Here is a 144,179-nt window from a genome sequence, read left to right on the forward strand (position 1 = left end):
ATCATTTTGAATACTGATTTTATCTTCCTAATATAAAGTACCTGTCACTTGCAAATTTGGAAAAAATACTTCACCATAAATGTTAAATACATTAAATAAGGACAAAATCATATTCGTTTCTTCTTCCTTAAAAACATACGTTATTTTCTCTAATAGAAAATGGGTGTAGAGGGTAAGAGATCAGACTTGAAGTAACAATGCTCCAACAGAAATATCCGTTGCAAGATAATTAAGAGATTTAACCAAATCTGAACAATTTTCAGCTCTCATTTCTCAGCTTTTCATTGCCGGTGTTAAGGAGCAAATGTATTCAAATTACTTTGAACACTCTAGATTATTAAAATAGATTTTGAAAAGGCCGAAGATTTCATTTGTTATTTGGTCCCTTTCTGTGTGAAGTTAACAAAGAAAGTCGGTTTGGAAGAGTTACACATTCCAGGAATGAGCTTCAAAGCTGTAGTTTTATTTGCAGACCACTTGTCAGTCATCATTTGTGTGGTTATTTGCATAAAGGTAAGTAAATTATAATGTGGATTTTATAATACATTTATACTATTTCACAGTTTATGATATTATAAAGCAAAATGATATTGTTTCTTTTGTATTTAGCATATTTTTCATCTTTTACTTTTCTGTGTATTTTTCTTTATTTTTCACATTCGCTCCCCTAGTTTAGTTCTTTATGCATGATCATTCTAAAAACTGCTGATCCGCTTAAACTATTGTGTTCTCTTCCAAGAATAATCTTTATTATATGCACAATATAGGAAGGACAGCCAGCTATGCTGAGCTTTTTTCAGTGAACATGTAGATAAGCAGTCATTTTTGCAGAATACAAAAGAGGCAATGTTTGTGCTAAGACAGTCCTTTCGTAGCTGCCATCTAATCCTTTCTTTTTTTAATGTAAAATTTATTTTTACCAAAGTAACACATGCACAAAACTTAAAAAGTAAATAGTTTTAGAAGATTTATCATGAAATAAACAAAATCCAAACTATACTCTTTTGTCTCACCCTTTTCTTATCCCCAAGTATTATACTCCAGAAACAACTGCATTCAACTCTTCTTCCTGATTTTCCTGGTATTTATCTCCATGCTTCCGAACAGTATGTTCATCTACCATTTTCTCATCTATCAATGCTAGACATTATCTATTGGCTTCCTACTTTGGAATATGAGAATTTGCATTCCCATCACATATATATATGCATACATCTATGCTTCTCTTCCATCCTCCCATGAAATTGCTCCACACTCTTAATTTTATTAATATTCAATGCTTACATTTTTATGGAGATGTAACTGTTTTTATAACTGATCCACAGTGTACCTGATCATATCTCCTTACAACTTTTTGTTTATCTTGAAGCTAACTTTTAAAAAATTTCCATGTATCTTTTATTAATTTTTCCCTTAAGCTTGCCAACAGTGCTATAAAACTCTGCTCAATATATTCAGACATTTTCAGTCTGTAAGTTCCATGTTTTTCCTTGGAGAAATGTTTCCTGGAGCTCTCTGGTCTCTGGAACCCTATGACTGCTATATGGCTGTATAGCTGTTTGCCTAGGCCTTCTTTCATTGATACCTAATTTTCTTCTCTTACTCGTTGGCTCTCTGGTTTCCTGGGTACCAAGTCTTCTTTACTGATACATTGCTTCATTGGGAAATATATCTTCCAGAAGACTGCCAAATAAAAAATGCATAGGGAATAGACTTTTTCACATTCAGTATATCCAGAGGTGGGTTTCCCTGGTGGCTCAGCTGGTAAAGAACCCACCTGCAATTTTGGAGACCTGGGTTTGATCCCTGGGTTGGGAAGATCCGCTGGAGAAGGGAAAGGCTGCAGGTCAAGAAGAAAGAGTTAGAACCGGACATGGAACACCAGACTGGTTCCAAATTGGGAAAGGAGTACGTCAAGGCTGTAAATTGTCATCCTGCTTTTTAACTTACATGCAGAGTACATCATGAGAAATGCCAGGCTGGATGAAGCATAAGCTGGATTCAAAATTGCCAGAAGAAATATCAATAACCTCAGATATGCAGATGACACCACCCTTATGGCAGAAAATGAAGAAGAACTAAAAAGCCTCTTGATGAAAGTGAAAGAGGAGAGTGAAAAGCTGACTTAAAACTCAACATTCAAAAGATGAAGATCATGGCATCCAGTTTCATCATTTCATGGCAAACAGAAGGGGAAACAATGGAAACTGTCAGACTTTATTTTCTTGAGCTCCAAAATCACTGCAGATGGTGACTGCAACCATGAAATTAAAAGATGCTCGCTCCTTGAAAGAGAAGCTATGACCAACCTAGACAACATATTAAAAAGCACAGACATTACTTTGCCAATAGAGGTCCATCTAGTCAAAGCTATGGTTTTTCCAGTAGTCATGTATGGATGTGAGAGTTGGACTATAAAGAAAGCTGAGCACTGAAGAATTGATGCTTTTGAACTGTGGTGTTGGAGAAGACTCTTGAGAGTCCCTTGGACTGAAAGGAGATCCAACCAGTCCATCCTAAAGGAAATCAGTCCTGAGTATTCATTGGAAGAACTGATGCTGAAGCTGAAACTCCAATACTTTGGCCACCTGATGCAAAGAAATGACTCATTGGAAAGACCCTGATGCTGGGAAAGATTGAAGGCAGGAAGAAAAGGGGACGACAGAGGATGAGATGGTTGGATGGCATCGTTGAATTGATGGACATGAGTTTGAGCAAGCTCTGGGAGTTGGTGATGAACAGGGAAGCCTGGCATGCTGTAGTCTATGGGTTGCAGAGTCGGACTGAGCGACTGAACTGATCTGAACTGATATCTAGAGGTATCTTTATTCTACTTTCACAATTGATACTTTGGAAAGGAATGCTTTCAGTACTGAGCTTTGTGTGATGTTTGCCTGAGGTGGAGGAGGGAGGTGGGCATTGAACAGGTGAAATTAGTACATTAGTACAGTTTTACTTTAGATGCTACTTATTATAAGTGAGGCTGAGGATTTATAATTTTTGCTTTTACTTTCCTATGATGTTTGTTAATATTTTATTCATATGCTTTCCCATTTTTAAAATTTGGTTGTTGGACTTTGATTTTTTTATTTTTAGGAACTCCTTGTATATTAGAGATAGCAGCCCTTTTTAATGATAAGAATTGGTAATATTTTCTTGCAAGGACTCAAGCACCTGTGGGGTAATGTGGTAGCATCCTTTAAAATAAAAAGTGAATTCTATCCACAAATTTATCTATCCAGAAGATATATTCATACATGTGAAAAATGACCTAGAAATAGGAATATTCATCACAAAATTGTTTGTAAATAGCAAGATTGGAGGCAACATAAGTATTATCTATGAGTTCTAGTTTAAAGAAATCATGATTCTTATTTGATGGAACATTATGCAGCTATATATAAAGAATGGGGGCTTCCCTGGTGGCTCAGTGGTAAAGAAAAACCGCCTGCCAAGGCAGGAGACGTGTGTTTGATCCCTGGGTTGCGAAGGTCCCCTGGAGAAGGAAATGGCAACTTACCTCAGTATTCTTGCCTGGGAAATCCCATGGCCAGAAGAACCTGGTGGGCTATAGTCCATAGGGTTGCAAAGAGTCAGACATGACTGAGTGACTGAGCCTGCACTTTGACATATATAAAGAATAACATAGTTCTTAATGTGGTTAGTGATAAGGACAGATCTCTAAGATATATTTTTAAGTTAAAAAATAAGTTACAGGACAATGTGTACTGTGGTTACTACTTTGTAATAAAACCTATGTAACTCTGTATGTAATTAATTTATACATTAAATATATATATATGGAAGAATATACCAGTAAACTGGTAGGATGGGTTTCCTCAGTAGCTAAAGATATGTGCTTTTTCCAGTTGACAGATTTATTGATGTACAATTTACATATTATGAAAATCATCAGTATTAAGTGTATAATTCAATGAATTTTTTAATATTTAGTATATTGTATAACTATCACCACAATTTACTTTTAGAATATTTCCATTAGCCTAAAAATACATACTCCCCTGGAATTATCTAATTGATCCTATGATCATTTCCTCTTTTCATAAGAAGAAAAGCAGCATAAAAAAGTTAAAAGAAGTCTTTAGTAATATAGGCAGGAAAGACGTAAAGCTAGGAATAAAATCAGAATATTATGAAAAGAGCCTATCTTCTATTTTTATTGCATCAATATTAGACCTCATTTTGACTTAACATACACTGAAATTTAGATTTAATCATTGTTCACATAAGTGTAAATCTCTGTAAAAGGTCAAAACATTTACCACTCAGAGGAGAAAGAACAAATCATTATACTGAAAAAAGATATTGAAATGAAAATAATACTGTACAAGCACTTTAATTTTTATTGCCTTATTTTGTTAGGAAGTCATAAACACTAATATAGTCCTGTCATATATTACAAAGGTTGATCATCTGCTAATGTTGAGATTAATAATCTCCACCATGGTTAACTCATAAAATCACATAAATCTCGATTTGGATGAGGTTTTAGGAATTTATCTCTGACATTTCCCCAGATTTATTCCACTAGATATCAGCCAATCTAATTATGTTAGTGATGTGTTTAACCTTTGTGAAAGTCTCTATATAGTTTTATTTATATGAATATTATTGGTGCTAAAAAATCCAAGGGCCAAAAAATTGCAACCTGTTCCTTCTCAAGTGAATAATAATACTTAGTAACAACAACAACAAAATAGGATGATGATAGCACCCTTTATTGCTTTATTGAGCATTTACTCTATCCCATCAGTGAGCTAGAGTTCTGCTTTACATACATTAGGACTTTTAAGGTCAGTCATCTGGGATGAAGGCCTTATTTTTAATCCCATTTTTATTTATAGTAGAGGAAATCCCATTAACATCAGTTAATGAAACTTTTTCCTGGAGAGGCTAATGAACATGTCTAGTGTCACACATCTACTAAATGAAAAGAGCTCTGATTTGAATCCAGTATTTAATCAGAATGCTTTTGTGATATAGTTGTTGCATTAGTCTCACTTCTGGTTCTATGTTGCATCATCCTTTTATTTCTTTATTTCACTTTATATATTTTACCTACTACTTTTTGTGTCTTGACTTGTCAAGAAACTTAAATTTTTTCTAGAAAGTGATGGGTCTAAATAAGCAAGCACACTGACTACTGTCTGTCCGTAGTCTTGTATTTTATTAGGAGAAAAAAAAGAAAAACACGTTTTTGTGAATATTATTGTTTGGTCTTGGTTAACAGGATAAATTTTTTTGTTTTGTTTTGCCACTTAAGGACAGAAGTTTCCTTTGGTGGAGTAGTTTGTCTTTGCCAGGATAAAACAAGAGCTAATGAATCAACATTCATTGAGTCACTGTTGGGGAATATAGAGAATTATGATAGAGTTCCTGGCCTTTGGGAGCTTACATATTTAATTGCTGAGTGAAAATACACGTTCAAAACCACAAACGTTTGAAAAGTGATTATTAATGGCACTGATAATGGGTGCTTTATGTATCACAAGTTAATGTTAAAGGCAAAGGGAAGACACTGTAGGAAATAATGGTTATTATTATTATTTTTTTAAAGAAATTCTAATCCCTGAAGCAAATCAAGAATTCTTAACATGTGAGTGCTCTGAAGAGTTCTGTTTGGACCAGATGTTCTATAAGTTTTGTTCAAGTTAAAAACAATGTAATTTTTATGAATCATAAAGTATATTTAGTACAGTGAAATTCCAAATAGTAAATGGATAAGAGGTTTGCATGAAGGAGATACCAGAAAACCCAGAGTAGTCATTGAGAGTAATTGGAGAGACAGAATATTTTTCATTTTCAGGATTAGAAGTGTGCGTATGTGTGCGCTGTGGTTGCGGGTTATGGATGGAGGATAGAGAAAAGTCGCCCACTGAGCAAATTTTTCAAAAACGGATGCCTTTTCAAACGTTGAGCCTCTGATAAAAACACTGTAAAGGAATTGTTCAATATGCTTTTAAAATTTAAAAGGAGACCGATGAGAGATATGGAAAAGTTTGAGTAGCCCACCGTAGTGTTTCCTCCATCTTTAACCAACGGTAAAGATGGAGCTAGTACTTCCATCCCCACTTGCTCTTTCAAGCCTCCAAATGGTAGATCTTACCGTTGGTAGCAGATTTCTTACCAACTTTTTAATATATCTCTCAACCTGTGTTCTTTCCCATCCAGGTATTGTGAATATTTCCTACAGGTGCACACTAATCATCAGCTGAGTGACGTGAGAATCATATCTTTCTCCCCTTGGAACTTCAAGTGTCGGGAAGCAAAAGCCTATGTTTCAATCTGATGTCTACTTGCTTCAGAAGCAGTTTTCACTAAGCAGTGGTCTTGGTTAATGGGATAAAGTTTCTTTTGGTTTTTGGTTTTAAGAGGATGGAGGGGTCTGTTAATAAAAGATGGCATAGTAAAAAAGAAAAAAGCAAAAAGCTATGAAATAGTTTTTTATTGGCCCATCTAAGTCGACGGCAGCCAAGTTGGGACCTGCTTTGGAGGGAAAAGTGAGGAGGTCTTTGGGCAGTCCTGCGGTCCAGGGAACACCCTCCCGAGGTCCAGGGCAGTGGGTGTGGAGGGCTGGGTGCTAGTCCACCCACACCGCCCTGAGTGGTCAACAGGGACTTCGAGGAGGAACGTACAATAGAAACCAAGCAAGCCACTCTGCTCAGCAACAGGCCGAGGCCCAGAGCGCAAAGGGCGGAGGGCCCCAGGCGCGCGGCGGCGCGTAGGAGGCCACTGCGGCGGCGCCCCCCTCCCCGTCGTCCCCGCGCCCCGCCGCTCGCCGCCCGCAGCCGGGCGCCGGCGCGCTCGGCTCTTTCCGCCGCCGCCGCCGCCACGCGCTGCCCCGTGCGCTCCGGCACCTTCGGCAATTTCCGTCGGGCTCTAGCCGCCATTTTCTCTCCGCTTGTGTGTCTCGCCAGCTGCGTGGCTCGGTTCTTGTGAGCGAAGCTTTGTTCGGTTCGGCAATGGACGGGTAGGTAACGGGGTTGGCGAGGTGGTGTGTGAGAGGGGAGTGGGGCCCGCCTGTGGCCCCGTCCGGGGTCGGGCAGAAACCCTCTGGCGGCCCCTCCCAGGGCTGGGCTGCCGTTACCCAACCCCCGCCCCATCGCACACACCCCTCCCTGGGCTTCCCCCGGCGGGCTCTGGTCGAGAAAACGGGAAGAAAGCGGACTCGTAGGCTTGGCCGGCACTGGGGCGACGACCCCGAGAAGCAGCGGGTCTTGGAGGGGCGGCGAGGAATGGGGTGGGGGCCCCAGAACGTCTCGCCCGGCCCTTCCCCCCCTCTAGGAGCCATTTCTATCCGTAACCGGGGACCCGGACCCCGGACGAGCGGCTCTGGTGGGAGCGAGTGCAGCGGCCGGAGAGCGAGGCCTACGTTGGGGGGAGGGGGGCGGCTCCCCGCCGAGAGAACAGAGGGCCCCCTCCCCGGACCCCCTCCCTAGAAGCCCCAGGCCTTTTCGGCCCCGCCTGGCCCGCCCTGGCTGGGGGAGATGCCGGTGGCGGGAGCTCCGGGGAAAGCTAAGTGGGAGCCGCGGGGGACGGGGGGCGGGGAGGCGTGCGGCGGCGGGAGGAAGGGGGAGGGCAGATGTCACACTCCTTTGTTTTCACTGGAGTCTGCTAGTGGGGGCGGGAGGCTGAAAAATGCCTTTCTGTGCGGCCTAAGAACGTTGAAGGCTTGGCAGAAGGGCCCAGAAATTAAATCATCTCAAATACGAAGTGTTTGTGGTGGACATCAGTCACATGGGCAAAGGCTAAGAGCTGTGGCAGGAAGAAGAGCAGATAGTCAACACAGGGCCATCTTTTCAGCTACTTTGACCAGTTTCTGGAGAAACAAAAACAACTCTTAAAAAGCCAGAACCATCTGCATCTTTGAGGCTGGCGATAGAATGCTAAGTAAGTGAGGTGAGGCAAAGGCTTCGGGAAATTACACCAGACCAGGGTTTCCCTTGTACTTAACGCTCCACACCTGAAAAGACTCAATTTAGCTCATTGTTAAAGGAGGCATCCTTCAGGGAGAAATATAGCCGTATTCAGCCCGTTTGGGAGCATAGGAAAACAGTATCTTTTATTGGAATCAGTGACTTTATTTGGAAGGGTCAGAAGTAAAATACGAGGTTTTTTTTTAAGCATCTGGAGTTTGATGTTTTTTAAAGATACCAAGTGCAGATCTAATAAAAGTTAACAGACTAACGAAATTTGAGTCATCCTAGAGGTTCTCTAAAGATTATTTTCTAGATGAAACAAATCCAGATTTCACCGTTTTCCCCAGATCAACATGGAAATAGATGGCAAACTTTGTACTGAATTTCATGTTTCCTTATCCTATTAAGATTACTAAAGAGTTGAATTAAGTTTTAAGTTACTAACCTAAGTGTAGCGGGACATTATGTAGGCTTTGGGATTTTGTTCTTTTTGCTATTTGAAATAAAGAAAAAAAACAACACCAACACCTGAAACTGTGTTTCCTCACACGTTTGAAACTCATTTCTAGAAAGCCAAGTTGATAATGTTCCACTGACCATCTTTGTGTGTGTTTTCCATCTGCATTTTGAGTGGAAGATTTATGAATGATGAAATACCCTAAAAAGCTGCAGTCAAACAATGACCATTTGAATAACTAGAGGTTGAAGCTTTTTGTTTGTTTGTTTTACAGAATTGTCACTGAGGTTGCAGTTGGCGTAAAGGTAGGAAAACAGTGTTTAAAACTAATGAAAACTGGGTTCCTCGGTCTACTGAGTGTATTATCATCATTAATGGGAACTTTCTGTTCACTTTTGAAAACTGTAATATAGCTTACAAAAATTCCAGTGGAAAGTACTTGCTGAATTTTTAAAGTTGGTTTATATAAATAGTTTTAACCTAAATAGACAACCATAAATTTTTCTAGAAAAGCAGTCTCTGAGAATAACATTTCAAAGTATGAAAGGTGTTCAAAGAATTGAAAAAGCTTTCAGACATGGCTTCTTGTAAATATAAAATGATAACCCAATTTTCTGAGAGGAACTTATCGTTGTAAATGGACAGATAAGTGATTTGACCTAAATGATATAATTATCGTAATGTAAAATTTTTTTCACTCTGCTTTTCTGTTATGAAGTCTGAGAGATTTTCACCAGTAATAAGCTTCATTAGAAATCAGTTTACTCTGATTTTTAAAGAGAATAAAGAAACTTGTTCAGGCAGTTAGCTTCAAATTTGAGTCAGAAGTTACAGAGTTGGTTTGTGTGTCTATTAAAGAAAGTTAGTCCTTACAGTAGAGATTGTTTAGAATCTTTCCTCACTCACTCTGGCCAGAAAAATTATTCATACTTTAAACCTTAGATCTAGTGCTTTGGCCTTTCATTTCCTTGAATCTTTGTACATTTTAACATTGGGATGTATTACAAATTTTTGTTTGTAAACCTTTCTGCCCTCTTAGGGCACGATTCTTAAATCTTTAATTTTCCAAACCTGGCAAAATGTCTTTCAAGCCTAGATCTCAAATACTTGTTGGATGCAAGACATTTACCTCCTTCAAGTGTGAGTGGTCATGAGCGGCAGTTTGCTCTCGAAAGTCCAGTTATTTCTGACCATTCTAAATAATTTTTGGCATTCTTAAAATTTCATCAAAAACGATGTAATATTCTTTAGAACACTTGGAGATATTTTGTGTTTTCTTGCTTATTTTCTGTCCTCTCTATCTAGTAAATTAATTAAACCCTCGTCCACGCTGTACTATTTTGCCTTATCTCTTAAGTTCTTATTGTGTAGATTGAGGGAGAAGTAATGAGCTTTTTGTGGGAAGGTGTATTTATTTTTATTCAGCAATGCTATTTTCTAAGTTAAGAGGGTCAGATGTAGTTACCATCCAAGCATATCTTCTGATAGTGAATTTTTAAAAAGAATATAAATGATGCAAGTCTGAGTTGTCAATTACTGGATAAGGAGAAAAGGAATTCCCAAAACCTAGAACAAGCAGAAAGAAATGAAGATGCTTAGAAGAGGGTGTTCAGATGTGGTTTATTGACAGTTTTATACATTAGTAGTTAGAAGAGGGAATGTTAGAAAATGATGTTAAAGTGGTTGCTAACCTTTTTTTGGTCTGTTGTTTAATGTAAAAGTTTTGATAACTGAAGTTGTAGTTTTATAATCTGCTAGGATAATGGTTAAGAATTTTTCCTTTGGCGTCAGATTTATGTGCTAAGTAATTAAGCTTTCATGAAATTTAAAAAAGTAATACATGTGTGTAGTTAAAAAAAATTCAAGTGAAAAATATTTCTCCCTGATTTCCAGTCCTTTTTCTTAGGTGTAGGTAATTATGTTAAAATTTTTTTGGTGCTTTTTTTTTTTCCCTGAACTTAATAGTTTCCATATTACCACACATATAAACATCCTTGTCTAGTTACACAAATGGATTCATGCCGTGTGTACTGGACTATATTGTGCCTTAAAAAAAAAAAAGCTTTATTGAGCTATAATTTGAGATAAACCGCCTATATTTAAGGTATACAGTGTTTTGACATATATACACCTATGAACCACTACTATTATCCTGGGGATAATGAACCCCAGGAGTATCATTTTGCCCCTTTGTGATTCCTCCCTTCTGCCTTTCTTTCCCCAACCAACCACTGATCTGCTTTCTGTCACTGTAGATTAGTTTGCAGTTTTTAGAATTTTCAACAGAGAGTCATACAGTATGTATCCTCTTTTTCCCTGGATCATTTCACTCAGCATTATTTTATTGGAATTTCAGCCATGTTGTGAATCAATAGTTCATTCCTTTTTATTGCTTAGTAGTACTACATTGTACAGACATAGAGCAGTTTGTTTATCCACACAGCTCTTGATGGACGTTTGGATTATTTCCAGTTTCAGTCTATTATAAATAAAGTTTCTGTGAACATTCCTGTGCAGGTCTTTTTGTAAACAAGTGCTTTCATTTCTCTTGGGGAAATACTTAGAATGGCTAGATGATATAGTTAGGCAAATGTTTAACTTTTTAACAAATTGCAGTTTTCCAAAGTGGTTAAATTTTTACATTGCTACCGGTTTACTGCTGGTGACGTCTTCCATCTGCATCCTCTAGTGCTTGTTACTGTTTTTTAATTATAGACAGTCTCATGGATGTGAACTGGTAATCTCTTTGTGGTTTTATCTTTCATTTTTCTAGTGTCTTTGGTGTTGAACAACTTTTCATGGACTTTTTTGCAAGCTGTATGTCATTGGTTAAGTCTATTTAAATGTCCACTTTTTGAATTGATTTATTTCTTTAAGTTTTGAGAAGTCTACATTCTGGTTACAGGTTCTTTATCAGATATATGGTTTACAGTTTTTTCTGCCTTTTTTGTTTTGATTTTCTCAATGGTGTTTTGAAAAATAGCATTTTTAAATTCTGATGAATTTAACAGGTGTTTGTTAGTGTGGCTCATGCTTTTGGTTATATGAGTCATCTTTAGGGTTTCCCTGGTGGCCCAGTGAGTGCTTCCCAGTGGATCAGGGGTAGAGAAACCACCTGCAATGCAGAAGATACGGGTTTGATCCCTGGGTTAGGAAGATTCCCTGGAGAAGGAAATGGCAACCCACTCTAGTATTTTTCCCTGGTAAATACCATGGACAGAGGAGCCTGGTGGATTGCAGTCCATGGAGTCACAAAAGAGTCTGAAGTGACTTAGCAACTAAGTACAAAAACAGGTCATTTTTGTGAAACCCAGGGTCACAAAGATTTCTCCTTTGTTTTCTGATAGATTTTATAGTTTTTAGTTTTACATTTAAGTTTTTAACTTTTTTTAATATGATGCAATGTATGAATCAAGATTTTTTGGATTTGGATATGGCCATTCACTTTTTTTTAGCATGATTTGTTGAAAAGACTTTTTTTCTATTGAATTGGCTGTGCGTCTTGGTCAAAAACAATTATGTATCTACATATGATTCTTTGTCTGTACTGTATTCTTTTCCATTGACCCATTTTTGTCTATTTAGTAGCCAAAAATGTACTGTCTTAATTACTGTAGTTTTATATCAAATCTTGAAATAAAGTAGAACTTCGTTCATTTGCAAAGTTGTTTTGGCTCTTCTGGGTCCTTTATGTTTTCCTATGAGTCAGTCTCTACAGAAAGGCCTGCTGGAATTTAATTGAAATTAGCTTGAATCAATAGAGCAATTTTGAAAAAAATTAACATCTTAATGTTGAGTTTTTTCACCCATGAACACAAATTATCTTAACATTTAATTCAGTCTTTTACTTTCTGGAGCAGTTTTTAGTTTTCACTATACAGATTTTTTGTTTTTTTTTTGTTTTTTTTTACTCAGATTTATCCTTATTTTGCGGCTTTTTTGGTGCTATTCTAAGTAATATTTAAAACAAATGTCCATTTGTTATTAATATATAGAAATAAAGATTAATTTTGCCTATTGCTTTTGTATTTAGCACATTTGCCAGACATTTTTATTACAGTGTACAGCTTTTTGGTAGATGCCATCAGATATTCTGTGTACACTGTTTGTCATATTTTCTATCTGAATGTCTTTTCTTTTTCTTACCTATGACATTTAGTTGTTCAGTCACTAAGTATGAAAAGGCATCTAGTGGAATGTTTAAGTAAGGAGAGCAAACATTCTTACTTTGTTGCTGAAATTAATTACCTTAAACGACATTATTTTTTTCCTAAATGTTTTGGTACAGTTCACCAGTGAAGCTATATGGGTTTGCTGTTTTTGTGGGAAGGTTTTAAACTACACATTCAATTTATTGAATAGATATAGGACTATTCAGATTACCCTTTTGAGTGAACTTTGGCAGTTTTGTTTTCATAGAATTAGTCTGTTTCATCACAGTTGCTAAACTTTTGCATCAAAGTTGCTAAACTTTTGCATCAGAGTTGCTAAACTTACTTGTAGGGTTGTTTGTTGTATTAGATTTTTATATTTTTAATAACTAGCATCTATAGTGATGTCATCTCTCTCATTCCTGATATTGATAATTAGTGTCTTCTCTTTTCCCTTATCAGTCTGGCTAGAAATACATTGATTTTATTAGTTTAAATAATCAGTTTTTGGCTTCATGTGTTTTCCATTTCTCATTTTATTGATTTCTGCTGTTTTAATGTTGTGCTTTGTATTCAGTTTACTTTTTTCATATTTAATATTAAAGTTGATGTGGTTGACATGGTATCTTTTCTAATACAGAGGATTAATGTTATGTATTTTCATACAAATATTGCTTTCATGGCATCCCTCAAGTTTTGACATTGTAAGCATCTTTTCATTCAGTTCAGAGTACATCTACCATGTTTATTTCTTTGACCCATGGGTTATTGAGAGGTATGTTATTTAATTTCCAGGTATTGGGAATTTTTCCATATACTTTCTGTTTGTTTCTAATTTAATTCATTGTGCCTGGAGAACATATTTTGGAAGACTTGAATCTTTGTAATTTTTTATTTTATAGTTTAGATATCATATATCCTGTTAGTTTTAAGTGCTTTATAGACAGGTATATTCTGTTGTTGGGCGATGTGTTCTGTACATGTCAATTAGGTCATGCTTATTGGTAATGTTGTTCAAATGATGTCTTTCTATTGCTGTCACTCACTGAAAAAATGATATTGAAATCTCCTATATTGTGCATTCATTTGTTTTGCCTTGCGTTTCTATCATTTTCACTTTATATTTTTGAAATTGCAATTAGTGCATAAATATTTAAGATTACTATGTCCTCTTGATATATTCACCTCTTTAATATTATACAGTGACCATTTTTCGTGGTAATCTTTGCTTTAAGGTATACTTTTTCTAATATTAATACAGTCATCTTGGATTTGAGTAGAGTTCACAAAAGTAAGTATGTCTTTTTCCATTGTGTTACTTTCAGACTATTTGTATCCTTCAGTTTAAAGTGTAGTTCTTGTAGGCTACAGGTGGTCAGAGTATTGGAGCTTCAGCATCAGTCCTTCCAGTGAATATTCAGGGTTCATTTTCTGTAGGATTGACTGGTTTGATCTCCTTGCTTTCCAGGGAACTCTGAAGAGTTTTCTCTAGCACCACAGTTCAAAGTATCATTTTTTAAGCACTCAGCCTTCTTCACAGTCCAACTCTCACATCTGTACATGATTACTGGAAAAGCCATAGCTTTGACTATATGAACCTTTGTTGACAAAGTGATGTCTCTGCTTTTTGATGTGCTGTCTAGTTTTGTCATAGCTTTTCTTCCAAGGAGCGAGTGTCTTTTAATTTCATGGCTGCAGTCATTGTCTGCAGTTATTTTGGAGCCCAGGAAGATAAAATCTGTCACTTGTTTCCACTTTTTCCCCTTCTATTTGCCATTAAGTGGTGCGACCAGATGATATGATCTTAGTTTTTTTAAATTTTGAGTTTCAAGCCAACTTTTTCACCTTCCATTTTCACCCTCATCATGGGGCGTTTATAGTTCCTCTTGGCTCTCTGCGGATAAAGTATTAGAATACTTCTCCCCTTTTGGCCTGTGTACTATTGTTATTATAACATTTTATTTTTACATGTTATAAATTCTATAGTGCATTCTTTAAGTAGCCATTTATCTTTTTAAAAGACTTAAACAACAAGAGAAATAACCTTCTACTTTACATAGTTATGCACGTGCATTGAATACTCAGGGACGATTCTCTGCAGAATTTCCCGAGTTCTCTGTGCAGCTCTCTCTTGAACTCTCCCAAACAAACTTGAACTGCTTTGATCTTGGATTTTTGACTTTTAACTCTCAGGGAATTTTTGAAGTTCAGCCCGGTTTCCTTATTGGAGCTGGGCCTTGACCTGGACTTTCTCAAGCCAGTAAGCTGGGACTATCATGGCCTATCCCATGGTCCATCATTGTCTAATGTCCAGTGGTCTTGAAAAACAGTGTTGTATATATTCTGTGTGACTTTTTTGTTTTCCTAAGTAGGGCAGAGATTGGTGCGTTGTTACACCTTCTTGGCCAGAAGTAGAAGTTCACTTAAAAAATTTACTTAATATGGTCTCTGCAGTTACAGTTTTGTCTTCTTTGTTACATGGGTGCATCACAGTGCAGTTGCTTTACACATCACAGTTTAGTTCCACATCGACTAATATTTTGATTTAATTATTTTTGCAGTTAACAAGTGAGCATATTAAAAGTAAAAATACTGTGTCAAATTAAATTACAGCTGAAGAGTTTATTAAAACCACAGTGCCAAGAGGATTCTTACTCATTTGTTTTCCACAATTGTGTATGAGAGTGCTTGTTTTTCTGCACCCTTACCAATTCTGAGTTTTAAAGAAAATTTAGAATATTAGCTAATTTTAGGGTAAAAAAAGCTTTGTAATTTATATTTTGAAATAGCTGAGATTTTAAAACTTAGGCTTTCTGTTTCTGTGAACTGCCTCCTTGAATATATGATCTATTTTAATGGTTATCTTGTTTGTCCAACTCTATATAAAAAGATAATTGATTCATATGCATTATAGGTACTTTTTCCTACAGTTTTGTTACTTTTTTGATACAGTTTTGGGCATTTAGATGTTGTTGCCCACCAGGCTCCCTGGTCCATGGGGTTCTCCAGGCAAGAATACTGGAGTGGGTAGTCATTCCCTTCTCTGGGGGATTCTCCCAACCCAGGAATCAAATCCGTGTCTCCTGCATTGCAGGCAGATTCTTTACCATCTGAGCCACCAGGGAAGCCCATTTGAATTATTAAGTAGTATAATTCAGCTTTTTTTTCTGTTTGATACTTAAACATTTTAAACTTGTTTCTTTAGAATTGAGATTACAAACTTTGAATATTAAATGTGATTGTACATAAAAAGTATTTTCCATGAACTAAGTCCTTTATTAATGTTAACCAGTTTATACTACATATAGAATATCCAGTTTTTGTAGCTCTGGGGTATGTTGAAATCTCATTTTTCATTATCCCTATGAATGTTTTCATTGATTTTAGTTCAGTTAGTTCAGTCCCTCAGTTGTGTTTGACTCTTTACGACCCCCACGGACTGCAGCACACCAGGCCTCCCTGTCCATCACCAACTCTTGGAGTTTACTCAAACTCATGTCCATTGAGTTGGTGATTCCATCTAACCATCTCATCCTCTGCCTAGCCCTTCTCCTCCCACCTTCAATCTTTCCCAGCATCAAGGTCTTTTCAGATGAGTCAGCTCTTCTCATCAGGTGGCTAAAGTATTGGAGTTTCAGCTTTAGCATCAGTCCTTCCAATGAACATCCAGGACTGATCTCCTTTAGGATGGACTGGTTGGATCTCCTTGCAGTCCAAGGGACTCTCAAGACTCTTCTCCACCACCACAGTTCAAAAGTATAAATTCTTCGGCACTTAGCTTTCTTTATAGACCCCTTTTTATTTGGTTAGGTCAGTGAGACTGTGAAACAGAAAGGAAATTGGTAGATTTTAATACAAAGTTCATTGCATTTCTTTAAAAAAATTTTTTAAATTCTTTGTAATTTGTTTCAGAGGTTTATTTCTATACTCTTAACCATTTTGCCTCTGTGAAATTCTTGCAGAATGATGGGCCCAAGTAGTTAGCTTTTTTTAGGTTAAAGTTCGCTAGAATTTTGAAAGCACCAGTTGTAAACTGCTGAATGCAAAGACAGTTTAAGTTGTAATATGGGTATTTTATTCAGCATCATTGGCTTTCCTAGATAATTGCAATAAAATAGTACTAAACATAACCTTTCTAATAGTGGTTGAATATAACTGATTGATGACCAGTATTTTAATCAAAAACTGTTATTCGGGTTTTTAGGTTTTGAGTTTTCTTAAAATGTTACATAATTCTTGCTAGGGTATTTATATTAGAATTTCAAATTAAAGACATTTATAGTGTGTCTACTAAATGACAGCACTATGTTAAAAACTGGTGATTCAGAGACACTAAGAATAGAATATATGTGTCTTGAGAGCAGAGACCTTACTTGTTTTGTTGATTTTCCATCATTGGTGGTACATATTACATAGTACATGCTCAGTATACTTAGTGACTCTTGAAAGGTCTCTGGCTTCAATATGCTCATGATCTCATGAGCTACTTATCAGTGAAAATGTCAATGCCAATTTTATTGCTTAACCTTCTTCCTTTTCCCTGGAGATCCAAAAGAGCTATATCTTCTAGGATGTCATCTAGTTAAAGACATAAATATACTAATACAAGGTTTACTAAAATGCCCTAAGGCTACAGCAGGGAACATTAATTGGTAGAATCAGAGTAGATTTCATGAAATTAGTGGATTGTGACCAGTGCATGTAAATGTTTGGGAGCAGAACTGAGCAATATATGTTGAGGGAAAGACATGTCTAAAGTTGTGCCAGTAGGCTGGCACGAATTCATAACCATTGAACAATCAGATGAATCATTTGAATTTTACTGCAGCGTTTGTATGTGGGAGGGAGAGGAAATACAGGATGTCAGGTAGGCAGAAAGATTGTACTTCATGTGGTAGGCAGTATTCCATATACCTGTTCAGTTCAGTTCGTTTGCTCAGTCGTGTCCGGCTCTTTGCGACCCCATGGACTGCAGCACGCCAGGCTTCCCTGTCCATCGCCAACTCCGGGAGTCTACTCAAACTCATGTCCATTGAGTCAGTGTTGCCATCTCTCCCTCTCCCTCTCCCTCTCCCTCTCCCTCTCCCTCTCCCCCCCAACCCCCCCCCCCACCCTCTCTAATTTAAAGAAATACAACCACAGTGCACTCCCTCCAAAAGAAAAAAAAAAAGGCAGCAATTGCTTAATGTTCTCAAGTGCCAAATTTGTGTTAAGATTTCTGTCTTGTAAAAGTTGTAGTATGTTTACTGGCTTTAGTTTTAGTGGTACAGAAGGTTCAGAATCAAATGAGATCAACACATTCAGTAAATAAATTTCATTCAATCTGCAAATTATCCTTTTATCCTTGTGAGGCTTTTATAATTACGTTTTATTTTTGAAGAAAACTGGTTGTTGGTCATACAGAGTTATCCATAGTCTGCATCTACTGATTGTATTCTGATGTTACAATTATGTTTTCCATGTGTCAGTTGGTGGATGGATCTAGAGGCCATCAAGTTCTTTTGATTTTTAGTAATATTTTGTAAGTGGTGGAATATTTTTCCATTAATAGATACATGATAGCTGATTTTTTTTTGCATACATCTGTGTGATACTTTTTTCAAGAACATTCATTTAAATAACTTTGTTAAACCTGTTTATGCTCAGCATAGTCTTCTCGATAAATATCTATTCATCAGTATTAAAGGATATATAAAAGTCCAAATAAAATTTTTATAATAAAGATGCAATATTAAAATATAGGTTGGAATTATTGATGATGAAAAAGAAATGTTTTGTCAGTGTAGGTCTTGTCAAATTAAAAACACATGATTTAGAATTAACAGACCAGTTAACATTGAACAAGGTAACCTTTGAGTTTCAGTTTTACAACTTTTAAAATGGGTTTAACGGGACCTATTTCAAAAAGTTGTCTTGATTGGACAATATGTAAAAGAATTAGCACAGAATGGTACATAACTACTCAAATGATGGTGATGCTTTTTATTATAGTTCTTTAATCTGTAAGTGAGCGAGTGAGTGAAGTCTCTCAGTTGTGTCCAACTCTTTGAGACCCCATGGACTGTAGCCTACCAGGCTCCTCCGTCCATGGGATTTTCCAGGCAAGAATACTGGAATGGATTGCCATTTTCTTCTCCAGAAGATCTTCCCGACCTAGGGATTGAACCCATTGTTTCCTGCATTGTAGGCAGACGCTTTACTGTCTGAGCCAGGGGGGAGGTCCTGTAAATCTGTAAATCCTAAGAAGGAGCACTTTACTAGAAGTCAGCTTCAAAGTTTTCATTTATTTTCTTGGAGTTTTATATGTTGATTTAAGGAGCTTTTCCTTTTATTGATTCTTAGCAGTTTTTATGTATTGTGGGCACTAAAGCTTTATTGTACAAGGTACAGATAAACTTCCTGTCCGTAGCTATTTTTTAAAAAATTGATGGTTAGATTTGGAAATACTAACATTAAATTTGTTTTAGCTTTAAGAAATTTGTTTTAAATTGGTCTTTTATATAGTCTTCCAGATTTTATTTTAAACGTTAAAAAATTTTTATTTTCAGTCTACTTGAAATTTAATTTTAGTGTGTTATAATGGTTATATGATTTTTTTTCCCTTATGGCTAACAAATTTGCTACAAACTTGATTGATTCATGTTTTTCCTACTGATCTGCAGTATTAGTTGTTGTGTTTCCATATATGTGAGAAACTTCCCTGGGCTATCTCTTCTGTTTCATTGTTTGTGACTATCCTATTGCTGTCAATACATGTCTTAATTTAATGTAACATCATGATAAGTCTTGGAATTTTGGTGAGTAAATTTCACAACTTTTCTTAAAAACTGTCCTTGGCATTTTTTTTCATTTAATGTATATATTTATATATATGTGTGTGTATATACAAGATAAGATGGCTGGGTTCCATGAAGACTTTTGATTTTTGATTATAGTTGTACTAAATTTATAAATTAATTGGAGAGCATATTTCTTCTCCAAGATATTTTCTTTATTTGTAAAAGACATACTCAATGCAGAAACTTAAATGCTTTAGGCAAAAAGGAAAATAAGTCACTGGCAATTTTACCAAAGCGAATGCATTGTACTTCCCATCATTTGTCTTACATGTTGCAAGGATTTTAAACAGCCTATCTGTAAGGCATGAGGAAAGAGAGAGCCTTTTTTTTGACAAATAGTTTGATTTCTTCCAAAGTTATTTTTCAGATTTATTTCTTTTTAATTGGAGGATAATTGCCTCTCAATATAGTATTGGCTTCTGCATACAACAACATGAATCAGCCATAGGTATACATGTGTTCCCTCTCCCTCTTGATCCATGCTCCCACCTCTCATCAAAGTTTACTGATCTATTCAGTTATTCAGTACTTTGCTATTCTCAGAATTTTATAGCATTTTTTAATTCTCCCCTTTTCTATTTTTGTTAAAAGCACATATTCATATTTTATCCTTTATTTTTCTTGTCAGAGGCTTTATTTTTACTGGTTTTTTTCGAAGTACCAGCTTCTGTAATTTTTTTGTTTCATATTTCACTAATTTCTGTTTTTATCTCCTACCCAGCTAGATTTTATTATTTTTTGTCACTTTACATGCTGAACATGTTTATTTTCTTATTTAAAAATGCATTTAAGATTAAGAAAATCAGTTGATACGTTTGGCAGTAAGCTTTGATTTGTAGAGTTCTCTTTTTCCTTTTTTTTTTTTTGAGATTGTGATATAATTGACATATAACATTGTATTATTTTCAGGTATACAACATGATTTGATGTATGTATAAATTGTGAAACAATTACCAGAATAAGTTTAGTTAACATCCATTGTCACACATAATTAAATTTTTTTCCTTGTGCTGAGAACTTTTAAGATTTACTTTAGGCAACTTTCAAATATTGTTAACTATATTAGCATGTGTTACATGGTCAGGGCTAATTTATGGGCTTCCTTGGTAGCTCAGCTGGTAAACAATCCGCCTGCAATGAGGGAGACCTGGGTTTGTTCCCTTGCTTGGCAAGATCCCCTGGATGAGGGAATAGCTACCCAGTCCAGTATTCTGGCCTGGGAAATTCCATGGACAGAGGGGTCTGGCAGGCTACAGTCCATGGGGTCGCAAAGAGTTGGACACTACTGAGCGACTTCCACTTTCACTTTTTTACTTTATGTCAGAATTCCAAGTTTGTACCTTTTGGCCACCATCTTTACTGCCTCCCCCCACCTCCTACTGCCCCAGACTGTGCTTCTGGAATTCAGTGTTTTGGGGTTTTGTTTTTTAAGAGTTTACAGGTAAATGAGATCATACAGATCATACAGTGTTTGTCTCTCTCTGACTGACCTCACTTAGCCCTATTACCTCATTTGCATGTTGCTGCAAATGGTGAGTTCTTCTGTTTATGGCTGTTAGGAATGTGTAGATTAACCACATTTCCTTCATCCATTGATGGAGACCTAAGTTGTTTCCCTGTCTTGACTGTTGTAGATAGTGCTACAGTGAACATGGGGGTGCTAATGTCTAGATAGTGATTTTATTTCCTTTAGATAAATATCCAGAAATGGGATTACTGGATCATGCAGTTATACTTTGTAAAATTTTTTGAGAAACTTGCGTAGTGTTTTCCTTAGTGGGTACATCAGTTTACATTCCCATCATCATTGTGCAAGTGTTCCATTTCTCCAAATCCCTGCCAATGCTTGTTACTTCTTTTTGATAGCATCTATCCACCTAACAGGTGTGAGGTGATACTTTATTGTAATTTTGATTGGCATTTCACTGATTCATGATTGAGTACCTTTTCGTGTACCTATTGGTCATTTGTATGTCAGTTTATGTCCTCTGCCCATTCTTTAATCGTACTGTTTATTTTTTCTGAGTTCTATGAGTTGCTTATATATTTTTGATATTAACATTTCATGTATGATATGCACATTTTTCCTTCCATCCCCATCTTGTTGATGGTTTTCTTCACCCTACAGAAGCTAAAGTTTGACATAGTCTAATTACTTTTGCTTTTGTTGCCTTTGCTTTTGGTGTCAAATCCAAAAAGTCACTGCAAAGATTGATTTCAAGGAACTTACTACTTACGTTTTCTTCTGGAAGTTTTATCGTTTCAGCCATTATGTTCAAATTTTTAATATATTTTGAGTTAATTTTTATGTGTGGTGAAAGATGGTGGTCCAGTTTCTTTCTTCTGCATGAGATTGTCCAGGTTTCTCAGCATCATTTTAGAGAGACTGTTTTTCTCCACTGTGTATGTTGGCTCCTTCTGTTTAAACTGATTGACCATGGATTATTTCTGAACTCTGTACAATTAATCTATAATAGTCTGCTTTTATGCCCATATTATACTATTTTGAGTTACTCTTTATATTATAGTTAAAGACCAAGAGGTTTGCTGCCTCCCCTTTTGTTCTTTCTCAAGATTGCTTTGGTTCCTAAGGATTTTTTGTTGTTTCATACAGACTTTAGGATATTTTCTATTTTATGAAAAATGTCATTGGAATTTTGATGATTGCATTGAATCTGTAGATTGCTCTGAGTAGTATGGGAATTTTAACAGTATACTTCCAATCCATGAGCATCCATGAGCACAAATGGAAATCTTTCCATTTGCATCTTGTTCAGTTTCTTCCATCAGTGTCTTTTACCTTTTTTACTTTTTCAAGCTTTGTGAAAGCTTCAAAAATGTACAAAAGTGGGGTGAGTGGTATAATAGTACACTTCTTTTGCCTTCCTTTGGAAGAATATTAAATCTTAGCGATAATTTTATGTCAATCCTCTTGAACATATTTTTATATTTAATAAAATTTTAAAGAATTTTTTTGTTGTATTGAAAAGCAGAGACATTACTTTGCCAACAAAGGTCCGTCTAGTCAAGGCTGTGGTTTTTCCAGTGGTCACGTATGGATGTGAGAGTTGGACTGTGAAGAAAGCTGAGCACAGAAGAATTGATGCTTTTGAACTGTGGTGTTGGAGAAGACTCTTGAGAGTCCCTTGGACTGCAAGGAGATCCAACCAGTCCATTCTGAAGGAAATCAGCCCTGGGATTTCTTTGGAAGGAATGATGCTGAAGCTGAAACTCCAGTACTTTGGCCACCTCATGGGAAGAGTTGACTCATTGGAAAAGACTCTGATGCTGGGAGGGATTGGGGGCAGGAGGAGAAGGGGACGACAGAGGATGAGGTGGCTGGATGGCATCACCGACTCGATGGATGTGAGTCTGAGTGAACTCTGGGAGATGGTGATGGACAGGGAGGCCTGGCGTGCTGTGATTCATGGGGTCGCAAAGAGTCGGATACGACTGAGCGACTGAACTAAGTGTAATTGACATACTATATTATGATTTAGGAGCACAACATAATGATTCAACATATATACACATTACACATTGGTCACTGTAAGTCTAGTAACCATTTGTGACCATATAAAATTATTACAATATTATTATTACATTTCCCATGCTGTGCATACATCCGAGTAACTGACTTATAACTGGAAGTTTGTATCACTTAATTACCTTCACTTATTTTGCCCATCCCACCCACCACTAAAATAATTTTTGTTAACTTCTTTTTGGTTGTGCTGGGTTTTTGTTGCTAACTTAGGCTTTCTCTAGTTGCGGTGTGTGGGCTTCTCATTATGGTGACCTCCCTTGTTGTGGAGCAGGGACTCTATAATGTGGGCTCAGTTGTTCTGGTGCAAAAACTCAGTTGCTCTTCTGCATGTGGGATCTTCCCGGACCAGGGATCAAATCCATGTGCCCTGCATTAGCAGGTAGAGTCTTATCCACTGTACAACTAGGGAAGTCCCTAAAATAATTTCTTAATGCCATGTAATCTCCAACAGTAGTAATCAGAATTTCCTGATCACTTTAAAGAAATCTTGTATATTTTCTTTTTAAATCAGGGATCAAGGAAAGTCAGCTTACTGATTTGGTATTTTTAGGTCTGTATCCCTGCCGGAGGGCATGACAACCCACTCCAGTATTCTTGCTTGGAGAATCCCCATGGACAGAGGAACCTGGCGGGCTACATACAGTCCATAGGGTGGAAAAGAGTCAGACGCAACTGAAGCGACATAGCCTGCATATAAGCAAGTCTATTAATAGGACAGTTGTGTTTGTTTGTTTGTTTGTTTGTTTTTTTCTCCCTTCCCCTTTCTTGATTTTCTATTAGAGAAACTGGGTCATCTATTCCATATAATTATTTGAAAATTATGCTTTTTTGACTTTACCTCTATGTTGTCATTTTTTCTGTTTCTCATATCCTTTATCTCTTGTGTACTTGTAGTTAGGTAATAAGACTTGATCAGATTCAGGTTTAATTTTCAGCAAGAATACTTTGTAAATGTACTGTATAGTTTCTAATGTGTCACCCTAGAAGGAACATGTCTAGTTATCTTTTTGTGATGTTGACATTTGCCAGTAGGTTCAGGTGTTTTCTGCTTGATGCATCCAGTATAGTGTGCTCCATCATCTTTCTGTACTAGTGAGTTTTAGTAGCTAATAATTGCATAATTCCACTGGGTATTGCAAAAGTGGTGATACTCTTTTCCTGCATATGTTACTTAGTATTTTTCTATTCAGAAGAACTTTGCCTCTCAAATATTTGGTTATACGAAAACACCTTTATTAAAAGAAAAACAGACATTTTTGCTAAAAATTTTCCTTATGAGCTGCTAACTCTAGCCTAAACTCCAATGTAACGTGAATTTTTTATTGTTGATCAAAGTGTTATTGTGAAAGCAAAGATTTTTACATTTAGTCTTACTACAGTGATCATTTCTTTAAAAATGTTTAAATTTTCTCATCTTGGGCCATCAGTGGCTCGTAATATCACTAATTTTGCTACTTACCTAAAGTATTATTTTTTTTCTCCAAAATTTTAGTTAGGTGGAAATCACGGGTCCTTTAGTGGGACCTGGTCCTTAGAGACAATAATAATACGGATGCAAAGGTGCCAATGTCTTTTAGGTTTGTTACTGTTTCCAAATTATTTCACTTGACAGAGCTAATAAAATAAGATATATATTTGTGTTCCTTTCCAATTCGTAAATAATTTTACTATTTTTCCCTTTCCAATTTTTTTGTTGGTATCTCTTGTAGGTTGAAAATGCTTGCTAATGTTAACATAATTGCATATATATTTCTTTAAAAAGCAACATCAGTGTTAACATTGTAGTATATTTTTTGCAATGTAATATAATTTTAAGATTTGTTTTGCAATTATTTTTGTTCTCAGTGTATTTCATGAAAAATGTATAGTATTGGGTTTGCCAACAGGTTTGTTTGTTTTTCCATAAGATGACTCTAGTATTGCTTAGTTATCTTCGTATTAACTTCAGTCGAAACAATTTTGTTAGTTTTTTTTAACTTTATTCACTTGAAACAATTTTGTTAGATCGTATTGTGACAGCTATCATATCAGCATGCATTTAAAAAACTTATTAAAATTGGTGAATTTTTGTGCAGCCATTTTACAATTGAGGATGGAGGGGAAAGCAACATTTTCAGCATATTTATTATTTCAAGAAAGGTAAAGTGCAACTGAAACACAGAAAAGGACTTGTGTAGTATATGGAGAAGGTGCTGTGACTGGTCAAACGCGTCAGAAGTGGTTAATCGAAGTTTTCATGCTGGAGATTTTTTGCTGGATGATTCTTCAAGGTTGGGTAGACCAGTTGAAGTCCATAGTGATCAAATTGAGACATTCATTGAGAACAGTTGATGCTACACTATGTGGGAGATAGCTGACATACTCAAAATAGTCACATCAAGCCTTGAAAATCGTTGGCACAAGCTTGGTTATATTAATTGTTTTGATGTCTGGGTTCCACATAAGTGAAAAAAACCTTCTCAATGCTGTTCTCTACTTGAACATAGCAAAAACGTTCTGTTTTTAAAACAAACTGTGACAAGCAGTGAAAAGTGGATATTGTACAATCAGGTGGAATGGAAGAGATTGTGGGACAAGAGAGTTGAAGTACCACCAGCCAAACACCAGTCTTCATCCAAAGAAAGTGGTGATGTGTATATGGTGGGGTTGGAAAGCAGTTCTCTAATAAGAGCTCCCTCTGGGGAACCAAATGATTAATTTTAATAAATATTGTTACCAATTAGACCAACTGAAAGCAGCACCCAATAAAAAGTGTATGGATTTATTCAACAGAAAATGTATAATCTTCTATCAGGATAATGCAATACCGCATGTTTATTTGATGACCAGGCCAAAAAAAAAACTATTAGAACTTATCTGGGAAGTTCTGATTCATCAGCTGTATTCACCAGATATTGCACCTTTGCATTTCCATTTAGTTTGGTCTTCACAATATTCACTTAATGGAAAAGATTTCAATTCCCTAGAAGACTGTATAAAGCACCCGAAATAGTTCTTTACTCAAAAAAAGTTTTTAGATGATAGAATTATGAAGTTATACCTGAAAAATGGCAGAAAGTAGTGGAACAAAATAGTGAATGTGTTGTTCAGTAAAGTTCTTGGTAAAAATGAAAAACATGTCTTTTATTTTTATTTAAAAACAAATTTTTTGGTTAGCCCAATTCAATTACAGGATCTTAAAGTTTATTGAGATAATTTTGTGTGTGGTTCTCCCATCACCCTAATAGTTAGATTTGTTTGTTACATTTTGATTTTCATTTTTAGGGAATAGTTTTTCACTTTGAATAAATTTTCCAAAGTTGCAAAACAAGGTACATTCGTAGATGTCTTCTGCTCCTGTTCATTCTACTTTGCTTATTCTATCCCCTTAGAAAGGGTTTCTACTTTCATTAATTTTTGGTTTATTCTTTTATTTAATAGAAGCAAATGTGAGTTTTTTCTGCATGCTCCCTCCTAGCATCTTAGAGAAAAGATAGCACAGAATACACAGGGTTTAATATCTTTGACTTTTTAACGTAATGATAAACATGCCCTGGAAGGTAAATATGCCCTGGAAATCACTCAGTGGCTAAATATGGAAAATCATCTCATTTCTTTATACTGCTGGTTAGAAATGCAGGTTCCTCAGTTCTCCATAGCCTGCCCAGCATATTGAAATGCTTGGGATTTTGCCAGTCTGAGAAGTGAGATGGCATATAAGTCTAGTATTGATTTTTCTTTCTTTCTTTTTTTTTTTTTACTGTGAGTAAGATTAAGGGTAATTTTCATTTCATGTACTGAAAACTAATCTCTTGCTACTTATTTTATGAGTAACTTGTCTTTTAAAGTTTCTTATTACTCTGTGAAGTTTAGAGTCATTTTTTGGCTCAAATTTTTAGAAACTGTTTCAAAATCTTATCTGAATAAACTACAACAATTAGATTTTGTTCTGTTTTTCTTTTCTCTTATTTTCATTAAAAAATCATGTTTGATCAAATATTACAATCTGTACAATTTCTTATTTTTGAAACTTATTGAGGTATTCATTACATAGTATGTAATCCACTTTTGTGACTTACACTCATAGATAAAAAGATATTTTCTTCTGAAAAATTTTAAAGTCTTATCTATTCTGTTTGTCTCTAATTCATCAAAAAAAAAGTTACTACACTATATTAGGTGGGGATCCAATTTTATTTCTTTTTGCTCATATAGAGCTAGCTAATTGAAATATGCAGTGTCTTTTTTTAATTTTTCACATTACAGGGGTATGTATATGTTAGTACTGTGCTGCTGCTAAGTCGCTTCAGTCGTGTCCGACTCTGTGTGACCCCATAGACGGCAGCCCACCAGGCTCCCCCGTCCCTGGCATTCTCCAGGCAAGAACACTGGAGTGGGTTGCCATTTCCTTCTCCAGTGCATAAACGTGAAAAGTGAAAGAGAAGTCGCTCAGTCGTGTCCGACCCTTAGCAACCCCATGGACTGCAGCCTACCAGGCTCCCCCATCCGTGGGATTTTCCAGGCAAGAGTGCTGGAGTGGGGTGCCAACAAAATGCAAATGCAGAATATAGTGGCATAAATAACCTAGAAGTTTATTTTTCTTAAAAGTCCTGCAACTGTAAGAAAATGGTATCATTATGCTCCATGAGGTTATTCACTGAGCTAAGTTGTTTTCATCTGGTTGCTTCAGTTTTTTCCCTGAGCTTTTATTCTTATGTGCATGGATTAATGAGGTATAATTAGCTATCTTTTTTTGTTTTGTCTCTTTTGTTGTTTTCAAAAAATCAAAAGCTTGATTTTATTGATCCTTTTTGGTGTGTCATTGTTAAATTTATTTTGTATTTTTATTGATTGTGTGAGTTTGTGCTCTCATGGTGTTTAGCAAGTAGATTCCTCTCTCCATGGAATCTTCCAAGTGAGAAATACTGGAGTAGGTTGTCATTTCCTTCTCCAGGAGATCTTCCCAACCCAGGGATTGAACCTGCATCTCTTACATCTCCTGTATTGGCAGGTGGATTCTTTACCACTTGCATCACCTGCGAAGTCCATATTCATGTATAGAAATACTCGGTATAGTCAGGATGTCAGTTCTTCCCAAAATGATCTATAGAGTCAATCCCAGTCAAAATTTCTGCAAGTTGTTATATGGGTATCAGCAAATTGATTGTGAAGTTTATATGGAGAAGCAAAAACCCCAGAATAGCCAACACAGTATTGAAGGAGAATAACAAAGTTGGAGGACTGATACTACTCAACTTCAAGATTTAATATGAAGCTACAGTGATCAAGAGAGCTTCCCTGGTGGCTCAGATGGTAAAGCATCTGCCTGCAGTGCGGGAGACCTGGGTTCGATCCCTGGGTTGGGAAGATCTCCTGGAGAAGGAAATGGCAACCCACTCCAGTATTCTTGCCTGGAGAATCCCACGGATGGAGAAGCATGGTAGGCTAGTCCATGGGGTCGCAAAGAGTCGGACACAACTGAGTGACTTCACTTCACTTCACTTCACTTCACTTCACAGTGATCAAGGCAGCCTTGTTTTTGTGAAAGGATAGACAAGTTGATCAGTGAAACAGAATAGAGAGCCCAGCATAGAGCCCCCTATAAATATAGTCAAACCTGTTTTTGACAAAGAGGCAAAGGCAAAACAGTGGAGCAAAGATAAGTCTTTCTGACAAGTGCTAGTGAAACAACTGAAATCCATGTGCAAAAGAATGAATTGAGACAGACGTTAAACTTTTCACAAAAATTAACTCAAGGTGAATCATAGACCTAAATGTAAAATGCTAAACTATAAAACTCTTAGAAAATAATGTGGGAGAAAAATCTTGATAACTTAGGTATAAAGGTATCTCTTCAGGTACAACACCAAAGACATAACCTAAGAAAGACATAATTGATTAGCTGGACTTGATTAAAATCAGTAATTTTTTCTCTGTGAAAGATAACTAGAAGACAAGCCACAGACTTGAAGAAAATACTTGCAGATAATACACGGGGCAAAGGGCTATTATCTAAAATACCCAGAACTTTCAAACTCAGCAGTAAGAAAGCAACCTGATTAGAAAGTGGACCAAACACCTCACCAAAGAAGATATACAGATGGCAGATACACATATGAAAAGATGCTCCGCATCATATGTCATTAAGTAAATGCAAACGGAAGCAACAGTGAGGTACTGCTGCACTATCAGAATAGCCAAAATCTGAAACCCTGGCACCCATAAAGGCCGGGGAGGATATGGAGTGTCAGGAAATCTCATAGCTTCCTGTTGGGAATGCAGAATTATATAGCCACTTTGGAAAACAAATAAGCTGTTTTTACAAAGCTGAACATACTTGTGCTATATGATCCAGCAACTCCTTGATTTTTATTCAGAGATGTTGAAAAGTTACATATACAGAGAAACCTGCACATGGATCTTAACAGCAGCTTTATTCATAATTGCCAAAACATGAAGTCAGTCAAGATGTCTTTCAGTAGGTGAATGGATTAGTAAACTGTGGTACATAACAATGTAGTATTTATCAGCAGTAAAACAAAATGAATTTTCAAGCGATGAAAAGACATGGGGGGTACCTGATAGCATAACGCAGATTACTAAATGGAAGAAGCCAATTGAGAATGTTTCATACTGTAAGATTCCACCTGTATTCTGAAACAGGCAAAACTATGGAGACAACAAAATTAAGGGGTTGGAAGGAGTCTGGATGAATAATAGCCAGAACACAGAGGATGTTGGGAGTAGTGAAAATAATGTTTAAAAAAAAAAAGTTAAAAGATGGATATATGTCACTACACATTTGTCCAAACACATTGAATGTACAGTATTAAACCTTAATTTATTAAACTGGACTTTGGGTAGATATGATACATTAATCTTTGGTAATAAATGTACCAGTCTGGTGGAGGATGCTGATAATGGAGGACGCTATGCGTGTGTAGTGGCAGGGTGTATATGAGAAATCTGTCCCTTCTTCCCAATTTTATTCTAAATCTAACAGTGTTCTAAAAAAACTAAAAAGAAAACAAACTAGGAAACATTTTTGTTGTAGTTAACCAGTAATGTTTATTAGCAGTTCTTAAACTTTAGCATTCAATAGAAGCACCTGGAGGGCTTGTTAATGAACTCAGGTTGTTGGATCCTGTCTCCATTGTTTTCTTCAGTAGGTCTAGGATGGATCTGAGAACATAGTTCACTAAGGAAATTTCCAGGTTTTTAATGTTGCTCTAGGGACCACAATTTAAAGATCTCTTAAGTAGCTAATTCTGTATGGCATGTCCTTATAAAACATTGCCGTGCTGTATCTTCCATACCTTGACTAAAAAATTAAAGATGATGTAAATGTGGCATTAATGTGACTTCATACTGTGTTTTTATTTTTCTTCTTGTATTTCTCTGAGCTTGATGTTAATAAAAAGTTCCCTTTTAAAACAATGAGGACAATGACATATGAATATTTATCACTTTTATATTTGTTGTGATACAGTTTATTAAAGAATGAGTTTAACACAGATTAGCATGAAGCTTATGGTTAATTAGAATTGTTTTGGACTTTCTGAAATGCTCTGATAAATTATCTTTGTATATTTTTTTTCCATTTCGGTGGTTGCATTCAGCTTTGTACTGTTTGTCTAAATCAGCTAGTATTGATTTAGTTATTTTAAATATTGCTTACCAATGTATGTAAGTATAGACATACTTCAAATAGGCAAAACAGTTGATTAGCTATTTTAAAATTAGTGTGCTCATATGTACTTTTGTAAGTATGCACATCTTAAAAGCAGCTGAAACGACATTGCTTGGTTTGAACAAACTGTAGTTCTAAGAACATATGAACATAATGATTCATATGATTTTTCTTTAAAGGATTTGAAGACATGATTGTCTCTTCTTATATTGGCAGAAAGAAATTTCTCATTCCATAGATTTTGCCTTTACTTACAGTGTTCTACCCATTGAAACATATACCTGTTTAATTTCAATGATTGTGAAGATGAGTTGTCCAGATCATTAGTGTGCAGTTCTCATTTTCTAAAGACCTGAGTTATCTGGATGAGTAAAGGATATGAGGTTGAAGGATTCAGAGTGTCTATGAGAAAGTTCAACTGCTTTGGTATTTGCTTATTAAAAAAATGATGTAGTTTTCCAAAGCTTTTGATTATGAAACCTAGTCATTTTTCCTATTTATTGCCTTTTGGACTCGGGTGAATGGAAGGAAGGACCTACTGTTGGCTTTGTGAGAAAGGAACTTACGAATAGGAGAGTGGAGTTAACTTATTATTTCAGGAATTAAATTTTTTTTATTCCCAGTAGTGTAACACCTGACAGTTTTCAGTGAGACTATTTGAAAAGTTACAGAGAAGTGACTTTCAGATTAACATTTTTAAATTTAAAGGGGTCTTATGCCAATTTGTTCTTGTTTTTATAGAGAGGATCTGACGAACTACTCTCAGGCAGTGTTCTCAGTAGTCCAAACTCTAACATGACCAGCATGGTGGTTACAGGTAAGTGTTACTCTCCTAGGTCTCATTATTTGCCATTTTGCAGGGCAGAATGTTACAAGTTTGGTGTGCTTTACCAGAATAGCCTTCATTTTTAAATGCTTTGTGTTGAAACATTTTAGAGGAAATTTTGCTACAGTATATATGTATCAAGTGGAAAAAAAACCTGAAGTGGGTGTCTTGTGGTCAAGTAATTAATTCTGATAGATTTTTTTTTTAAATGACAAATGTAACTTTTTTTTTCTTTCATTTACAAGTTTCCTCACTCGCACTTCTTTTGTACTTTCGTGTGTTTAACTTTCATGTTTGAATGTCATAAAATATTTTTACGGTATTTCTTCTCAGTCCCACAAATCCTACAGCCCCAAATACAAGATTCAGTTGCATAGTTGTGTTTTTTATGTGGTTTCAATATGTTTCTTTGCTGTAACAGTATTTTAATTTTTTGAATTGATTTCCTTTATTTACTTGAAAACATAAGATTTGTTTAATCTTCACAGGGTATTTAAACTTTATATATTTGAAATAACTGGCTGTTTGTATTGTCTGTCTGTAAATATGTGGACCAATATTTAGACTTTAGATTTTTGGCCAGTGGACCAAATTTGAATCTGATGATGAATGAGTTAGTTTGCTTTATAACTGTAAATTTTATGTTACTTACCTTAACCAAGGTTTCTTTTTACTAAACTCTTTCCTGAATTACTTGTTTGAGGAATCGATTACATTGGGCAATATAAAGATTGTGAAAGAAGGAAAGCATTTTCGTTTTCTTTAGATAACCACGCCCATGTATATGTACGCCTCAGTGCACACATACAGACCCTGCAAGTTAAATAAAAATAATGAGGTATTCTCCAAATATAGTTATAATAATGATAAGATAAATTCTTCTTCGTATTGTCATTACTGAGTTTTCCATGTCACAATTACAAAGCAAAATTACTAGGCCATGATTTTGAAAGTCAGGGTACCATGTGCAAATAATTGAACGAACAAGCTCAGATGTCTGTGTCTCTCTGTCAGTTTCATTTTTTTAAAACTACATTTAATGATTGATAATTGAAATGAAATGGCAACCCACTCCAGTACTGTTGCCTGGAGAATCCGATGGACAGAGGAGCTTGGTGGGCTACAGTCCACGGGGTCGCAAAGAGTCGGACGTGACTGAGTGACTTCACCTCACCTCAATGGAAATGTTTTAAAAACTGATTTGTAGGGCTGTGACAGACTATTGGTAGCAGCCTTTCCTTCTTTGCATCTTCCCTCAAAATGAAAAACTATAAAATAGAGTAAAATATGTAGGACAGCTGTTGTCTGGAATTGATGAGTAAATAGTATAAGATGGTGATTCTTGAGATAAAGGAAACATGTGAAATTAATCTCATAGTTTGGCTTTTCTACTTTGAGGTACCCTACTGTTGTAGCACATGGAGGTAGAACCCAAGCAGAGCATGAAGGTTTCACTGTGCTGAAGAGAGTAAGATTGGTATTCAGAGCTTCTGAGACATTTGGAATTTACAGAGGAGGATCCTGAAAAAGGAACTCGTCCAAGGGTTTGGGCATAGGTCAGAGGGCAGAATTTGGTGTAGGGATTCTTAAATCAGAATTTTGAATAATGACTGGACTGCATATGTGCAGGTTAACACACTCATGGTCTGTCAGGAATGACCTACTGTGGGGCTGAGAGTTAGAATGGTGATTCCATAGATTGTACAGTGCTCTGAGACATTGGAGTTCTGGGAAGTTAGAGTGCGTACGTCTTGTGGATTACCTCAAACATTCTGTTTAGGCTGCAGAATGCTCAGGCTTTCAGAGAAAGGATCATACACTAATACTAATAGTAAGTGACTGTGATAGTCCAGTCTGACAAGACGTGAAGAATTCACCAGTAATTTAATTGCCTGCCTAAATAGTATCCCCTATGGGAGACAACATGATTCAGTCTTCCGACAATTATCTACAGTATCCTACCTACATCAGATGTTACAATCATGTAAAGAAGCATTCAATAAGAATAGACCTCAAAATGACCTAAATATTGGAATTTGAAGACAGAGACTATAAGTATTTTTAAAGCTGTAAAAGAAAATAATGAAAGAATGAACATGGAAGATGTGTTGAGAAAGCTATAAAGAAAGCATATAGAAATGCTGTAACTGAAAAATACAGTATTCACACTGTATTTGGAATGGAAAAATTCACTGAGACGAACAGAAGTTTGGAGACAACTGAAGAAAGGTTAGTGAACTTGAGTACAGATTGATAGAAATTATTCAGTTTCCAGAGAGAATGAAAGTATGTCTTTGGATGATCAGGCAGCCTAACGTATGTATCCTTGGAGTTTTCAGAAAGGGAGTAAAGAGAATGTTGCGAAATATGTATGTAATTGAAGCAGTAATAACTGAAAATGTCTAAAATCTGAAGAAAAATGCCAGGTAAGATAAGAAAAAAGAAACATTTTGTTGTTCAGTCACTAAGTCATGTCAGCCTCTTTGCGACCCCATGGACTGCATTACTCCAGGCATCCCTGTCCTTCACCATCTCCCAGAGTTTGCTCAAACTCATCTCCATTGAGTTGGTGATGCCGTCCAACTGTCTCATTCTCTGTCGCCCCCTTCTTCTGCCCCCAATCTTTCCCAGCATCAGAATCTTTTCCAATCAGTAGATTCTAGACATCAGGTGACCAGCATATTGGAGCTTCAACAAAGATGGATAGTTAAAAGCTAGTAGAAATTCAGAGGACTGACTCCTGTTTTCAAGTTATTGTAAACCCTAACATAATCAAAACAATATCATATTAAGGTAAAGGTACATAGATGAGTAGAACAGAATAGAGAGTCCAAGAAAAAAGCCACACAATTATGGACAGCTGGTTTTTGACAAAGGTACAAAGGCAACTCAGTAGAGGGGGAAAAAATAGATTTTTCAGCAGAGAGTTGTGTAACAATAGGATATCCATATGCTGCCAACAACAGCAGGAGCAGCAAACTTCTTGGATCTACGTTTTGTTGTTTAGTTGTTAATTTGACTCCAAAAACATGGTCTATGAGAGAACAAATGGGATTTGATCAGTTTTAAAAACTTAACGTTATTCAAAATACAGTTAAGAGAATGAAAAGACAAGCCATAGAGTGGCAGACATCTTGACAAAGCATGCAGTTGATAAAGGATTTTTATCCAGAATAAAAATTAAAGCTAAAGTGAGACAACATTGCCTATCTCTACAACAGCTAATATTTAAAAGAGTGACCATAGTAAGTGTTGAAAAGGATATGAGGGTACTGTAACACTCATATACTGTTGTTGGGGATGTAAAATTTAGGACTGTTTTGGAAAACAATTTGGCAGTTTCTTAAAAACGTTAAACATTTACTGTATGATCCAACTTTTGTTTCTTAGGTACTTAACCCAAGAAAAATGATAGCATATACTCATCACTCATGTAAATGTTTATAGTAGCTTTATTTGTAATATCTAAAGCCTAGAACAATCCAAGGGTCCATCAATGATGAATGGATAAATAAATGACTCTTTTGGCATTGAGTTTCATACATACAGTGAAATGCTGCTCAGCCATGTAGAGTGACCTATTGTTCTATGAGCTTCCCTGGTGGCTCAGTGGTAAAGAACCCGCCTGCCAATACAGGAGGTGTGGGTTCTGTTCCTGGCTTGAGAAGATCCCCTGGAGAATGAAGTGGTGACCTACTCCAGTATTCTTGCTTGGGAAATCCCATGGACAGAGGAGTCTGATGGGCTACAGTCTTCGGTGTTGCAAGAGAGTCAGACCCAACTTAGCAAGTAAACAACAACAAAGCAAAGGGCATGGTGGGCGGGGTTTGTAAAGGACATAAGGAATTTAGAGATGATGGATATATATATTCTTTTATGCTGAAGGTTTCATAGATGTAAACATATGTCAAAACTAGTCAGATGATTGTAGCTTTATATGAAGCTTATTTTATGTGAATCATACCTCAGAAACACTGTTTAAAATGAAAAACTCATAGAGGAATTAAAATGGAATACTGTCAAATATTGCAAGAGAAGAACAACAGAACACTGGACAGTTAGAAAATTAATGGCTAGATATTAAACCCAGTCATAAATCTCTAAATGTAAATTGGCTAAACTAACATAGTCTCGTAGTAACCATTGGTTATATAAGGCTGTAGAGCATGCAGAATGTGACTGCTCTTAATTGATAAGTGAATGGGTGTGTGCTTCAGACTTAGTACTGAAAAAATAAGAGTGTAAAACATCTCAAAAAATTGTAAAAGTACTGAGTATATGTTGATGTGGTGGCTCAGATTGTAAAGAATCTGCCTGCAATGCAAAAGACCCAGGTTCGATCCCTGGGTCGGCAAGATCCCCTGGAGAAGGAAATGGCAAACCAATCCAGTGTTCTTGCCTGGAGAATTCCATGGACAGAGGAGAGAAGCCTGGTGGGCTATATAGTCCATGGGGTTGCAAAGAGTCAAACATGACTAAGTGATTAACACTTCACTTTCACAGTAATATTTCAGATATATTGGGTTAAAATATATATTAAAGTTAATTTCACTTTCTTTAACTTCTCATTATGGTTACTAGAAACTTCAAAGTATGTGACTTGTATATTTCTTTTGGATATTAGTGGTCTAAGAAGTTCAATTAAAAGACGAAGTCATACTGGATTAAAAAGTACTAGCTAACTACACTGTCTACTGCTGAAGTCAGGTTAAAGTACAGAGACACAGGTTGGAAATGCAAATAGTAAACAGAGGAACGTTTGTGTAATTGTATTGACATCAGATGAATTAGAATTCAAGACAAGGAGTATCAGTTGTATTGATGTAAAAAGACATATTTCTTAGTGTCAAAAGGGTCAATATATTGGAAAACTTTAAGTTCCTTAATCTGTATATCAGTAATAACAGTTTCAAAGTACATTTTAAAAATGACAAAAAGCAGAGAAATCTACAATTTTAAATTTAAAACTGGGCATTTTAATATTGTTCGTAGTAATCCATAAGACAAATCAATCTTAAAAAATACATAGAAGATTTGAACAATGCTGTCGGCTCAGCTTAATTTACATTAATAAAACATGCAGTAACTGCAGAATAACTTTTTAAGCCAATATAGGATATTCAACATAATTTTAAAATAACTTACAGTAATTTTCAGTAACTTTACAGTAACTTTAACTTACAGTAAATTTCAAATGATAGAAAGTTGTATCTGATTATCCTGGGATTTAACTAGAAATAAAAAACAGTAAGAAATCTATAAATATTTAGAAATTTCCATAATTCTGTACAGCACATGAATCATAGGATATTTCTGATTGAGTAAAAATGAACACACAACAACATTGTATTTTCTTGGAATATAGAAGAAAATAGAGAAATATTCCCCACACCACCTCCAAGAAGTGCCTGGGGGAAAATAGTTTTGTACCTATATTAGATACTTACCTCTTACCTACCTTTGTTGGCTCTATATTAAAAAAATAACGGTTTAAAATTCCTTTTGAGAAAGAAAAAACATAAATTACTGGTAGCGGTAGTGGAAGTGGAGGTATTACTATAGACCCTATACAGTGATCTGTAGATCCTTGTTACAGGATAATAAGACAGTATTACAGGCATCAGTAATGCCAATAAATTCAACAAATGAAATAGAGAATTTCCTTTATAAATCTAGTTTAAAGAACTGATATTTTAGATTACCTCTCTATATATTAATAGATAGTATTATAGGCATCAGTAATGCCAATAAATTCAACAAATGAACTAGACAGATTCCCTTACAAATCTAGTTTAAAAAACTGATATAATAGATTACCTCTTATATATTATTATAGATATAGGTTATCTTTATATCTATTATCAAAATTGAATTTTTAATTAAAGTGTTAGTCACTCAGTCGTCTCTGAGTCTTTGCTTTGTGACCCTGTGGACTATAGCCTGCCAGGCTCCTCTGTCCTTGGATTCTCCAGGCAAGAGTACTGGAGTGGGTAGCTATTCCCTTCTCCATGGGATCTTCCCAGCCCAGGGATCAAACCTGGGTTCCCTGCATTGAAGGCAGATTCTTTACTGTCTGAGCCACCCCGGAAGCCCTGAGCTATTCTTCACAAAGATTACTCAGGCATAGGTGATTTCACTGGTCAGTGGTTTTCTCTTGAAGGTGATTTTACTCGGGTATCCGTGGTTTCACTGTTGAATTGTATGAAATGTCAAAGAAAAATAATAGCCATCTTTTAACCTTTTAGACAAAGAGAAGAATGCTCCTTAATTCACTTTATGAAGCTACTGAAATAAAAATCTAACAAAGATAATATAAGAAATACAGATTTCACACTAATACTTTTATTTACATAAATGTGGACATTCTTCACAAGATATTAGCAAATCACATTCAGCAGTATGTAAAAGATAATTCATGATGACTAATTGAGATTTACCCCTTGATTGTATGGTTTACCAGTGGCAAATGAACTCTACATAATCACAGTAATAGAATAACAGAGGGAAAAAAATCATCAGGTTAATAGAAGCAGAAAAAGCATTTGACAAAAAATACAGCATTTGCTCATGATAAAAAGTTCTCAGAAAGCTAACAGAAAAGGGAACTTCTACAAGATACACAGAGGGATCTACTGAGAACCTACAACAAATTTCATTCATGATAATGGAAGACTGAATATTTTCTTCTTAAAATTAGGAATGAAGTAAGGATGTGTCTTCCCAGACTATTTCTAGCTTTTACTTTCTTTAAGGCAAGTAAAATAAATAAAAAGCATAAAGTTTAGTAGGGAAGAAGTAAAACTGTCTTATTCATAGTCAACATGATTTTTAAAATAGAAAGTTCAAAGGAATCCAGGTGATTTTTTAGAACAGATACAGGATACAATTCAACATACAGAGATAGTTTTTTTGTGATAGTCTTAGCAAATTTTTGGAAAATGAACGTTTTAAAAATTCATTTACAGAAACTTTAGAAAGAAAAAATATCAAAGAAGAAATTTAACAAAAAGTTGCATGTGTTATACTAAGGAGACTGAACTTTTTTAGAAAACATTTGCACTTTAGAAAGGATGTTCTGTTTGGGTGTTTTTTTTTGTTTTTTTTTTTTTTTTAGGAGGCAGAGGCAAATTGGAGATATCAAGGTCCTTAATTTTAGAGTCTGAGAAGTAGAATATGGAGAAAATGATGTATCAAGAAATTAGAAGAATTTCTGAGTTGGGAAGTAGACTTTGATAGAAGTATTAAGAGTTTTGGCCTGGAATCACTGGGTAATGGATAGTACAGTAGTTCCATTAACAAAAGGAACAAAGTAGAGAAAGTGATTTGATTTTGTTGAAAAGAAAGAACAATCTGTTAATTGTCTTTCTTTTTTTAAAGTATATTTAGAATAACAGTATAACTAAAGAGTGAATCAAGTCTTTTTGTCATGATGGAATAAAGTTTCTTAAAGCCTGTTTTAACATAAGAAATTTATATGCATTCAGTTTATTTTACCTTTTCTGAACAGAGGACACATTGAGTTTTAAATTTTTGTGTTTTTCCTAACATAGATGAGGGTAGGGTCTATGTATATGCAGACAGATGCCAATTTGAATCATTAAGACCTTTGAAAACCAGTAGCTGTATTTAGCTAGAAAAATATACAGTTGTCATCCAAATGTCTCAAAAACAGACTTTACAGACAAATATTACTAGGACATTTTTATCATTGTCAGATGCAAAATAGTATTTCATTTTTATGTTTCAGCTTTTTCCATGTCTGTTCTGATTGACTTTACTATATAGAATTCTTGTTTCCAGTAGCATGTCTCAGCAGCCTTTGCCTGTCTAGACTGTGTTCCTCTACAGCTATATTTCTGTCAAAGAAAAAAGGAATTTTAGAAGTGGAGGAAGTTAATGTTATTAGAAACTTAGTCTTGGGGAAATAATCATACTCAAAACTATTTTGTGTTAAACTAGTTCCTTTAGAAGTTAAACATTTCAAAGACACAGCTCTAATGGATTGGAATTGGATTTTATTGGAAGGAATGTGTAATTATTTGAAAGTGGGGAGGAGGCTTGACAGTGGTAAGATAGGGTCTGTCTTGAGTCCATTTTATATAGGTATGGAAATGAGATACCTTTTTAAGTTAGGTGTGTTTCCGCCAGTATAGTATCAGGATTTATTATTTCTGAAAGTATGACTTTTTGTTTCATTACATTATGTGAATCATTTTACAGATTCTGTTACATGTTACTCAGAACTGTTTGAGATGTGTCTATTTTAACTTCTATATACAGATGTTTTTGATACGATGTCATTTTATTTTATTGTAATGTTTTGAAAATATTCCAGCACATTGTTTCGGTTTGAATCTCTATGAGGGTCCTAATACCATGTCCTCCTGCATAGAGGTGATGAGAGCCTTCCTCTGATATAGTCTGCATGCTTAGTCGGTCAGTCGTCAGTCATGTCTGACTATTTGTGACTCTATGGAATGTAGCCTGCCAGGCTCCTCTGTCCTTGGGATTCTACAGTCAAGAATACCGGAGTGGGTTGCCATTTGCTCCTCCAGGGTATCCTCCTGACCCAGGGTTGAACCCACATTTCTCCTGTATTGGCTGGTGGATTCTTTACAGCTGAGCCACCTGGGAATCCCCTTTGTTGTCCAGTCACTCAGTCATGTCCAACAGTTTGCAGCATGCCAGGCTTCCCTGTCCTTCACCGACTTGCAGAGTTTGCTCAAACTCATGCCCATTGAGTTGGTGATATCATCCAAGCATCTCATCCTCTGTCATCCCCTTCTTCTTTGCCAGCATTAGGGTCTTTTCTAATAAGTTGGCTCCTCGCATCAGGAATATTCATTGGAAGGACTGATTCTGAAGCTCCAGTACTGTCCTTTAGCATTGACTGGTTTTATCTCCTTGTAGTCCAAGGGACTCCCAGGAGCCTTCTCCAACATCAGAATTCAAAAGCATGAATTCTTTGGTGCCCAGCCTTCTTTATGGTCCAACTCACATCCATACGTGACTCCTGGAAAAAATCACATCCATAGCCTTGACAATAATGACCTTTGTCAGCAAAGTAATGTCTCTGCTTTTTAATACACTAAGCTTGTCATTGCTTTTCTTCCAAGGAACAAGCATCTTTTAATTTCATTGCTCCAGGCACCACCTGCACTGATGTTGGAGCCCAAAAAGATAAAGTCTGTCACTGTTTTCATTGTTTCCGCATTTATTTGCCATGAAGTGATAGGACCGGATGCCATGATCTTTGATTTGGAATGTTGAGTTTTAAGCCAGCTTTTTCACTCTTCATCAAGAGGCTCTTTTGTTCCTCCTCATTTTCTGCCATATGGGTGGTGTCATCTGCATATCTGAGGTTATTGATATTTCTCCCTGCAATCTTGATTCCAGCTTGTGCTCCATCCAGCCCAGCATTTCTCATGATGTATTCTGCATATAAGTTAAATAAACAGGGTAACGGTATACAGCATTGACATACTCCTTTGCCCAATTTTGAACCAGTCCGTTGTTCCATGTCTGGTTCTAACTGTTGCTTCTTGACCTGCATACAGGGTTTGCAGAGGCAGATAAAGTAGTCTGGTATTGCAGTCTCTTTAAGAATTTTCCAGTTTGTTGTGATCCACACAGCCAAAGCCTTTAGTGTAGTCAATGAAGCAGATGTTTTTCTAGAATTCTCTTGCTTTTTCTGTGATCCAAAGAATGTTGGCAGTTTGATCTCTGGTTCCTCTAGCCTTTTCTAAATTCAACTTGAACATCTGGAAGTTCTGGGTTCACGTACTGTTGAAGCCTAGCTTGGAGAATTTTGAGCATTACTTAGCTTGCATGTGAAATGAGTGCAATTGTGTGGTAGTTTGAAAATTGTTTGGCACTGCCTTTCTTTGGGATTGGAATGAAAACTGATCTTTTCTGGTCCTGCGGCTATTGCTGAGTTTTCCAAATTTGTTGGCACACTGAGTGCAGCACTTGCACAGCATCATCTTTTAGGATGTGAAATAGCTCAGCTGTTATTCCATCACCTCCACTAGCTTTGTTCGTAGTAATGCTTCCTAAGGCCCACTTGACTTCGCACTCCAGGTTGTCTGACTCTAGGTGAGTGATCCCACCGTTGTGGTTATCTGGGTCATGAAAATCTTTTTTTGTATAGTTCTGTGTATTCTTGCCATCTCCTCTTAATATCTTCTGCTTCTCTAAGGTCCTTTATTGTGCCCATCTTTCCATGAAATATGCTCTTGGTATCTCTAATTTTCTTGCAGAGATCAGAATTATTTAATAGTCTTTCCCCTTCTGTTGTTTTCCTCTATTTCTTTGCATTGTTCACTTAGAAAGGCTTTCTTATCTCTCCTTGCTATTCTTTGGTACTTTGCATTTACATAGGTATATCTTCCCTTTTTTCCTTTGCCTTTCACTTCTCTTCTTTTTTCAGCTATTTGTAAGGCCTCTTCAGATAAAAATTTTGCCTTTTTGCATTTCTTTTTCTTGGGGAAGCCCCTAGCCCCCTGTTATTTTCCAAGTCATGCATAAGTTACATTTGGCAGCTAGGCTGTGCAGCTACACAGAAATAGAGTTACAGGCAGGTTTTACAATAAACCTAGTAAGATTTTTTTTGACATCTGTTGGAATTAACTAACAGCTAAAAAGTATTCTCTATCAGTATATACCTACATTTCTGGTTAACTGTTCTTTGAAATTTATTTTCCCATGTAGGGATGGAAAGATAAGAAAGATAAGTATGATCATTTATTTTCTTTAGCTCAGAGTCTTTGTTTTTTTAAAGCTAGCAGCTTGTGTAACACTATGCTTTGCCTTGAGGTCTAACTAAAATTTTTAGTCATACAACTCAATACCAGAGAAATAACTCAATGAAAAGTGGGAAAAAGACCTAAACAGACATTTCTCCAGAGAAGACATACAGATGGCTAACAAAGACTTGAAAAGTTGCTCAACATCGCTCATTATTAGAGAAATGCAAATCGAAACTACAATGAGATATCACCTCACACCAGTCAGAATGGCTATCATCAAAAAATCTATAAAAAATAAATGCTGGAGAGGGTGTGGAGAAAAGGGAACGCTCCTGCACTGCTTGTGGTAATGTAAATTGATTTAGCCACTATGGAATATGGTATGGAGATTCCTTAAAACACTAGGAATAAAAGCACCATATGACCCACAGTCCCACTCCTAGGCATATACCATGAGGAAACAAAAATTGAAAGCGACACATTGTTGATTGCAGCGCTATTTCCAATAGCTAGAACATGGAAGTAACCTAGATGTTCATCGACAGATGAATGAATAAAGAAGTTGTGGTACATATACACAATGGAATACTACTCAGCCATGACAAGGAACACATTTGAGTCAGTTCTCATGAGGTGGGATGAACCTAGAAACTATTATACAGCACAAAATAAGTCAGAGAGAGATAAATATCTTCCTGTAACGCATATATACAGAATCTAGAAAAGTGATACTGAAGAATTTATGTACAGGGCAACAGTGGAGAAGTAAACATAGAGAATAAACTTACGGACATGGGGAGAGGGGAGCGGAGGGTGAGATGTATGGAAAGAGTTAACATGGAAACTTAAACTACCAATTGTAAGATAGACAGCCAATGGGAATTTGCTGTATGGCTTAGGAAACTCAAATGGGCTCTGCACCAACCTAGAGGGGTGTGGGGTGCAGAGGGAGATGGAACTTACAGAGGGAGAGGATAGATGTGTATACACCTATGGCTGATTCATGTTGAGATTTGACAGGAAATAGCAAAATTCTGTAAAGCAATTATCCTTCAATAAAAATTAATTAAAAAATAAAACTATTTGGGGAAATAAATTTCAAACTATTTTTAGGGTTAAAACTGCATTGCCTTTCAGTTATCATATTTGATAAATGAAGTTACTAGTGCTTTTTTATAAGTGCTTGTATCTGAAAGACTTGGAAAATGAAAATAAGGAGAGTATACTTAAGTTTTGTTAAGTAATTTTCACTGAACAGATGAAGTATGTTTTGAGATTTTGCACTTCAAGGTGGTATATACAGTTGGAAGTATACAATTAGAATATTGGTCAATGAGATTAAAATAATGGGCATATAGAAAACCTTTCTCTGGAGTGTTTATATGAGCAAGTAAGGATAGAAAGAACATGGAGACCAGAACAGCTTGGGGCACTCTAACCACTTTGAGACATAAATGAGTTAGCAGAGGGGTCAGTGTGTGTGTGTGTATGCTTGCTTGTTGTGTGCACTCAGTTGTGTCCAACTTTTGAGACCCCATGGACTGTAGTCCGCCAGGCTCCTCTATCCACAGAATTTTCCAGGCAAGAATACTGGAATGGATTGCCATTTCCTACTCCAGGGGATCATCCTGACCCTGGTATCAAACCCAGTCTTTTGCACCTCCTATATTGGCAGGCAGATTCTGTACCATTGCACCATCTGGGAAGTAGCAGAGAGGTCCACACAGGTATCAAATGAATCAGGAATTAAGGAAACTGGACATGAGTATTGGGGTGCTGTGAGAAAAGAGATTGGGTAAGATGAGAGGGCCCATGGCTCTTTGACCACCTATGGATTTAACAAATAACCCAGAATCTTGGTGAGACCTTTTGTGTTAAAACTACAAGTATAAAAGCCACTAGAAAATAAACCGTGGAAAATTCTGAGAGAGTTGGAAATACCAGACCACTTGACCTGCCTCTTGAGAGATCTGTATGCAGGTCAAGAAGCAACGGTTAGAACTGGACATGGAACAACAGACTGGTTCCAAATAGGAAAAGGAGTACATCAAGGCTATATATTGTCACTCTGCTTATTTAACTTATATGCAGAGTACATCATGAGAAATGCTGGGCTGAATGAAGCACAAGTTGGAATCAAGATTGCTGAGAGAAATATCAATTACCTCAGATATGCAGACACCACCCTTATGGCAGAAAGCAAAGAAGAACTAAAGAGCCTCTTGATGAAAGTGAAAGAGGAGAGTGAAAAAGTTGGCTGAAAGCTCAACATTCAGAAAACTAAGATCATGGCATCCAGTCCCATCACTTCATGGGAATGAGATGGAGAAACAGTGGCTGACTTTATTTTGAGGGGCTCCAAAATCAATGCAGATGGTGACTGCAGCCATGAAATCAAAAGATGCTTACTCCTTGGAAGACAAGTTATGACCAACCTAGATAGCATATTAAGAAGCAGAGACATTACTTTGCCAGCAAAGGTCTGTCTAGTCAAAGATAGTTTTTTTTCCATTAGTCATGTATGGATGTGAGAGTTGGACCATAAAGAAAGCTGAGCACCGAAGAACTGAATCTTTTGAACTGTGGTGTTGGAGAAGACTCTTGAGAGTCCCTTGGACTGCAAGGAGATCCAACCAGTCCATCCTGAAGGAAATCAGTCCTGAATATTCATTGGAAGAACTGATGTTAAGACTGAAACTCCAATACTTTGGCCACGTGATGGGAAGAACTGACTCATTGGAAAAGACCTTGGTGCTGGGAAAAATCGAAGGCGAGACGAGAAGGGGATGACAGAGTATGAGATGATTGGATGGCATCACCAAGTAATGGACATGAGTGTGAGTAAACTCCGGGAGTTGGTGATGGACAGGAAGGTTAGCATGCTGCAGTCCACGGTGTCGCAAAGAGTCGGACACAACTGAGTGACTGAACTGAACCGAGAAAACAAAAATCAATCAAAGAGAAAAAAAGATGGGCTGGGACTGATCAAAAGTGAAGATGTTCACTAGAACTGAGGTAGAAAACTTTGTAGTTTATTTTGGAATGTTCAGTTAGAAACACTGTCTGTGTCTTGTTTTGAATTTGTGAGTAGAAGAACATCCTCACTAAGCTTTTGCTTTTTAAAATGGCATATATGGGAACTAGTATAATTCAAGACTTCTACGGTTTATATGCAGCTTATCTATATCTGTTTTGCATAAATTCTTAAAATTTGTTTTAATTATTATTGTTTTTACATACCCAAACCAAAAGTTTTGGGATTTATATGGGATTATCAAGGAAAAGGATTGTGGAAAGAAGTCCAAATTAAACTGGGGACCACTCAGTTGTGCCTTTTTCTTTTTCCAGGGTTGGAGTACTTTTATATATGAAAGTTAGCTTAGTTATTTTTAAAGAAATTTTCATTTCTCAGTTTTGCATTCTCATAGTAATTAAGACTTTCATGATACTTTGCACTAAAATATGAATATGTGAAGGTCACCCTTTATGAAGTTATTAGCTAAGAGGAGTTTCAGGTAATGCAAAGAGTCTAAGTGTTGTTAGTTTCATGGCATTTGGAAGAAAAGAACAAATACTCTCTAGCCATTATATGTTACATAAAGTTTGTCTTTAGAGTCTTCCAGTGGTATAGTGGGTTGAAAGCACAGACTTCAGAGTTACACTTTTGAGTTTTAATTCTTTTTCTGCCATTTCCTGTCTTTACCACTTTTGTAACTTCCTGGCCTTGAGCAACTTCAGAAGCTCTTGTTTATAAATGGAATTGATAGGTCATAAAAGCAATCTTAGAATTATGAAGTACCTGGCCTGTACATTGCTTTCAGTGAATGTTAAATATAAATGCAAATTTTTTATAAATCTTAAAAAAAAAAACCCCAAACCAAGTTGTCCTCTTCTTTGACTGTGAAAGCTGTCCCATCTACTAAACTTTATTTTTCAGTTGTTTTATTTACTCTCTACTGTCCAGAAATCATGCAACACAAAATCAAACAGTAAACTCTTCTATTCTTTTAATAATAGGTTTAGGCAGGCTTTTGCCTTTTAGAAATTATATTCAAAGAATTGTTTGATAAAGGAAGAGTGTTTCTCTCTCTGTGTAGTGATGGGTAGTATTTTTATTCTGATTTTTTTCCTTTGCTTTTTCCTGAAGGAAAAAGAGGCTAAATTAAGAGAAATAGAAAGTTGCTGTTTGAGTTTCCTGATACTATAACGTATAACTCATGTGACTGTAGGTTGGCCTATGAAGTATTCATTCTTGTTATTCAAATGAATGTACAAGAACACAATCTCTAGAAGAATATGCATTTGTTATGTCAGTTGTATGTTTTATGGCATATATATATTTTTTGATTCCCTGATTTATATTATCAGTTAAACAGACCCTATGATATTGTGAGATGCTACAAAATAAATTCAGCCTGTTCCTGATAAGTTCAGGTGCTTGTGCAGGAACAAGTCTTCCTTATTTATGAAAGGAGGTGTGGAGAGCTTTTTATAGTTTTTCCTATTTCTGGAGTGATGAAGAGCTAGCCAGCAAGATTTTTCTGGTAATATATAGTAGTAAGTATCTGGAAAAATGTCTATTTCTGCTTTATTGACTATGCCAAAGCCTTTGACTGTGTGGATCACAATAAACTGTGGAAAATTCTGAAAGAGATGGAAATACCAGACCACCTGACCTGCCTCTTGAGAAACCTATATGCAGGTCAGGAAGCAACAGTTAGAACTGGGCATGGAACAACAGACTGGTTCCAAATAGGAGAAGGAGTCCGTCAAGGCTGTATATTGTCACGCTGCTTATTTAACTTACATGCAGAGTACATCATGAGAAACGCTGGGCTGGAAGAAGCACAAGCTGGAATCAAGATTGCTGGGAGAAACATCAATAACCTCAGATATGCAGATGACACCACCCCTATGGCAGAAAGTGAAGAGGAACTAAAAAGCCTCTTGATGAAAGTGAAAGTGGAGAGTGAAAAAGTTGGCTTAAAGCTCAACATTCAGAAAATGAAGATCATGGCATCTGGCCCCATCACTTCATGGGAAGTAGATGGGGAAACAGTGGAAACAGTGTCAGACTTTATTTTGGGGGCTCTAAAATCACTGCAGATGGTGATTGCAGCCATGAAATTAAAAGACGCTTACTCCTTGGAAGGAGGGTTATAACCAACCTAGATAGCAAATTGAAAAGCAGAGACATTACTTTGCCAACAAAGTTCTGTCTAGTCAAGGCTATGGTTTCTCCAGTGGTCATGTATGGATGTGAGAGTTGGACTGTGAAGAAAGCTGAGCACCGAAGAAATGATGCTTTTGAACTGTGGTGTTGGAGAAGACTCTTTGAGAGTCCCTTCGACTGCAAGGAGATCCAACCAGTCCATTCTGAAGATCAGCCCTGGGTGTTCTTTGGAAGGAATGATGCTAAAGCTGAAGCTCCAGTACTTTGGCCACCTCATGCAAAGAGTTGACTCATTGGAAAAGACTCTGATGCTGGGAGGGATTGGGGGCAGGAGGAGAAGGGGACAACAGTGGATGAGATGGCTGGGTGGCATCACTGACTCGATGGACGTGAGTTTGAGTGAACTCTGGGAGTTGGTGATGGAAAGGGAGGCCTGGCGTGCTGTGATTAATGGGGTCGCAAGGAGTCGGACACGACTGAGCAACTGAACTGAACTGACTGAAGTAGAACTTCCTAGTTTTCAGTTCAAAGTCATCCTACGCAATTTTTAAATGCATTGGCTGTATAAACTTGAATGCAACTCTTAAACTGTGACTTAATTGACACTTCAAGTTGTATGATATATCAGATGAGTTCACATATCTCTGATCATCCAGTAAAATCACTACAATATCACACTCTTCCAATCCTCTGTTATGTTACTTTTAATCTCATTACTGTGCTTTACTTTCTCCATAGCGCTACCACTCTAGAAGTTATCTACCTCATGTACTAGGTGGGCCATCTGTCTCACTAGAACATCAGGACTCTTACTGCTTGCTGTCATTGATGTACTCCAGAATCTAAAATGTCAGACATTTTATTGATACTCAGTAACTGTTTAAAGAGTTGTTGTTTGAATAAATTTTAAGGACACTTTTAGAAGATCAAGATGGTCTTAGTTTTATTGTATTGAGTGGGGGTATGTACTGTGAAGTACCAAAATTTGTATACAAAAATGGAGTATACATGTATATATCTCTCTGTGTAAGAGTTTTTCATTTTAATAGATTCTTAGAACTATCCTTGAGTCAGGTGATATTCTGTTTATTGCATCTTTCATAAGTTTTGTGTTTGTTTTTTTGTTTCTTGTGTTTTGGTATAGTTTTAGAATAAAGGTAGGCAACTAATTTGTTGTTCAAATATATCACTCTGAAGCTCAGAGTAACAGAAAAGATAATCAAGTCCATGAATGATAATATAATAGGTAGATGTTGATAGTGATAAAATATTTAGGTAGAGGAATCTAAACCATACTGTGGGTTGACTGCATAATAATTTTTAAAGCATTGTCTGGCTCCATTTTTTAGAACATTTTCCAATTTGAGCAATTTGGAATTTTCAGGTAAAATACAGTGTCCCTAATTTTTGCTAAGTCAAAATTTTCACTGTTTTTGTATATTCTTTAGTCTGTTAAGATGATTGAATTGTAAAATAATTGTTTTGTATAACCACTGACCATTTCTTTATGAAATTTCATTTTAATGTTTTTGATTGTCACTTGTTACTCTACATATGCTATCCAGAAATGTCTCTACCCGATAATCTTAATTGATGAGATCATTTGGTAGTAATTGGTGGATGTGAGTTTTTTCCATTACTCTGAAAACCATGTTTTTAAATTTTTAGGAAGTATCACAAGTATGCTCAGCTATGTTTTTAAGTTCTCGATTGAAGTTTGTTTTGTGATTTTTTTTTTAACACGCGTAAGATAAACAAAACTGTCTCTTTACTTTCTTTCAGCCAATGGTAATGATAGTAAAAAATTCAAAGGAGAAGATAAAATGGATGGTGCTCCTTCTCGTGTACTTCATATTCGAAAATTGCCTGGTGAAGTGACAGAAACTGAAGTTATTGCTTTAGGCTTACCTTTTGGTAAGGTGACCAACATCCTTATGCTGAAAGGAAAAAATCAGGTATACTTATTTCTGGACTTAGAAAATGTTAAGCTCCAAACTATCCAGCAAGTGTGATTTAGCTGTGGCCTGATGAAATGATAGTTTATATTATTATACATAGTAGGTTACTTTTTTTAAGGAACATGACAGAAGTTTTACTCTGACTTTTCCTGGTAGCTGTGTATAAGAAATTAATGCTAGGGAATTAAAATGAGTAAGTCACTATAGTTTTCAAATTTTGCTTCGTAAATTCACTTTAGGACTGTAGCTAAACTATTGTTCAAGGAGATTGTGGGAAATACAGATGAAATACTTTTTTTGTTGTGGCTTTGCTCTTTGTAATATCAGAAATCAGTAGGGACATTAGTATCATCTTACCTTTTAAGCTTATCCCAGGAAAATATTTATCTGATAGCATTAGAAAAAAATAGTTATTAGTCCCAGATATTCTATACTGAATAGATATATCTGTAGCAGTAGGGTCCAGGTGTATTAAAAATCAGATTTTATTTTAAAGTTCCTAATACCATTTAGAAGAATTTAGAAGAATTTAGAGAAATTTAATGCTCTCTTAAATACAGTTAATACCACTAATAAGATGACATTTAATTTTTTTCTTCTACTAGATTATAAATGCTTTAAAAATGACTTGGAGATCTCATGTTTTCTACGTTAGGCATGGTAAAATTCTGGTTCTAGAAAATGTTTGGATTTTATTTTCTCTAGCCTTTTTTGGAGGAGTTAACATTTGTAATGTATGGAAATCAGAGGTGGAAGGCAGAAATACTGTGTACGCTAAGAGCTTTCTACTGAGGTTAGCTTTAGTTGTATTTCTAAGCTTCAATAAGGATTTCTGATTCTACCTATTAGGGCAATTCTCAATAGTGATTTTTTTAATGAGCCCAATAGATTACACAGATATTGAAGTTTATTTGAATTTAATTCATAGTATTATAATTTTTGCTATTTAAATCTTCAGGCATTTTTGGAACTAGCAACAGAGGAAGCAGCTATTACCATGGTTAATTACTATTCTGCTGTGACACCTCACCTTCGTAACCAACCGATTTATATCCAGTACTCCAATCACAAGGAACTAAAAACAGATAATACATTAAACCAAGTGAGTATGTGTAGGTTTATAAACAAAATGTCCTAGAGCATATTAAGACTCATATTAGGAGAAAAATTTTAACCATTGAGAAGATTTTTGTATGATCTTATTAATTTTTTGTTGTTGCTATATTTTCTTGCAGTATGTCTCTAAGTATTAAACATTATGTTACTTTACAGAACATATGTGCAGTCTTTTATCTTCATATTTTAAATTAGTACTAGATAAATAGTATCTTTTCAGTTTTTTTAAGGTTCTGGTCAAAGTTCTTTTTCTTTGTACATATTAAAACTTGTATAGAAACTGTCTGAGGTAGGACTTAACTATAAACTGTTTATACAACTTTGATTAGATTTAATGTGTGAAATTCAGTACCTTTGGTTATTTGACTTTTTATAGGTTTGAATTTCTTATGGATAAATTCCTATTAAAGATGAATTAATGATTTTCCTGGAGGGAAATATAAGAATTGAGAATATATGAATGTGTTGATCTTTTAAATATGCAAGGTAGAAGTTTCTAGTTATATAAAATTAATGTTTCTTTAGAAAAGTATCATAGAAGAGTGGATTTAGATATAAACAGGATTGCAGTAAACAGTGAATTAGAAACTTTAGCTCTTTTAATGTAGCTTTTAGCTAATTATATCTGTTTTAGTAAAATATAAAACTCTGGCTCTTGCGTTAGCAAGTGGAAAATAATCCTCACAAAATTTAACCTTTGTAAAAAATAACTTAAGATCATTTTGATAATATATGAACAATAAGCTTGTGAAACTTTTTGCCTAAAAGATAAGGCTAAGATTTCAGTGTTTTTTTTTGAAGTTTGGTAATTTTTGTTACTTTTGAACCAGAAGTTGTACTTCTTACAGTTTATCAAAAGAAAATACCTATTCTCTATTCTTTTTACTTAAAGTGGCATTTAATATCCCAGTTGGGTTTAACATACTAATGTTTTCAGTAAAGTAGTGAATACATTCTCATTTTAAAAGATTCAAATGAAAAGAATGGGAAAGGACAAAGATAAGGCATCTGTAGATAGATGTCTGTGGTGGGGCTTGGAAGGGGGGCTTGTAATTTCAAATAGATAACCAGTGGAAGCCTGATTGACAAGTGACATTTGAGTAACCTCAGAGATTAAAAAGTAAAACACTTATTACAGTTTTGGTTAGTTTTGACATAGGAAATAATCAGTGCAACGGTCCAATGTTCCTTCTGTTGAAAAAAAGGTTACAGCCATATTTTTGACTTACAAAAGTTCTTCTTTGATAGCCTTTTTTGTATTACAACTGGTCATTGTTTATGAACACTAATTAATGGTATTTTTAAACACTCCGCTATCTTTTACTTTCCTTAGTATTAGCTGTATGTTTATCTTGCTCTCTTTCTTCATCCCACCCACTCTCATTGCCTGTTTTATATTTCAGAATGGACAGTTAGATTTTATTGGACTTTACATGCTTTCCTCTAGAGTAAAGTAATGAGTTGGATACTGAGCTGGGATCCCCCCAAATGCCAAAGAGGTCTTTACTTTGGCCTTTAAAACCCTCTTTAGAGTTTCTGTTCTTTTAAGGGGGTGTTTAGTTGTTGATTTTGTTTTTATTAAGTTGGTTGATGGTGAGGAGGAAGAAGAGTTTAGCTGTTTGTTAGCCAGGCTTTCTGTTAATCCTTTTATTTTCACATTCCATTTCACCTCCTTCTGTGTACCTGCCAGTTTCTAATTTGATTCCTATGGCTGCTACCAGTGCAAACGCTGTTTGATATATGTTCACTGTGTCTTCAGTCCATGCAATTTCTGTGTTCCAGGAATATGATAAAATTATTCTTGGCCAGTGATGACCTCTCTTCAGTGTCTGCATTTTCCATTTTATATTTATTTACTGGCATTTTAATAGTGTTTTTTTTATAACAAAAGAGAGACGAATGTGTACGTCAACCATGAATTCTTCTACAACGTTTTATCAAGTCGCAAGTCCTATGAATTCACTCTTCTCAATATCTGCCCAGTTTTCATTTCTTTTTTTCTACTTCAGTTGCTTAGACACAGCCATTTCTTAGCTATATAATAATCTTACTTAATAACTCTCTTAAAGTGAAGTGAAGTTGCTCAGTCGTGTCCAACTGTTTGGCGACCCCATGGACTTTAACCTATCAGGCTCCTCCGTCCATGGGATTTTCCAAGCAAGATTACTGGAGTGGTTGCCATTTCCTTCTCCAGGGGATCTTCCCAACCCAGGGATCAAACCCAGGTCTCTTGCATTGTAGGCAGACGCTTTACCGTCTGAGCCACTAGGGAAGTTAGTAACTCTCTTACCGATCTTTAATTTTTGTCTTGAATACTTTCTCCCTAGTACAAATGTGTGTCTCTCTAAAATGCACAGATCTAACTTGCTCCCCTGCAGCAATTTCTTTTCATGCTCAGGATAAAGGCCCTGTCTGAGATGACTACTGTTTCTGTCTGTGGCTGCTCCCCCCTCCATTTTCCTGTGCTTCTATCTCAGTAGTAATGATAGATCCTATAACTTGGCATACCTTCTCTTATTTTGTCTTTGGAGGCCACTGTTTCTGTGATGTAACTTTTGCCTGAAATATTGTGGCCTGCCTATGTTTGTGCCAAGTTTCCATCCCACACTTCATATGACCAGTTGTTAGACATCTTCAAGTTTCCATAAGCCAGTTTCCTTGAAAGCCATCCTCTGATCTACAAAGTGGATTAGGTTTGGGTTAAGAACCTTTAATGCAATTTAAAATCACTGTGAGATATTGCCATGTGCTATCGTATTGGATACAGTGAGGTAATTCCAAGTGTTGAAACAAATGTAGAAAAGCTTGAACTCTTATAAATAAGTGATGGGAATGTAAGTTGGTAGAATAGTTTTTAAAATCTTCATTTATCTGCTAAAGCTGAGCATATTCTTGTTCTTTGACTTGGTAATTTTACTAGTCACATATCTGAGAAAATTTATATATATGTGCATCAAAAGATATGTATGGGAAAGTTCATCACACAGTATATGTAATTACCCAAGTCTGGAAATGATCTAAATGTTGAGCAGCAGTAGAATGTGTATGGTATATTTATTTGTTGGAATACTCTCTGGCAAACCATTTATATAACTGGGAGAAAACATGTCTGTGGCTTTTGGAGGGTTGGTAATGTTCTGTTGTTTATCTCAATAGTGCTTTCACAGATACGGTTTATTTGATATTTTATTGAGCTTTGTATACTCATGATTTGTGTCCTTTTATGTGTATGATTGTTTCAATACAAAGTTTAATTAAAATCTAGATTGGCAGGTCACTTCTGCTCCATGAATATTTTTAAAACATGTATGAAACATGAATGAAGTTATTTGTTAATGATAATAGAGAACATAATTGTTAAAAAAAAGGAAGATGTAGAGAGTGAATATAGTATTGGAAAGAAAAATATGCAGTAGATAAGTGCTTATATGCTTGTATGGAGTATATATGTACATACATGCTTGAATATGTAGGTGCTGTCTCTGGAAGAATACCCAAGATTATTGTGAGGGTTCATAGGGGAAAGCATACAGGATGAGTAAGTTGCAGAGGAAAGTTAACTTTTTATACTGTTTGGATAGCATACCATGATCATGTGATTCCTGTTTAGAAAGGTATTCAATTATTTGATTCGATTATTTGAAATAGCAGCAGCAGAGTTGTTCTAAGTTGTGATATTTCCATGCTTATTATAATAAATGTATGTAGACATGTTCACTCGGAGAAGGCAATGGCACCCCACTCCAGTACTCTTGCCTGGGAAATCCCATGGACGGAGGAGCCTGGTAGGCTACAGCCCATTGGGTCGCGAAGAGTCGGACACGACTGAGTGACTTCACTTTCACTTTTCACTTTCATGCACTGCAGAAGGAAATGGCAACCCATTCTAGTATTCTTGCCTGGAGAATCCCAGGGACGGGAGCCTGGTGGGCTGCCATATATGGGGTCACGTAGAGTCGGACACAACTGACATGACCTAGCAGCAGCAGCAGCAGACATGTTCACTAATGAATAAAGTGATATTGCAATGAGCTACTTAAAATACTTCATTTAAATTTTTATTGGACTAAATATGTTCAAATATTTAACAAACATTGTTCTAGAAATACTTTCATCCCTCTTTTATAATAGCTATAATAGTCGTGTAAATGTGTCCATGGTATTAAATATTTATCATATTTCAAAATGTTGGGTTTTAGTCACTTTAGCTAACATAAATTTATAGGTCATGTTTTATTTAATTACCATTTAGATGATGAAGTTTGACTAGATGAGTGTGTGATCTCTTTGAGATTATACTATGTGATTTCCTAGCTATAGTATATATTATTTCAATGAAATGAGCATCCCCTCACCTTTGTTGAGATATAATAGGCATATACATTGTGTAAGTTTTAAGATACACAACTTATTTATTTGATTTATTTATGTTTTGCAAAATGATTACCAACACCACTTTAGCTAACAGGTCCAGAAAAAAATGTGACTTCATGAATTTGGGGGTCATATTTGCATAGGACCATGCTAAACTCTGTATTGTTTCAATATTGGTATGTGTGCTGCTAAAGGGAGCAGTGATCCTTCCTTATACATAAGTGTTCTTATTTCTTTGTGTTTGTCTTCCTTTTCATTTATCACTGTGCTTTTTTATATATATGCCTGTTCATCTACCAATACAACTTCTTCAAACTATAACGCAGCATAGAGGTGTTAGTTACCATTATATTTAACAGTTATTTGCCTTTATAAAGGTTTTTTGACCCCCAGATAAGGTAGAAACAGTTATTTCCTTGTCAGTGAATCTGTCAGAGAAATAATAGAAAAGACATAATGGTAATAAAGGCAGTCTTTTTGGAGCATTTAACATAGATTTAGTTGATATATTTCCTAAAAATACTGTATTTTCTCAATTCATGTATATTTTTTTCACTTTTTAAAATCTCAAAAGATGTGTCTTATAAGTTGATCTGTCATGGTTCAATTAGCAATATCTTAATAGTTCTACATAAAAGGATAGTGCATTTTACCATTAATGATATATTAGAAATAATAACATGGATGGAAAAGATTATTTATATTTATCTTAAAGTATTCCTGAAAATTTTATGGCTGTGTACTGTGGTATACATCAGTTTCTGTTGTAAAAATTTTGGTTTCAAAAGTTACGCTAGTATCAAAAAAAAAATTTGTATCTGAATGTTTCTCTTTTAGGATTTATTAGAAATAATAAGCTTTATAGGAGTTCTTTTGGATAATCTAGTAATTTCCTTTTAAGGTTTGCTGTTTGCCTTTTTTATGGAATGAATAATGTTAAAGTTTCATTGTTCTCTGAAAGTTTCTGTTTAAAACATTTTCTGAATCTGTCAGACTACATCATGTTGTTTTGAGAATAAATTATGTGGCATATCTACCTTGTTCAGCATTGGTCCCAAACCCTCAATAGCTGTTTTGAGGTAAATACTAGTATAATACTTGAATTGTAAACAAACAATATATGGCTTATGGCAGGTGCTTAAAAGTGTATTCACTGAGCGAGTGTTAAATGTTTTTAAATCTGTATGTGTTCTAGAAAAGAATTTCATACTGTAGCATGTAGCAAAGTATAAGTGAATATACCAGGAATGTTTCTAAAGTGCTTATGTTTTGATTTTTAGCGTGCTCAAGCGGTTCTTCAAGCTGTGACTGCGGTCCAGACAGCAAGTACTCCTCTTAGTGGCACCACAGTTAGTGAGAGTGCAGTGACTCCAGCCCAGAGTCCAGTGCTTAGAATAATTATTGACAATATGTATTATCCTGTAACACTTGATGTTCTTCACCAAGTAAGTTTAATTTAATTTCCATTTTATCTATAAAATGGAGAAATAATAATACAGTAGATATAATTTGTTTTGGTTTTAATATTTTAACAGATATTTTCTAAGTTTGGTGCTGTATTGAAGATAATCACATTTACAAAAAATAACCAGTTTCAAGCTCTTCTCCAGTATGGCGATCCAGTAAACGCTCAACAAGCAAAACTAGTAAGTCTAGGTTTTTTTGAGAGCAATAATTTTCAGTGGCAGATATATATACACACACATATGTATGTAATTAATATCATTAATATGATTTATTATTATTTTATATATTATTAATATTATGTCAGTAACTAATACTGACATAACCTAGCAGTACCATATAGCATTTTAGATGACACAGATTAGTGTCATAGAGATAGTATTAGAAAGTTTAGTATTTGTGATAAAAAGAAATACTTATTTTTAACAGTTGTCATATTTGTAGTTATGTGTAATATAGGCTTATATTCTGCATTTTTGTTTTATTTAGGTTCAAATGCTTTGTGCTCTTGAGGATATAGCAGGATTATATTATGCATGCATACCTATATAAGATTTTACATTTTCCAGTGGGAGTTACTTATTAGCTGTAAGGTACTTTGGCTGAAATATATCTGTACTCATGTGGCTCAGATGCTGTAATAAGCTCACAGTTGATTTCCAGTATTCTTTTTAAGTATTATTTTTAAAGATAGGTTTTTTCAATATGCTTTTGGTCTCCTTTTTATTCCAATACGCTCTTGGTCTACTTTTTATTCCAATCACTTACGTTTTTGTTCTTACATATGGAGGGTAAGAAACTATTCAAAGCAGTAAAATTTACTCATGTCACAGCTACCTTTGAAAACTGCATACCAGTCTTTGTCTTACTTAAATCTTCCTTTGTCTCTTTAACTTCATGTGCTGTAGTATAATATTGTTATTTTTATTCCACTATTACAAAATTAAATATTTATTAAGTGTGTGTAAAGTGTTAGTCACTTAGTCATGTCCGACTGTTTGCAACTCCGTGGACTATAATAGCCTGCCCCAGGCTTTTCTGTCCATGGAATTCTCCTGGCAAGAATACTGGAGTGGTTAAACCTTTAAATTAGCAGTCTCCACTTAAAATTGTCTTACTACCTCTTTTTTCTCTTTCACTCTTTTACTTTCAGATTGATTATGGTGCATTACTTCAGTGCTTCCTCCAGATCAAGATAGCTTGTTTGAAACCAGGCCATTTTTAGCTACTGTTTCATTTCCATTCTTAGAATCTCATTTGGGGAGCAGAAGTAGCTTCAGATAGCAGAAAGACTTTACTAGTAATAATAGCATAATTGAAATGATTTACCAAGTGCTATTATCTCATTCTTTTTCTGACTACTCTGTATTGTAAACTGAACAGGAATTTTTCCTGTTAGCAGATGCTAAGATTCAAAGAGGTAAATGATTTATAATGTACACATCTGTAAAGTAGACATTTTTTCAGTCTGCTCTTCTCCAGTATATTTCTACTCAGTGGTTCCCAATTGCATGATCTAATCATATTTCCCTTTTCAGGAATAAATTAGCAATTATAGCGTTATTTTTTCAAAAATAATTATCTTTCCTAACATGCTTCAGCCCTCCAACTTTGGAGATACGTTATATTTAAAGAGATACCAAAATAATTGTGGTTATGAGGTTTGCTTAATAGCAGACAGTCTAGAAGCCATGTTCTTGATGGCAATTTTCACAACTTCAAACAAATTTAAATATAGCACGCATTTTTCTTAATGTGAAATATTTTCTGTCATTCCCTTCTGATCCAGAGGAAGACTGTTTAGTAAAGGACCAGCGAAATGGAATTTGTTTCAAAATTGTACCTCATTTGGGCTATGTGATGGGGAAAGTAGTTTATATATATTTTTCAGTATTTAATAGGTTTTCATTTAACCAATCTTCTGCATAGAAAATAAGCATTAAACTACCGGCATTTGTGAATGTTTATATACACTCAGGTCTTCTCTACAAAAATCTACAAAGAGAGAATTACTTTGTTAAGCTTTTATTCTGGTATCTGAGCTCACTATATTTCACTCATTAGTGAAGAAAAAAAGGAATCTATTTTCTAATCTTGCTTGTCCCATTATCTTGTAATCCAGACTCCTTTTAAAACCTATACTTTTGATGACTCCAGTATTTTTTCTTCATACCTTATCTGGACTATTGAGTATAGCCAGAGAATATCACATAATCTAACCAGTTGATACCAGTTTAAACTCATCAGCATTAACTACAAATAGGCCCTCTACTCTGCTTGCAAAGTCTTACCACGTTTCTTTAGTCAGCATGTTCTCCCGTTTTCCACAATTGTCTGTATCAGAAAGAAATTTGTCTTTCTACCAAGTCGCTTTTCACTCTTACGACCTTGCCTACTCCTTCTCAGAAAAAAAATAGAAACTGTCAGATGGAAACTCTTACCAGCTTTTCTCACAAAATATACTTATACCCACACGTTTCTTTTTTCTAGATATAAGGCATAGATATTTCTAAGACCAATAAACACCAGTTACCACCCTCTTCTGCCTCTTAGGAGTCTTTGTACTGTTATCTCCCCTTTCCCTACTTATTGTAATTTGGTTTCATTGTAATTTGGTTTCAGCACCCATTTGCTCAACAGATTCTCCCCAGTGTCACCAGGGATCACTGGAGTAGCTAAATCTCAACAGAATTGTTCAGTCCTCTCTTACCTAACCTCTAGGTAACCTTTCACACTGAATCTTAAAATCCTTTTTTTTCCTGGTCTTTAACACTTCTCACCTAGATATATCCCACCTCTCTGTTCATTATTTGTTATATCCCTCCCCTTCTTCTAGGGGGACCTCACCTGTTATGCACAGCTTAGTTATACTTTGTGATTCTGACAGTACTCACATACCTTTATTTCTAGGTCACACATCTTCTAAGAGACCCAGGCTGGGACTGTGGAGCACCTTCAGACTTAGTGTGTTCAAAAAATTCCTGTCAACCCCACCACCACCACCACCAAAAATACTAAAATCTACATTTCTTATACCATTCTCTAAGTATTGATCAGGTCAAAGTATCATCAATCCAAGAAACAAGACAGAAAACATTGAATCTTCCTTTCTTCTTCCTCCTTTCAGCCTATCACCAAATCTTACTAATTTTAGATCCTAAATTTCTGTTCAGTCTATCCTTTTGTCTCCAACTCTTCTTGTCATCACCGTAGTCTAAGCTAGTGTTTTTCAAAGTGCTAGTCTCCAATGCTATAAGAAGCTTGTGCCAACATGCAGATTAGCTTACTTTTAGCTATAGTGTGTTTAGTGTCGATATTGATACTAAATTCTGATGCAAACTTCTCTTCATGCAAGGTGAACTGGGCTGCTAGTCCATAACCACAGTTTGAGTAGCACTGATCTAAACCATCAAGCCATCTCTTAAATCTGTGCCTCATTGGCCTTCTAGTCTAAATCCAACACTGTTTAAGAATGATCTCAACTTAAAAGTCATATTTCTTCCTTTCTCTGTACCCTTCAATGACTGATTTTTGTCCTTGGTATAAAAATGCTCTTTCTTTAACATAGCTTATAAAAACTCTAAATCTTGCCTCTCCAGTCTCCTCTTATATCTCTGTAACCATATTGGGCTTTTTTTTTTTAATGTTTTTTTATTGTGGTAAAAGTCACATAATATAAAAAATACTATTTTAACCATATTTAACTGTACAGTTCAGTGGCACTAAGCACATTCACATTGTTGTTCAACTTTCACCATCATCCATGCCCTGAATTTTCCACCTTCCTAAACTGAAACTCTGTCTCCATTAAACACTAACTCTGCAGTCCCTCTTCCCAACTTCCACTCCCCAGTCCCCTGGCATCTACTAGTGTACTTTCTGACTATGAATTGGAGTATTCTAGGTATCTCATAAATGGAATCAAACAGTATTTGTCTACACTTAATATGTATTGGACTTCTTTAAATTTTTGTGTGTGCTGTATATTCTCTGATCTCATAGGCTTACAACTTGCTATATTCTATGTACAGAAATACTTTTCTCTTCATCTCTTTATGACCAACTCCTCATTTCCCTCTTTCAAGTTTCAGTTTAGAAGTCTCTTCTCCAGAGAGGTCTTCTGTAACCTTTCAACTAGATTTGATCCCTTCTTTTCTTAGTTCTTACCACCACAGATCACATTTATAATTACTTATTAAGTGTCTGAATTCTGGAGAAGGAAATGGCAGCCAACTCCAGTATTCTTGCCTGGGAAATCCCATGGACAGAAGAGCCTGGTGGGCTATAGTCCATAGGGTTGCAAAAGAGTTGGGCATGACTGAGCAACTAAACAAAAAAGTGTCTGTGTTATGTGTTGGACTATAAGCTGTATAAGAGTGGTTGTCATGTCTGCTTTGTTCTCTGCTGTATTCTTAGAACCCAGCACATTATAGGTATGAGGGCATTTTTTTCAACATGACACAACTTACCCAGCAGCTGGTGTGCTGTAGATCTCTTCCTACCTTTCAACCATCCATGTACATCTCAGTGTATGATAAAATGAGTCAGATCTAAACTTTGTAATTCAGTTGCTACATTTTTATGCTTGTTAAAACAGTAGAAATCATGTAAAATTTACAGGTAAGGAATAATAGTTTGGGAAGAGAATTTCAAGCCTGCTTCTCTACGTCTGTAGTGATAGTTATTCACATGATTGAGAGAATGAATAAATATCACCTATGCCTTGGGAATTCATTTAGCAGGCATAGTGTTTCTTTAGGTTTGGAGGGGAAGAGAACTTAGAGTGTTCTTTTAAAGTATGGTTCAGGACCTTCTTTTCGTATAGATTGCTTATAAAAAATGGGACGCTTAGGCTCCTCTGAGCTAACAGTTATAATCTTTGGGGTTGGAGCCCACTGCTCTGTTTAGTTTTTCAAGCCCTGGGAATCACTGCCATGTAAAGGGAGCTTGAGTGACGTTGCCAACCAGACTCTTGCCATGTATTAGTTACGATCTTTGGCAATTACTTTCAGTTAATTGGAATTATTTCCCCCTAGCATTTTATTTTATAAGGAATAGTAAGGAAAAAAGCATCTTAAAAATGGAGTTTTTTTTAGTGAGGGTTGGAGGGGAAAAATTTAACCATCTCCTGAATTTGTTCTGAGGTTCGTGTATATTGCAGTCCAGTCTGTTTAAAAATCTCTGAAGTCAGGGGGACACATGTACACCCATGGCTAATTCATGTTTATGTATGGCAAAAAACATTACAATATTGTAAAGTAATGATCCTCCAATTAGTTAATTAAAAAAAAAACCCTCTTAAGTCAACCAAAAAGGTAATGTTATGTATATTGAGGTTGGCATTTAGGGTGGTAGTCACCACCAGTAATCACCAATTGCTGTAAAAATAATAATTATCAAATAAAAAGTAAACTATTTTAAATGATCCTCACATTTATTAATGAAAAGGCCCTAATGCCTTTTTCAGAAATCTTTTTCAGTGTATTGGCAAACAAAAATGTCATTCCCTTACTGTGGCTTTCTAGTTTAGTTTCTGTATTTTCAAGGTATAGAAAGTGAAGTTGCTCAGTCGTGTCCTACTCTTTATGACCCTGTGGACTATAGCCTACCAGGCTCCTCCCTCCGTGGGATTCTCCAGGCAAGAGTACTGGAGTGGGTTGCCATTTCCTTCTCCAGGGGATCTTCCCGACCCAGGGATCAAACCCGGGTCTACCACATTGCAGGCAGACGCTTTAACCTCTAAGCCACCAGGGAAGCCCTCAAGGTATAGAAGTAGACTCTTTTTCATTTGTATCTTTAAAAATTATTTAGTTTCTACAACCCTGAGATTGTAACACACTTGGTAGAAAATTGTAACACAGCTTTTAGGGGTATTATCTACTTTTATTAGGAATATGTGCAGTTGACACTGCACAGTGACACTGTGTCTTTTGGAAATCCTATCATTAATGATTCCTTCCAGAAGAGTATATTTCATTAAGTTTCATTAGTGGCTTTTCCTATTTTTAATCCATATGCAGTGTTTCAATGTGTTGTTAATTATGCATTCTGTATTTAACATCTTTACTGAGTTTATCATGTTTTTGACATAAATGTTATATTTACTATGAAGATATTTTTTCCTGATTGTTTTCATGTACTCTCCAAACTTTCCCTTTGCATAGATACATTTGAGAGGCTTTTTTGCAAATTAACTTGGGCTTTTGCTGTCAGAAATCTTTGCTCCATCAAGATCACTACAATCTTGATTGCTGAACACTGACTGACTTGTGTGCTACTGTTATTTCCTGGAAGTTGGCAAATAACAATGAGCTTAAAGTGAGCTTGCATATATAGTTTAATTTGATTTTTCGTCTTACTTCACTTGTTGTCACTTTACCTCAGCCAACTATTGAAAATACCTGGATTTCTATTATCATGTATCCTTAGCTCTTTTTCCTCTCCCCTGTTGCTAATATACATATTGTTTCCTGATTTCTCTAGCTCTTGTATCTAAGGTACAGTTTTGTATATGCCTTGTGTGTATTCCTTGTATGTATCTTAGGTATATCTGTGTATAATACCTATATAAAGGGTTTTTTTTTTTGGTTAAAGGTTTCTAGATGGCTTTCAAGCAGTTAGCATATTCTTTGTAGATATTTGGCAGTCAACCTCTTTGATAGAACCTGGCCCCAAAGAAACTCTGCTTGTTTTTAAATTAGTCATTTTGCATCAGTATCTTAACTTCTTGGGTTAATTGAGGTACTATGATCCAAAGCCAGGTCTGTTCTTCCAGTATATCAGATTTTTTATATATTATTGAAATAGTCAGCTAAGAGTGAACTTTGACATTCATATATAAGGTAGAGACAGATCTATTATGTGGCTCGCCATTTCCCCTATGGGAATGAGTAAATGAAGACCTATTTTCAGTGCTTTGTTTGCTTTTACAGCAGAGTACTGAATTAATTACTTATTAAGTATTGAATAAGAATTACTTACGAAGTATTGAATTAATACTTACATTACTCTGCCTGAGAGTGTTGATACTTCCCATTCTCATGTGATGATAGGTGCTTTCCCTAATTCAAATAGAAGTCAAATCCTGATGTGTATGTAGTTCCTTTATGTGAATATAGAAATGGGTAAACTTGTGTTGAATTGTGTTTTTAAGTTAGCTTTTAGCTTAGTAAATATATTCACTTAAATCTTAATTTTGTATGTTAAAGGAAAGGGTTTTCCTCTTTTCACAGAGTGGGAATATTTTAAATATAATATTTTAACTATAAACTTTATATACAAAGCAGCTATTGAGGTTTCCTTTTTCCATAACGGAACACTCTTGACTATTCTTAAGTCTGTTTCAGTTACGTTCCTTCTCCAATAATACAGCCATTACAGTAGTCATACTGAAGTAATATAAAAATTCTCTTTCAAACATCAAATGTGAAAAATATGTTTGTCTACTATTAATATAGTTCTATATTTACACACCTAGTAGGTCTTGGTCTACATCGTATCAGGCTTGATCTGTTTATGTATCGTTACCCGAAGAATTTTTGTTTTATTTTTGAAGTGAATTAGAGCTAAACATGTTCTTCATTTCTGAACTGTTACTTTATACAGAAAATGTTTATTTTTCTAATAAAAAATCAACAATATATTCCCCTGTTCTCTAGTTTGTTCCAGGCTTCTGTCTAGCTGGAGTATAAATGGCAATTATATAGGAAGAGAAAAAAACATAACAGCAGCATATTTTTTTAATATGCTTGATATGCCTTTTTCTGTGCTTTATAATTCATGATACACTTGCACACATGTGGTCTTTTATCTAATCCTTACAATAATCCTGCAAGGAAGCGTGGCAGCCATTGTCATCTGTCTTCCAGATTCTGAGATTGGAAAAGATTAAATAACTTGTTCAAGGTGACCTAATTGAGTGGTCTTTCAATTCTAGAGCATAAGTATTAGCATCCAGCAAAAAATATGTGTGTAATAAAATTAACTTTAAACTATTGTGCAAAGTATTGATATTACAGTGCTACTTTGGCAGGATGAACTATATTTGTGAGCTTTGTTTTTTTTTAATTAAAATATTTGCAGGTTTTTGAAATTAAAAGTATATTAGCATATATATTTAACTGGTTATATTTTATATTTAAGTAGCGCTTTCTATTTAAAGACAGTAGTATTTGTGGGAAACAATATACATACAGCTAGTGTAGCAAAGAAGAGTATCTAATTTGATCCCTTTTCTGGCAACTTTTATTATGTGCAGCTTTTCATTGTTGAGTTTTTTGTCAGTTGTACTTTTTCTAATTTTTATCTCTTAAAATTGCTGATACACTTTATTCACTTTTACAGGCCCTAGATGGTCAGAATATTTATAATGCTTGCTGTACTCTAAGGATTGATTTTTCCAAACTTGTGAATTTGAATGTAAAATACAACAATGATAAAAGTAGGGATTATACTCGACCTGATCTTCCATCTGGGGATGGACAGCCTGCATTGGACCCAGCTATAGCTGCAGCATTTGCCAAGGAGACATCTCTCTTAGGTATGATTTTTATTGTCTGTACCACTACTGCCAAATGGGCAAGTGCCCCAAACTCCAGTAAGTATAATGAATCTCCCATTTTGAAATTTAAGAAATTATGTTAGACTCCCCCCCCCCCCAGGTAAGAATGTATATGAATACTGTTGGAAGAAAAACATAAATTCATAAGTATAATTAAAGTTGTGTCAGCATTCCTTTCACCTATCTTATCTTCTCTCCCAAAATAGAAGAGGAAAAGCTCTAATGAAAAAATACTGTTGAGTTCTTAATAAAACATTTACACTTTAAAGTCTTGCTATCTAGAGGCCATTGTGCATATTCAGTCTTAATTGTTTCAGGTAGATTGGTAAACCAGTCTGATGGTTTCAGTTTAGCCCTGCACAGAAAAACCCAGAAAGTTAACAGAGGCAGCATATAATGGGAGTAGGTGTATGGATTTTTCAAAGCATATTGTAGTCTTAAAACACAGTTTTACCTAGGAAGAATTTTATATAAAATTTATTTTGGTGTTTATTTGCATTTTGTCTTAGTTATTATATTTCACCTCATTCAGCAATGGGTTTGACCCACCTAATAAAAAACCACAAATATTTGCAACTAATAGTTGACAGAGTCAAGATGAAGAAAAAATAACAGAAAATGTTTTGTAAGTAAAGTAAGTGATTTATAACTTCAGATGAAATTTTAGTTTCTTTTTGATGTATTCAGGAAATTCTTGGTTTCTGAAGTTTGTAAGATTATCATTAAATGAATGTTTCTGGACATATGGAACCTAAGATTGATGAATCGCAAACTTGTTCTTACTGTTTATCTTATTGCTGTTACTCAGTTGCTAAGTATTGTCCAACTCTTTGTGACCCTATGGACTGTAGCATGCCAGGCTCCTCTGTCCTCCACTGTCTCCCAGAGTTTGATGAATATAAGCTGAGCTTATATTCATTAATTTAAAAAGAAAAGGCATTAAAATAATTTTTAGAAATACTTATTTAGTGTGGAAATATAACGTGTTATCCATTTATAAATATGTTATATAAGTGATACATCATCTATGAACAGAGAGACACTAATGCACAAGAGAAGCATTTGATATTTGAAATTAATTCTGATAATTTTAGACAAAACTGACCCCTTATTCTGATTGTCTAATACAACTTGCAGAAGTTATAGCAGTTGATCATCATAATGAATTCTTTAGGTTGATAACATTCTTTCCTGAGAGAATCTCTATCAGTATGTGGGCTTAGTTTAAAGCTTTATTTCCTCAACTTGGCTTGTAAGTAAATAATACTAACTATTTTATGGTGTACCATTTTTTTAAAGTCTAGAATGAAACAGTAGTGAATGATACATGGCCTTTGCTTATAATTGTTACTATGAATTCTTAATTTTTTTACTGATAGAACTTATAGAAAAGACAAAAATCAACATTTATTGAATAGCTTCTAGATCCCAGGGGTTCTGCAAGGTACTTGGCAAATACATTATTTAATTCTTAAAATAACCAAAGTAGAAGATGATGTGAAGATTTTATCGTGTTCCTAAGAAGTGTAAAATTTTATGTTCAACTCATTAAAGAAACAATGGTAAAAGACTGAGAAATTTCAGCTAGTTTCAAACATAGGACTTTCTTAGACACATAATCACTTCCTTGGACCCTAAGAGCTATGTGTATTTGCCCATTGGAAGGGCTAGTTGATGAATTCATGTATGTTTTTTGGATTCTGGGTAGAGTCATGGATTTGTCTATGGAATTTATCATTTTTCTTGTAATGACCTTCATGGAATTCTTTTTTAAAGTAATAAGAAATAAGAAATCTTTCTCATAAAAGATTATATAGTCCTAGCATAACTAACTTTTGTCTTATTCAGTGCTTTTATCATTTCTCAAGTGTTCTACATTTTTGCATTAAAAGAATGTGAGTAAAGTTGCTCAGTTTTTAGTAAATTAATTTGGTGTCTTCTTGCTGCTCTGTCTTGAAGATTTAAATATAATATTCTGGCATACCTTGTTTCAGTGTGCTTCACAGATACTGTGTTCTTTTACAGATTGAAGGTTTGTGGCAGCCCAGCATTGTCAGATGATAGTTAGCATTTTTTTAGCAATAAAGTATTTTGTAATAACGGTATATACTTTTTTTAAACATAATACCTTTTGCACACTTAAACTACCATATAGTGTCAACATAGAAAAATATTTTGGGGTGAAAATATGTGAATTCGTCTTCCTTTATTAAATGACTTCATTGTTTACATGTTTTAATGGTTTTCACTGGGATTTTTAAAATTTTAAATATCCTCAAATAGTTTTTGAAAGGTGAGTTATAAATTCTAAAAATCAAATAAAGGAATTTATTTATAATTCATAAGAGATAACTACCTATATTTTGATATATTTTTTCTTGTTATGTAAATATTTGTCAAAAACTAAAATCACACTATTTGCAGTTTTGTGTTTGTCATTTTATTGAGGTTTTTTTTTTTTTTTTGAAAAACAGTAATTACAATAGCAAGATAGCCTGCTAATGGATATATACTACTTTTGGATTTATGTTGGACATTTAGTTTCCCTTCATGCTTTTCATTAATATAAATGGCATTGTGACCACCAATACCTGTATGTAACATTTTTGTTCTTTATTTACTTAGACTAGATTCTAGAACTAGAATCATTGTGTCAAAGAAATGTTAAAGCCTTGTGATTCTTGTTTCAAATTTCTTTCCAGAATGGTGATAATTAATTTAACATACATGGTATATGAGGCTGGCTATTCTACTTTTTCCTGTTCAGCATTGAGTATTAATACTTTTATTTGCTAGGGTATTAATAAGGATGTCAGATTATTTTAATTTTTACCATTTTATGAACTAGTTTATAATTTCTAAATGTTCATGAGATATTTACAAATCTGAATTGGTTGTGTGGATTCTTTCTTTTGGAATATACAACACATGTTAAATGTATATTAAGGATATTTTGCTCATATTTTATGAGCTAAGCATTCAGCTTTATTCTGTTACTGTAGGTTGGCCGGTTATGGAAAAAGATGCTTTAAAATAATTCATCATAATCCAAATATTTCCATTTATAGGACATTAAGGTAACTTTTTTTGTACCCCCGCCCCCTTCACTCACCTTTGGTGGATAGTATAATCTTTATGAAGAATTACTTACTATTTTACTTTGTAAAGTAGTCAGCAGACACTGTAGTGACTAGTGACATGCAATATTGCTTTAGTAAGGTCATACCTTCTGGAATGGTAACTAAATTTTTTTCTCTGTTTATTTGCATTCATTGGTATCAGTCAGGTGACTTCAGATTACAACAAACTAATATTGATAGGATCCATTTTCAGCTTGAGTCTTTCTAAAGCAGTACTTGTTCAAAGTGAAATAATTTATAGGTATCCCTATATTTAAAAAATTCTGTAAGAACACAGATAGAAAAGAAAGTGAGTGAAGTCACTCAGTCGTATCCAACTCTTTGCGACCCCATGGACTGTAGCCCACCAGGCTCCTCCGTCCGTGGGATTTTCCACCTAGAGTACTGCAGTGGGTTGCCATTTCCTTCTCCAGGGGAATCTTCCCGACCCAGAGATCAAACCTGAGTCTCTCACATTGTAGGCAGCTGCTTTACTGTCTGAGCCACCAGGGAAACAGATAAGTAGGTGATAATTCTTTTCTGCTAAATACTTAAGGGGATTTACTTTATTTTGTATCATTTTTGTATCTAAGCAGTTGACTGAGTTTAGTCATTTTGAAATCAATATTATAAATTTTAATTGGTTTATTTTACACAGTAAGTTTTTAAAACTAGCATGTATATGTGGCTTCTCTGCTTCTTTCTTTCAGTTAGGAATTACTGTGTCGTCACAAACGCAGTTTAAGAATGGAGATGAGTGCTTTGTAATTAGTTAGAAATCTGATGTTTAAATACATAATCACAAACGTGGCAGACTATTAGTTATTCATATTCTGCATCAAAGTACAAGGTGACCAAAAATCCTTGAGATTATAAATTGAGATGTTGTTATAATGATCATTTTATCATGTTTAAGAAGTGTAGTTAATTTATTAAGGGGTGGATCACTGTTAGAAAATTGCTAAAAATAATTTTTCATGATCATGCTATCTACATTTTAAAAATTAATGCAGTTAATACGTTCCAAGAATACTTTAGAGCCTTCTGTGAGCAGCCATTCTCATCATATAGTTTTAAAAGAAAAGCAAACTTTGTATAAGATATTTTGATGTTAAAATAATTGATGATTGAGAATAGATGTAACAACCATCTAGGTAAATCTGTAACCCTTATAGATCTGTGCTTCTCAGTTTTCCTTCACATCAAAGTCACCAGGCCCTACCCTAGACTGAAAATCACTACAAGTGGGGTTCCATGCATTTGTAATTGTTTAAGATTCCAAGATGGTTTTTCTATGTAGTGGGAGTTGAGCATTACTGCTATAGAGAAAGTATGTAATATTTTAGATGCTTTATTTTAGCTTTTTAGCACAGTTATTAGTGTTCTTATAAAAACATTCTTCATAGCTGTTGACCCACTATTTTAATACTTTTCTTTTATTCATGCCTTGTAACTCTGCTTTGATAGAGTTCCACTGATAGATGTTCAGTTTAACTGTTAAATTGAATTTACTTTGCCTTTCTTTTCTATGTGTTTATGATATATAAAATTAACAAGCAAACTTGTTTTTAAAATATTTTTTTGAAACTTAATATGTTAAAACTTACTTTAAATGACTTGTGAACGCTTTTTTTTGAATGGGTTATTTACATGGTGATTTTTTTTAAAAAGCTTTTATTTAAAAGTTTTTTTTATCATATACTGATGTAATAAACCCTATATATTCATCATCTCAATTCTCTAGTTTCCACACTTGTTATAGCTGTTCATTTTTTCTGTTATATTTTAAAGCAAATCCTCGACATTATGTCATCTCAAACATTTCCATAATTTCTCTAAAATAATGACATTTTCTTACCAACCATACCTGATGGAAATCAATTAAAATCTGATCATAAAACTTACCAAAATTGAGAATGGTCTCTTAATGTTGAATACCCAGTTCATCTTGAATTTCCCCAATTGTCTCCAAAAACGTTTTTTAAGGGTTGATTTGTTCAGAATAGGATCTTTTCAAGAGCCACATATGGCATTTGTTAGCTGTGTCTCCTGAGTGTCTGTTATTCTGAAGATTATTAATATAGAGGTTATTTTTATATAGAGGTTATTAAAGTCCTCTCCTGCCACCCAACCCTCAGTTTCATTGACTTATTTATTATAGAAACCTAGTTATATCCTTTTAGAAAATGCCACAGTCTGGATTGGTCGGGCTATTCCCTTTTATAGTAGCATTAGCTTGTTCTTCAGTCCACTGCATCTTTTGTATAAGTAAGAAACTAGCTCCAAAAGCTTGATGAGATTCAGATTCTGTTACTTACATGTTCCCTGTGATCTCAGTTGGAAGCATAAAATATATGGTTGGGTCACTTTTAGTGATTTTAGTGATGCATTAAGATTGTGATTTCAGGTGGTGACATTCTGTTCATTCCATTTTATTTTTCTACTAATGGTTTTAGTATCGACTAATGGCTGCTGCCTTTATTTCATTTGGAGGTTGCAAATTTTGGATTTTTCTTCTGAGTTAAACATTTCTTCTATAATAATTTGTTGAAAGTGTTTATTGTTCCTTTGTCAACTTAGGGCTCTTTACGGTTTGTGCAGGACAGTTAGTTAAGTTCTTGAATTTATTTACTAATTTTTAGTGGAAGAAGTTATGTCCAGCTTTTGTTTTTAGTTTATTATGTATGAGTGGGTACAGACTAGATTCTTCCCTACTTCTGCTTTAAACTTGAAACTCTGGATTACTTCCAGATTTTGATAGCCCTAGAGTGGTTTGAGATGGTGACCTTACCCTAGAAGTGAGTGTTTTTTAATTTATTTATATTATTATTATTCGGTCTTAATGGCCCCAAAATGGAGGAGGACTAAAGAGTTAAAGGACTAAAGAGAGCTAATCAAATTTAGGTATATTTATCTCAAACAAGAATTCATCCCATGAAATAACCAGGAAGCATAGAAACTTTTTTCGTAAAACCTAATGGACTAAAATCACTTCTCTCTTAAAACTAACTGTGGTGTTGTGGGGTGGGGGTGCGGGGGGGAACCCTCCACCAGTGTGTTACTAATTCAGTCAAAAAGTTAGCATCTTTTTCCTTGTATCCATATGTATGTTTGCTCTGTGTCTTTTTGTTCCTTTTGTAATATGTTTCCGTAGACATGCAGTAAAATACATCTTCTGTGAAAACATTACTGTCTCATGTATCCCATTACAATAGAGTGATGGGGGCAGGGAACTACAAAATTGGAGATTAGTATTGAGCAGTAATTGAATATTGTCTTAACAAATATATTTAAGTGCTGCCTGTGATTTTCCTTTTGTGTATGTGTTTTACAAAATAAAATATATTTAGTGTTGTTTGTAGATACTTTGTAATAAATTTAAGCTGTTTATGGTTTCAGTATCCTCCAAAGGTGAATGCTACTTGGAAATTCTTGTTTGTTTCAGTGTTTTTACCGAACCATTCAATAGCACCAGAGCTTAGAAAGAATAAAATTGCCACTTGGTATATTGTAAGGCCACTTACAGTTCATCTTTGTGATATAGGTAAATAAATACTTTAGAGAAGGAAATGGCAATCCACTCCAGTATTCTTGCCTGGAGAATTCCATGGACAGAGGAGCCTGGCGGGCTGTAGTCCACAGGGTCTCAAACAGTCTGACACGACTGAAGGAAGGACTCACACTTTCTAGAAAGAAATGCTGGTGAAAAAGGAGTCTTAGAAATACACATATACCAGTTTCTACGGAGTGATGTTTTTTGGATGATTGGTATTGATAGAAGGGGTTAGCTTTTTTCCTACCACTGTTTTCTCTCTCTATAAAAGTTTGGCTCCACTATCAAAGTGCCTTAGGGAGATCCTTTTTGGGATAGTTCCTACCACAGGAATATCTTTTCAGAAAAGTAGTTTAAAAGTAATTATTTAAATTCCACCTTTGTCGCTTACAATTCTTCATTTCATATGTTTTGAGGCAAAAGCATTTAAAATATTGTGCTTTAGAATGGAATTGTCCCAATCTCAGGAACCAAAAGGTTGATGCATATGGATATTGATAATAGCCTATCATTTATTGAGTATACGCCAGTGCATCATTCTTAACTCTCTTGTGAGTTAATCCTCACCATTCCTAAATAAATTTATCCTTATTGCCCCCATTTTATAGATTTAGAGACTGGAACACAAATTGATTAGCAGTTTGCTCCAATTCCCATCATTAGTGAGGGCCTGAGCCAGCCAGGCAGTGTGGCTCCAACAATCTGTCCTTCTAATAAACATTAAAATGAAATGCGCTACAGATTAGCTAAGGCTTTTAGCCTGCCTTTTTTCCCCCTATGGAGTTCATGTAGAATAATGTCATACATACAGTAAATTGGTAAGCCTGTAGTTTTAATTTCCTTCTTTTTATATATAGTGAGATATTTTCTGTTGCCATGACAGATTTTTTGTTGCCAAGTCCATCCAGTGTTTAACCTGGTTATTTCATGATTATAAAACCAAATATGAGTATTACTCATATACCTACTCTATAATTGGATCCAGAATAGGAGCTGTGTGCCTGTGTATTTATATATATGTGATCATTCATATACATATGATATATGTAAACCAGTATATATATGGTCATTCATATACATATGTATATTAGATAGTAAACTGAATTTATATTTTTATTTTTTCACAAAATATACATTAAAATTTACATACCAAAATCTTAAACTTAGCAAAATCCTAATCTATAATATTCCATTATAAGACTAATTATAGCAAAGACAGTTATGGCCAGAAAATCACACCAAATAATTGATTTACTGCAGTCACATTTGAAAGCTCCAAGAGACCAAAATAATTACAAATATGAAAACATCCTAGAAATATTTCCTGGAAGTACTGAACCACACCCATTTTAAAGTATATCACTGAGTCTCAAACTAACAAGTTTTTAGAAACTACCTAATTTAAAAGCCAGTATTTTATAATTTTCAACATAAATCAGAATTTTTTCATCCAAAGTTCATGAAAATACCTATCCAGTAACTTTGATTTTCTCATTTTATTTCTGTTTTAACATCTAAGAGTTTAGAAACCATAGTTGAGCTTGCCTACTTTTTCATGTGTGCATTTTTAGAAAACGTTGAGTTCTTTGGATTATTAAACTATCCTCTATTTTTCTATGGCTGAATTTAAAAAAAAAAAATTTTTTTTTCAGTTTTTAAAATATCTCTTCTAAAAAGGAAGTTGCAAGAGCTGAAGTTGAATTGTTCATTTTTAAATTTGGATAAAGTTTTCACTTGTGAATCACAAATTAACTTGAAGCAGTGACCTTTAAAGAGTTTAATTCTTTTAGTATATTTTAAATAATACTTGAATTAACGTTTTAAATCTTGAAGTTTTTTTTTTTTTTTTGTCTTCTGAGCAAATGAAATGGTAATAGCATACTTTGAAGATACAATGGGCTGTAAACATTAGGAGAAAAAATTAATGCATCAGTTGGCATTTACTTATGCACCAGCACTCTCAAATGGAATAAACTCCTAACTGTAGGACTAAAATGTTAATTCATAGGCTGCTTTTTAACTATCTTGGATGCAAATTTTCATTCCCAAGTTCCTAATGGGTGATAATATAGTCTTTGCTTAACTGATTTTGTTATGGTCATTGATTATGTTGTTCTCAGCTGTAGCTTTAAGGAATTTCTTTTATTAATCCCGTGTTTACCTTCTCCTTTTCCATGATAGCCTGTCACATATTTGAAAACATTTTTTCCTATTTATTCTGGCTTCATATTTTTAAAGCTAAACAGCCTGAGTTCAGTGGTAATCAACTTCGAAGGCCTTTGGATGTAGAAGATAATTCTAAATTAAATCAGATGGTAAATTTAATCTTAAAAAATTTTTGCTTTTAAGAGTTGACAATTATGTATATGTGGTACGACTAAAAGAAAAGCCTTCTGAAGTATATTACTGCTATCTCTGCAATTAGTAGAAGAAAAAGTATGTATTTGTGACCAAGTATGAAATGCACCTCTTATCTGAAGGAGGTAAATATTATGCAGAAGGTTTTGAGTCTCTAAAGATGCACCAAGAAAACAATAGATACATATAGGAAATTTCATTTAGATTTTTTGTGTGAGTTCTTCCTAGCTTCATATTTCTCTTTTCATTTGTCAATATTTCTTTTTCCTGTTAATTTTAAAATGGTATTTTATCTCCTAGTCTTCCTTTCCTTTTTTGCCCCCTTGTGAATTTTTCTTACCCTTCTTAAGTAATTGCACTGAGCTTTTCACATTCCTAGAAGGATTCTGCCTCAACTCAGTAGCATCCTGCTTAATTCATTCATTGCATTTTTGATGGTTTTAGCACTGTGCTGGGTACTATAGGGTCTCAGAAAAATTGCACAATTTCTGTGCTTATAATCTGGCAGCAAGTATGTGACTATATATCTATTATGAGGCAAACTGAAATATGTAATAGTTATTATAGTATTAGAGTATAATCAGATGGGCACTTTATCATCCAAAGGAGAGAGTTGAAACGCATTGTAGGCCAAAAGCCATTTGGTTGGGATATAAAGACAGGATTTATTTATTTTCACTTTTTGTTTTTTTTCAGCTATGCCAAGTCTTCATTGCTGTGTGAGGGCTTTCTCCAGTTGCAGTGAGTGAGGGCTACTCTTCATTGTAGTGTGCGACTTCTCCTTAGGGTGGCTTCTCTTGTTGTGGCGCATGGGCTCTAGAGTTCAGGCTCAGTAGTTGGGGTTCACAGACTTAGTTGCTCTGCAACATGTGGGATCTTCCCAGACCAGAGATTGAACCCGTGTCCCCTGCATTGGCAGGCAGATTCTTAACCACTGGACCACCAGGGAAGTCCAGAAGAAAGGATTTTGAAAACACTACATGAGCAGATGTGATGAAGAATATATCTTGCATATTTAGGAAGTGACAAGTATTCAGTTGTGAATGAGGCATAGGGGCATAGGAAAACATGAAAGGCAGTGAGGAGAAAAAGCATTAAGTTTGGGACAGGATCTATCCTAAGGACTATACTGGAGACTACTAGTCTAAGTAAGATAAAATTGTGAATCTATACTAGGGATAGAAATGAGAGTGGAAAGAAAGAAACATGAGGAAAATTAAACATAAAAGTAGTAAGACTTAGAATTTATGATATGATGACTCACTAGGAGTTAAAGTTGAGAAGTACCTAGACAGTAGGAAATTCATTCCTAGGACTTAGGCAAGAGTTCTTTGCTGTTGAGAATTTGAAAGGCCAGAGGATTGATACTTGAAACTTTGGTTTAAAGAGATTGGATCAGACAGAGGGCTTGAGGATGGGGAGAAATTGGATAAAGGTGGACCAAACAATACAAATGTCTGGTTTTAGGATAAATAAGTACTAGGGTTATAAAGTATTACATGATAAATATAATTTACACTGTTGTATGTTATATATGAAAGTTAGAGTAAATCCTAAGAGTTCTCATTACAGGAGAAAGATTTTTTTCCTGTTCTTGTTCTTATCTGTGAGATGATGATGTTCACTATACTTAACTGTGGTGATCATCTCATGGTGTATGAGTCAAATCGTTATGCTGTCTGTACACCTTAAATTTATACAGTGCTATGTGTCCATTATCTCAATAAAACTGAAAAAAAAAAAACCTTTAGTCTAAGATTCCCAAGTGTAAAAGAGCAGGAGGGCTAAAGTCTTAAAACTTTGAGCAGTGTACATTTATGTTGTGGGAAAAGTAAAGAAGCAAGAGATCAAGGGATAAAATAAGATTAAAATTAGAAGTGCTTTTTCAGTTTAGTAGTGACCATAAAGTTTATTCTTATTCATAAGAATGGGTATAAATCAAATTATAATGAATTAGGAATATAAATATGATAAAATATTTACTCTTCGAAGTAACACACTCTTGGAAGGAAGGAGAAATGGGATGGTAGTTGAAAAGCAAGGAAGTATGCATAATCATTTCGAGGGTAGGCTCAAAATCCAGACATCCTCGATTCAAAATCTGGCTCAGCTTTGCTGTCTTAGATTTTGCATTAGTCATGGATATGATAGTAATATCATATTCTAAGGCTAGTGTTGTGAGGATTAAATGTGTTAATGCATACAGAGAACTTTTCACAATACCTGACACATAATGAGTGCTAATTTCATATTCGCTAGTATTTGTTTTGAAGGCTAGCTTAAATCCTAGAATTGATTGTAGTAGATTGGATTGAGAATAATGGAAGTGTTGGGGCAAAATATATAGAAATTTTTAGGACCATTGTGAGAACTAAAAGGAACTTCTGTCAAGCTCACATAGAAATTTAGGAGCAGAGTTGGAGCCAGAACTGAAGTTGTCAGTTTTTTACAGTCTGTATTCTTGCTTCTCACCATTTGTATCTTTATAAAGAAAGGGGAACAGATGAAAGAAGGGAGAAGTTGTGAATTGGTTGAGCATTTTGAGGGAATTCTCATCTCAGTCTTCCAAGATATTTGCTGAACATAAGAATGAGGGTCAGGTACAGGAGTCTAGTGGATTTTTAGGGAATTCTTGAAAACAGACTAGTAAATCAGCTAATGTTGAATAACAAAATGTGGACTCAGTTGCTTTTTGAGTGTGTGTGTGTTTTCACTTTAATATTTTACAAACCCAGCTGAAGGCATGTCCACAATATAAGATTTAATTTATCCAAGCCTGGCATAGTAGAGCATTAACAGATTAGTAGCAAGTAAGCCAAAATGCTCCAGCTACATAGTAAAGTCTAATCAAGGGAGACTAGAAAGGGAAGTGGATTTATCATATAGTCTAAAAACGGCTTAAGTGGTTGGTATAGAAGTAGAATCAAGAAGATGGAAGAATGAAGTCAGGAAAGAGGATTTAAATGTTAGCAATGAATGGCGAAAGAAGAAAGTCAAAGATATAGCAGAAGAAGCTGATAAAATAGATTGATATAGTAAAATCAAGGTAGAAGGAATCATGGGACCAGCATGTCAGACAGATTGCAGGATGACAAGAGCTGGGCGAGGAGAAGGAAATAAGGTGTGAAAGTCTTCATGTCATGAGAAACAATATCCCAGTGACTGTTTCGATGAGAGATGTTTGCATGATATTAACATCAAAGGCATTCTAATTGGTGGTAGTAGAACAGCAGTTGGGAAGTAACATTGGATGGTGGGATAGTAGGATGAATAATGCATCCCTTATTTCCCTTGGAGAAGAGTTCAGGGAGATAAAAATGAGGGTTATAAGAGAAGTTTCATTAGGATCAAGCAAGCTTTTAGTTAAGCGTTTTCTCTGAGGAACATATTGAATAAAAGTGAAATTGTTAATGACAGAAAAGAAAAATGGGTTCTAGAGGGTAAAATAGAAATTGAAGGGAAAGTTGGTGGGAGAGGAGGAATGGGCTGTTTCAGGAAAGAATAGCAGTTGTCATTCTTGTCAAAGGTAAAGTTTTTATTTTCAAATCAGGAAATATATTGTAAAAACTGCCCTCCCCACCCAGGACCCTGTACTACATGAATTAGGATAAACCTCAAAGGTCCTACCACCCAATCCTCTGTTGAGTCATATGTGAGAATAACAGTCAACAGATAGATATCTTGAACAGGGCAAAGAAGTATAAGATCAAAAGATGATGGTATAATTGACATTGGATGGAAGTTTTAGAATAGGAAATGAAAGGATAAAACAAATTATGTATCTTTAAAAAGCATAGACAAAACTGCCATAGTCAAGAGGAGCCTTAAGGAGACATGACTAAATTTAATCATAGCATCCTGAAATAAAAGATATGAATGCATTCTGTGCTCAGTCATGTCCGACTCTTTACAACCCCATGGAGTGTAGCCCACCAAGCTCCTTTGTCCATGGAATTTTCCAGGCAAGAATACTGGAGTGGGTTTGCCATTTCTTTCTCCAGGGGATCTTCCCAACCCAGAGATCAAACCCGTGTCTCCTGCTTTGGCAGGCAGATTCTTTACCACTGCGCCACCTGGGAAGCCAGGAAAAGAGGACATTAGATACAAATTAAGGAAGTCTGAATACTTTATGAACTTTAATAACAACATATTAATACTGGCTGATGAATTGTAGCAAGTATATCATACCTACTGCAAGATGTTAATAATGAGGGGAAAGGGGTATCCAGGTTATAGGAACTTTGGAGAATGTTTAGTTTTTCTACAAATCTAACTGTTCTAAAATAAGCTTATTAAAAATTACAGATAAAATTGGCAAGTGGTTTAAGAGAAGTTATCAAAAACAGTTTAATTCTTTCTTCTGTTGTGATGGACAAGGAATGTGTGTGTGCCTCAGCAGAATGTGACCTGAGGGGATAGAGGGATAGATGTATAACTTAAAATCACTTCATCCCCATGGACTTTGAGTCTCTATCAGATAGATATACGGCAGTGTGGCCATCAGTTTCAGTGGAGGCATGGCTGGTAACATGTCAGAACTATTACAGGAAATTTATAAAATGGCTGAATCACTCAAAATGCTGGGTGGCCCAGCTAATGAAAATCATTTCACATAGAAAGGGTCCCTGTGACACCGTCCTTTTCTTTAGCATCTGGCAGTATATGAAGCTCTTTGATACTTGATTCTTACAACAATAGCAGTCCTAGAAGTAAAACAGGTGTTTTTATCCCCCATCATCAGTATGCATAGTGTTTTTTACAGCATGTTTGCTACCTTAAAGATGTTAATCGTTAAAATTATTTTTACAGCTAAAAGTAATCCATTAGAGGCAATGTGTATAACATGTTCTATGTGTTTTTTTACAAAAGGAAGATAGTATATTGTTTTCTCTCACGGCTAAAAGTTAACATTACTATGAAAAATACAGAATTTGTTTCCAGAGTTTATTATTACAGTATAAATAGTGCATCATGAAATACTTTGTAGGTTTTTGTTTTTATGTAGCAGATGTTAAGATTTACCTGGTTGACAGAATTTTTAGAGAAGAATATACTGAAAGAAATTGTGGGATCTATCTTCAGAGGCTTTTAAAGGTCCAGTAAAAACTGCAAGACTATTCTAGTGACTTAGAACTGCAAAAGATGACTGAATAGTTTTTCTAAGTTACCAGCCTGGGAGAAGGAATAGTGAAGGAGAAGTACACGCTAGTGGCACTAAGCACAGTGACTCGCCTCATCTCTGAAAGGTTTTGCACCATGCTCTGGACTGCCTAAAATGAAGGAACATCATTTGGCAAGATGATAGATCATCTGGCTTAGTAGCATGGTAAGAATAAATGGAGAAATACGGAGACTGTGAAGTAGCATTTGGGCAGTAGCAACAACATTGGGGACGTCACAGCTTACATTCCACTTTTTGCTAAGCTTTCCATTGCTACTTTACTAGAAGGAGGTAAATTGTATCTGCTTTGAGTCACAAAATTTCATGAGAAAATTAATAGTCTCGTTTTTACTAAAGTGTAACATTTATTAAAATCTGGCATTCTGGCTTTTTTTTTTAAATCAGGTTTTTCACACTTAAAAAGGGGCTTTAGCCTAGACTTTAATTCTTAATTACTATTTTAAATTAATTTTACTTATTCTTTCAATTCTCTGATTATTTTTTCATGATAAGGCTTGATGATTTAAGTAATATTCTACTACCAAGGTATCTCCATTACAAATCCTAGACTTAAAGTTTCTTTGAACAAAATTTCCATTGTCTTTGAATATTTTGGTGAAGTTTTATGATTGTTTAATTGTGTGTTGGCATGGTAGAGATATATTTTAGAAGAAACCGTTTTCTATAGAAATGAAGTGTTTGTTTACCTAGACTGTTGTGTGTAGACTGATACATCGAATGTATTGATGTTTTATACGTGTTTCATTAATTAATAGTTTTTCTTGAATTAACAACAAAGAAAACTTACTTAGAACTATAAATTTGGGAACCTACATATCTCAGAGTATGCAGGAACTAAATGACTGTGAGTACATAGGAATTTGGAGTGTATCGTTACATTGGCAGCATTTTAAGATATCCATTGAATGTTAAATGGAAACAACCTATGAAGTATAATGAGATCTATGGTATTTGATATGGAGGTTGGTAATACCATAGAATAAGTGGTAGATACTAAAAGGTGCTAAAGGTTACTTAGTATGTATAGTAATTATTAGATATGAGGAGTTTCTGTGTTAAAATTAGATCCTTATTTCTGCATTTACTTTAAAAATAAAATTGATGAGTAAATGAAACAAGATTGGCCTTGAGTTAGTAGTTGTTAAACAGTTATGATGGATACATGGGGCTCATTATTCTAGTCTCTGTACTTGTGTATATGCTGGAGATTTTCCAAAACAAAGAGTGAAAAGTCTAAAAAATAAAAGTGAAGAAATAATAAAAAGGGGGAACTCCCAAAATATTGTATTGGGGGAGAAAAACTGTAAACTCACCCAGAGCTTGAATATATATGAGAAACACCATTCCACTGATGAAAGGTGCTCAGTAAAGATCAAAGCAAATCAGAGAGAAAATTTTTCCAAGTCGAAAACTAAAGAGGCTAAGAATTGTCAATCCTGAAGAAGCTTCAGCCTGCCAATAAAAGGTCTTAGTAGTTTCTGTAAAGTAAACACATAAACAAACTTGGCTAAAAGAGTAAGATCTGACACCAGAGTTAACAGTACATCCTTATGACATGTACAAGAAAGCTGAAAAGAAGAAATAAAACATGAACTTATGGGACAACAGTACTAAGGGCCAGTTCTACCAGGTATGTCATGAATTAATTTTATATAGGTTGAATGTTTATCTCCTTTATCATGGGAAGAAAAAAAAAACATGTAATTTGTTTCTTTAGTAAACTAATATTTATTAAGAAATAAGCTAGTGTGTAAGAGTATAAGGAATGAAAGGAATCAAAGTTTATTAATTGTTGAAAAGTAGATTAAAGATGCTGAGACAAAGGGAATTCTTTGGCATAAATGAAGAATCCTGAAGATGACAGAGCAATAAAGACTGGAAAGTAGAACGCTAGAAATAAGAAGGAAATGTTCACACTGGTAGGTAAAGCATAGGAAAATGCTGGTGCGCTATATTGACTTCTTATTCTTTCTGTGGGGCAAGTGTTGTGTTTAAAAAACTTATACCTACCTGAGTATGGAATTAAGGAAGTCAAATTTTGCTAAGATTTTCTTTAGGTCAGTTGAATACATTATATAATGTATGTTCAGGGTGATTTGTTTCTAAGAATGAAGGATTTGCTGTATATGTTTTGTGAGCTATAATTGTCTGATTTCAAGTAAGTGTATGAAGAAGATAGCACTTGTTATTTTTTTTAGATTTGACTCCTCACTGTGTGAACCGTGGAAGTGAATTTTACAAGTCTCTGACTTGGAAGTACATTCTTTTTGCTTTGTTTGCTTTTCCATAGGAAATGGAATGTTATATATTTAATTTGTGACATAATACAGGTATGTACCTTGGTTCTAATACTTAATGATTTCATTGAAACCAGTGAATTTTCTCTGCTACTTACAACAACCAATTTTTCTAAATGTTATAAAAATTAACTTTCAGGAACCATTTGGAACGGTCAGCCCCAAGCCATCAGCCATCGTGCTTAAATTGGTTTTTGTAAACGACTTGTGTGTGTTTCGTAAAATATGCTTTATTTTAAAATTAGGGCTTCCTGTTGCAGCTGTTCCAGGAGCTCTGAGTCCTTTGGCTATTCCAAACGCTGCTGCAGCAGCTGCTGCAGCTGCTGCTGGCCGAGTGGGTATGCCTGGAGTCTCAGCTGGTGGCAATACAGTCCTGTTGGTTAGCAATTTAAATGAAGAGGTTAGTAAAATAATTTTCTAATGTCTATTTTTTAACTCCATTTCATTTGTGAAAGTTTTTCATGTTTATTTCATTTTGCACTTGCCTTTCTTTTTATGTACATTCATTAGTCAAAGTATTTTCTGTGTGTTTCTACTTCCAAATAAAATCTATGTACTTGTTTAGGTAATACTTTATTTCTGTAGCTAGTCATATCTCTTTTAATATATATATATATTTTTAAACTAACTACCTATTTTTCCTAAGAAAAATATGGTGAAGTACTGTAGTTTGGCTTTTTATCTTTTTGTTGTTCTCAAAGGCAAATATCTAATTTGCAGATGTAACTGTAAAACAATTTTGCTCTTTGCCTTTTCTAATTATTTGCTTGTTCATTTCATGCTTATGTGTCATTGCATTTTTTTAAATCTTATTTTATGTGAACTACTCTAATACATTTTTCTTTGAAGGTTCTTCCAAAGATCTTGACGAGGCACTCTTCCAGTCTTTCTTAGTAATTTTTTCTTTGCAGTTATTAGTCATTGTCTTCTAAAAATATTTTTCAACTTTACCTCTCCCCAAACCCCTCCCACCCTGTTAAATAAAATGTATTGCTGAGTTATTTTCTTTAGTTGTACATCTTATGTCTGGTATATTTTATTTTGATTGCTATGGAAGCTGGTATGAAATGTGGGAAGCTCAATGTATTAGTTTATGATGTTTAATTTGAATATTTCATTTTTAATTGGCCTCTGTTAATATGAACGTTAAGCTATTTTATCATTGAATACTGTAGTCATTCACAGTTGTGCATGCTAAAATGTTTGAATCAGAGTGCCTTTGTTTTTCTTTTTAAGAATTTTGCCTGCATTTCATAACCAGCCATGCTTATGCAGTTAAAAGTTCAAAGTTTAAAATTCCTATGCATGCTTTCCTTCCCTATGTTGAGATGAAATGCTGTAATTTACTCTTTGATATAGATGTACTTTACCCATATTTGTCTTGGATGACTACATTTTACTCAGTTTTTCTTGTACAGTACATAAACCAACCATTTTCTGACCAAATCCTGCATTTCCTATGTACTGACCTATATTTTATTTTTTTTTTGTTCCCCAATTCCTTATTTTTTTCTTCTGCATTGCTGTTTCCCTTCCCCATTTCATCCTTTTCCCTGTGTGTTCACCTTCCCTTTCCTTGTCTTTTCCCAAATGCCCATTCCCTTCCCTGTCTTATCCTTTATTTTCCTTGTCCTTGTCTTCATTCCCTGTCTCCATTCCCTATGTTCATGCTTCTGTGCTTGAACAAATGTTCCTCGGACCAACTTGCCCCAATTAACCGCCTTGAACCATGATCCATGACCACCTCACCATTCTGCGGGAACCACCCTTCGTTATGGATGATCTGTTCATCTCCGCTCTTCCTCGACTCTTCTCTCTTCTTGTCTTACGCTGCTTGCTCTTCTCTCCTTCTAAAGATGGTTACGCCCCAAAGTCTGTTTACCCTCTTCGGTATGTTATTGTTAGCACTATACTTTTATTATTGATTTGATTTTTGTTTCACCTTAATTCTTATTTGTAGCTAGCACTTTGGCTTAAAGTTGAATAGTAAATCTTTTGCTATTTTTCTTTGCTATTTAAAACTTTCCATAGACACAAAATTTGTTTTAATGCATGCTGATTTATTTTGCATGGTCTTTAATTTAATATCATTCACATAGCTTTGAGGGTTTATCAGAAATTATTCTTTTCAAAATTCACTGTTCAAAATCTTGATCTTCTTTATTCATTTGTGAGAATGATGAGTTTGAATGAGTGATCATGTTGATGTCTGAATGTTTCATTAATATGTCAGAAAGATAATCTTTAGCTGACTTGCATGTAAAAATTAATTCCATTTTTGGATTACCTCTCTGTGGCTCCAAAAAAGGTGTTTATGGAGATGTGCAGCGTGTGAAGATTTTGTACAATAAGAAAGACAGTGCTCTAATACAGATGGCTGATGGAAACCAGTCACAGCTGGGTAAGATTAAACTATGTGTCATCTATACGGCTTCAGTCTGATTTCAAATGTATAATGTAAACCTGTGAATAAAAACAAACTCCTTTATATCAGGAAGAAACCATTTATTAATAGCCAAGGTTCACAGTGTCATGTTAATTTTCATATTTTAACGTGAATAGTTGTATATGATGAACATATTTGTATTTTTGCTATTCTCTTACCATTTCTTGCTTGGAGTTTAATGGAAAAAGGTTTTGGTTTCAAGATTGAAATAACAGTTTCACCTAAGAATTATGATAAACGTATTTAAAGATTCTTAGCATTTTTCATTTCTGGTTACTCCCTATAGTTGAAGTTAACTGTTAATATAGTCCATGGAATCCTGATTAACACCATGTTAATTTAATTCTTCTAAGGTCATTTGAAAGTATTTGACAGAACTTAGTAAAGAGTGACATGAAGTGTAATTTAGAGATTCCAGGTTACTATAAAATGAAAAACTTAAACCAGATGCCCCACTTTAATCCTTTTTGGAACCTTAAAATGTACTTCAACAAGTTGCACTTATATTATTAGATAAATAATTGATCACTTAATTAGCATCTCATTCAATTTCATGCACAAAGTCAAATCAGATAAATCCAGAAGGTAGTTGCATATTCACAGTGTGATTGACTGTAAATGTCAGGATGATGTTAGCTTATAATTCTGTTCATTAAGATTCGGGGAGGATGGTACTTCAGACCGTGTATACTCACATTATTAATTTTGAAATTTGCCATTTTTGGTGTAGAAACTAGTGTATTTTTGCTATTATATCCAGTGAGATTCACAGACTAACAGCATGATAAACCAGACCTTTTAGCCTTGGCATCAGATAGAAGTTTGAAATTCAGTTTCTTACCAGCTATTAGGGTAGCCCAGGCAATGTATTGCTGGCAACCCACACCAGTATCTTGCCTGGGAAATCCCATGGACGGAGGAACCTGGTAGGCTATAGTCCTTGGTGTTGCTAAGAGTCAGACATGACTGAGCGACTTCATTTTCACTTTTCACTTTAATGCATTAGAGAAGGAAATGGCAACCCACTCCAGTATTCTTGCCTGGAGAATCCCAGGGACGGAGGAGCCTGGTGGGCTGCCGTCTATGGTGTCGCACAGTCGGACATGACTGAAGTGACTTAGCAGCAGCAGGCAATGTATAAAATTTTATATATCTGGCTTTCCATTTTAAAAAATGGAGATGTCTGTCTTTAGTGGAAGTTATATAAAAGTGCTGATTGTGTCATTGTGTGTGTGTGTGTTATTCAATCCTCTATGACTCTCTGCGACTCCATGGACTATAGCCTGCTAGGCTCCTCTGTCCCTGAAATGTTCCAGGCAAGAATACTAGAGTGGGTTGCCATTCCCTTCTCCAGTGATATTTCTGACCCGGGGATCAAGAGCAGGTCTCCTCCTGCATTGCAGGCAGATTTTTTACCATCTGAGCCACCAGGGAAGCTCCTTGATGATGTCATAGATGCTCATTATTCCTTTCTTTTTTATCTGCTTATGTACACTTCTGTATTCTGGTTAGGGATAGTCATTGCCATTATTGTTATGTGCTTTATAAGAAGCCTTTTACAGTGTTTCATAGTTGACAGAGCATTCTCAATTGTTTGATTTCTTTTTTCTCATTGTGTGAGATGTGGGTGGTGGTGGTGGTTGTTCATTCGCTAAGTGGTGTTCGATTCTCTGCACACCAGGCTCCTCTGTCTTCCACTATCTACCAGAGTTTGGTCAAATTCATGTCCTTTAAATCAGTAATGCTATCTAACGATCTCATCATCTGCCACCCCCTTCTCCTTTTGCTTTCAGTCTTTCCACATTACCCTTATAAATAAGGGATACAAGTACCTGTTCAATCAAATTCTTCTGGATACTTTTTGGTTTCTTATATAAGGACTGTTTAAATAAGTGATGCTTTAATTTTTACTGTGCTTGTATTAGTCTGCTTGGGCTGCCATAACAAAATACAACAAACTGAGTGACTAAAACAACAGAAATTTATTCTTAAGTTCTGGAGACTAGTAGTTAGGTGAGAACAGATGTGGTTTCTGGAGAGGACTTTCTTCCTGGCTTGCAGACCAGCTCCCTTCTCCATATGTCCTCACATGGCCTTTCCTGGGAACCTTCCTCAGCCTCTAAGGTGCTGATTCTTTTCCTGTACAAGGACATCAGTCTTACTGGATTAGGGCCTCACCCTTATGACCTCTTTTAACCTAAATTCCCTCAGTAAAGGCCCTGCCTCCAAATAGTCACATTGAGGGGTTAAAGCTTCAGTATATGAAGTTTGGGATAATGCAATTCACTGCCTAACAGTATTTATTTTAAAATCTTTTATCCCTAATTTTTATAAATTATAAAAGATAAAATTTTTATCTTTTCACTAAAGCTTTGCTTACTAATAGCATGATGTAGTTTTGGGACTATATGTAGTGGCAAATTTCTCATTGCTGCTAGGTTAGATTTTGCTTTCTTGAAGTATATGTCCATAAAAATATGGACTCACACCATTAATGCCTTTAAAACACACACAAATCCTATGCAAAACTAGTATGTGCTATTGAAAAAAAATCAGTGAAACTTTTTTTAATATAATATACTTTGTTTATGGACTCTCTTCTTTTTGGTTTTCATGGGACTCTATTTGGGAAATACTCAGTTGTTTTATAATATAAGCAATATTTTTATATTCAGAAAGTAGTATGGGAGGGAGAAGTGGCAAGGTATAGTCAGTAGTATTCAAGTGTGAATGGAATTATTGCAAATCTTAGAGGCCTTGTTAAATCATTTTAGACCAGAATTTTAAAATTTGCAGACATTAAAGGTGCTTCCATTTCTATGATAGCCTATTTAATTAATATACTAGAATTTTTATAAATTAGGTAGTCTAGGAAGAATAGAATTTGTAAATTATGTTTGAAATAGTGTACTGATCTTCAGTGATTAAATGAATTCTCAGAAAATATCAAAGAGTAGTTCTTTGTTAAAATAATTATCTTATTTCTCCAATTCATATTTTCAAGAACAACTTAAAAAAGAGCCTCAACTGTTTTTAGTTCATGTGTAGCTGCCATCTCTAAAGTATACTTAGTTTTTCATAATAGATCTTTACCTACTCTCTAGCAAAATGTGCTCTAGAGGGAGTATTTATAACATGCAGCAGTGTTAAATATATTTGTCATGTTGTACATTACATCCTTAGTACCTCTTTATCTTGTAACTGGAAGCGTAAATTTGTCTTTACAAATTAGGGATGCTATAAATGAAAAAGATTTTTCAGAATGGTACCTTATACTTTTATAGCATTTTCCTTTTCAGACCTGTTTTATATTTAACTGGTTTATTCTATACAAGTAAGTATGACAAGATGCATGGATTTAACAAGTTCTGGGTATCTCCTGTGTCAGACTGTGTACTGTAGTGTACTAATCAAATTAAAAACATTTGAGAGTAGGGATTTTGTTCTCAGTTCCCTGCTCTTCCATATTGTCTTTACCTCTCTGTCGTTAATACGCTAATACTTTGATTTGAGTAGTCAAATAGACGTTCAGTTTAGCTAAACTATATGACTTATGACATGGTTTTCTTCAGTTGTGACTACTTGAATAAAACATAAAACGTATAACTGTTCTCTAATCTCAGACCAGTTCATTTAGTTCAAAAGTAACCCAACTGCTGCCTCAAGAAGTAGGCATGTGGTGTTCTGTGTTTAGGCACTGTGCTGTGTGCTGGGGTAGAGACACTTGTTCCCGCTTTCATGTTATCTTACAGTCTGAAGGAGGATAATAATTAAAATGTGATGAATTTATAAAAAGAAATAGAACTGTATTGGAACTATCTAGTAAGGTTCTGAACCTTTTCTGAAGAGTGAAGAAAGGGTCCTAGGAAGTAACACTGACAAATAGCTTAGGAAAGTTAGTGTAGGAGATAGGAAATTGTTATAAATAGAAAAGCATGCACCAGGCTAAAGGCAAAATACTAGTATTTGTTTAAAAAAAAATGTTTTGTACATCTGAAAACTTAAGTATAAGGAAGATAGTACTAAGATACTGTAAATTCCATGAGGGTCAGGATGGTTTTTATCTTATCCTTTGATTCTCAACACTAACAAAGTTACTAGTATTATAAATCATCAATAAAATATTTATTCAGGGAGGCTTAATAAAGATGTTAGGGTCAGACTGAGAAATGTACAAGACATGTTGAAGAATAAGTTGAGGCTTCATCCCTAAGGATTTTAAGCAGGTAGTGACATAGATTTGTATAAAATGGAGGAACATAGAGAAAAATCCAAAAAGACAGATTGGAAGACTGATTTGAGTTATAAAGATAAAAAGTAATGGCAGTGAAAAGTGTAGAAATAGATGAATTTGAGGATAAGTAGGAGAAAGGGTTTCATAGGACTTGGCAATTAGGATATGGAGCAGAAGGGAGAAAAAGTTAAAGTTTCTTGGGCATTATGAGCAGGACTGTCAAGAAAGATACTCATTCTGGATTTTCATTCCATGAAAGAAGCTGGCTTCTTTGCCTCAGTGCCTTGTTGAGTGCAAATGAATTTGTTTTGTCACCAGTGGCTATTGTAAATTCATGATTTATTTTAAAACCATAGCAAAAAATAAAAAAATTAAAAAAAAATAAAACCATAGCAAAATTAGGTATTTCAACTATTCTAAGAACTATTGTAATATTTTTGCTTTGAATATTGATATTGTTTATTAATAGGCATTCTTCCTCTTTATAGCCATGAATCATCTTAATGGACAGAAGATGTATGGAAAAATTATTCGTGTTACTCTGTCTAAACATCAGACTGTACAACTACCTCGAGAGGGACTTGATGATCAAGGGCTAACAAAAGATTTTGGTAATTCCCCATTGCATCGTTTTAAGAAACCTGGATCCAAAAATTTTCAGAATATTTTCCCTCCTTCTGCAACCCTTCACCTATCCAATATCCCGTAAGTATTAAAGACGGAGTAGTTTATTAAGGATATACATTTTAGGAATAAAATGTAAAATTTTTTTAATAATGTTTTTACTTTTTTTTCCATCTAATTTTCCCAGTCCTTCAGTAGCAGAAGAAGATCTCCGAACACTGTTTGCTAACACTGGGGGCACTGTGAAAGCATTTAAGTTTTTTCAGTAAGCAAGCTTTCTTGTCTTTAAATTAGTGACTTGATAGAAGTAAAAGTTTTCTTCAAGTAGTTGTTTTCATTTCTAGATATCTTTTGATCCTGAAGTGAGCAAAAGTATTTAAGCCGTTCTGATTTTTATGAAGTATCTAATTTCATAATTTTGTTTCAGAAGAGATCACAAAATGGCTCTTCTTCAGATGGCAACAGTGGAAGAAGCTATTCAGGCCTTGATTGATCTTCATAATTATAACCTTGGTGAAAACCATCATCTGAGAGTGTCTTTCTCCAAGTCAACAATTTAAAAAAGGGGGGAGATGAAGATTGAGGGTGAATCACATTGTTTGGTGTCATCACCTATTGACTGTTCAGAAAAGTGGGGACCAGAGTTTGATTTTGTTGTTTTTTTTTTTTTCCCGTGCTGTTATCATTCCTTGGTTATAAAATGAAATGGCGTATGTAAAGGCAGAGTTATTAACTGCTCTCTTTCATCTGTTCTGTAGGGAAGCCATTTTTGTCTGTTTGAAATTTTAGTTTAATTTTACTTTCCTTTTTCAACTTAGTTGACATACGTGCCTTAAAAAGGAAACTAGTGTTGCTGTTGTGCATTTACTAGAAAAAAGGAATTGGTTGTCTAGGGCACATTGTTAAATGGGAATTAACAATATGTTTAGGCAGGGGTGTGTAAAAAGGTTAAGTTTTTTTTCCCTCCTGCTTGGAACTTATTTTGAATTATCGGCTTGTCATATTTCTTTATTTAATCAAATAAGATACATGATATTGAAAGAATAAAGCAGCATTTTTTATTTTTTCAGTTTTTACTACCTTAGGCTTTATTGCTTTAAAAAAACATTGGCCTTTTGTATCTCACAATTCTGGTCTAGATTCAGTTATGAATGTAGGCATTAGTTAAAATTAACAAGATGCAGAGTATTACTTTCTTAAGACAACAAAGTGATTTCTGTAAGTTTGAGCCCTATGTGGAAAAGCATTGTGGAATCTTAACCTTTTTGTACACACTCTTGTGGGACGTATCATATAAATGTCAGCACTAAGTAATGTCTTGTTTGTGGCTGAATATTTTTCGTAGATGTTTTGAAGTTGACATGACTTATGTGCATTTAAATATATATTGCCATCCTTAGTTTGTAATTAAGATTTGGAATATGGTTGTGGATTTCTGAGCATGTGCAGACCGGTCTAGCTAGTTCAGGAACTGGTGCATGTATTTTTCAAAGATAAAAGAAAGTGTACTGCGAAAATATGCAGGAAGATTAATTTTGTGGCAGTTTTCTAAAACTGACAACCAGGTGGGACCAAAGTTTATGTGCCTTTAGTCTTAATTTACCTTGCATTGTAATATTCAGTTTTAATAAATCTTCAAAATATTTTGTATTTAGGAATAGATCTGACTTTAATAAAAACATGGCTCAGAATCTACAGGTCAAATTAATTTGAACAGTTCTTGTCAATCTGAATTGTTGATTCTGTTTAAATGACCAATACTTTTTTGAAATTGATGTACTTAGTTTCAAGATTCATAGATTCTGTTATCTATGTAGACAGAATGGTCATGTATATTTTCTATTAGTTGAGTTTTTACATCTTTAGAAATGTAAAATTCAGTATAGTTTGAAAGCGGCACAATTAAAAATTAATTTTCTAACAAAGTTGGGAGGTTTGATGGTTGTTTAATTTCCTTTTGTGTGTACTCTGCTTACCTCTGTAGCATGCTCAATAAACACTTCTGTAGCTCTGTATTCACCTTTTCTGTCTTTCTCTGCTGCCTTTTCTCTCTCTTCTTTGTTTTCACTCCACTGTGCTTCTGAATTCATGTTTATTCTCTGCCAGGGTGGGAAAGGAATAATAATAATACAATTCTATGACTTTATACCATAAATAAATCTAGATGCTGTGAAAATAAACCAGCTGTTTTTTTTTTTTTTTTAATTTGAAAGATGGTAACTGCTTTTCAGGAGGACACATATTAAACATTTCCCACCCTGTTACAATCTACTGCTTTAAAGACATAACTTATTGTATCTTGTTAATTCTTTCTATCTCTTTTGTTGTTGTTGTTTTTTTCCAGTAGACTTCTGCACTAATAGATCTTTTGGATTTGCCATGCTCTCTCGCTGCAGTTTCATCTTTCATCTTTTGTGTCTGCTAAAGATTTCCTACTTTGTGAGTTTTAACAAAGGATACTTGATGTTACTGGGAAGAAACAGAATCACACCATCTGCTTTTGCTTTGGGTGGGAGGGAAGATGCACATTAGGGTATTTAAAAACTTAAGGGTAATTACAGTTTTCACTTTTTAAATGGTTTCAGTTAGGGTACTGTTTGTATTAAAATATTTTTTGTCGGGGGTTCACTTTTGTCAGCAGTTAGGCATATTGGTGTCAGATAACTTTGCAGTTACTCAAGTTCCTTAAGTTTGTTCTAACTGACAAGTATGCAGAACTCACACATTAGGGAAATTAAAAACAAATGAAGGAGTATGCAATACCTTTCAGTGTGCCATATTAATGCAATAATTAGTCATCTCCAAAAAAAGAGTCTAGTAAATAAAAATAATTGTGTATGTTTGAATTAACATGAGGATGATTTGAAAGCTAAGTAATCTCAATTTTTTTTTCAAGTGTCATTGTAGTACAGAAGAACTCTAGCAACAGCAGATGTGCCTAATATCTTAAAAAAAAAAACAAAACCTGTACCATGAATGACTAGTAATTGAGCAATTTCTTCAAGTGAAGTTTTTCTCAGGATGATTAGGCAGTAGTTGAAATATCTGAAGTGAAGTGAAAGTCGATCTGTTGTGCCCAACTCTTTGTGACCCCCTGGACTGTACCTCTCCAGGCTCCTCTGTCCATGGAATTTTCCAGGCAAAAAATAGTGGAGTAGGCTGCCATTGCCTTCTCTAGGGAATCTTCCCAACCCAGGGATCGAACCCCTATCTCCTGCATTGCAGACAGATTCTTTACCATCTGAGCCACCAGGAAATCAAGTAGGTGCTATCCCTTTTCAGATAGTCCCTTACGGCAGGGATTGGCTTGTAAGAAGAAGACAGAGGTCCTGAAATGTGTGTAGGAACTGAGGTTGCTTCGTTACTAAGCTGGGAAGAGTTCCCAGTGTTTTTGATGGGGGAGTGACCAGAAACCCAAGTTTTTCCTGCCTAGGAGTAACAGATTCTTCAGTTTTCTACAGTGCACTCCAGTGCAACCTTCCTTCCAAACTTCAAGCCCCTGAAGTGGGAGTTTTGACATTCTAGAATATTTTCATACATTAATTCAGTCCTTAGCATATAGTAAATTGTTTTTAAGTGTTAATGTGAAAATAGCTTTGTCCTTGTCATTATTACCACCTAGATGCCTCTGTCCTATCTCTTAGATATCTCTAAGATAAGAGGAGTAAACTAGCTAACAGTGTTCTTAAGACACAGCTGCTTGTTCCTAGAGGCCTTACCTTGAATACTAAGAGATAACTTGATTTTTTTTCTACAACAGAGAAAAACTGATTTCTTTTTACAGTAAGATTTTTAAAAATACCTACTTAAGGAATGGATTCACATATACTTAATGTTAGAAATCTAATTTAGTATTTGAAAGCAGCTAAGAACACCCTAGCTTAACAAGGGATAATAAGGAATCATCATATTTAGTTAACATTAGAGATATATTAATATTTTAGAGGTATTTTAACTTCAAAATATAATTTTAATATTAACCTTATTAATTATGTGGTGGTTAATTGGTTCATTAGTTCTATTTTGGATCACCATACAGATTGAAGGGAAAGGACAAGTTACTTTTCTAAGCCCCAATATCCCTTATGTATTTATACAAAATGTAGGCAATAAATTCTGCTCTTCCACCTCACAAGGTACTGTGAAGCTCAAATAGTACGAATGAAGAAATGCTGTGCAATTGATAAATTGCTGTGTAGGAGGAATAGTTGCAATGCCGGTTTCATGTCTGCCAGATCTTAGTTATCAGCAATAAATAACACCCTAATGTCTTTTTGCCACAGAGGAATATTTTCTTTTCATGTTTTTAAAAAGTGTTGCATCTGGTAAAGCAAAAAGATGTAGAAAGCAAGTCTATAATGCATCCCAAAGCCAAATGAAAGGAGACTGGATTTAGCCTTATATTTTCTGTTTGAATTATTTGATAGCCCAGTAATAAAGATACATAATTATGAACTTAATTAAAAATTAGATTTTCTGTGTACATACCTTTAAAGGTTGCTGTGCAACTTGGAGATAATTCTGACACTTAAAAGTCCTGGAATGCTATGAAAAGAAAAGATTGTCTCATGAATAGCTTGGGATGTCAAGATTTCCTCACTGCCTTAATATTTTTAAATAGCATAAATCTGAAAATGTTTTTCATTCAGACAAGGATATGGAACTGTTTAGGGAAATTGAACATACATGGGTTTCTGTTTTGGCTAAAATCTGTTTCAAGACATATTCAAGAGAAAAATCTCAGTTTTAAGCCACAGGATTAGAGTATGTGTACCAGTTATCAAAACCTTTAATTTTGGAGTTACTCTTTATTTTCCTAAATACACTTGTTCCCTTTATCTTTTTGTTTTGTTTTATATTTTACAAATAAAGTATAAATGTTAAAGACAAAAAGAGATTGCCCCACATTAAAGACAAAATGAAGTATTCAAATATGCAGAAAAATATGAAGAGCATATAATAAAACACCTGTGCACATTTATTCTCGCTGCCTAATACTTTGCATACTTTCTGTAATTTTAATATATGACTTAAAACAGATTGAACTGACATTTTTGTACTCTCCCTAATCTGAACCCCCGTATACCCCCTTCTACAGGTAATCATTACCTTGAATTTAGTATGTTTTAAACTCAACATGGTTGAGTTGGTTGATTTACACCGGGAATTTGTTCTGTAGTCTATGGCTTTAAAAAAATAGCAAAATTTGTTTAAATGGTACAATATTTTGTTCAACACACTTTATAATTTTTTTAAGATTAGGATGTCTGAACATTAATGGCCCCTTACCAAATCTCATGACATTTAGCCAGTTTTAAGGTTTTTAAATCAATTCCTTTTCAGTAAATATTAAGTTTTTTGAGTCTCAGTTTTCTTCTAAGGCAAAGTTGTGAAAAGTAAACAAGAAATTTTTATGTGTGAGATCCTCAAATACAGACATACCCTTTCTAGCTTTAGATTATAGCCGCCCTTGGTGCAACTTAATGCCTCCCTCTCATTTCAATGGACAGAGAGAGTATTCCCTTTAACTGGTGTTAGTGCTTAGAAAATAGTAACAAATCTCCATCATTCAGCTTCAGTTACCAACTTAATCTTTCTTGTTCTTCTGTCCACTCACCACCCATATTAGCATAAATCCCAGACATATTACATCATCAGACTTTCTGGGATATTTTCCATGTCATGTTTTACTCCTGCTCATAGTTGCAATTGTGTAAGAATATCAGGGCTAGCCAAGCTTGTCAGCATTACAGTTTCTTCAGATATTAGAACTTTGCTACTCAAAATGTCCCTGTACCGAGGGCAATTAGTATCATCTGGGAGCTTATTAGAAACTCAAGACTCTCTAGCCTTGTCTGTGACTTACTGAATCTTCATTTTTGCAAGATTGGCAGGTGTGACCCATCTGGACATAAAAGTTCTATGCTAGTCAAGGCTATGGTTTTTCCAGTAGTCATGTATGGATGTGAGAGTTGGACTGTGAAGAAAGCTGAGGGCAGAAGAATTGATGCTTTTGTTGAACTGTGGTGGTGGAGAAGACTCTTGAGAGTCCCTTGGACTGCAAGGAGATCCAACCAGTCCATCCTAAAGGAGATCAGCCCTGGGTGTTCTTTGGAAGGAATGATGCTAAAGCTGAAACTCCAGTATTTTGGCCACCCCATGCAAGGAGTTGACTCACTGGAAAAGACTCTGATGCTGGGAGGGATTGGGGGCAGGAGGAGAAGGGGACGACAGAGGATGAGATGGTTGGATGGCATCACCAACTCAATGGACATGCGTTTGCGTAGACTCCAGCAGTTGGTGATGGACAGGGAGGCCTGGCATGCTGCAATTCATGGGGTCGCAAAGAGACATGACTGGACTGAACTGAACTGAGTAGAACATTCTTTTCAGTTCAGTGAAAACCAGCTTTTTTCCTTGTGAAAAAATTACCAAGAAAATGTAACAAGTTATTTGAAAGATCTGTACTGTTAGTAACACTAAGGAATAACTGTAGAGCTGAAAAGGACTCTAGGTATATGGTTTTAACCTGTAGTTGAGGTAGGTCAAATGACTAGTTTAGCAACACGTTTCTATTTACTTATCTGTAATTATAATACAGGTCCCTGGGTTTCCAATTCAGTCCTATAATGTGTTATATTAATTAAAGCAAATAGAGACCTGCTGTTACTCATAAATTAAAACTACTGGAATTAAGTATGCAAGTTAATAGGTAAATAGTTAATAATAGTAATGATTTTTTTATTTAGTAATAAATACCAAGTTCATGGAAGATCTTCCACATGAATTGATTTTGTTGAATGAATTGAAATTAACACTCTTAAGCCCTGTCTGTATTACATCATGCTTGCGTATGTGTGTGCTCACTCAGTCATGTGTGTGACCCCGTGGACTACAGCCTGCCAGGCTTCTCTATCCATGGGATTTCCCAGGCAAATGTACTGGAGCTGGTTGCCATTTCCTTCTCCAGGGGATCTTCCTGACCCAGGGATCCAAGCTGAGTCTTTATCTCCTGCATGGGCCAGCGGATTCTTTACCACTGATCCATGTGGAAGGCCCCTATTACTTCATTGAGTTCAGTTCACTCACTCAGCTTTGTCCAACTCTTTGTGACCCCATGAACTGCAGCACGCCAGGCCTCCCTGTCCATCACCAACTGCTGGAGTCTACGCAAACCTATGTCCATTGAGTCGGTGATGCCATCCAACCATCTCATCCTCTGGTGTCCCCTTCTCCTGACTTTACTCTTTCTCAGCATCAGGGTCTTTGCAAATGAGTCAGCTCTTCGCAGCAGGTGGCCAAGGTATTGGAGTTTCAGCTTCAACATGAGTCCTTCCAATGAACACCCAGGACTGATCTCCTTTAGGATGGACTGGTTGGATCTTCTTGGAGTCCAAGGGACTCTCGAGAGTCTTCTCCAACACCACAGTTCAAAAGCATCAATTCTTAGGCGCTCAGCCTTCTTCACAGTCCAACTGTCACCTCCATACATAACCGCTAGAAAACCATAGCCTTGACTAGGCGGACCTTAGTCGGCAAAGTAATGTCTCTGCTTTTGAATATGCTATCTAGATTGGTCATACATAACTTTTCTTCCAAGGATAAGCATCTTTTAATTTCATGGCTGCAATCACCATCTGCAGTGATTTTGGAGCCCCAAAATTAAAGTCTGACACTGTTTATAATGTTTCCCCATCTATATCCCATGAAGTGATGGGACCAGATGCCATGATCTTCGTTTTCTGAATGTTGAGCTTTCAGCCAACTTTTTCACTCTCCTCTTTCACTTTCATCAAGAGGCTTTTTAGTTCCTCTTCACTTTCTGCCATAAGGGTGGTGTCATCTGCATATCTGAGGTTATTGATATTTCTCCTGGCAATCTTGATTCCAGCTTGTGTTTCTTCCGGTCCAGTGTTTCTCATGATGTACTCTGCATAGAAGTTAAATAAGCAGGGTGACAAAAAACAGCCTTGACGTACTCCTTTTCCTATTTGGAACCAGTCTGTTGTTCAATGTCCAGTTCTAACTGTTGCTTCCTGACCTGCATACAGATTTCTCAAGAGGCAGGTTAGGTGGTCCGGTATTCCCAAAACCAGCTTGAACATCAGGAAGTTCATGGTTCATGTATTGTTGAAGCCTGGATTGGAGAATTTTGAGCATTACTTTACTAGCATGTGAGATGAGTGCAATTGTGCGGTAGTTTGAGCATTCTTTGGCATTGCCTTTCTTTGGGATTGGAATGAAAACTGACCTTTTCCAGGTCTGTGGCCACTGCTGAGTGTTCCAAATTTGCTGGCATGAGTGCAGCACTTTCACAGCATCATCTTTCTTGATTTGAAATAGCTCAACTGGAATTCCATCACCTCCACTAGCTTTGTTCGTAGGATGCCTTCTAAGGCTTACTGGACTTCACATTCCAGGATGTGTGGCTCTAGATGAGTGATCACACTATCATGATTATCCAGGTCGTGAAGATCTTTTTTGTACAGTTCTGTGTATTCTTGCCACCTCTTCTTAATAACTTCTGCTTCTATTAGGTCCAGACCATTTCTGTCCTTTATCGAGCCCATCTTTGCATGAAATGTTCCCTTGGTATCTCTAATTTTCTTGAAGAGATCTCTAGTATTTCCCATTCTGTTGTTTCCTTCTATTTCTTTGCATTGATCACTGAAGAAGGCTTTCTTATCTCTTCTTGCTATTCTTTGGAACTCTGCATTCAGGTGCTTATATCTTTCCTTTTCTCCTTTGCTTTTCGCTTCTCTTCTTTTCACAGCCATTTTGCTTTCTTGCATTTCTTTTCCATGGGGATGGTCTTGATTCCCATCTCCTGTACAGTGTCACGAACCTCATTCCATAGTTCATCAGGCACTCTATTAGATCTAGGTCCTTAAATCTATTTCTCACTTCCATTGTAAAATCATAAGGGATTTGATTTAGGTCATACCTGAATGGTCTAGCGGTTTTCCCTACTTTCTTCAATTTAAGTCTGAATTTGGCAATACGGAGTTCATGATCTGAGCCACAGTCAGCTCCTGGTCTTGTTTTTGTTGACTGTATAGAGCTTCTCCATCTTTGGCTGCAAAGAATATAATCAGTCTGATTGCGGTGTTGACCATCTGGTGATATCCACGTGTAGAGTCTTCTCTTGTGTTGTTGGAAGAGGGTGTTTGCTATGACCAGTGCATTTTCTGGCAAAACTCTATTAGTCTTTGCCCTGCTTCATTGTGCATTCCAAGGCCAAATTAGCCTGTTACTCCAGGTGTTTCTTGACTTCCTACTTTTGCATTCCAGTCCCCTATAATGAAAAGAACATCTTTTTTGGGTGTTAGGTCTACAAGGTCTTGTAGGTCTTCATAAAACCATTCAACTTCAGCTTCTTCAGCATTACTGGTTGTGGCGTAGGCTTGGATTACGGTCTTATTGAATGGTTTGCCTTGGAGATGAACAGAGATCATTCTGTCATTTTTGAGATTGCATCCAAGTACTGCATTTTGGGCTCTTGTTGACCATGATGGCTACTCCATTTTTTCTGAGGGATTCCTGCCCACAGTAGTAAATATAATGGTCATCTGAGTTAAATTCACCCATTCCAGTCCATTTTAGTTCACTGATTCCTAGAATGTCAATGTTCACTCTTGCCATCTCTTGTTTGACCTTTTCCAATTTGCCTTGATTCATGGATCTGACATTCCAGGTTCCTATGCAATATTGCTCTTTACAGCATCAGACCTTACTTCTATCACCAGTCACATCCACAGCTGGGTATTGTTTTTGCTTTGTCTCCATCCCTTCATTCTTTCTGGAGTTATTTCTCCACTGATCTCCAGTAGTGTGTTGGGCACCTACTGACCTGGGAGCTCCTCTTTCAGTGTCCTATCATTTTGCCTTTTCATACTGTTCATGGGGTTCTCAAGGCAAGAATACTGAAGTGGTTTGCCATTTCCTTCTCCAGTGGACCACATTCTGTCAGACCTGTCCACCATGACCCACCCATCTTGGGTTGCCCCGTGTGCATGGCTTGGTTTCATTGAGTTAGACAAGGCTGTGGTCCTAGTGTGATTAGATTGACTAGTTTTCTGTGAGTATGGTTTCAGTGTGTCTGTCCTCTGATGCCCTCTTGCAACACCTACCGTCTTACTTGGGTTTCTCTTACCTGGGGCATGGGGTATCTCTTCACGGCTGCTCCTTACCTTGGACAAAGGGTGTCTCCTCACCACCGCCCTTCCTGACCTTCAACTTGGGAAAGCTCCTCTAGGCCCTCCTGCGCCAGCGCAGCCACTGCTCCTTGGACGTGGGTTGCTCTTCCTGGCCGCCGCCCCGGCTATGGCTTTAGCTATCACTTATATTTATCTTTCTCTTCACCTTTCATCTGTCTCTTCCTTGCAGCTAATTTCTTGCTCCTGTGACTTACGCTTTTATAACCATAACCCATTAGATAAAAGTCTTTTCAACTGGTTAATGAACTGATAAATGACAGTGCATTATATGTAATATTCAGTTCTGTTTTTGTCTAGTTCAGCTTAAAAATCCTTCCTTTTTTAAAATTTTGTTTTTTAACTTGTGGTATTATAACAATTCCAGGTGATAGAAACCACCAAAGTATCCAGAAATCTGAAGTATTAATGTATTTATCACTAGTGTGTTCAGTGCTAGTGGAGGAGAATTTGTCAAAGAACTGGGGTTAAAGAGCTCCCTATAAGGACACTTGTGAAGTTCTAAAAGGTGGTTCCAATTCACTCAATCACGATTCATAGAATTAAAAGTGCATATGTTCAAAGGAATAATTACTGTTGTTTTTAAAGATGTAAACGGCCCCTTGAAGAGCATAGTTACATTGCAGTAGTTGTCTCTTGCCTACGTTTGGCGTTTTATAATTATAAATGCATTAAATTATAACTTTTTTCTTCTGGAAAAAGCATAGGCATTGACATTAGACTAAACTATTCAAAGACCTTTTTCTGCGACCCAGTAGTTATGAGACCTTTCAAAGTCTTGATTTTCTCATCTGTAAAATAGAGATAATATCTGCCTCATATAGAAAGATCCTCTGAAAAAGGAAATGGCAACCCACTCCAGTATTCTTATCTGGGAAATCGCATGGGCAGTGGAGCCTGGCAGACTACAGTCCATGGAGTTTCAAACTACAGTCCATGGAGTTTCAAAGGAATCATGCTTAAGAAGATAATGCCCAATAGTTTATTTTATAGTTTTTGTTAATCATATTCTCTTGAGCATTAGTTTTGAATTTTGGCGTGGTATTTCTCTTTCTTGAAATAATAGCATTAATTTCAACCAGTCATGAATACTAAAAATATTACACTCTATGTAACAGTGGTATATTTATTGCTAAATCAATATATAGATTAACAGCACCAGCAATAAAACATGGCAAATGTTAAAAATATTTTCAAAATAATTCATACAAGCACTTTTATAAAATATCAACTGCTGTAGAAACACAGCTTTGGAAATACCTAGTAATATTTTTTAAAATCACCTTTTGAATCTATTTTAGGGTGAGATGGTTGTAATATTTTTCTGAACAAATGGAAGTTTCTTTTAACCCCAAAGTCCATGGCTGTTTCCTCTGTCCACCACAATGATATAAATTATTTATTGTTAGTTTTTTCCTTTTCTATTTGTTTTGTTAGATAGTAATTGAGTTTAATTATTTGTCCACATTTATAAAATATAGGAGAGCACCTGAAGAAGTAGTATTCAGTTTTAAAACATTGTCAGTATAAAACATCCAGTATTATGGATGAACCACTAACTTCTAAACCTGAATTTCTAACCAGAAACATAAACCATACTGACCTGTTAACATCTGCTTGGACAAATACTATTAATACTACATGGTAAGTAGATGCTGTGAATAAGCATGAAACACAGTTCCTTCTTATCAAGGGGCTTTCAGTGTGGTTTGAAATAATAGCAGTTGTGTAAGTTTTATGAAGAAATTACTGGGTGCTCTTGGCTTCCCAGGTGGCTCTGTGGTAAAGAATCTTGACAGCCACTGCAGGAGACCTGGGTTCGATCCCTGGGTAGGGAAGATCCCCCGAGAGATGGCAAGCTACTCCAGTATTCTTGCTTGGACATCCTGGGCAGAGGAGCCTGGTGGGCTACAGTTTATGGGAGTGCAAAGTAGTTGGACACAACTTAACAGTTAAACCACAATGGGGTGCTATTAGAATACATTCAACTTTTATCTGTTAGGATTCCTGGAGGTACATTTGAAACTTGAACAACGTGGTGGTCAGGTGCTTATAAAGTTTTCTAGTCCTTCCTCTGTACCCTTGGTTCCATATGTGGGGATTCAGCTGAGGATCCTGTAGTACCACAATATGTATTTATTGGAAAAAGCCCATGTTTAAGTGGACCCATGTAGGCCAAAGCTGTGTTGTCCAAGGGTAAACTAGTTATAGTTGAAAGCTGAGTTAGAGGGAAGGGTGAGGAAGGAAAGTGTTGAAGACTGAATAGTTTGTTTAAAAAAAAATAGTACCGAGTCAAGATTATGGCACCCTGGAGCAACTAGAAGTTCAACATTGCTAGGTCATATAGCGATGACACAAGAGAAATGTATTTTGGTATGAAAAGTTCAAATTATGGGCCAGGCTAAAGCATTTGGGCTCAAGATCAGTGTTTTCAAACAATTATGAGTAAAATGGGTTTAAGAGAAGGGTCTGAGTTGGGGTGACAAAACTGATCAATTTATCCTGGTTATTAAAATATCTCTTTTAAATGTAAAGCTCTTTGTTCCTAATTGTAAAAAATCAAACACATATTAAATTTATTTAAACCTGTCTTTACAAGAAACTGAAATAAAACTTGATTTTAAATTCTTTTAACATATAAAATTAAGATGTCTAAAAATACTATGTTGGGTGTCATTAAAGGAAGACCCTTACTCTAAGGCTGGATTATCCTCTGATGATTTAAATGCCATGGCCATCCTATTCTAATTATATGAAAAGGATTAGAGAAATTCATGAAACAAACATGATACATGATTTTGGATTGTCTTTTTATATGGTAATTTAAGAATATTTTCCCACTAAAACATAGACATATGAGAAGAATGGGAAACAAAGCAATTACAAAAAAAAAAAAATGAAATTTCAGACCCATTTTAGTCACTGTACTTTTAGGACCATTTTAGACTGCCTCAGATTTCCCTAGGAATATTGGTTCATCCTCCTAAGCTGTTCATGGTGCTCTTTTGGCTGAGAATTCTACAATAGAATCACTGTCCTAACTTACTGTGTTACATAACACAGAAATTTTAAATCTGAAATAATTAGTTTTGTTGAGTCAAAGGATCAATGTAAAAGAGCAAAGACCCTCTCCATAAAAATGTTTTAACCTTTAAAAACAGCTTCAAGTCCCACCATAAGTTTAAATATTACCTGCCAAATACGAAATAACCATATTTTTCGTTTGATTCATGTGCAGAATTACACATGCAATGTATTCTTGAGTTTACAACCACACTCAAAACCAGCTTGACTGAACATTCAACATAGTTTTCTTCACCATCTGAGATTCTAAATTTGCTCTTTACCTCAGCTTATCATTCTGTACACAAAAGCCAGATATATTTGAGTTTAATGAGAATTACTGACACTTGAAGTCAAATAAGATGTCTTTGAGAATATTGAGTTTTTACAATAAATAGAATTGCCAACAATATTTATGGGCATTTGCTTTCTGTCTGATCACTAAATCACTAGAACTCTAGAAGTTCTTTACCAATATATTGTCTCCCTCTATATTTTCTTTCTGTGTCTCTCATCTTTGTTTTTAGGTCAAATCCCACTTTAAAAACTCTAAAGGCTGTCAATTTTGTTGACAAGTTTTAATTAGTTTAATAGTGTTTGGCCTAAGGAGATCCAAGGACTCATTCATCTATATTTAATATATTTACTTCATAAACTCCATGCCATCTTGGTCTAACTCATGGTGTAATAAATGCAAAATAATTGGCAAAATTAATCCAAATTTTGTTTCCATTTGCCATCTATTTTTACTGAATTCTTAATCTGAACATGTGTACACAAGTACTAGTATACCAGTAAAAAAAAAGTTTTTTTCTATTAGGGAAGGAGAGCTTAAGTATGTGGTTCCTTGTAGATTTGTTGAAGCAAGAGATAAGAGACAATTCAGATGATTTGAACAAGACAGAGAAAGCAGCAGTCATACAATATTGTAACGGGATTTTTGAAAGAACACGAGGTTAGATGTGTCCTTTTCTTCTTTGTATTTATACTCAACACTTGTTGAATATAGAGGTCTGGAGTCATGGTGTACTCTTTTCTTTCCCTGTCCGAGCGGGGGGAAAGTATAATGTGTTCTCTAAGAACCTAAATTTATAGTTTTATTTGCTATGATAAATGTTGAGGTCCTTTAATGGACCAGAACCTGGTGGTCCGGAGTCAATGATAAGAAAGTAAAGAAGAGAGAAGAGGCTGATATTCCTTGGTTTATGCAGAAAACCAATAAAGTCCCTGACACAGGACTTGCTCTGTTCATGAAGGCCTCAGGTGCCCTCTCGATGGGGTGAAGGCACAGAGCACCTTCTCAAGAGGGTCTTAGAAGCCGGGGCAGGGAAGTGAACCCAGAGGGCCTCTGAGCTCCAAAGAAATAACCTGAGAGAGAGAGAGAGAGAGAGAAAGGTGTTTTAATCAACATGGTGTGGGCATATATACTGTCTTACAAGAGATATTCTCAGCAAAAATAAAGATTAAAATTCCAGACTTATAAAACATAGGCGATCCATGTTAGAGAGAGTTGTAAACAATCACTTTTATGGTATGGTTCACAAGAAGGAAGAGGGTACTTATGGTATTGAAAAACCAACAAAGGAAATGCCTGGATTCTTCAGCCCTGGGAGAGGCTTGCCTCTCCTCTTAATTCCTGAATATTCAGGAATTAATAAGGAACAGAGGATTCCTGACAAATCCAAAACAGCACACAGGAAGCCTCCTGTTAAATGCTTCCTGACAGATAAAGACATGATCAAAATCAATCATGGACCTAATCTAGCTTTGTTAGATTTGTAGTGCTTGAAGGAGACACATTCCTTTAATTTGTCTATACAACCAGTACTAAAAGCAAACTATCCATGCCCTTCAGTCAAAGGAAGATGGAGAAAAGATCTTTTTTTTTTTTTTTATTCTTGGTCCTGGTTGCTTCTCTATATACCTTTTATCCCTGACAATTTTACATGTGTAACATTTCTTCTGTCCTTTCAATGTAAATCTTGTACATTTTTATCATAAGATCTTTTTACTGCATTTTTGCACAGGAGAGCCAGAACTTTCTGCTGTATTCCATCTTTCTCCTAAGGGAAAGATGATCATGAAAACATCTTGTCTCCTTTTTCATATAGTGGGGGTGGGGTGGGGGCGTGTGGGTTTAATAAAGCTTTAGGAAATGACACATGTTGGAGCAGTGACAACAGGAAACACAAATCTGATGTCCTGTGGGTCTGGAGTTACAGTTGTCTGTATTATGTATTATAATAGCTAGAACTTGAAGAGCATTTGCTAGTAACACAATGCTGAATCTTGTATACAGTTACATATTTAATTCCTGTGGCAACAGAGTGTGTGCAGACTCAGTCACTTCAGTTGTGTCCAACTCTTTGTGACCTTATGGACCACAGCCTGCCAGGCTCCTCTGTCCATGGAATTCTCCAGGCAAGAATACTGGAGGAGGTTGCCATGCTTTCCTCCAGGGAATCTTCCTGACCCAGGGATCAAACCTTGTCTTTTATGTCTTCTGAATCTGTAGGTGGGTTGTTCATCACTAGCACTGCCCAGGAAGCCTAGCAACAGTGTGAGGCACACGTTATTTCCATACTAGAGAATGAGGCTCAGAAGGTGTTACTACCAAAGTTGCATGGTACACAGCAAAGCCTGAGCCCTTGTTTTAAAAACTAATCCTACTATCATTTCAGCCCACAGACCTTTAGAGATAACATTTTATCAGATACCTCCATAAATATGCAGTTTTCTTTTGACTGGAATGTTCTTTATCCTGTCTTCCTGCCTACCTCAGACTCTGGCCTTTAGAACCAAGTGATGAGACAAACAAAACTAGCCTCACTTTCTGTTGGAGCTGTGTTATCAGACACCAGATGAGGGTATTCTTTGCTACTGAGTCTTTTAAGTTGGGCGTTTCTGTTTTTATCGACATTAATGCACTGAGACCTCAATCTACTCTGAGTTTCTCAGTACATTGGCCTCCATTTCCACCAGGGACCTACTCTTGCCCTGGCTTCAATATCCACAGATCAGACCTCCCAGGGCATCAGCCTATAATTGGTAACTGGCTCCATTCAACTTGGCAGCACTCCCCTGGACTTTCAGTTCAGTTCAGTCGCTCAGTCGTGTCCAACCCTTTGCGACCCCATGAACCACAGCACGACAGGCCTCCCTGACCATCACCAACTCCCAGAGTCCACCCAAACGCATGTCCATTGAGTTAGTGATGCCATCCAACCATCTCATCCTCTGTCATCCCCTTCTCTTCCTGCCCTCAATCTTCCCCAGCATCAGGGTCTTTTCAAATGAGTCAGCTGTCTGCATCAGGTGGCCAAAGTATTGGAGTTTCAGCTTCAGCATCAGTCTTTCTAAGAATATTCAGGACTGAGTTCCTTTAGGATGGACTGGTTGGATCTCCTTGCAGTCCAAGGGACTCTCAGCTTAGAACTGGTATGTGCAAGCTCTACATGAAGTAATTTATATAAATTCCAAAGTCGTAGAGCCTCTAACTTAAGAGGTCTCTCTAGAATCTGGACTCAACCTGATGCACCTATACTTTTTTGTAACATCGAGTCAGCCAACTCCACTTCTTGATTGCTGCCCAAAATGTAATTTCCTCAAATCATTTATCATTTATCATATATTCATCCTCATACTTTTCTGTGCTTTCTCTTTTCTGAGCCAACTTCCAACTGCTAACCTTCCTCCTTGCCCTTTTTATCAGGACTGTGGAACACTCATTCCATGGTAAATACAGTCCTTAATGCATTCATATAATACCTTTCCCACTACCTTAACTGAAACCTAATGCTTCTCATTTTATGTATATCCCACTGGGATAGAGCGTAGGGCATGCTATTTTTTTTTCCCCTCTCAGCTACAGCTTCTCTCCACCTCCTTTTAAAAAACATTCCTACTCCAGTGAAACGGTGGCATCTGATCCCACCTTCCTTTGCCCATTTTCATCTCTACAACATACCAACCTCCTATTCACTCCTTCACATTGACTGAAGACTTGGACCTGGCTTTTTGTCTTACCACCCAAGCGGTAACAAATGCCTTGACTAATTGCCTACCCATGTTTGTGACTTGAGGAATACATTCTCCTTACACTTTCATGTTATCTTAAACTCCCATATCTTCACAATACTTCAGTCATCCATACCCATGGCAACATATGCACTTTCTTTTACCTCTGAAAATTTGAACTTCAACAAACATCATGGGGATTTTTTGTCTTTTTTTTTTTTTCTGGTCTATCCTGAGTGCTTAAGACAGTATTTGGCACATAGCAAGTGCTTAATGAAGAGAAGTTCCAAAAGAAGAGAAGCTAAAGGCAAAGGAGAAAAGGAAAGATATATCCATCTGAATGCAGAGCTCCAAAGAATAACAAGGAGAGATAAGAAAGGCTTCATTAGTGATCAATACAAAGAAATAGAGGAAAAAATTGAATAGGAAAGACTAGAGATCTCTTCAAGAAAATTAGAGATACCAAGGGAATCTTTCATGCAAAGATGGGCACAATAAAGGACACAAATGGTATGGATCTAACACAAGCAGAAGATATTAAGAAGAGGTGGCAAGAATACACAGAAGAACCATACAAAAAAGATCTTCAAGACCCAGATAACCATGATGGTGTGATCACTCACCTAGAGCCAGACATCCTGGAATGTGAAGTCAAGTGGGTCTTACAAAGCCTCACCACAAATAAAGCTAGTGGAGGTGATGGAATTTCAATTGAGCTATTACAAATCCTAAAAGATGATGCTGTTGAAGTGCTGCGCTCAATAGCCAGCAAATATGGGAAACTCGGCAGTGGCCACAGGACCGGAAAAGGTCAGTTTTCATTCCAATCCCAAAGAGAGGCAATGCCAAAGAATGTTCAAATATTGTACAATTGCACTCATTTCACATGCAAGCAAAGTAATATTCAAAATTCTCCAGGCTAGGCTTCAACAGTACCTGAACCATGACTTCCAGATGTTCAAGCTGGATTTAGAAAAGGCAGAGGAACCAGAGATCAAATTGCCAACATCCACTGGATCATACAAAAAGCAAGAGAATTCCAGAAAAACATCTACTTCTGCTTTATTGACTACGCTAAAGCCTTTGACTGTGTGGATCACAGCAAACTGTGGAAAATTCTTAGACATGGGAATACCAGACCATCTTACCTCCTCCTGAGAAATCTGTATGTAGGTCAAGAAGCAACAGTTAGAACTGGACATGGAACAACAAACTGGTTCCAAATTGGGAAAGGAGTATGTCAAGGCTGTATCTTGTCAGCCTGCTCATTTAATTTATATGTAGAGTACATCATGCAAAATGCTGGGCTGGATGAAGCACAAGCTTGGAATCAAGAATGCAGGAAGAAATATCAGTAACCTCAGATATGCAGATGACACCACCCTTATGGCAGAACACAAAGAACAAAGAGCCTCTTGGTGAAAGTGAAAGAAGAGAGTGAAAAAGCTGACTTAAAACTCAACATTCAAAAATCTAAGACCATGGCTTCCGGTCCCATCACTTCCTGGCAGGTAGATGTGAAAACAGTGACAGACTTTATTTTCTTGGGTTCCAGAATCACTGCAGATGGTGATTGCAGCTATGAAATTAAAAGATGCTTGCTCCTTGGAAGAAAAGCTATGACCAACCTAGACAGCATATGAAAAAGTAGAGACGTTACTTTGCTGACAAAGGTCCAACTAGTCAAAGCTATGGTTTTTCCAACTGTTGTGTATGGATGTGAGAGTTGGACCATAAAAAAAGCTGAACACTGAACAATTGATGCTTTTGAACTGTGTGTTGGAGAAGACTCTTGAGAGTGCCTTTGACTGCAAGGAGATCAAACCAGTCAATCCTAAAGGAAATCAGTCCTGCATATTCATTAGAATGGCTGATGGTGAAGCTGAAGCTCCATTAATTTGGCCACCTGATGCAAAGAACCGATTCATTGGGAAAAAAAAAACCCTGATGCTGGGGAAGATTGAAGGCAGGAGGAGAAGGGAACAACAGAGGATGAGATGGTTGGATGACATCACCAATTCAATGGACATGAGTTTGAGCAAGCTCTGAGAGTTGGTGATGGACAGGCGGGAAAGCCTGGCGTGCTGCAGTCCATGGGTTTGCAAAGAGTCAGATACAACTGAGTGAGTGAACAGAATTGAAGTGCTTAATGAAGATGTAGTCATTCTACGAATTACTACTTTCAATTTTTCAATCACAGTTTATGTGGTTTTCTGAAAACAGGGCCTATGTTCCTCGATTCTTGTCAGTTCTTCTACATAGTCTGGGACTAAGAACTGTCTTCTGTACCACTCTCACTCAAATTCACCTCCCTTTTACCTGTCTACTTATGCCATATCTGACCAGCAAATTCCAACTCGGATCAGTATTTTTTTGCTATAATTAGTAAGCACAGTTGAACAAAATCTTGATACATCCTCACAGATAGCTCAGCTTATCCAAGTATTTTGCAACATCTTAAAATTATTTTTTTAATCCCTTTTTGTATTTCCCTTAGCCTATATATACATATTTCCAACTTTACCACTAGTAAATAGTACTTACGGATCAAAGTACATAACATTGCTTTTTGTGCATGTTTGTCCTTCTTCCTATAATGTTCTTACTTCTCTTTCCTGGCCTGCTGGTTTTTACTTATTCTTGAGACTGAATTGTGTTACTGGAATCCTTCCCTGATTTCTCGGCCTAGACTTGGTAAATTTTCTCCTAACAAACTGTTTATCTGAGTCACTGCATTTGCCAAATCTGTTCAATTCAAACAAAAATTGCAAATAGGACCAACAATCTAGCAAAGAAAACATAGGCCAACCATATTGCCATGGTTCTAATTGAGATGTATCTATAACTGTGCTGTGAGAGCATGTGGGAAGGATAAACTAATGCTACAAAAGAAGTGACATTTGACTAGAGTACTAAAAGTATGTAAGCATTTGCCAGAAGGAATAATGGGATAAGGAAGGCATCTTAATGCAATAAAAGATATGTGTGCAGAGGCTCAGAGTAATGGGAAAGACTTTCCATTATTTTCCACTCATATGAATAGTTCAATATTGATGGAATATAGTATGGGAGTAGGGAGATAAGACTAGAAAAGGTAAGTCTTGTCTGTCATGCTCAGGAGTTTAGTCTTCTTTACAGATAGAAATTGTGAGTATTTAAATAAAGGCTCTATATAATCAGATTTATATTAGATAGCTAGTAGGAAAGATGAGGATGGATTGCATGAAGAGACCCTGGAATAGCTCTTGGAAATGGTGCAAGCCAAGAATAATGATATGAACTCAGGCAATAGAAAGGAAGAGAATTTAATAACTTTTTCAGCGACAGACTGGGGAATTAATTCAATGAGAGGATGTGAAGGAAAAGGAAGAATTAATGACCAGAAGGTTACAGTATTATTTCAATTGTTTAATTGGTGTAAAATTGCTTTACAATGTTGTGTTGGTTTCTGCCATACAACAATGTGAATCCGTCATAATTATGTGTATGTATACATATGTATATATATACACATACATACATACACACACACACACACACATATATATATATATATCCTCCCTGTGAGCTTCCCTCCCCTCCCTGCTGTTTTTCACTTATTCCCATCCCACCCCTCTAGGTCATCATAGAGCACCAGGCTGGGCTCCTTGTGTTATATAGCAACTTTCCACGAACTATTTTGCACAGGATTGAGTATTTATGTTAATGTTACTTCCTCAGTTCATCCTATCCTCACTTTCCCTCACTGTGTCCACAAGTCCATTCATTCTCTACTAGGTGCATCAGCACTATTTTTCTGGATTCCATATATATGCATTAATATATAATACTTGTCTTTCTCTTTCTGATTTATTTTACTCTGTATCTAGGTCCATCCACCTCATTACAACTCATTCATTCCTTTTATGGCTATGCAATATTCCACTGTATATATGCACCACATCATCTTTATCCAAAGTTCATCCGTTGAAGGACATCTAGGTTGCTTCCATGTCCTGGCTATTGTAAATATTGCTGCAATAAACACTGGGGTATGTGTCTTTTAAAATTGTGGTTTTCTCAGTATATAAACCCAATAATGGGATTACTGGGTCATATGATAGCTTTATTCCTAGTTTTTAAAGGAATCTCCATACTGTTTTCCATAATGGCTCTATCAGGAGGGTTCCCTTTTCTCCACATCCTCTCCAGCATTTATTGTTTGTAGATTTTTTGATGATGGCCATTCTGACTGATGTGAAGTAATACCTCATTGTAGTTTTGATTTGCATTTCTCTGATAATTACTGATGTTGAGCATTTTTTCATGTGTTTATTGGCCATCTGTTTGTCTTTGGAGAAATGTCTGTTTAGGTCTTCTGTCCATTTTTTGATTGGGCTGTTTGTTTGTTTTTCTGATATTGAGATCTATGAACTTCTTAAGGTAGGAAAAAAAAGTAGCTCTTGCAATTTAGTTTTATAGCATCAGTAAAGGACAAAAATTGAAGAGGAACTAAAAAGCCTCTTGATGAAAGTGAAAGAGGAGATTGAAAAAGTTGGCTTAAAGCTCAACATTCAGAAAACGAAGATCATGGCATCCGGTCCCATCACTTCATGGGAAATAGATGGGGAAACAGTAGAAACAGTGTCAGACTTTATTTTTTGGAGGTCCAAAATCACTGCAGATGGTGACTGCAGCCATGAAATTAAAAGACGCTTACCCCTTGGAAGAAAAATTATGACCAACCTAGATAGCATATTCAAAAGCAGAGACATTACTTTGCTGACTAAGGTCCGTCTAGTCAAGACTATGGTTTTTCCAGTAGTCATGTATGGATGTGAGAGTTGGACTGTGAAGAAAGCTGAGCACCAAAGAATTGATGCTTTTGAACTGTGGTGTTGGAGAAGACTTTTGAGAGTCCCTTGGACGGCAAGGAGATCCAACCAGTCCATTCTGAAGGAGATCAACCCTGGGATTTCTTTGGAAGGAATGATGCTAAAGCTGAAACTCCAGTACTTTGGCCACCTGATGCAAAGAGTTGGCTCATTGGAAAAGACTCTGATGCTGGGAGGGATTGGGGGCAGGAGAAGGGGGCGACAGAGGATGAGATGACTGGATGGCATCATGGACTCGATGGACCTGAGTCTGAGTGAACTCCAGGAGTTGGTGATGGACAGGGAGGCCTGATGTGCTGCGATTCATGGGGTCGCAAAGAGTCGGACACGACTGAGCGACTGAACTGAGCTGAAAGGACTGTCAGAGCACTTGATCAGGTTGTAAGAGAGATGGGAGTGGAGATAATATCCAGGGAGTATTTTGGCCATAACAGATAGATCATAGTTTAAGCAGTAGGAGTGGGTAGAGATGCCTGTGATGCAGGAGACCAAGTTCTACCCATCGGTTGGGAAGATCCCCTGGAAGAGGAAATGGCAACCCATTCCAGTATTCTTGGCTGGGAAATCCCATGGACAGAGCAGCTTGGCAGGCTACTCAACTCAGTGACTAAACCACCACCAAAGATTATTTTTATCTATTTCGTATTCTATCAATCCACCTTGCCCAAATAAATTGTGTGCTCTTTGAGGGCTAGTATTGATTCAAATTTCAGACACTTCTAAGAACCCAGCACAAGAAAATGATACTTTCCAAGAGGAATGAGTATTTGCTAAAGAACATTTTTCCCCCCTCTTTGCTTTTTTCTCTCTAAAGCACTTAGCTTTGCTTATGCTGTCTGTTCAATTCAGCACAGAGAGTAATTTGGAAAGTAATTTATGGCAAAGAATACAAAATCATGAAATACCATTATAGGGAAAATTTTCAATGTTCTTGTTCAGTGGTGGAACTTACCATATATCTCCAGACACACTTTCACTTTAGAGACTTTTCAAAAACATATAAAAGTTATTATTTTTGGAAATGCTAATGATGTATTGTTACTTCTATTGTTCTCCTTTGAAGTTTAAATATATGATAATCAGAAGGGATATAATATACAAATAGGCCTATGCACTGTATCAGTCACTCAGTCATGTCCCACTCTTTGTGACTCCACGGACTGTAACACTCAAGGCTTCCCTGACCATCACTAACTCCTGGAGCTTGCTCAAACTCATGTCCATCGAGTTGGTGATGCCATCCAACCATCTCATACTCTGTCGTCCCCTTCTCCTCCTGCCTTCAATCTTTCCCAGCATAGGGTCTTTTCCAATGAGTCAGTTCTTCACAGCAGGCACCCAAAGTATTGGAGCTTCAGCTTCAGCATCAGCCCTTCCAATGAATATTCAGGACTGATTTCCTTTAGGATTGACTAGTTTGATCTCCTTGCAGACCAAGGGACTCTCAAGAGTCTTCTCCAACACCACAGTTTTTAAAGCATCAATTCTTCAGTGTTCAGCTTTCTTTCCCTGGTAGTTCAGATGGTAAAGCATCTGTCTACAATGCGGGAAACCCGGGTTTGATCCCTGGGTCAGGAAGATCCCCTGGAGAAGGGAAATGGAAATCCACTCCAGTACTATTGCCTGGAAAATCCCATGGACAGAGTAGCTTGGTAGGGTACAGTCCATGGGGTCCCAAAGAGTCAGACATGACTGAGCGACTTCACTTCACTTCAGCTTTCTTTATGGTCCAACTCTCACATCCATACACGACAACTGGAAAAACCATAGCTTTGACTAGTTGGACCTTTGTCAGCAAAGTAACGTCTCTACTTTTTCATATGCTGTCTAGGTTGGTCATAGCTTTTCTTCCAAGGAGCAAGCATCTTTTAATTTCATAGCTGCAATCACCATCTGCAGTGATTCTGGAACCCAAGAAAATAAAGTCTGTCACTGTTTTCACATCTACCTGCCAGGAAGTGATGGGACCGGAAGCCATGGTCTTAGATTTTTGAATGTTGAGTTTTAAGTCAGCTTTTTCACTCTCTTCTTTCACTTTCACCAAGAGGCTCTTTGTTCTTTGTGTTCTGCCATAAGGGTGGTGTCATCTGCATATCTGAGGTTACTGATATTTCTTCCTGCATTCTTGATTCCAAGCTTGTGCTTCATCCAGCCCAGCATTTTGCATGATGTACTCTACATATAAATTAAATGAGCAGGCTGACAAGATACAGCCTTGACATACTCCTTTCCCAATTTGGAACCAGTTTGTTGTTCCATGTCCAGTTCTAACTGTTGCTTCTTGACCTACATACAGATTTCTCAGGAGGAGGTAAGATGGTCTGGTATTCCCATGTCTAAGAATTTTCCACAGTTTGCTGTGATCCACACAGTCAAAGGCTTTAGCGTAGTCAATAAAGCAGAAGTAGATGTTTTTCTGGAATTCTCTTGCTTTTTGTATGATCCAGTGGATGTTGGCAATTTGATCTCTGGTTCCTCTGCCTTTTCTAAATCCAGCTTGAACATCTGGAAGTCATGGTTCAGGTACTGTTGAAGCCTAGCCTGGAGAATTTTGAATATTACTTTGCTTGCATGTGAAATGAGTGCAATTGTACAATATTTGAACATTCTTTGGCATTGCCTCTCTTTGGGATTGGAATGAAAACTGACCTTTTCCGGTCCTGTGGCCACTGCCGAGTTTCCCATATTTGCTGGCTATTGAGCGCAGCACTTCAACAGCATCATCTTTTAGGATTTGTAATAGCTCAATTGAAATTCCATCACCTCCACTAGCTTTATTTGTGGTGAGGCTTTGTAAGACCCACTTGACTTCACATTCCAGGATGTCTGGCTCTAGGTGAGTGATCACACCATCATGGTTATCTGGGTCTTGAAGATCTTTTTTGTATGGTTCTTCTGTGTATTCTTGCCACCTCTTCTTAATATCTTCTGCTTGTGTTAGATCCATACCATTTGTGTCCTTTATTGTGCCCATCTTTGCATGAAAGATTCCCTTGGTATCTCTAATTTTCTTGAAGAGATCTCTAGTCTTTCCCATTCTACTGTTTTCCTCTAATAAATGCAAAGAAATAGAGGAAAACAATAGAATGGGAAAGACTAGAGATCTCTTCAAGAAAATCAGAGATACCAAGGGAACATTTCATGGAAAGATGAGTACAATAAAGGGCAGAAAGCCTTCTTCAGTGAATAATGTACTGTATGGTTTTTCACCAAACATATGAAAAAGGGCTTAGAAAATCAGTGACTATTCTGTAATAATACAAATGAGTTATAAATATACTATCATAGAGTTACACAATTCTCCATTTACACATGCACTGTATGTAAATAGGCTGAATCTATATTTGTTGATGTTTGTTAAAATTGTATTCCATTAAAAAATTTTTGTCTATCTGGTTTAATGTTGTTTTTTTTTTTTCCTGCCCTCTCCTCCTTTATTCCATCCCCTCTTCCCCCACCTCTCTTGTTGCAATAGATTCTCAGAGTTAAATAAGCAATTTTCTAAGATGTCCTTGTCAGGTGACATTATGGAAATTATTTGAATATCATTGCTAAGCCAGGTGAGCCATTTAAAAATGTAAATAATTTGCAATACCATGAATCTAGCTGATGAAGAGCAACCTCAATGCTGATTGATTTATTAGAATCTTTTCCTGATTAGTAATTGCTGCAAAATCTCTTTTCTATGGTTCAGTTTATCATTTTTGTGCCAGATCTTAATATAAATCTGTACAGCTATCAAGTCTGTAATAAGCACTTCACATCATTAGTTACTCTGTATTTCTCAAGCAAGTAATAGGGGGCCAATAACTGTATATTTCTTACAGCTATTGATACAGTATAAGTTGATATTATAAAATATTTGAAAACTTTACATTGGTCCTACTCAATGCTATATTTTAAAATATACACTATAGCACCATAACAAGACTGTCAGGTTTTTATCCATTCTTTAAAAAAGTATTTTAAAGGAAAAGATATAGTCATGACCTTGAGGCATTTCAAACTTCAGCTTTGTTTGAAATTCACAATCATGATTATAATTTCAAGAAGCACTGTCTTAAAGTTGTCTTATCGCTGTAATGAAGCTGCTAGAAATTTCATTTATTCTCAAGTTAAATCTCAGGAAGCCTATTTTATCATAGGAAATAAGCCAGTGCAAAAATACTGCCTTGACTCTGGGCTTCAAATTTATTCATGTAACTCTTGAGGAATGCCTATCAGTCAATCACAGAAATTTTATTGCATATTTATTTTTAATATAAATTTCAATTTAGCATTCTCTGAGGATAAGTACTCTGTGTATTTCTACTTTCATCACATGCGTATCTTCATTTATTTAACTATAGATACATAAGGAAGCTTACCATACCCTACATATAACAGGTTTTAGATGGGTAGTGATAGGAAAAGAATTTTAATGCAATACATATTAACTAAAAAATATGATTATGGCTGATTTTTTTTAGCCATCTATTTAACAGAGTTACTATGTGCTATATGAGAATATTTTCCACTTTGAAGTTAACTTGACTGTGAAGTTATTTTGGCTGCTGTGATTTTCATAAAAACAATGATTTACTGATGCAAGTCTGATAATTGATATATCCATGAAAAAGTTAGGACAAATCATTTACTAAAAAAAAACGAACAAATATGTAACTTCTAAAACTGTTCACAGGTAGCTCAAATTCTTATACACTGTTTTGTTTAAAAAAATATCCTTTTGTGGAAACAAAGACTCCTCATTTCTTTCTATTTCTCAAACTGTAACTATGTTTGTTTGTTTGTTTTTTAAAGAAAAAGCATAATTATACAGTTTGTGCACTGGTATCTATTATGTTTGGGCTTCCCTGGTGGCTCAGATGGTAAAGAATCCACCTGCAGTGCAGGAGACCTGGGTTCAATCCCTGAGTTGGGAAGATCCCCTGGAGAAGGGCATAGCAACCCACTCCAGTACTCTTGCCTAGAGAATCCTCGTGGACAGAGAAGTTGAGAGCTACAATCCATGGGGTCACAAAGAGTCAGACACGACTGAGCACCTAAGCACAGCACATCTATTATGTTTAAAATATTTTATTCTTTTAAAAAATTTATTTTTTTTTAATTGAAGGGTAATTGCTTTACAAAATTTTGTTTTTCTGTTAAACTTCAACATGAATCAGCCATAGGTATACATATATCCCCTCCCTCTTAAAATACCTTATTCTTAAATGGAGGTATCTAACATATTCAAAAGTCCAGAAGATATAACTAATATATTGCAAATAAAATAAGATTTCTTTTTGCATATTCATCTAAATATTAAGTTGTATTTGTATTTGTACTGATAGACATGTCTAAGTTTTTTTGTTAAATTCTAAACCTTTCCTTATTTAGTACAGATTAGTTCTATTCCATTTATATTTGATCTATCAAGAATTTGTGAGTCCTGAAAAGTCTACTTGTTTAGCATAATAAAATATTAGAGTTTAAAATGAACCATTTCATTCCTAAATTCAGTGTGGAAGAAAGAACAAACTGGCAGGATCCTACCTAGAATAAAAAGTTAGGGCATTTTTTTCCCCAGAGATAATTGTATTAAACAAAGCCTTTCTTCAACCGATAAGATATAGTTCAAAAATGATCAACTGAGCTTATAAGTAAATAAATACTTCATAAATAAAAATAAGGATTTATTTATTTGTTTCTACTGGTCTATTTCTACAACCTGAAGGCTTTGTAATCCCCAGTTTGCTATTTTTTTTTTTAGTTTCTTATTTTTTAAATTTTAAAATCTTTAATTCTTACATGTGTTCCCAAACATGAACCCCCCTCCCACCTCCCTCGCCATAACATCTCTCTGGGTCATCCCCATGCACCAGCCCCAAGCATGCTGTATCCTGCGTCAGACATAGACTAGCGATTCCATTCTTACATGATAGTATACATGTTAGAATGCCATTCTCCCAAATCATCCCACCTTCTCCCTCTCCCTCTGAGTCCAAAAGTCCGTTATACACATCTGTGTCTTTTTTCCTGTCTTACATACAGGGTCGTCATTGCCATCTTTCTAAATTCCATATATATGTGTTAGTATACTGTATTGGTGTTTTTCTTTCTGGCTTACTTCACTCTGTATAATCGGCTCCAGTTTCATCCATCTCATCAGAACTGATTCAAATGAATTCTTTTTAACGGCTGAGTAATACTCCATTGTGTATATGTACCACAGCTTTCTTATCCATTCATCTGCTGATGGACATCTAGGTTGTTTCCATGTCCTGGCTATTATAAACAGTGCTGCGATGAACATTAGGGTACATGTGTCTCTTTCCATTCTGGTTTCCTTGGTGTGTATGCCCAGCAGTGGGACTGCTGGGTCATAAGGTAGTTCTATTTGCAACTTTTTAAGGAATCTCCACACTGTTCTCCATAGTGGCTGTACTAGTTTGCATTCCCACCAACAGTGTAGGAGGGTTCCCTTTTCTCCACACCCTCTCCAGCATTTATTGCTTGCAGATTTTTGGATCGCAGATATTCTGACTGGTGTGAAGTGGTACCTCACTGTGGTTTTGATTTGCATTTCTCTAATAATGAGTGATGTTGAGCATCTTTTCATGTGTTTGTTAGCCATCCGTATGTCTTCTTTGGAGAAATGTCTATTTAGTTCTTTGGCCCATTTTTTGATTGGGTCGTTTATTTTTCTGGAATTGAGCTGCATAAGTTGCTTGTATATTTTTGAGATTAGTTGTTTTTCAGTTGCTTCATTTGCTATTATTTTCTCCCATTCAGAAGGCTGTCTTTTCACCTTGCTTATATTTTCCTTTGTTGTGCAGAAGCTTTTAATTTTAATTAGATCCCATTTGTTTATTTTTGCTTTTATTTCCAGAATTCTGGGAGGTGGATCATAGAGGATCCTGCTGTGATTTATGTCTGAGAGTGTTTTGCCTATGTTCTCCTCTAGGAGTTTTATAGTTTCTGATCTTACATTTAGATCTTTAATCCATTTTGAGTTTATTTTTGTGTGCGGTGTTAGAAAGTGATCTAGTTTCATTCTTTTACAAGTGGTTGACCAGTTTTCCCAGCACCACTTGTTAAAGAGATTGTCTTTACTCCATTGTAAATTCTTGCCTCCTTTGTCAAAGATAAGGTGTCCATATGTGTGTGGATTTATCTCTGGGCTTTCTATTTTGTTCCATTGATCTATATGTCTGTCTTTGTGCCAGTACCATACTGTCTTGATGACTGTGGCTTTGTAGTAGAGCCTGAAGTCAAGCAAGTTGATTCCTCCAGTTCCATTCTTCTTTCTCAAGATTGCTTTGGCTATTCAAGGTTTTTTGTATTTCCATACAAATCTTGAAATTATTTGTTCTAGTTCTGTGAAAAATGTGGCTGGTAGCTTGATAGGGATTGCATTGAATTTGTAAATTGCTTTGGGTAGTATACTCATTTTCACTATATTGATTCTTCCAATCCATGAACATGGTATATTTCTCCATCTATTAGTGTCCTCTTTCAATCCTCCTCTTACTGCCCTTTTAGAAATTCCTCTATGGAGTACCCCCTTTTCCTCTATCTCTGATTATCCCTTTAGATTTCAAACTCTTCCAAAAAAATAGATGAGAGAACACTTCCAAACTCATTTTACAAGGCCAACATTACCCTAATATCAACACCAGACAAGGACTCTACAAGAAAAGAAAGTTACAGGCCAATATCCACGATGAACACAGATGTAGAAATCCTTAACAAAATACTAACAAACCAAATTCAACAATACATTAAAAGGATCATACACCATGATCAAATGGAGTTTATTCCAGGGATGAAAGGATGGTTCAAAATCTATAAATCAATGTGAGAAATCACATTAACAGAATGAAGAGTAAAAATCATGGATCATCTCAATAGATGCAGAAAAAGCACATGACAATATTCAATACCTAATAATGATAAAAACTCTCAACAAATAGGGTATAGAAGAAACAAAACAACATAAAAAAAAACTACATATAATAAGCCTACAGCTAACATTATATTCAATAGTAAAAAGCTGAAAGTTTTCCTGCAAGATCAGGAACAAGATAAAGATGCCCACTCAATACTTTCATTCAATATTGTACTGGAAATCCTTGCCAGTTAGGCAAGAAAAAGAAATGAAAGACATACAATTTAGAATTAAAACTATTTGTAGATAACTAGACTATTCAGGTATGACCTAAATAAAATCCCTTATGATTATACAGTGGAAATGAGAAATAGATTTAAGGGACTAGATCTGATAGATAGAGTGCCTGATAAACTATGGATGGAGGTTCGTGACATTGTACAGGAGACAGGGATCAAGACCATCCCCAAGAAAAAGAAACACAAAAAAGCAAAATGGCTGAGGAGGCCTTACAGATAGCTGTGAAAAGAAGCGAAGCAAAAAGCAACACAGAAGAGGAAGGATATACTCATTTGAATGCAGAGTTCCAAAGAATAGCAAGGAGAAATGAGAAAGCCTTCCTCAGGGATCAATGCAAAGAAATAGAGGAAAACAATAGAATTGGAAAGGCTAGAGATCTCTTCAAGAAAATTAGAGATACCAAGGGAATATTTCATGCAAAGATGGGCTCAATAATGGACAGAAATGGTATGGATCTAACAGAGCAGAAGATATTAAGAAGAGGTGGCAAAAATACACAGAAGAACTGTACAAAAAAGATCTTCACGACCCAGATAATCACGATGGTGTGATCACTCACCTAGAGCAGACATCCTGGAATGTGAAGTCAAGTGGGCCTTAGGAAGCATCACTACAAAGAAAGCTAATGGAGGTGATGGAATTCCAGTTGAGCTATTTCAAATTCTGAAAGATGATGCTGTGAAAGTGCTGCACTCAATATGCCAGAAAATTTGGAAAACTCAGCAGTGGCCACAGGACTGGAAAAGGTCAGTTTTCATTCCAATCCCAAAGGCAATACCAAAGAATGCTCAAACTACCACACAATTGCACTCATCTCACATGCTAGTAAGTAATGCTCAAAATGCTCCAAGCCAGGCTTCAGCAATACGTGCACCGTGAACTTCCTGATGTTCAAGCTGGTTTTATAAAAGGCAGAGGAGTCAGAGATCAAATTGCCAACATCTTCTGGATCATTGAAAAAGCAAGAGGGTTCCTGAAAAAACATCTATTTCTGCTTTATTGACTATAAAGCAACAGTTCAAACTGGACATGGAACAACAGACTGGTTTCAAATAAGAAAAGGAGTACATCAAGGTTGTATGTTATCACCTTGCTTATTTAACTTATATGCAGAGTACATCATGAGAAACGCTGGGCTAGAAGAAGCACAAGCTGGAATCAAGATTGTCAGGAGAAATATCAATAACCTCAGATATGCAGATGACATCACCCTTATGGCAGAAAGTGAATAACTAAAAAGCCTCTTGAGAAAAATGAAAGAGGAGAGTGAAAAAGTTTGCTTAAAGCTCAACATTCAGAAAACTAAGATCATGGCATCCAGTCCAGCCACTTCATGGCAAATAGATGGGGAAACAGTGGTTGACTATATTGGGGGGCTCCAAAATCACTGCAGATGGTGACTGCAGCCACGAAATTAAAAGACGCTTACTCCTTGGAAGGAGAGTTATGACCAACCTAGACAGCATATTAAAAAGCAGAGACATTACTTTGCCTACAAAGGCCCCTCTAGTCAAGGCTATGGTTTTTCCAGTAGTCATTATGGATGTGAGCATTGGACTACAAAGATAGTGTTATTTATCTGGTGTTGGAGAAGACTCTTGAGAGTCCCTTGGACTGCAAGGAGATCCAACCAGTCCATCCTATAGGAGATCAGTCCTGGGTGTTCATTGGAAGGACTGATGTTGAAGCTGAAACTCCAATACTTTGGCCACCTCGTGCGAAGAGCCAACTCATTGAAAAAGACCCTGATGCTGGGAAAGATTGAGGGCAGGAGGAGAAGGGGACAACATAGGATGAGATGTTTGGATGGCATCACCCACTCAATGGACATGAGTTTGGGTAAACTCTGGAAGTTTGTGATGGACAGCGTGGCCTGGCGTGCTGTGGTTCATGGGGTCGCAAAGAGTTGGACACGGCTGAGTGGCTGAGCTGAACATGATATTATATCTATAAAACTCTGAAGCCTCTATCAAAACAGTGAGAATAAAGAAATTCAGTAAAGGATACAAAATCATTGTAAAAATTCACTTGCATTCCTGTATTCTAACAAGGAAAAATGGAAATAGAAATTAAGAAAACCAATCTAATTTAGAATTGTGTTAAAAAGAATAAAGTACCTAGGAGTAAATTTAGCCAAGGAGGCGAAAGATCTATTCTCTGAAAATGGTAAGACAAGGATAAATGAAATTGAAGAAGGCACAAATAAACGAAAATATCTTCTCTGATATTGGGTTAGAAGGATATTATTAAAATATCCTCACTACCCAAAGCAATTTATAGATTCAATTGCAATTCCTATCAAAATTCAAATGGCATTATTTTTTAGATAAATAGGAAAAACAATATTAAAACATGTGATACTGCTAGGGACCCAAAATAGCCAAAGCAATTTTGAGAAAGAATAATAAAACTGAAAGCATCACATTTCTTTGGAAGGAATGGTGCTAAAGCTGAAACTCCAGTACTTTGGCCACCTCATGCGAAGAGTTGACTCATTGGAAAAGACCCTGATGCTGGGAGGGATTGGGGGCAGGAGGAGAAGGGGACAACAGAGGATGAGATGGCTGGATGGCATCACTGGCTCGATGGACGTTGAGTCTGAGTGAACTCCAGGAGTTGGTGATGGACAGGGAGGCCTGGTGTGCTGCGATTCATGGGGTTGCAAAGATTCGGACACGACTGAGCGACTGAACTGAACTGAACATCCTATCAAGTGTATATTTTTGTCCCAGTTTTTCAGATGAAGAACTTCACTTCCTATAATTCTTCATGTCTCAAAAGTTAGCCTGCTAGGATTAGCTTGATTTACATGCCAACTAATGAGATCATCATCACCGAATTTCTCTAACTAGGTAAGTTGGAGTTGTGTGCCTTTCTCTGAACCAATCATTGTAACCAGGGGAATTTGATGCTTTGATTGGCCAAGAGTGACTCACTTGTTCCATCCCTGAAGTCCTAAACACGTAAAATAAGAGTAAGAAAAGCATGCTTTCCTAAAGGAAATTCTAGCACCTTTATATATGCCTTTTTTTTTTTTTTACCATAAATGTGTTATGGTTATTTTCTGCTATGCATTTTTTTCTACCAAAAAGGTGTGTTCTGACTTTTAAAAACAATATAGTAATATATATGTGTGTATATATATATATGTATGTATGTATATTAGTGGAATCTCTATGAAAATAATCCTCTTTAAATTAAAAAACTTATGAAATGTATACCATGTCTTAGGCATTGCATTAGATCCTAGGGGTACAGGTCCATGGGGTTGAACAGAGTCAGACATGACTGAGCGACTTCCCTTTCACTTTCATGCATTGGAGAAGGAAATGGCAACCCACTCTAGTGTTCTTGCCTGGAGAATCCCAGGGACGGAGGGGCCTGGTAGGCTGCCGTCTATGGGGTCGCACAGAGTTGGACACAACTGAAGTGACTTATCAGCAGCAGCCATTACTATAAAAGAGCTTATAATATGTAACAGTGGTCTTTAGTAATTTTTGCTCATATACCTCTTAAAACAATTTTTAAAAGGTATGCACCTTCATAAAACATAAACTGACATAAATAATTTTGTAATAAATTTAAATAAATCATTTAATTTCCAGAATATTACAATTTTTTAAAGAATAAAACTGAATGCTTCTTTAAAATAAAACTAATCATATTTAAAATCCATAATCATTTGATACCCACCCTTGTGGCTCAGCTGGTAAAGAATCCGCCTGTAATGTGGGAGACCTGGGTTCAGTCCCTGGGTTGGGAAGATCCCCTGGAGAAGGGAAAGGCTACCCGTTCCAGTATTCTGGCCTGGAGAACTCCATGGATCATATAGTCCACGGGGTCGCAAAGAGTCGGACATGACTGACTGCCTTTCACTTTCACTTTCATCTTCTATCTATAATTTATTTGTAATAGCTTTTCTTTGGCATTCAAAAATTTAAAATTTTCCTTTTACTCCCTCAATTTGAGCTATTGTTCCTTTCCCCAAAGATTTCTGTCTTTTTTACTGATTACCCTTATGTCATCATATGTAACCAAAATATTTATAAAAATGAAAATATCAGCTGTATTCTTTTTTATTGCTGTGTGAAAAAATTACCACAAGATTAGTAACTTAAAATGAACCTATTAATTATTTCAGCATCTGTGAGCCAAGAATCCAGGCCTAGCCTAGATGGGTTTTCTGCTTAGGTTCTCACATGGATATTGTCAAGGTTGAGACATGCTTTCATTTGAAGATTCAACAAAGGAAGAATCTGCTTGAAAGCTCATCTAGAATGTTGGCAGGACTCATTTCCTTGCAGCTTTATGACTAAAGGGCCTACTTTTCTGCTGATTGTGGACTGGAGTCCTCTGGAAGGTCCTAGAGGCTGCCTATGGTTTCTAGAGGCTATGTTTGGTTTCCTCAACATGTCTGCTTGCTTTATCAAGTCTCCAACCATCTGCTAAGGAGGAGTGGGTAGTTATGGAAGTGACATGCCATCACAGTTGCCATAGTCTATTGGTTTGAAGTCATCCCAAGTGGTGCCCACCCTCAAAGAACAGGTCACCAAGAGGAATCAAATCACTGGGGTTCACCTTAGTGTCTGTCTGCCACATCCATGTTTCACTACTTCTTACCAATGCTCCCTTGAGACCTTCTCCATTTCTATGAAAATAATTGGAGGATAGAAGAAACATATATTTGGATTCAGGATAACCCAACATGGACCAAAATTCCACACTTCTAACCCAAGCTTTATTCCCAAGTAGAATAAATAATGATAGTGAAATATAAGAATTTTTATGAATCCATGGCATCTTGATTAACTATTGAAAGGTATGTCTCCCCTTTTTTTTGGTGACAGATTTTCAAACCCCAAGCAATAAACCATAGTAGTATTTAATGTGTGGGAGAAGTATGCATTTTTTGGTAAACAGAAGGCGGGCTTTTACAAAGACAGGCAGGTTCTTAGGCAAACCAGTTTTTTTTTCTTTTTAAATTATTCTTTTCATTGAAGTATAATTGCTTTACAATGTTGTGTTGGTTTCTGCTGTATGACTGTGTGAATCAACTATATGTGTACACATATCCCCTTCCTCTTAAGTCTCCCTCCCACCCCTCCTCCATCCCACCCCTCTAGGTTCTCAGAGAACCAGGCTGAACTCCCTGTGTTATAAAGCAACTTCCCACGAGTTATTTTAGACATGGTGGTGTATATATGCCAATGCTACTCACTCAGTTTATACCACTCTTTTCTTCCTTGCCTCCCACCCCTCCTCCAGCCCCCCTCCCTGTTCACAAATTCCTTCTCTATGTCTGCATCTCTATTCCTGCTTTGCAAACAGGTTCACCAGTACTGTTTTTCTAGATTCCATATATATGAGTTAATATATGCTTGTTTTTCTCTTTCTGACTTCACTCTGTATGACAGACTCTAGGTTCATCCACATCACTGCAAATGACTGGATTTCATTCCTTTTTACGACTGAGTAATATTCCATTGTATATATACACCACATCTTTATCCATTCACTTGTTGATAGAAAAGAATATTATGGAAACTGAGGGCAGAGAGACTGATTTCCTTAGGGTCATTCATACTCATTTCCTGCTGAAAGTCTGCACATCAGGAATGTTTATATCCCACCTTCAATTCTGCTGGTCTAAAGATCTTATACTCATGTGATCCCAATAAAACTGATGCTTTTGCAACTCTCTTTATCTCCAGAGTCCAACATACACAAAAGAGAGTATCCACCCACTAAATTAAAGTTCTAAAATTATTTTCTAGAGAAATGTCTACTGGGGCCTTTAATATACTATCTATTTCAATAGGTATTTCTCTGACTATCCATAAATGGAGGGGAGGGTGAGGAAACCTATTCTAACAGGGCTATCCATTTCTATAACATGTCTTAAGTCTTTGGGTTTGAGGTCCTTTCACTATGTCAAAAACCAATCACGATTTTACAGAAATTATTACTCTTAGTACCTTTTGATTGAGAGAGTACACAGTAGTGGAAAGCTATGATTTTAAATGGATCTGCTACTTTTCATTTATTTATTTTTGGCTACCAAGGGTCTCTGTTGCTTTGCATGGGCTTTGTCTAGTTGCAGAGAGCAGGAGCTTCTCTTGCTGCAGAACATGGACTCTAGGGCCCACAGGCTTCAGTAGTTCCTGCACACAGGCTCAGTAGTTGTGCTCATGGGCTCTAGAGGACAGGCTCAGTAGTTTTGGCACATGGGCTTTGTTGCTTCATGACATGTGGTATCTTCCAGGACCAGGGATATAACCCATGTGCCCTGCACTGGCAGGCTGACTCTTATTCACTGCACCAGCAGGGAAGTCATATCTCTACTTTTTAAACCACATGTAATAAAAAATATTTCAGTACCATCTCAGCCAGTGTTTGTATACTTTCAAAATTTGCAGACCTTTTATAATAACCACTAGGACTCTGTGGGACTCAGGGTGGGAAGCAATGAGTTATGTTACACGTGCTAGGTCACCAGAGTTGTGTCTAACTCTTTGCAGTCCTTTGTGTTGGGAGCCACGTTAGGCATTACTGACAAAATGGAGGCATGATTCCCCAGCCCCCTCTCCTCATTCCGCAGGCACGGATCCCAGGATGAAGGAGTTAGGCCTTGTAATTCTGACTTGTCTTTTCCTCTCCTTGGCTGATTTGACTGAAAAGGAATATTAAGTTGCTTATTGTTCTTGAGAGGAGCATGAGAAGGCACAAAGCCTTCTGTAGCATTGGTCAGAAAATAATTGATAAAGTTAATCATTGACATTTGTTCAAAGACTTTTACAAAAGAGTGTTCCAGGATGAGCACATAGGCTGTAGCTTGAGGCCCAGATAGCATATTCAAAAGCAGAGACATTACTTTGCTGACTAAGGTCCGTCTAGTCAAGGCTATGGCTTTTCCAGTAGTAATGTATGGATGTGAGAGTTGGACTGTGAAGAAGGCTGAGCACCAAAGAATTGATGCTTTTGAACTGTGGTGTTGGAGAAGACTCTTGCGAGTCCCTTGGACTGCAAGGAGATCCAACCAGTCCATTCTGAAGGAGATCAGCCCTGGGGTTTCTTTTGAAGGAATGATGCTAAGGCTGAAACTCCAGTACTCTGGCCACCTGATGCGAAGAGTTGACTCATTGGAAAAGACCCTGATGCTGGGAGGGATTGGGGGCAGGAGGAGAAGGGGACGACAGAGGATGAGATGGCTGGATGGCATCACTGACTCTATAGACTCGGTGGGTTTGGGTGAACCCCGGGAGTTGGTGATGAACAGGGAGGCCTGGCATGCTGCGATTCATGGGGTCACAAAGAGTCGGACACGACTGAGCGACTGAACTGAACTGAACTGAGGCCATGGGAGGGATTGATATCTGAAGCCTATTTGTGAGGAGAATGTTTATGGCAAAGGAGTTTACTGAATTTAGGGCTTAGAAATAATTAAAATAGTTAGAAGTTAAAGATTTAAGGAATGTTGTAAAGTTAGCATATTTTACTATAGCTTATATGTTAGGTAGGTAGAATAGGGAAAAGAAGTCCAAAAATGGTGGTGGCTAAAAGACAAGGGAGGGAAAAGCCCGCGAAAATAGAACAAAAGAAGGTCCAAGGACGAGAGTGAAGACTTCAGGTAGAACAAACAGCACTCCTGGCTAAGCCCAATTTGCATAGAGCAGGCCCAGGTGGAGGAAAAAAACATATAAAAGGAGGAGCCAAAGCGCTTTCTCTCTCTCTTTCTCTCCCACGTGCCTGTACTCTTTCTCTCTCTCTTCCCCTCTCTCTCCCCCTCCCACATGCACTCCTCCACTCTCTTTCCTTCAAGACTTTGGGTTGGCATGCCCTCACACTTCGAGGATGGATTCTCCTGCTATCTTCTAAATAAAATAGAGCTGTAACACTGATTTGCCTAAGAGCTATAACACAGTTTGTCCAAGACCCGAGAGCTATGACGCGCCAAGGGCTTTAATGTCCATCGCTCCAAATCTTTGTTGTGATGAGACAAAGAACCGAGGAACATACACTCGTGTGACATTATAGAAGTAAATCTGGGAGAGGGGGAACTGAAAATGTCAAACCTCTGGCCTAATGTTTTTGTAAACGTATAAAAGGGAATCTTAAACTTGGAATAAACAGGCAGTCCAAAAGAAAACTGAGAGGCTGCCTCATCGCCGACACTGTTCATCTCTTCAGGTTGAATCCTTTGTTGTTGGAGTTGGACTCCTGCACCTGTAGCCCACCAGGCTCCTCTGACCATGCGATTTTCCAGGCAGGAATACTGGAGTGGGTTGCCATGCCTTCCTCCAGGGGATCTTCCTTACCCAGGGGTCAAAACCACGTCTCTTATGTCTCCTGCATTGGCAGGCAGGTTCTTTACCACTAGTGCCACTGGGAAGCATATTATGCTATACCTATTTCCAAAAGGATTCAAAGCAAATAAGGTAATGAGTGTTGGTTATTACCAGAACAGAGGACCTGGTTTTTATTTTTATTTTACTTTAAAGATTTTTTTGATATGAACCATTTTTAAAGTCTTTATTGAATTTGTTAACATATTGTTTATGTTTTATGTTTTGTTTTTTTTGGCCCAAGGCATGTGGAATATTAGCTCCTCAACCAGGGATCATGCTGCACAATTGGTAGGTGAAGTCTTAACTACTGGACTGCCAGGGAAGTCCCTGTTCTTTATTTTTCTCTACTATATCTTGTCCCAGAAAGTTTTAAAGGCAATGTAGAATATGTAACATTACAGAGAGCATAAGGAAAAGTGAAGAAAAATAAAACCAAAGATGAGGACAAAATAGAGGTAGGATAAAAAGCCACATTGTCCATTTTACATGTCACCATCTCTTATTTCTCATACATAAATTCTCACACATAAAAATGCCCCATGTCTAGATCCTCTGGGATTTGGATTTAGTCTATGATCTAAAATTATATTCATTTTCTCCTCTATTTGTTCCACTCCCCTAGCTATCCCACTGATGATGGGCGACTGTGCCTTTTCTCTTTTCCTTCCCCTTTCTCCATAGAAACCATGTCATAATAAAAGCCTAATGGTATTTTGAAACATTAATTGATAGTTCCTTTTGGAATACCCTATTATATTTGTACTTTTTCCCAATCCTACAAATAATGCATCACTTCCTCAAGAAAAACAGGTAAGAGAATCATATTTCCAGCATTTCTTCAAGCTGAAGTACAAAAATACAGCAACAGATTTGGAAGAAAAAGTCTTTTGTCAAAACCAGATTTTTCTTGTCCTCCAGTCTTTGTCTCAGGAGAAGGAAATGATTAACGGAAAAAGCAGAGACATTGGTTTGCCAACAAAGGTCTGTCTAGTCAAGGCTATGGTTCTTTCTGTGGTCATGTATGGATGTGAGAGTTGGACTGTGAAGAAAGCTGAGCTCAGAAGAATTGATGCTTTTGAACTGTGGTGTTGGAGAAGACTCTTGAGAGTCCCTTGGACTGCAAGGAGATCCAACCAGTCCATTCTAAAGGAGATTGGTCCTGGGTGTTCTTTGGAAGGAATGATGCTAAAGCTGAAACTCCAGTAGTTTGGCCACTTCATGCAAAGAGTTGACTGGTTGGAAAAGACTCTGATGGTGGGAGGGATTGGGGGCAGGAGGAGAAGGAGACGACAGGATTAGATGACTGGATGGCATCACTGACTTGATGGACATGAGTCTGAGTGAACTCCGGGAGTTGGTGATGGACAGGGAAGCTTGGTGTGCTGCAATTCATGGGGTTGCAAAGAGTTGGACACAACTGAGCGACTGAACTGAAAGAACTTAGAATGTTGGAAGGGATGAGTAGAAGTTATATATCCTGCCCCTCAAAAGTAGACTGAGACATTGGGGTAAGTGATTAAACCTGGACGAATTTGTGGATCCAAGAATAGGGAAGGTCTGTCTTCTATTCCCTAAGTAAGCCAAGGACAGGGCTAGCAAACTCTGTCTCATGGGCCAGCTGCCTGTTTTTGTAAATACATAGCCATTCATTTATGTATTACCTATGGCTACTTTGATGTTGTAACGGCAGCATTGAATCACTGCAACAGAGACACTCTGGATCACATAGCCTAAAATACTTACTAGCTAGTCCTTCACAGGAAACATTTGCTAACTCTTGGCCTATGGCATCGGCAAATTCCAGTTCCCCAAGCAGAAGTATAGAATATTGTCTGGGAGTAGAATGAATGGCCAACACACTTAGGTGGGTGGGCTTAAAACAACCAACCAGCATGGGACATAACAGTCAAATGCATTTGACAGTTTCCCATGCACTCAAAGTACAAAAAAAATGGAGAAAAGGCTGAGATGATCCTAATGAGTTTTTTGCAACTTCTATGTGGCATAGAAGCAGCAGAATACTGACTATGCAGAAATAACCAAGAATGTCCTTAGGGCTTGCAGGGGCCAGAACAGACAAGAACAAAGAATGACCCATGAGCATCCTATAGGATTCGATGGCCAAGGACCCTAAGGGATGACTGGTGTCATAACAGATGCCAGTCTGGACTGTGAATCTGCACCACAGACCAGCTGCCAATGCATAATTGCCTTCAACAAACTCTAGGAACCATAGGGTGAAGACCTTATACCCATTCCTTTGTTCATTCTTCCATTCCACAAATTCTCACAGAGCACTTATTATTTTTCTGTTAATAATTGAGGCCTGGGAAATGCTGAAATAAATAATAGTGTTGATTTCCCCCTAGATATCATCAGACACCCTGTTGATAAAGGGAAGGTACATTTATTAAAACTTGCTGAAGTAAGGGAGAACACCACCATGACGGAGTTTGGAGTGTCTCAGAAGTATGAACGTAAAATGTTATAGGACTTTGGGGTCTGAGCTCAAGTGGTTTCAGAAGGGTCTTTCAAATGGAGGTGGACAGAGATTATGATACAACTTGTCAGGACTGGCCAACAGACAAGTGAGAATCTTGAAATGAGTCTAGCTAAGAAACGGTTTTTCCAAGTGAGCAAAGTGTTTTTTCAAGTGAGCAGGTCATTGTCTTTGATAAATTGTTCTGAGGGAATTTACTGAAGTAAATAGTGAAGTTATTTATTGGCTTACAGCAGTGCCTTTTCTGGGGAAAGGTTTTCTGTGACAAACTACTAAGTTAGGTTGATATAGGTGGTCTACATTCATCAAAGTCAAATGGCCACAGGTGTTTTCCCATTCTCAACCAAGTCCTCATGGGGCTTCTATTCTAGCAGGGGAAGACAGACAATGAACAAATTCCATATACATCAAACGTGACAAGTGCAATGAGAAAAAAAATATAGTCAAACGTGGTAGAGAGAGAGATCAGAACAGGGTTGTGAGTGCTATTCTACCATCTATGATCAGGAGAGGCATCCTTAATAAGGGAGCATTTGAGCAGCTCCTATAGTGTGTGTATGAGAGTCTCAAAGACTGAGATGGGGATGGCCCGAGGGCATCTCTACTGCATTAGAAATAGGGGCTTAATAATTAGTTCAGTAAGAGTAAAATACAGTTGCATTTCTTCCTCATCTGAGTTGACCAACTGAAATTTATATTTTGTTGTTGTTTAGTCACTAAGTCATGTCCAACTCTCTTTCGACCCCATGGACTATATAGCCCACCAGGCTCCTCTCTCCATGGGATTTTCCAGGCAAGAACACTGGAGTGGGCTGCCATGCCCTGCTCCTGGGGGTCTTCCTGACTGAGGGACTGAACCCACATCTCCTGCATTGCAGGCATATTCTTTACCGCTGTGCCACTGGGGAAGCCCCTAAGATTTATATTGGGTTCGCCAAAATGTTTGTTGAGGTTTCTCGATAAAACGTTTTGGAAAAACCTGAGTGAAATTTTTGGCTTGCCCAATACCTGTTCTAACTATACAAAAGGCAATCTGCCATCTCTCTCTCTCCTCTTCCTACATGGGAGTCCCTTCTCTGCCTTACCTGTTGATCTTTGTTCTGGGTATATCGTACTTGTCCCAGGTCTCCTTTTGGAAAATCAGCTCTGGGCTTGCCAACCCTGTGTTTATCCTTCATATATTTCACCATGCCTGACTCTCCTCCTCCCCTTCCTGAACTTCCTGCAGGCTTTCAACATAGGAAACACTCCTCTCTCCCACGGTACAAGTAGCCTCCTTGCCTATGCAGATCAGTGGACAAGGCAGTACCTGTGAAGCAAGGCACTCTGGAGAGAAAAGGAGACCCAAGCAGAGACTGGCGAAAAAATTTCTCAGCATACATCAAGGCTGCAATGAGCAGCTGAGCTTTCCTGACCCCTAGCTCGGAACCCTCCCAAGCTGTGTGCTACCTTTCTGTGAGAGCTGTCTACTATGACTTGGGCATTGCCTGGAATACCTCAGATTCTCAGGTCTGGACATTTTATTTAAAATGATTATAACTTAGATGCACGTAGTTCTTTATAGTGTGCAATGAATTTCTTTACTCATTTGTACTTTACACAGGCACAAAGGAGTCTGAAGGAGGAAGCTGCCGGTGATGATCAGAGCAGCTAACATTTAATGGACCACTAACTATGAGTCCCTGTCAGTTCTAAGTGATTTATGTCTATTGTCATTTCAACCTCACAGAATCCCCTAAGATAATTACATTCTTCTTTACTGGTTAGGAAACGCAGACAGTAAAGCTCAGACCTCATCTCAGGTCTGTTATTTGTATGGGAATTCACCCCAGAAGATCTAAAGCCTGCGCGTTCCTCACTCTGCTATGAACCTTTATAGAGTTCCTCTTTCATGAGTGTGTAAACAGAGGTTCCACCACAACTGCTTAGGGATGGAGCTAGATAGAAATATAATTCCTAGTTTAGTAGTCCTCCCACCCCACAATTTTTGCTTTAAAACCTAGAACTTTTTGGCTAAATTCAAAATGGAAGTCATTAGGAAGTTGCTTTGTTTAACCTAGAAGACAGGATGAAAATCAACTTTGGATGACATTTTTCACTATTGAAGCCAGACTGGGAAGTTCCAGACTTCATTTTCCACCTCCTCTCACCTTCCCACAGCTTTTGGTCATGGGTCCTTGTTCATGCAAACTACTTTATCACACAAGCTCCAAGTAAGGGTGAGTTTTCCCTGAGGATGCACCAGTCTCTGTGCACTCTCATCAAGACATTAAAGCTCTGTTTTCATAAGCTGATGTGAATGATAAGATTTCTCCTTGAGGACTGACTGCTCTGTGACACTTAAAACACTTATTTCTGCAGCTTCTCTTTTCCTGACTTATAGACGGGAATTCCAGAAAAACATCTACACCTGCTTCTTTGACTCTGCTAAAACCTTTGACTACGTGGATCAAAATGAACTGTGTAAAACGGATAGGAACACCAGACCCCCTTACTTGTCTCTTGAAAAATCTGTATGCAGATCAAGAAGCAACAGTTAGAATCAGACATCGAACAATGGACTGTTTCAAAATTGGGAAAGGAATATATCAAGCCTGTATAATGTGACCCTGCTTATTTAACTTATAAACAGAGTACATTGTGCAAAATGCCAGGCTGAATGAATCACAAGCTGGAATCAAGATTGCTGAGAGAAATATCAACAACCTCAGATATGCAGACGACAGCATTCTTATGGCAGAAAGCAAAGAGGAACTAAAGATTCTCTTGATGAGGATGAAAGAGGAAAGTGAAAAAGCTGGCTTGAAACTCAACATGAAAAAACTAAGATCCTGGCATCCAGTACCATTTCTTCATGGCAAATAGAAGGGGAAAAAGAAGCAGTGACAGATTTTCTTTTCTTGGGTTCCAAATCACTGTGGATAGTAACTACAGCCACAAAATGAAAAGACATTTGTTCCTTGGAAAGAAAGCTATGACCAAACTAGAGAGCATAAAAAGCAGAGACATCACTTTGCCAATGAAGTTTCGTGTAGTCAAAGCGGTAGTTTTTCCAGTAGTCATGTCCAAATGTGAGAGTTGGACCATAAAGGCGGCTGAGCACTGAAGAATTGGTACTTCTGAATTATGGTGTTGGGGAAGACTCTTGACAGTCCACTGGACCACAAGGAGATCAAACCAGTCAATCCTAAAGGAAATCAACCCTGAATATTCATTGGAAGAACTGATGCTAAAGCACAAATACTTTGGCTATCTGATAAGAAGAGCCAACTCACTGGAAAAGCTCATGATGCTGGGAAAGATTGAGGGCAGGAGGAGAAGGGGACGACAGAGGATGAGATATAGCATCAGTGACTCAAAAGACATGGATTTGTACAAACTCCAAGAGATAGTGGAGGACAAGGAAGCCTGGTGTGCTGCAGTCCTGGGGTGGCAAAGAGTCAGACACAACTTGGAGATTAAACAACAAAGATGGTTTGAATCTAGAAGTTCAAGCAAAAACAACTGGGGTATGCTGCGGTTTGAAATCAACAGCTTCTCAGTGAACAACTTTAATTTTAGAGTTAGTAAAGAAATTGCCTACAAGCACAGTAGATGGAGGATTGATCCCTGGGTCAGGAAGATCCCCTGGAGGAGGAAATGGCAAGCCACTCCAGTATTGTCTGGAAAATCCCATGGACAGAGGAACCTGGCAGGCTACAATTCATAGGGTTGCAAAGAGTCAGATATGTCTGAGCAACTAAACACGCACACAGCTTCTTCTCTTGAATATTCTCTTGCTCACCATGACCTATGAGAGCTTATCCCTAACTCATGGCTTCCTGAGCAACTAAAACAGAGTGGACACAAAGAATCATTTCCGAGTGTGATTCCAGGTCTCCACGTACTCTCTCTGCCAAGCCCTCTCGCTCTCAAGTGGAAATGCAACACTTGTGCATTTTTATCTTCAAAGAATTTTTCTGGAAAGTTGATGATCATTCTTTATAACCCCCTTTAGAAGTGTTTGCCTTTTGTCTCTAGTAGGGGTGAGGCAATGGCACCCCACTCCAGTACTCTTGCCTAGAAAATCCCATGGACGGGGGAGCCTGGTAGGCTGCAGTCCATGGGGTCGCTAGGAGTCGGACACGACTGAGCGACTTCACTCTCACTTTTCACTTTCATGCATTGGAGAAGGAAATGGCAACGCACTCCAGTGTTCTTGCCTGGAGAATCCCAGGGGCAGCAGAACCTGGTGGGTTGCCATCTATGGGGTCACACAGAGTCGGACACGACTGAAGCGACTTAGCAGCAGCAGCAGCAGGGGTAAAAAAAAAAAACAAGATAAAAAAGTTAGAAGATTGAGACATTTGCCAAAAGCTGGAAAGGATGTTTGATGAGGGCTGAGATTAAGGTGAGGCCAGATCTTTGCCTCAAGTTCCCTACTCACAGCTCTCCTGCTCCATGAAAAATACATGCCATTTAAATATTTACATTTTGTTAACAGTAGCAGAAATAATGCCAACAAATGTTAATTAAACAGCCACGAGATGATTAAAACACTGGTCTGGGCCTCCCCAGCGAGAGTAAATCTATTAACATTTCCTTATTGACTCTCAGAAGCCTCACTGTGATCTGTCTACATGAGCTGAAACAAAACAAAATTTCTGATCAAAGGGATTTTTCCCAGGGGGGATCAACTTTGCCAGGCGATACTCATCGCTTGGCTGATAGGGAGTGGATGCTTGTCTGATGGCAGCCAGGCATGGCAGTGTGACTCTGAGGAAAGGATTTGTAGTTAAGAAGAATAATCCTCTGGGGGCCAGGTACCAACTAGAGTCTCCCAGCGCCTGCTTGTGTGGCTTCTCCAAAGAGGGCCATCTCTGCTCACTGTTTTATAAATGAGGTCTCTACAGCTGCTGGCAGTCTTACGTTCCTTACCTGTATCCTCAAGATGCCAGTTGAGTGTGAGTGTGTCTGTATATGTGCATGTGTGTGTGAGGGCTCAGCTTTGTCTTTCTCCTTTCATTGGATTCTTTCTCTGCCAAGTCTGGGACTTGGCTCTATTGCCTCTGTTAAGTGCAAAGAGGTGGTTGGTACATTGCATTTCATGTCCAGTAATTGTTTCCCCGGCCTTCTATATTGCAATCCCACAGGTTAACAGTGATATCTTTCCTTTCCTGCTCCCTCCTGTTCTCCCTGGCAAAAGTGACACTGGGACACTTCCTTTCCTCTTTTAGGCAAAATTTTTGAGCAGTGCTGGAGGAGGGTTCCCTTTATGGCCTGCAATTTTCCTCAGTTCTGGGCACTCTCTCCCCTTTCTACCACTATAGAGAGTCTCTTCTTTGTGGCCTTGAGGCTGCCACTGACAGTTCGGGTGTGTGCATGGTACATAGGCTGCCCCCAGTTTGCACGCCAAGAGTTGACTCACAGACTGGCTTTCCAGCATCCCGTAAGGCCACAGACTTGTCATTAATGGAAGAGGAGGTTTTCAAAAAGAAAAGTTTTCAGTTGCTAGCAAAAATGTATAGGAATGAGAATCTCAAAACAAGAAACACCTCATTTATTTAGTCTAAAAATATTTTCATAGAGGTTATGACTAGAAAGCCACTATGCAGGAATGGTGGTCAAGTGATTAAGAATCCACCTTGTAATGCAGGGGACTTGGGTTTGATCCCTGGTCAGATCCCAGGGATCTGATCCCACATGCCTAGGGACAGCTAAGATGTGTACCATAACCAGAGATCCCATGTGTCACAACTAAGACCCAATGCAGCCAAGTAAATAAATAAATGTTTCAAAAATCAATAAATAGGAACTTTCCTGGTGGTCCAGTGGCTAAGACTCCATGCTCTTAATGCAGGGGGCCCAGGTCTGATCCCTGGTCAGGGAACTGGATTCCACATGCCACATCTAAGAGTTTGCATACCACACTTAAAGAACACACAAGCCACAACAATGATCAAAGATCCCTTGTGCTGCAACTAAGACCCAGCCAAAATAAATTAATTAAATTTAAAAAGCAATAAATAAAAAGCCACCATGCTCACACCAAAGGAACTCAGGAGGTGGTGGCAGAGACATAGATTGCCAGCACTCACAACACAGAAGTAAAGGACCCTGAAAGGTATATCCACAAAGGGTGCCAAAATCAGACTGTTGAGTTTAGGAAGTCCACCTGGAGGAAGTGATGCTTGAGCTGTGTTTTGGAGGATACAGGGTAACTGCAGCTAAGACTGTACTTAGGACACTGTCACGGCTATCCAGTGAGGGAGTCACTCAAGTGGACAGATTACAGCAATTAAGTAGAAAGGATATACAAGACCTGATGACTCTTGGAGAAGAAGTGGGGTTGACCCTTGGAGAGGAAGTGGAGTTGGCAGTGAGAGAGAGGGAAACATTAGAAATAACTGTCAGATTTCCCTTTTGAATGTCTTGGTGGATGAAAGTTCCAGGCATCAAATGGGAATGCAGGAGAGAGACTTGGCTTGTTTGGGAGGAAATGAGTATGGTTTTGGACATCTTGCCATAGAGGTGGTTGTAAATCACCCAAGTGGAGATGATATCTCCCATGCCTGGTGTGTTCCCCAGACCTGGCTGCAGACAAAGCAATGCACACATTGCCAGACTCTTGCAAGGACATTTTCAAAGTAGAGTCTTAGCATTTCCTGAGCAGCAGAAAACTTTTTCAAGTTCCTTATGGATACATCGACTTTCAGGAATGGAAGCACCTTTGAAGAACCACCTCTAATTTTGCAGATTTATCTAATCTTAGCAACAAGCTTTGTGCACCCTTGGAAGAAACAATGCTATAAGAAGAATGAAAATGGTCAAACAAGGATTTCTTCCTCCCCTAATACAGAGTGTTAGGGGTTATGAGGTCCTTCTCTGCACTGATTCTGAGCCTACTTTATTCATATGTGATTAAGAAATAAGAAAACACATTCTTACTGAACCATGTCATGAATAGATGACTTTATCTGGGAAAATGAGACCCTTCTTCCCCTCAGTGCTCTGAGCCAGAAATCCTCAGTAGCCTACAATCTCCTTGACTCTCCTGGACAAGGTCAGGGAGAAAGTAGAATCAGAAGCTGCATAACTAGGACGATCTCCCTTGACATTTCCCACTCACATTCAACTCTATAAAATAGAGCAATTCAACATTTATTGAGAATCTGTTCTGCACCAGGAACTGTGCTAAGTACCATGGCTTTTCGACGCAGGAAGGGAAATTACAATGTACAGTCTAAACCTTTAGGTTGCTTCTGGCCTAGAAGAAATACATATTGGAAGAAAATATAATGACACAAATCCCTGACTTGTTCTATTGTTAATTTTCTCTCTCATAAGGTTGTGAAGGCAAAGAGAAGAACCAGTGCTTTGGGTCTACCTGTGAGAGAAATAAAGGAGAAAATCATTAAACATTTTACTTTCCTCTCAAAGAAAATTATCTTTAGCAGAAAATATTAAATGAAGACATATGTAAGAGGGAATTAAGACCTGAGAGGAGGAAAAGCTGATGTGTCTTGGTGTGGAGGAACTTCATCTCAAATTATTCTCAGAACGTATGGGTACAAACCTCAAATACTACTTAGTGATATTTGAGGAAATGAGGTGTCCTGGAGAGGCATCCTAAACTGAAGCAATAGGTTTGGTTTTTTAAAAAAAAATGTGTAGGGAGAAGGGTTAAGGTTTTCAGACTATAAGTAGAGGAGCTTAATGGCAATGCAGAGCAATGTTCTGGACTGAAATCCCTTTTTAAATATGCTTACCACTACTTAGAAAAGAAAGCACAATGAACAGGAATCCACCTTGTTAATGAAGAGGAAATCATGCCAAGCTCGCCCCACTTTCCTTTCTGATACAGCCACCACACTGACGCATCAGGAAAACACAGGGGACATTGTGTATCCAATTTATTTAGGAACACCATATGTGGTTTCAGAACCACAATTCCAAAGAGTTTACAAGAACATTAAAAATTCTCAGAACAGAGCCCTTTAGAGCCTGTCCTTCAGGTGTAATTAAGTTCCAATGTATTTGCAGTGTCCTAGGGCCCCGTCAACTGAGAGCCATCGGACAGCCCAGGAGGCTATTAGAGAGAGCCTGGCGGGCACTTTAGTTATTTATTCACTTTATCTCATGCTACGCTCTCTCTCAATTCTTCAGCCTTTCCATTAATCTGTTAGCCTGTCTTCAGATTCTGTTTGCTTTAAGTTGCTTTTCTCAGACCCTGGAACTTGATTAAGGAAAATATCTATGCAATTCATCAAAGCCAGAGGAAAGGGCAAGCAGTCTTTCGTGTTTTAAGTATAATACCACCTTCTGCTTTGTCTTTACATTAATTAACTAGGTCAAGAAGGGGACATGGACCCTGAGGGTCTCCACTGGACCTCAATTTTGGTCTGATTGCCTGGAGAAAACCAACCTGGACTCTGAGTACAGACTGCTTTTGATTTGGGCTCCCCAATTTTTTCTACCATGTCTCAAATCACAGATGACCTTTATAATGCACCACTTTCTCATAGTTATACCCAAATTATAGGGTCTGGCAAGGATCAGATTGGGTGCCATTAACATAAAATTCTTGGCAACCGAGTTCTAAGTCCACGTTTTCCATTTTCACTGAAGAGAACACATTGAGTTATAGGGAAATTCATGTTATTACATTGGTATAATCTTGAATCTGCTCTAATGTTTTTGAAAAATCCAATTATCCTTATATCTTGGTATTTATTAAATGTAACAGGTTACTTAGAACAGCTCATAACTGATCATATCACATAGGTGAGTTGTAATTTTACAACTAAGAACTGGATTAGAGATAGTGATACAGCCAATGGTTAAAACATCAACAGAAATGATTTATTCTATCAGGGGTAAATATAGTTCCTGAAGACCTTTGTGCTTCTAATGACTGACATGTTCCCAGCAGAGTGGTGAAAAATGCAAGCTTTGTCTTCCATGTTTCAGCAAACTGTTTTTGAGATTTAAACAAATGACAAAACCTCTTCGTCTGTGGACTTGCCTAACTTTAAGTACCCCCATAGCTTTGCTCCCCTTTCCTCCCTATAAAAATCTATATTCATCAGAAGGTCAGACATCATTCATTAACAATGCAGTATCATTCATTAACACTGAAGTATATATGTCAGTGTACTTTGTGTTTCCAAGAAAGGAATATGCTTTGCACTGTCTACGTTTTTCCGCTGTAGAATTAAAACTGTTTCTATCCTACAGTGGTCATTGTTAAGTCCCTGCCTTAAATCAGAGAGTTTGCAGCTTCAGCCTGGAATTACCTCTTTCTGAAATCATTCAAAACAGGCAGCTGCCAAGAGAGGTATCACTGACTCCCAGCCCCGTCTCCAGGCACTGTCAGAGTTTGCTGGCCTCCTTTCCACTGCTGCAGCAGTCTCTTAATAAGGTCCATTTCACGGAAATTTAAAAATTGCCCTTCTTTACAGGAAGAACAATTTGATTTAGCCCATTTTAACAGACTAATTCTTTCAGATAAGAGTATTATAAATTGGATAATAACACCAAATCTCAAAGAGAAAGAAAATCAAGGTTTTATATAAACTAAAATCCATACATAGACTTTGGATCCCTCCTTAGCAATTCCTTTGTAATTCTATCTACACCCTCTCTGAATTAGTAGACTACATGTGGTAAGCAACTAATCAGGGTTTTGTTTCTTAATTAAAAATTAGGGCACGATACCAGAGAAAAAAATCTCCCATTGACTAATCCAAGTGCTTAGGCACTCAAATTCAGCTTAAACAAACCATATTCTGATTAGGTATTTGCTACATTTCAATTTCTTTAATTTAAAAAGTCAAATTTGGAATAATAACCATCATTTAAAATAAAAGACTCTTAAACTACCACAGATATTTGGGAGGAAGATAAACACAGCATGGAATTCAAAGACATAAGAATCAAAGTTTCTCTTCTCATGTGTTGCTCTCATGCCCACAGGCCTGCATTACAATCCGGTTAACATAAATATCAGAATTGTTTCCTAGCAGCATTTCTAATCTGGAAAGTCTACTCTTTCTCTTTTGTGTAGTTATGAGCCACCTTCTCTGTACGTCAGCCTGGAGCCTGTGGGGAATCCTGAAGAGGCTGAGGTCTGGTTTCTGTTCTAATGGTGCCAGGATGAACTACCTAACACATATTGATTCATTACCTCTGTCTTAGCTCAGGACGCTATAGTAAAATATCACAGACCAGATGGGTTAAGCAACAATTCTGGGGGCTGGAAGTCTCAGAACATGCAGTCTTTGGGGCTAGCATGGTTGGGTTCTGGTAAGAACTCTCTTTTTGGCCTGCAGACAGCTGCTTCCTTGCCACATCCTTACCTGGCTCTGTTCTCTTTCTACAAGGGCATTAATACCTTTGTGGGTATTCCACCCTCAGGACATCACCTAAATCTAATTAGCTCCCAAAGGCCCCACCTCTAAACACCATCATATTAGGGGTAAAGGCTTCAAAATAACAATTTTAGGGAGATACAAACATTCAGTCTATAACAACTTCTTCACTTAAAACTCCTCCGAAGTTAGGGAGTTTGGGATGGACATGCTGCTGCTGCTGCTGCTAAGTTGCATCAGTCATGTCCACATTGCTAATATTTAAGATGGATAACCAACAAGGACCTACTATATAGTCCATGGAACTCTACTCAGTGTTATGTGGCAGCCTGGATGGCAGGAAAGTCTGGGGGATAAAGGATGCATGTTTATGTATGGCTGGGTTCCTTTGCTGTCCACCTGAAACTATCACATTGTTATTTAGATATACTCCAATATAAAATAAAAAGTTTTCCTTTTTTAAAGCCCTCTGAAGTATCTTCCATCTTGAATTAGAAACACTGTCACACACTGTTCCCTGACTCCTCATCTATTCCAAAAGGCCTGCCATGTGTTTTTCCAATGACTTTTTTTTTTTTTTTTACATTAGGTTTCATCAGCCTGGAATTCCTTCCTTGTCTACCTGAATAATTTCTACTTTTTTAAAATAGCAAGTGTAGCCTCTCTCCTCTCCCTCTTTTTACCCTGTGACTTTTCCTTATTCAGTCAGCTGGGGCATTTATTCTCAGCAATAAGTTGTCTCTCTCAGGTAAAGCAGAAAACATAAGACAAAAGGAAAGTTCATTCTTGCCTTTTGATTTTTAAAAGTCTTAGGCCCTCAGGGAAAGAGAGGCCATAGGTTTGAGAAAATAATAAAGCATAAAAGCAGTTTTCCTCTGTCACAGATGAAGTCACCAGAGATGAATTCTCTACCGTTTGGGGAGGAGAGAGTCCGAGCAAGAAATGAGGAATGAGTAGGCATCAGGGGAGATGAACAGGAGAGGCAGACCTCTTAGAGAAGTGTGTGGCTGAGAGCACAGGGGACCATATCTCCCTGCGAGGAGCCATGCAGAGAGGGAGTGGTGTGTGTGGCCAGGCTCTGCTGATGTCCCCAGGCAGCAGCCCGGCCCAGGGAACTCTGGCATTGCTGAATGGTATCGTGAACATGCCACATGATTTTACACTGTAGTTTCCCAAAGTACAGCTGCAGCAGCAGGAAGAAGGTTGCTGGAGGGATCTGCTAGATTGGAAGTGGTCTTTTATTGCACATGAACAATGAACTGGGTGTGGCCTGCAGGGACAAGTCCTTTGGAGCAGACAAGAGAGCAGATGTCCCTATAGATGCCAGCACTCCCACCCCACCATAACACCTGGGCACTAGAAACATTCCTAAAAGGTGGCTGTAATCCTGTACTGACTGAGATGAAGATACCACCAGCTGGACGAATGGGCATATAATACAAAAATTAAGTTGAATGAAAAAAATGCAATTATAGACAGAGATTCCAACCCCATACAGGTCTTTAACTCAGCTTTACACCATTCTTATGAAGCTTATAACTCTCCTTGGGAAATGGAGGAGCTCTTTCTTTTCTAAAAAGAACAAATCTTTTTTTATAAGTTTATTGTAAAGACTGATGATATCATGTTTATAAGAGGTTCAGCACAGCACCTGATTCATTGACAGCTCTCAATAATTGATGGATTATATTTCAATTTGTCTGGTTCACCTTTGTTTGCCTGGTGCCTGGCGCAAATCAGACATTCCTATGTGCTCAGTAAATCACACCCTGCTCTACAATCTGGTTAGTAGAAAAGATTGGCATATACTCAATGTGTATTTATAGATTATGTACCACTCTCTCTATATTTGTAGAGTGGTACATAACCTATACAATCAGTAACAGTACAGAACGAAAGGAGAGATCACTTTTTTTCATTGTCAAGCTTCCTCAATTCTGAACAGCAGGGAACAAGTTTTCTTGGCAAAAGAAATCAGATACCATTATCGGGAATATGCGATCAATTATCCGTCTCTTGGACCACTGCAGATTTTGGCCCTGATTACAGCTTAGGGAATGCACAATTACTCTCAGCACTGCTTTGTCCCCATAGGGATCTAAGTGAAGTGAAGTTGCTCAGAAGTGTCCGACTCTTTGCGACCCCATGGACTGTAGCCCACCAGGCTGCTCCATCCATGGAATTTTCCAGGCAAGAATACTAGAGTGGGTTGCCATTTCCTTCTCCAGGGGATCATCCCAACTCAGGGACTGAACCTGGGTCTCCCACATTGCAGGCAGATGCTTTACTGTCTGAGCCAGATACCAACAAAATTCTCCATCAAGGCATTTGATAAAATTTGAAAATAATATTTAAAGAGGCCACTGAGAAACGTGGGGCTATATTGCAGGAAAAGATGTCAGGGGCTATTACAAGATGACAAGAAGAAAAGTTTTCTTTCTGCAGAAGAAAAAAAGGAAAGGCTGTGGTTCATATGAGGAGGGAGCAGCCACCCTTCTGGCTCTGAGTCCCAAGTTGCCCTACCTACAGGTCAGTCAGCATCGCATGATGCTGGTCTCCTTGGAGAGGTTGGTGGCTATGGCTGCTTGGCAGCATTAAGGAAAGTGACACCAGCATCTCTAATCAGAAACCTGGTAAGTGTCTATCCCCATGAGGTAGAAAATTAATTGGGGAACAGACCTACCACAGTGTGAGACAATCAACAGGGTGACTTGATGCACACTGCACTTGGTTAGAAAAAAATGAAATTCTGTAAATTAATTGCCAGATAAGAAGGAAATGAGGTGTTCTGTCTGACCCAGCAGTCCTTTTTCCTTTCTCCCTGCCCTCTCCCATCATTCTCTTCCTTCCTTCTCTTTTCTAGCCAACCAGCCCCCTCAATGCCCTTATTAAATATTCTTTAATTGAACAGCAGTCACAGGTTACAGCACTTTTGTCGGAGGAGGATATAAAACCCCCAAACTTTCCAGAGAAGCCAGAAGGGAGAGAGGGAAAGAAATGATTTTCCACAGGAGGTCCTATACTGAGAGAAATGGACATGAAGGGACTCTGTGTGAGGCTGCAGTGCTAAGAAAGGATTGTGATTCTGTAGAGTGGTGGCATCTGTTCTCTTCCACTGAGGTCAAAACTGAGATTTATAGACAAATCAGAATCAGATGGAAGGGGAGACATGTACTGGGGAAAATACTTCAAGTTTACCGCAAGGCACTGAGACCCAGGGAGCTGAGACATGTAGGATCACTTACCTGTCTTCTGGCCGCTTTCTTTTCTTTCTTTTTTTTTTTTTTCTCTCTGGAGTAGAGTGATGTTGTAAAGATACTAGACCAGGGTTTCTCCTCCCTGACATTAATTGACATTTTGAAGTGTGAGGTCCTGTGTGTGGTAAGTTGTTGAGCAGCATTGCTGTTCTCTGCCTACTAGATACGTTGCACTCTCCGAAGCTGTGACAATCAAAAATACCTCCTGACATCGCCACACATTCCCTGGAATGCAAAATCCCCCATGGTTGGGAACCACTACTTCAGAGGGTAGACTAATGTTAGCCCTATAATTTCTGGAGTCTAAAATGAAGCAGAAAACTTTTTGATAGTGAACTGACACTGATTCCCAGTTGTTCCAGGTTCCAGAGTAGATATAATTGAAATTTCATGTCACCTGTTGAGAAATTCTTTGACTTCTCTGGGTATAACAGGTACACTTATAGCTTTCACTTGGGGGGTGCATTTCTGTCTAAAACAATCGTGAAAAAATCTAAAGAAAAAGTGTTTGTGGAGATGCCAGAAAGTAAGATGAAAAAGAGGGAATAAAGATGAAATAAGAGCCATTTCATTTCTTTTGTCAAAAATTACAGATTAACACTATTAAAATCCACAGAAATTAAAATACTACAAAATGCTAAAAGTACTAAAAGATCAGAATAGCATATAATAATAATAATAATACAATTAAAACTGAATTAACAAACTTGATAGGGACAGAGTAAAGGGACAAAGTAGGTAATTAAATAGTTAAT

The 144,179-nt window shown here is 36.7% G+C and overlaps 1 protein-coding gene across 5 annotated transcripts; it reads left to right on the plus strand.

Moving 5' to 3' along the window:
• The first annotated feature begins 6,490 nt into the window (after nt 1–6,490).
• PTBP2 (polypyrimidine tract binding protein 2) lies at nt 6,491–90,560 on the plus strand. 5 transcript variants are annotated; one of them, XM_069573639.1, is made up of 14 exons: nt 6,491–6,991; nt 8,672–8,702; nt 31,345–31,420; nt 49,133–49,305; nt 50,267–50,410; nt 56,079–56,243; nt 56,334–56,444; nt 64,606–64,801; nt 81,577–81,731; nt 83,188–83,221; nt 83,640–83,732; nt 88,500–88,716; nt 88,823–88,900; nt 89,063–90,560. In XM_069573639.1, the coding sequence occupies exons 1-14, from the start codon at nt 6,984–6,986 to the stop codon at nt 89,193–89,195; spliced, it is 1,614 nt and encodes a 537-aa protein (XP_069429740.1). In that variant the 5' UTR covers nt 6,491–6,983; the 3' UTR covers nt 89,196–90,560. The 5 variants fall into 5 exon arrangements, with proteins under 5 accessions (XP_069429740.1, XP_069429741.1, XP_069429742.1 ...); XM_069573640.1 differs by having other exon boundaries at nt 89,066–90,560; XM_069573641.1 differs by having other exon boundaries at nt 81,592–81,731.
• Nucleotides 90,561–144,179: the final 53,619 nt, after the last annotated feature.

This window comes from Ovis canadensis, chromosome 1 (assembly GCF_042477335.2).
Source record: "Ovis canadensis isolate MfBH-ARS-UI-01 breed Bighorn chromosome 1, ARS-UI_OviCan_v2, whole genome shotgun sequence".
Lineage (NCBI taxonomy): Eukaryota > Metazoa > Chordata > Mammalia > Artiodactyla > Bovidae > Ovis > Ovis canadensis.

What these genes read in the sequence shown, in the direction of transcription:
- PTBP2 (XM_069573639.1), top strand. An exon ending in CACTTGATGTTCTTCACCAA is followed by an intron (nt 56,244 to 56,333) that starts GTAAGTTTAATT and finishes ATATTTTAACAG; the next exon opens with ATATTTTCTAAGTTTGGTGC. An exon ending in AAGTCTGTTTACCCTCTTCG is followed by an intron (nt 83,222 to 83,639) that starts GTATGTTATTGT and finishes GCTCCAAAAAAG; the next exon opens with GTGTTTATGGAGATGTGCAG.